The following is a 121,512-nucleotide window of genomic DNA, read 5'->3' as shown; positions in this document are numbered from 1 at the left end:
TCTCAGAAACCAACACACACAACGATTGCCAAGTCCTTGGTCTGGGCCTGTAGCAGCGATGGAATAAATTAAATTAAAGGAGATTGCCTATCTTCTAGAACTGGAAGACACCTTCAAAGGTCATAAAGTCCAGTCCCCTGCCTTCACAGTAGGACCAAGTACCATCCATGACAAATTTTTGTCCCAAATCCCTAAATGGCCTCTGCAAGGACTGAACTCACAACCCCAGGTTTACCAGGCCAATGCTCTAACTACTGAGAATAAACAGCTGATTCAAGCCAAATCTCTCATCATTTCCTATAATTGGAAGGACCTCAGTCCCTGGGCTCCAATGCTGCGTTCATCTGCAGATTTGACACTTTAATCAAGGTCTGATCAAAGACCTGACCTGGATGGGCTGCTACATTCAACACCCTAAGAGCATCAAAAGATGAGTATCAGGCATGTCAGCCCACTTCAGCATTTTTATTAGCCTCATGTAGCAGGAGACCTTAATTCAGCCATGCTTTTTAAGCACACGACCACTTACTGCATTTAAGTATCAGAGGGGTAGCCGTGTTAGTCTGAATCTGCAAAAGCGACGAGTCCTGTGGCACCTTATAGACTAACTGAAGTGTAGGATCATAAGCTTTCGTGGGCAAAGACTCACTTCGTCAGATGCATGTAGTGGAAAACTACATGCATCTGACGAAGTGGGTCTTTGCCCACGAAAGCTTATGCTCCTACACTTCAGTTAGTCTATAAGGTGCCACAGGACTCCTCGTCGCTTTTGCATTTAAGTAGAATCCAAGATCCACCTCAAAGCCCAATACCCAGGCCCTGTCTCCTTTGTAACTCTGTAAGATCTACTCAAACCCCAATACCCTGTCCCTGTCTCCTTTGTAACTCTGTACCCCTTGCTCCATTCATTTGCAGAAGTGGGTCGTGTCCACGAAAGTTCATGATACCGGCTTCATTTTTCATTAGCTGCAGGAACATTCGTTGTTTTTTAAGTTTTTACAGTTACAGACTAACACGGCTCCCCCTCTGACACTTTACAAGAGCTTGCTCATGATGCAGACAATATTTGGAAAGATCATTAAGTGGTCCATCAAGACCCTCAGCAATTTTCAAGTGCTCCGTGAAAAAAAAAGTCAGATACAAAAACAATCAAAGTGCCTCCCGTTATTTCATTTACTTCCCATCACTTATAATATAGAAGGAGGATGAAGAAAACAGAATGAAAAGTGGGAGAGGCAGGAAGAGTGAATGTTCTTTTTCTTGGCTGCGTCCCCTTCACAACCCCCAAAATGAAGCTGAACTCCGGGCCCCACTAACTCTAAATCTGCCACTGAGAATTGGACACTTACAGCCCACTCCATTAGCCTCATTAAGCATGGACACTTTAATTGACAGGTTTTTTCCCCTCCCTCTCTCCCTGCTTTTTCTGCTTTTTATATGAACTTCTGTGCCTCTTGCTCCATATTTGTCACCTGCCCCAAAAAAGCCCATGATGCTTTCTTCATGATACTGTCTGTATATTTTTGGTTAGTCTCTAACAGCAGGTCTTGTGACACGCTAATGCAAATCGAGACGGGTGCTCCAGTCGATGGCAGTTGTCCTGCTTCCATGAGGAGTAAGGGAAGTTGAAGGAAGAGTTTTCTCCTTTCAACTTCCTGCAGTGTGGACAGCGCCAAAAGCCGCGTTAAGGTATTTCGACTTCAGCTACGCAATTAACACAGCTGAAGTTGCGTAGCTTAATTCGACCATGTCCTATAGTGTAGACGTGCTCTAAAGTGCTACAGGACCATCGTTTTTTACATTTCTAAAATAAGATCAGTTTTAGAGGAACTTTGCACTGAGCTTTTAGTGTTGGAACTAGCTTTGCGTGTTCTGTAATTTTAAATTTGCTATTTACTTTGCTCTTCCTGTTCTCACTTGCAACCACTTCAATCCTATTGGGTGTGCTTAATAAAATCACTCTTACTTAGATCAGGGCCAGTGTCAATAATTGTTACCTGGAGGAGCAATCAGTGTGTAACCCTCCTTTCGTTGTTAAAGGGGGCTTGCCTGAATGGTTCATGTGGGGTTCTGATCCCAGTTGGGGGGTGGGTTTCCCAGGTGCTGGGACTGAAACTGTCTCCTGAGACCTGAATGGATTCAGTGCCTATATTTCCCTTGGTGTGTCTGGGGCATGGGGAGGTGAGCTCAGCTCGGTGCCTTGGCTGGGGGAGACCAGGGAGCTGGCCCTGCAGGACCAGGTGGTGAGGAGCCCCAAGAGCAAAGAGCTGAGTGTCAGTGGCTTTGTTCGCACCCTGGGATTCACCCCAAGGGGTCTTCTGTGACTGCACCCGTCACATGATTGAAAGGATTGTGACTTTCACTTCTGTCTATGGAGATTTACGATGGTTAAAAGAACAATCTTCTCTCCAGCTCTTATCTGCTGTGTGAAGGGGCTGGGCTGTGACCTTTAAACTGCAAAGTTGTACAACTGAGCATAGCGGCTATAAAATCCCCCTTCAGCTTGAAGTAGTGGACAGAACCAGCTGAAGCACTTCCCCTGCTCCTTCTGCTGAAACGTCCCGGGGAAACTCAGAGATCAGGACCTCAAGCCAGGCACAGAGACCCTGAGTCATTTCTGCAAGGAGGAGGGGGAAGCCGTGTGTGTGGTTTGCTGGAGACCCCCGAGCACAGATCCCACCCGGTGCTGCTCCTGGACAAGGCTGCCCAGACACACAAGGTAGGACTCACTCTGGATGTGGGTTAATTCCAACCTTCCCTGTTCACACTCAGCCTCTCCATGCCCCGGAATCTCCCCATTTCACAGATTCTCTCCCCTGCTCCCTGGCTCCAAACAAATCTCTGCCTTGCAGGCGCCTTCCTCTGGGCAGGTGCAGGGAGCCCTGGTTCTGCTGCTGCCCGGCTGGCCATCCCCACACTGCTCACTAGGCAGAGCCGGGCTCTCCAGCGCTCCAGGAGGCATGTTCCTCGCACCCGGCACTGAAGGACACCGTGTCCCTGCTGCTGACCTGCCAGGATTGGAGGGAACAAGCTGCTCCCAGCGCACCCCTGGGAGGCCAGGCACTGCCAGCAGGGGGCTCTGTAACCATGAGTAAAGCAGCCCCCACTCTGTTCTGTGGGACACACAGGGGCACGGGACAGAGACCAGGCTTGGCCTTGATGCTTCAGCCCAGGCTTGGCCCCCTGACCAGGCTGGTAGCTGCAGCCCAGCAAACCCAGGGACCTGGGGCACCGGTGGGGAGCTGCAGATGCTGCGTCTGCCTAGGGTGGGCCCCTGAGAGCTGCCCCCTGCCTGTGTCCCCACCCCTTGGACTCTCTGCCTACAGCACCAGCTTCCAGCCTGGCCTGGGGGCCACACAGCCACAGCCAGGCCATGCTCAAAGCTGCATGGGCAGGGGGGGAGCTGCTGTCAAAGTCTAGTCCCTAGTGGGCAGATTCCTACAGCCCTTCCCCTGGGAACCTCCTGCCCCTCAGCGCCTGGAGGCCAGGGAGTGAATTGGCCATGGAGACTCAATTCCCCTTTCATCTCTCCAGGCCAGAGCTGAAAAATATGAACAGGAGTTTTGAGGGGAATGTTTTGGGGCCTTGGGAGAACTGGAGGGATTCGAACTCCAGCCCCATCAGGGTCAGCGACTCACTGGCCAGAGCTGGAGAACTGAGTCACTCGGTGCAGTGTCACCATGTGATGTTTTCTCTCTCCAGGTGTGAAAAGGGGACGTTGCAGCCGCCGGAGGAGATTTCTCCTGAACTGGGTTTGAGACGGTGACTTTGCCAGGAAACTGTTGCTCCCATGGAGACTCCGAGAGAGGTCAAAGGTACTGAGAAGGGATCTAGGAGGGGAAACCGGGAGGAGCCTCTGAGGCTGTGGGAGGGGGAAAGGACAGATCGGTTGAATGAAAGATGGAAAGGGGACAAACAGAGCAGGTGTAACGAGGCACAGGTGTGCGAACGCCTCCTGTTAATTCACGACTCACTGAAGGTCACAACGCTCGGGCCCAAATCTAGCAGAATGGCCTAATGTTTGGTCTCTTCTAACCTGGGAAGTGAGTGGGGCCAGAGAAACAGGGGTGCTCCTCTTGCTGGATCTCAGGACTCCCCCAGCCTGGGCCAAGGTCTGCACGGGGCTCACGGCCACGGACTGGGGAAGTCTCGGTCCCTTGTAGCTCTTGGCCCACCAGGGTGAATCTGGCTCATTGAGCTGACTGTCTCCCAGCTCCAGTCTCCACACTGTACAAGGACTGTATTCCCAGGCGTGTCGGTCTGTGGAGGCCGAGAGCCCCACTGTGCCCATTGTGGAAACACTGTGTACAATTGTGAGCCTTAACCCAGCAAATCTTACCATCCCATTAACGTCAAAGGTACCGAAGTGTGTAAAGTTGCATTCACGCTAAATGCGGGATTTGGGTCTAGGACGGGATGGGCAATAATTATTGATCTTGGGCCACTCCAAGATTCTGGTCAGTGGCCAATGGCCAATGGCCACAGGTTTCTATGGAGTTTTCTAAGGGGTTTGGTGCCTGGGAAGCCAGGTGGGTGCAGAAGGGAGTTTGGGATGGAGGACTGGGGTGCAGGAGAAGGTGCGAGTTCTGAAAGGGAGTTTGGGTGAAGGAGGAGGCTGAGATCTGGGGCAGGAGATTGGAGTGCAGGGTCCTGGAGGGGCTATGGGTGCAGAAGAGGATTCTGGCCTGGGGGAAGAGTGCAGGAGGAGGTACAGGATATTGGAGGGAGTTGTGACTTGGAGAGGAAGGGTGCAGAGGGTTTGTGTGGTGACCTGGGGCAAGAGGGGATTGAAATCTAGGGCAGTCTTTTGGAGGAGGTGATCCCAGAGGCAGGCTCTGACTGGGAGATGCTTAACTAGGCAGCTCTCAGCCAGCAGACTCATGGGGCCCCAAAGCAGGCTCCCTGCAGGTCGCAGCCCCAGACTTCTCAAAACTGTTGGCTGCTCCCTTCGGCTATGTTTACACTGGTGGGTTCTTGTGCAAGAACTCTTGCGCAGGAACACGTCCACACATCCACACGTCCGCACGTGCTTTTGTGCAAGAGCATGCATGGCAGTGTGGACGCTCTCCTGTGCACGAACGCTCTGATGGCCATTTTAGCCATAGGGCTTTCTTGGGCAAGAAACCCTTGTTGCTGTCCACACTGCCCTCTTGCGTAAGAGCTCTTGCACAAGAGAGCTTACACCTGTCAGAAAAGAGTGTAGCTCTTGCGCAAGAAGCCCTCTCTTCCCACGCCGTACTGTAAATCTTTTTGCTCAAGAGCGGGAGGGCAGCATGGACGCTCTGCGGGTTCTTGCGCAATAACCCGCCTGTGTAAACATAGCCTTCATGTGGCTCTTCTCTGAATGCTGGGGGAGGGAGAAGCTCTGTGCACTGCCCCCACCATCAGCCCAATTCCTCAGCTCCCATTGGTCAGTTGTTTCCAGTGAGTCTTTGTGCCTCTCTGCCTGATTTTTTGTCAAAACTCAAGCCAGGCTAGGTCAGATCAGAGTTATAAATCTGAAAGCAGAAAACCTCCTCTCTTCTCCTTTGCCCCTCCAGACACTCTGCGCTGTGCACTGGAGACACAGAGAAGAAAATCCCTAAGCGCATACACACCAGGTGAGTTTGCAGGTGGAGAGTGTTTTTGAACGATGACAGATTTCTCAGGAAACATCTTTATGAGTTTCTAGCTCAAGTGAAAATCAATTTGACTCTGACCAGTTTGCATGCCCATCTAAAAGTGAAATCATTAAATACTGAGAAGATCCCATGTGAAGTCAAACAAATGACTCTGACACCAAGCTGGGTGCTGAGTTCATGCCCACGCTGCTAAACAGAAACCTCTCCCTCAGCAGCACCCAAAACCCCTAACTCTGACCCTGAGGTTTTGATAGACAGTCACAAGCCTTTTAAGGAAGAATGAGTCAAGAGCTCTCTGCCCTCTGGGCTGACTCCCCCTCTCCTTTACCCTGACACAGGGGTCTCCCCCATCCTCATAATCCAACATCCCGCCTTTGCTTTGGACAGGCTGGGCTCTCCCATTGGAGTGGCTCACTGCTTCTGGATTAGGGGGGACACGCTCTCTCTCTGAGGTTGCCTCCCTCTTTCAGGGCTGGGAATGGGCTGCCCCACCTAATCCTGCCCCTTCCTCTCTGCCCCTTGGCCTGGCACTGGAGGATGTTCATTGCCAGCAGCGAGATACAGCCAGGAAACTTTCAATGAGGGGGGAGCAGAAGAGGCAGTGTAACAGGGTGGCACTCACCACTCATGAGCGCCTCAGTCTGGCCAAGTGAGTGTGCCTGCACTGCCACTTTAAAAAGCCTTTTCAGCTACTCAGCCAAAGTCACACTGTGTGAATCACACCCTGCCGGGGTACACACCTAACAGGGGCCCGTGGCAGAGCCCTCTGTTAGGGTGTGTCTAGACTACATGCCTCTGTCGATGGAGGCATGTAGATTAGACATATAGGCAAAGGCAAATGAAGCCACGATTTAAATGATCGCGGCTTCATTTAAATTTACATGGCTGCCGCGCTGAGCAGACAGCTGATCAGTTGTTTGTCGGCTCAGCGCGCTAGTCTGGACGTTCCCCTGCCGACATCAAAGCCCTTTGTCGGCAGCCCCATTATTCCCCGTGGAATGAGGTTTACTGGGGCTGCCGACAAAGGGCTTTGATGTCAGCAGGGGAACGTCCAGACTAGCGCGCAAGCCGACAAACAGCTGATCAGCTGTTTGTCTGCTCAGCGCGGCAGCCATGTAAATTTAAATGAAGGCGCAATCATTTAAATCGTGGCTTCATTTGCCTTTGCCAAAACAACAAATCTACATGGCTCCGTCGACGGAGCCATGTAGTTTAGACGTACCCTTAGTGTCCCTCTTCTCTCTCACTTCGTTCACCTCCCCTCCCCAGATAGAGAGTGGGGCCTCTAGGGCTTCCCCTCCTGGGCTCAGTGTCCTCTCCCTTCCCTCAGGGCTCTGTCGCAGCTCATCCTGGTCTCTAGTCAGCTCTGAGAGCTCTCCATGGTGCTGCTCCCTTAGCCAGTCACCCGGCCTTCCCAGGCTTAGGGCTCCAAAGGCACTGATCGGTCTCTGGTCCTGGAGCTTCTTCTTAAAGGCCTTCCTGGCCCCTGATTGGCTGGTTTCTCTGCAGCCAGGCTAGCCCCCTTGGAGGTATTCTCTATTGGCTACATCCACACTGGCATGATCTTGCGCAAAAACTCTTCCAGAAGAGAGTGTTTACACGGGTATGTGCTTTTGGGAAAAAGATTTGCTTTTGTGCAAGGCCATTCATGCCAGTGTAGACACTCTCTTGCACAAGAACGCTCTGATGGCCATTTTAACCATAGGGCTTTCTTGCGCAAGAAATTCCTGTTGCTTGTCTACACTGGCCTCTTGCGCAAGAAGAGTTGTGCAAGAGGGCTCATTCCTGAGCAGTTCTTGCGCAAGAAGCCCTGATTTTATACAGTAGAACGTCAGTTTACTTGTGCAAGAACACATGGCCAGCGTAGACAGTCAGCACGTTTTTGTGCAAGAGCAGCTGCTTTGGCACAAGATCGCGCCAGTGTAGACACAGTCTATGGCCCTTGTCTAGACTCACAGCCTGGTCCACCCTGTCTCAATCAGGTACCAATTTAAATCCCTGAGGGAAACTCCCTATCCACTAAGGCTATGTCTACACTGGCACGATCTTGCACCAGAAATATGCAAATGAGGCTAAGTGTAGAATATCGCCGAGCCTCATTTGCATATCTAATGAGCCACCATTTTTGTGGAAGAGGCTCTTGTGCTAGAAGGAGCATCTACACAGCCCCTTCTTGTGCAAGAAAAACCCTCTTGCACAATGCCGTTATTCCTGAAAATAATCGGCATAACAGCATTGTGCAAGAGGGTTTTTCTTGCACAAGAAGGGGCTGTGTAGATGCTCCTTCTAGCACAAGAGCCTCTTCCGCAAAAATGGTGGCTCATTAGATATGCAAATGAGCCGTGGCAATATTCCACTCTTAACCTCATTTGTATATTTCTGGAGCAAGAGCGCGTCAGTGTAGACATAGCATAAAACTTTTCTGACTGTGTCTCTGCTGCTGGGATGGAGCAGCCACAACAGGAGGAGCTGGGAGCTGAATGTCATGCAGGGAAATAAGAAACCAGTGAAGCGGGTCCCATTGCCCAGGCTGAGGCGCTGCAGTGACAGCTCGGCTCAGTCTCAGGGCCCAGGGCAGAGGCAGCTCCCTGGGGCCCAGGCCTGTCCCAGCCACAACAGGGCTGCTGGGGAGGGTGAGAAATGGCCCCAGCCGCCCCCAGGGCTGAGCTCTGCCCCTCACACCCTGATTCTCTCTCCCCAGTGACTGTGACTCTGGATCCAGACACGGCTCATCCCGACCTCGTCCTGTCTGGGGATCGGAAACGTGTGAGATGGGCAGACACACGGCAGCCACTGCCCGACAACCCGGAGAGATTTGACACTCAGGCCTGTGTGCTGGGCAGTGAGAGATTCACCTCGGGGAGACATTGCTGGGAGGTGGAGGTGGGGGATGGGCCATTTTGGGCTGTGGGGGTGGCCAGAAAGTCTATAAATAGGGAGGACAGGAACATCCATAACTTTCATGAGAGGATCTGGGCTGTGGAGCGGTGGGGGGATCAGTTCTGGGCTCTCACTGACCCTATGACCCCCCTGCCCCTGAGCCAGGTCCCCAGCAGGATCTGGGTTTGTCTGGACTGTGACCGGGGGCAGGTGGCATTTATCGATGCTGCCAATGAGGCCACGATCTTCACTTTCCCGGCAGGCTCTGTCTCTGCGCAGATCATCCGACCCTGGTTCCGGGTGGGGCTGGGATCACAGCTCAGCCTCTGTCCCTGAGACAGGGGTGGGGGACAGGGAATATCCCACTGTGGGCCTTGGAATCAGATTCTGTAGCCTCACACAAATAAGACTTTATGAGCTCCTCCTGTGGACTGTCTGTCACGTCATCTCTGTGACCCTGCAGGTTGCTGCCGGTCTCAGCTCTAGGCAGCCTCTGGCCTGTCCAGCCCCACAGAGCACTGAGTGTATTATTCTGGAATGAGAAGCCTGTCATTTTGAAACAATTTCTAAACAATGGGCTTGCTGCGTGGACGATCGCCTCGTTATTTCAAAATAAAGAGAATTGTTTCAAAATAACGATGTCGTGTAGACTTACTCACCGTGATCCTGGGCTCAGGACTGGCCCAAGGAGAAAAAATAACAGGAAGAGACTGGGTTACCTGGAGTGGGGTGGAGGGTGGGTTAGGGTTGTTATTTTCACTTCTCATCTGAACTGGGTTGTGCCCACGAGAGCTCATAATACCCCATCTTACATATTTGTGTTAGTGTCTAAGGTGCTGCAAGCCCACTTAATTATTTTCACTTCTGTCTATGGCAGTGTTTCTCCAACTGTGGGTCGCGACTCCTAGAGGGGTCGTGAGCAACTTAGAGGGGAGTCGCAGCTGGATTCGTTTTTTCACTTGCAACCCCTTTCCCCCGGGCCACGAAGAGCGGCGGGGCGATGGAAGGCAGTCACTGGCAAGCTGCAAAGCGTGGCCAGGCCACAGGACTCCAGTAGCACGGCTCAGGTGCAGGAGGAGGCAAGGTGGCGGGAGAGTGAGGCCGGCACAGGAGCGGACGTGTAAGGGGACATCCAGGGCATGGATGCTGGGCAACTGAACACGTCCCCAACTGGGAGAGAGAGCAGGATCCCTCAGGCAGTGGGATGGGGGATTGGATCGGGGATGCCCAGGGGTAAATAAGGGCACGTGGGGGTCAGAGAAGGAGGCAGAGGAGAGGAGAAAGAGAGAAAGACCAAAGGGACAAGGAGCGGAAAAGAGGCACAGAGGAGGAGGAGACGGGGGGAAGAAGCCTGTGGGGGAGGGGAAGGGTGTTGAGGACCACAAACACCTTGAAGGAACCCCAATAGGGCAAGGAGTCTGGTGAGAAGAGGGGAGGAAGCGACCCAGAGCAGTCGGGGGGGTGTCACACAAATTCATTTAGGACTCAGCTGAGCGGTCAGGAAGAACCTGGGGGCTGGGTAACTGGGGCTGCATGGCTGAGGCCAAGCAAGGACTTGCTGGCTCCTAGGTGGAGCAGCAGGGTAGACACTGTCCCTCCGGGATGCCCAGCTGGGCCGTCCACACAAGAGCCAAACAAGGGTTCGGCCTCAGGGTGCGTCTGCTCAGCAGCGATATTTTGAAATAACAAAGAGCGTGTCCACACTGCACGCCTTGATTTCTGCATAAGGTTGAGCTGCAGGATTTCTTAGTCCAACAACTCTCATTTCACATGGAGTGAGGGAAGCCAAAGGAAACTTCTTCCTTCTGCTTTGTCCAATAGCGCTCTCCTGACTTAATGTAAACAATGGGTACTTCAGGAAGTTGAATTCAACTTCATCCCTACAGCATAGGGCCTTAAAGGACACAGGTATCTGACAGACAAAGTCTGGGCTTGAACCAGAAACCTTCAGACTTTCAGTGTAAGAATCACCTCACTCCGCAACTTTAAAAGCTGTTTCCTTAGCTCTGAGGCTGCCACTTCTCTCCCAGGGAACTTTTCTCCTCAGCAGCACACAAGAGAGAACCTGTTGCCAGTGGCCCTGCAGGGCAAGATGAGCTTTGCCTGCCCCCCTCAGCCTGACTCGCTACCTGGCCCCATTCCTACCCCCCTTCCCCTGCTGACCCAGGGGCCGAAAGGGGCTGCAGCTGCTGCTGACAGGGAAGAAGCTGGGAGGCAAGATGCTGACAGCGAGAGATTCCAGCTGCCTCTTTGCCCTGGGTCTCAGTGCGCCATGCCGGCCGCCAGCCACCTTGACCAAACCTCAAACCCGCTGGACTAGCCAGCCCACATCACAGTGAGTCGCTAGTGGCCCTGTCAGAGAAGAGCCCTCGGCAGCTGGAGAGACATCCCTGAAGCTGCCTGAAGTACCTTTCTGAAAGGGCCATCTGTGGGCTATGGTCTCATAGGCTGGCTAGCTCAGTTGATTAGGGTGGGGTGCTACTAATGCTAAGGTCATGGGTTCAAGCCCTATGCTGGCCACAGGATCGTTTGGATGGGTAACCACCCCTCCTTTAGCTTCCTACAGGGAATCAGGAACAGACAAAAGGCAGTGAGCTGGTAGGAGGGGGCTCCAGCCTGCACAGACCCAGTGGCTAAAAGGGCCTTGGCCTGGCCTGCTTTCCCCAAGAGCAGGGAAAACTCTTCTCTTCCCTCCATTGTCCTCAGTGGTGTGACCTGATGTGGGGAAGCAGAGATTCCCCACTGGCCAGGGCAGAGCCTCCCTCTGACACAGTCATGGAGCCTTCTCCCCCTGGGCCTGCCTCCCCCTTCACTCAGCTCTCACTGCTCGGTGCTGCCAGGGAGGGGCCTCACTGCGAGAGCCGCCTGGGCAGGTTCCTGCCACAGAGACAGGTCCCAGAGCAGGACGGATGCTCAGACCGACACTGAGTGTTGCTCAGCGCTGGGGTGAAGCAGCTGCAGGGATGTTGTGGGCTCTGAAAAAAGGTAGGTGGAGCAGGAGAGCTGCTCAGAGGTGGGGGCATTAGCTTTAGTAGTAGAGCATTTGCTTAACATGCAGGAGGCAGTGGGATTGATGTCACATTCTCCAGTGGTGGGGTTGTCTCCTTTGCTCTTTCCACAGGCATGGAGCCAACCAGGGACCCAAATGGCCCATGGCCCTCCCTCTTCCTCCTTGGTCTCCTATAGAGCCAAAGCTGCTGGGGCTGGTGGAGGCAAGAGCACGAGAGATGAGTTGCAAGTGGGTTAGTGCTCCCTTTGCACGCAAGAGGTAGCAGGATTTTCTCCCAGCTGCTCTCTAGTGCTGCAGGGCCGGTCCCTTTCTTGCTGCCCCAACTCTTATTCTCACAATGCACTTCGTGCAGGGGCCATTGATCTTTGTGCTAAGACATGTGGCTGGGAGCCAGGATTCAGGACCCTTCCACAAATATACAAACCCCCCACCCCGACCCTCTGTTCCACTCATACTGTCTGGCTGCCTCCAGCATGGGCTGAGCTCAGGGGCTGGGTGGGTGACCTGCCCTGCAGCTGTGATGGCATCAGGCACCTAATCACAAGTCTGATCAGACTGGAAACCAAGCTCCAGTGGTCCTCAGACACCCAGCACAGGAGTAAAACTGTCCTTGGTGAACCTCAGGGCAAGAAAGCCAAAACCCCTGCAGCACAAGGAGCTCACAGCAGCAAGTCCAGGGCCAGTATATCCCACTGAGATTTGGACTCAGATTGCAGGATTCAGAGTCCTGCATGCTGCCTCTTGCACCATGGGACCAACATACAGGGCTGCTGGTGGGGACCTGGGACACTCAGGTCTCAGACTGGCCTCTGCTCTCCTGGCTTCCCACCAACAGCTTCATCTCTCAGGACTCTCTGGCTACGTCTACACGGCACATTTATTTTGGAATAAGCTGGTCTTGAATAGTGATTCCAAAATAGCTTATTTCGAACTAGCGCGTCTACACTGCAGGGAAACCTCAGAATAGTCCGAGTCAGGCTCCCATAATGTAGATGAGCTACCTCGATTTAGAGCCCCAGGAGGAATAACTTAGAATGGGCCTAGGGAGGGGCCATTTTGAAATAGCAGAAGTGGAGCATCTACAGACACCTTATTTTGAAATAGCTCACTTGGAACAGGCATTATTCTTCGTAGAATGAGGTTTACAGAAGTTGGAATAAGCCGTCTGTTATTTCAGAATTATTTCACATTAATGGAATTGCTGCGTAAACTTTTGTAAACATGCATCTGATGAAGTGGGTCTTTGCCCACGAAAGCTTATGCTCCTACACTTCAGTTAGTCTATAAGGTACCACAGGACTCCTCGCTGCTTTTGCAGATTCAGACTAACACAGCTACCTCTCTGAAACTTTTGTATTGTTATTGTAAACAGCCATTATTCCAAAGTAACTTTTCTGTGTAGACATAACCTCTGTCCTGCCCCAGCTCTGCTGCTTTCAGGACAAACTCCTTGTTAGGGTCCATCCCACCTGAGATGTGTGTTACACAAAAGTCTCTTGTTCCGTGCCCAGCTCCCAACATGGGTTGCAGGCACATATTTTGCACATGGGTATAGCTTGGTGGAAGACTGTTTGATTGCAGATCAAGTGGTCCTCAGTCCAAGTGCCCCCTTGAGAAATCTCCCTTTAATAAAAACATTTACCGCTCCAGTTCTATTGCATCCTGGATTTCTGTTATATGTGGACTCTTTAAATGAATACAAACCATTAACATTTTCTGGCACCAATACACATAAACCGGGCAAACCCGTCCCTCAGCTGGAACCAGCTCAAATCCGTTGTGTTTCTGGTTTGGGTTTCCATCCATTCAACATGGGTGTGATCTGAATGCCCATTGGCAGGTCCTTGGTCTCCATGGGCTGTGCTGTGCAGAAGAACAAGAACCACACCCAGCTGGGGAGGAAGGGCTGCGGTCAACCTTCTGGAGTTCAATTTAGCAAGTCCAACTAAGACCAGAGAGCACCTGATTAATGGCCAGAGGTCAATAGGCTTTCCCTACACAGGTTCAAATCGTGCTCACAGCGAGGCCTGTGTTTTGGCCACACCTCTAACCAAAGCAACAAACTACCCAACCCGAGACACTCTCCCCACACTCCCCATCCCCTTTCAATTCCCTTCTGCTCTTTTCAGTGGCTACGTCCAGTCTGAAGTGGATGCTCTTTCTACGAGGCAGAAGGGACGTGTCCAACGTACAGGTTTTTCCAAAATTTGGTGCCATGTAGCAGCAGGTGGCAGGAGCCAAAGCGGCTGGACAGCCTGTTCCATCCCAGCGCGCCACCCTCCCAGCCTGCTGCTGCTCCAGGAGGGGGTGTCAAGCCATGTGCATTGGGGCATTGTGATGTCACGTGTGATACCAACACACAAAGTCCTGCCCACCCCAGGAGCTACTGGCAGATGGGCACAGACCCTCTGTCCTCACCTCTACAACCAGCTGTTTCAAAGAGGGTGAGTCTGGGCAGGAGATGATTCTAGGATTATTTTCCTGCCCCTTGTGGGCAGAGACACCTGGACCAAGCAGCAGCCCCAAAAGGCCCCTCCATAGCTCAGCTTATAGAGCAGAGAACTGGAGCAGCTGCCCCCTAACTGGCTGGTTTCACTCCACCTCTAAGGAGAGATCTTTTCCCCTCCCCTGGCTGAGGCACAGCAGAGCAGACAAGGCCCTTCTAGGGGGAGCAGACAGGTTCTCCACAGAGAGTCCAACTGACAGTTCAGCCACAGGGACAAAGATTTCTGCCTAAGCTGGGAAGCGAACCAAAAACCTTTAAATCTTCAGTTTAACACTCTCCTCACCAAGCTAATTCAGCAGCTGCCAGGGAAACTTTTCTCGGCAGCAGCACACAAGAGAGCAGCTGTTGCCAGTGGCCCTGTAGGGCAAGATGAGCTTGACCAAGCCTCAAACCAGCTGGACTAGCCAGCCCACATCACAGTGAGTCACTAGTGGCCCCAGCAGAGAAGAGCCATTGGCAGCGGCAGAGACGTCCCTGAAGCTGCCTGTGGTGTCTTTTCTAAAGAGGCACGTGTGGGCCTGCTGGCTCAGGTGTTTAGTGTTTGATGCTACTAAAACCTAGGTTGTGGGTTCAAGCCCCATGCTGGCCACAGGGGTGTCTGGTTCGGTGACTTGCCTTTGTGTAGCTGCCTGCTATGGACATGGAAGGAGAAACAAGCCCTGAGAGGTGAAACAGCAGGAGGGAAGCAAGGAGCAGTGTGAGCTGTCAGCCCCTCTTCCTCTTCCTGTAGGGCTGCCCATGCAGGAGAGAGGAGGGGCAGTTTGAGTCACCCAGCTCTGCCCCTTCTGAAAATGGCAAGTGTTGTCTTAGCAGTGAGGGAGTGGTGGGAAAGGGGCCCTGAGTTAACCTCTTGGGTCACAGCTGCTGTAACATGTGACAATGAGGTGAGAAAAATGACTAGGCAGTGTCTATGTGAAACATCAGGCTGGTTTCCCTGCGTGGGAATCAAACCAAGACCAGACCAGCAAAAGTTTTGTATCCTAGTCACTAGACCACCAGAGACACAGGACACATGCTTCTTTGCTCACCTGCACTAGCCTTGTGCAGGATGGGGGGGGGTCCATTCTCCCTTGCCCAGAGGGGTCAAGAACAGCCAAACAGAACATCAAAGCAGCCAGACTGGGCCATGCCAGTTGCCCAACTAGCCCAGGATCCTGTCTCATGACAGCAGACAATTTCATTGTCCCGAGGGAATCCTCAGGACAGACAGTTATTAAGTGATCCCTCCCGTCACCCATTCCCAGCTCCTGGAATACACTAACTAGAGACACCTTCCCTGTCCATCCTGGTTAAATGCCATTCATTGTGGCCCCCGGGGCTTCCAAAGTTGAGTAGCTCTGATTTAAGGGTTCTTATTAATGTCAAGAACCTCAAGCAATGTACAGCCAGAGTGTGATGGAACTGGAAAGGAAAATATTCCCACTAAAAGGACTTTTTCCAAGGGGGCACTTGGAGTTGAACCAAGGACCACTTGATCTGCAGTCAAACACTCTACCACTGAGCTACAGCCCCATGAAAATTGACATCTGCAGCCAATGCTGGAGACTGGGTAGGGAACAAGAGGCTTTTGTGTAACACACATCCCAGGTGCCACCCTTGGGCTTGGTCTCCACACTGAGCAGGCGGGTGGCAGGGGTCTGATGCTGTCACAGCTGCAAGGCAAGTCACCCACCTGGCCCCTGAGTTCCATGTGGGCAGCAGCCAGACAGTGTGAGTGGAACAGAGGGTCGTGGGGGGCGGGGATTTGTATATTTTAGGAAGGGTCCTGAGTCCTGCTCCCAGCCACGCGCCTTGGCAGAAACACCAACGGCCCCTGCACAAAGTGCATTGTGGGAATAAGAGTTGGGGCGGCAGGAAAGGGGCCAGCCCCTCAGCACCAGCGAGTAGGTGGGAGAAGATGGGAGTGAATCCTGCTACCTCTCATGCGCAAAGGCAGCACTTTTCCAATGCAGCTAATTCTGCCCCATCTGCAACCTGCCTCCAGTGCTCCTGCCACTGTCTGGCCCAGGAGGGCTGGTGTCCAGCAGCTCTCTGCCCCAGCGTGGCTGGCTTTTGGGGACAGCAAGTAGGAAGTGGGGGCCAGGGCGGGGGGGGAGGGAGAGGGCTACTGGAGCCACTTAGCCCCCTGGCTGGATCTGCTGGTAAAAAGAAAAATTGGAAATTTCTCCCCTCATTAGAGAACATGAGCATCGATCCCGCTACATCTGACATGCGAAGCAAGTGCTCTACCACTTGAGGTAACTACCCTACCGCACTAACGAGAGGCCTTCTTGGAAGCTCTTCCCTTCTCCACAGAGAAGTCGGCCTTCTAGGTCAGTTAGTCGCGGGAAAGGAGATGGCTCCAAAAAGGCCTCAAAGGCAACTCTCAAGGAGACTCCCTGCAGCAAAGCCATGGGGGGGCTCTGAGATGGCCCCTGCCCTGCAGCCTGTCCCACCTGGCCATTGTCATGGACTCTCTGTGAGGTCATCGCCTCCCAACCTCCTTTAGCCAATAAGCTGAGGGGCTGCAAAAGGCCCTTGTGATGTCACTGCCACACCCACCCCTGCCCTCCAGGGCTAATGTCCTGCCCCAGGCAGCCCCTTTGCATGGCTGAGCTGCTCCCAGGGGTGAAAGTGACACATTTCTTACAGGGTCTGTTTTATTGGGTACCACCACTTGGATGGGCAGAGGCTCAAGGCAGGATGTTGGGGGAGGGATTGTGATAGGACAGTACCTGTAAGAAATTAAAATGTGGAGTGTGGGTGATTCAGGGCAGGGATTTGGGGAGAGTATGAGAGTGGGGGGGGGGGGGCTCAGGGCAGGGGTGAGGATGTAGGAGGATGGAGAAGTCAGGGCACAGGATTCGGGATGGGGGAAGTCTTGGGGCTGGGACTGTGTGTGTGTGTGTGTGTGTGGAGGGGATCCCTCTGCTTTGGGCACTCTGATGCCCTTTAACACACAAGGGCTACATCTACACTGGCATGATTTTCCGGAAACGCTTTTAATGGAAAAGTTTTCCGTTAAAAGCATTTTCGGAAAAGTGCGTCTAGATTGGCACGGACGCTTTTCCGCAAAAAGTGCTTTTGCGGAAAAGCATCCGTGCCAATCTAGATGCGCTTTTCCACAAAAAAGCCCCGATCGCCATTTTCGCAATTGGGGCTTTTTTGAGGAAAACAAATCTCTGCTGTCTACATTGGCCCGTTTGCGCAAAAGATTTTCGGAAAAAGACTTTTGCCCGAATGGGAGCAGCATAGTATTTCCGCAAAAGCACTGACAATCTTACATGAGATCATCAGTGCTTTACCGGAAATTTAAGCGGCTGGCAAGTTTTTCCGCAAAAGCAGATGATTTTGCGGAAAAACTTGCCAGTCTAGACACAGCCAAGGGCTTTCTCTGCAGCGCATTTGGTGCCATGAGAACAAGGCTTGTAAAGAGGGTTGACTTTCCTCCCTTGCTGCTGCACTAAAGAAATCCTGAAACCAGTCCCTTTGCCTGTCACAGGAGAGATGGCCCTGTGATGGAGAACAGTGCACCATGTAGCCTGGCTAGTTCAGTCGGTAGAGCATGAGACTTTTAATCTCAGCGTCATGGGTTTAAGCCCCATGCTGGACCATGCCCTTTGTTAACTCACAATCCAAAAGCCTTTCAGCTTTCACCATGGTTTTAGAAAGAAAAAGTCTAGTCATGGAGTTCAGCCAGGGGCAGCCTGTGGCTATAGGCTGACATCATGGGGTGCCTGATGATGATGTCACCTCATTGATGGCTGTGTGTGTTGGGGGGGGAGAAGGGGGTGCTGATACTGCATTTCGCCTGGGACACCAGCTGCTGCAGCCCACCTCGGGCTGCTCCTTGGTCCAGCTTTAGTAGAACCAGAGAGAGACCCAACTGCAATTTCCATCTTCTGAGGAGAAGGAAAGAGGATTTTCTTCTCCTCAGTTCTAGCCACATCAGCCCAGGGAGGAGAAAAAATAACCCTCCGCCCACTGATTGTCCCCTGTCAGCTTCTGTAACTTCACCTCCTGCCACAGCAGCTCCAGCTTTGAGCTACAAATCTCAAGGGGCTGGTGAGGAAATGAGGAGCTGGCAGCTCGGGTTAGTCGCTTCCATGAGAACAAGAGGTGGAGTGTTCACAAGGTGCATTCCCCGCCCCTGCAGAGCAGGGTGTTAGATAGAGATGGGAACAGAACAGTCAGCCAAGCTCTATCACTAGAGAGTGTTTCTGTGGTGTAGTGGTTATTACATTTGCCTAACACCCAAAAGGTCCCTGGTTCAAAGCCAGACAGAAACACAAGAGCTATGTCTCTCATTGCTGTTCCCAGGTAAGTACAGCTGCTACAGACCAGCCTCTTTCTGGGATGACCTCAAATCCCATATGACAGAGGGGAGTGACATGAACTGAGAATGCCCCTTGGTGCCAGCCTGGGGAAATGAGATGAATCAGGCCAGGCAGCTGCTTGGCCTTGCCTGCCCTGGGAAGCTGGTGCATTGGGCTGTTTCTGCCTGCTGCCTCCCTTGTGTGACTTGCCCAGTGCACCCAGGCCAAATGTTGGAAAAGCCCCAGAAATTGGGTTTCAAAATTTGTGTATCTTTTCCAGAAGAGCAGTGCAGTGTAGACACAGCCTGAGTGTTGCTCAGCACTAGTAGGAGACAGGGAGGGACAAAATGGTCTAACGGCACCTGCAGCCTTTCAGAACCACCCCCAGCCCCTACCCCAAGGACCAGCCCTTCCCTCCACCCTCACTGGGGTCTGCCGGGCAGGGCCAGACGGAGGCATGGGCGAGCCGGGCAGCTGCGGAGAGCTTCAACCAATGGGGGCGCCTGATGGCAGATGTAAGGGGCGTGTGGCATCCCTTACAGCTGCCATCAGGTGTCGTGTGCCCGGCTCCCACAGCCCCAGCCTGCTCACATCCCTGCGGCATGGGCCAGCAAAGCCCTCCTCCCATGACCGCGGCTCCCCACAGGGGCCGGCCCTGCTGCTGGGAACTGTCTGCACTCACGCCCACCCCAGTGTCAGCCTAAGGATTGCCTGTTCTGTAAAAGGTGCCCTGAAAAAGAGAAAGCAGCTAAAGTGACTCTAGTAGGACTTGAACCCACAGCCTTTGAATGTCTAGCAGGGCTCTCATTAACCATAACAGCTTAGAAGTCCAACATGCTTTCCATTGCACCACAGAGCCTGACAGATTGGGGGGGGGGTGGTTGATATCTTCACTCTCTGCTTTGCAGCCTGGCAATTGCTGGGGGGAAAGAAAGGGGAGGAAGGTCTGTCTCTTTTGGGAGAGCAGGTAGGAAGAGAGAGGGGCCACTGAGCCCCCGCCATGGAAAATAACTTCTTTCCAACACTCCTCCCAAATCAGCCTTTTCCTGAACCAGCAGTTCTATGGGTGGCCAGGAGAGAGAAGGGGCTCTCTCCTGTGAGCTGTGACCCACCCCCCCAGGAGAGACTCACACAGAGGTCTTGGGATCACAAGCTCCCTGTCACTCCCATCATGCAACAGGCGCAGGTCCGGCCTGTTCTGTAAAAGCCACGCTGGAAATCAGAGAGCAACTAAAGTGACTCTGGGGGGATTTTAACCCACAACCTTTAAATGACTGGCCTGGCTCACACTGAGCACTACAGCTTAAAAGTCCAACACGCTTTCTATTGCTTCACAAAGCCCTCCAACTCATCACAACACCACCCTTCCTTTATCGCCTCTGTTTGCTTTCCAACAGGGCAATTCCTGGGGTAGAAGAAAGGGAAAGGCTGAGCCAGAAGAACACATGCTGCCCCTCCCACACTCAGATCCCCCCATACCCAGCCCCCTGCCATGGCTTAAACCTGGATCCAGAGAGAAAAGCCAATGCAAACAGCCCCATGGCAGTGTGGGAGTCAGCACGTTGGTGGGTGGGGCAGGGAGCTGGGGGCAGAGCTGGGCTCTATCTCACTACGGTTGCATCCCATAGCTCAGAATAAGTGATGCAATTGTGTAGCTTATTTTGAGTCAATTTTGAAATAGCTTATTTTGTAATTTGGCGCTGGCTACACAGCACTTAGTTCCAAATAATTCACTGTTCTGAAATGTCCCTCACTCCTCGCGCCATGAGGTTTGCAGGGACGTTGGAATAGTGAACCTGTTATGGTTTGAAACAAGGGGCTTGCTCTTAAGATGCGTCTGTGTGATACGAGCACCACGGCCTAAACCTCCAAGCTAGCCGGCCCATGGGTGTCAGTTCCACAACTGGCCCTTTCAGAAAGGAGCCTCGGGCAGCTGCCAGGATGTTGTGGGCTCTGGAACAAGGTGGGTGAGGCAGATGCACTTCTTGCAGGCAGGGGAATTAGCTCAAGTGGTAGAGCGCTTTCTTAGCATGCAAGAGGCAGTGAGGTCGATGGCTACAGCACAGTTCTTAGCCCTTAATTTCCATGGTGGGGGCTCAGTGGCCCCCTCCTTCTTCTTATCTGCTCTTCCAAATTAGACAGACCTGGCTCCCCTTTCTTTTCCCCTGCAATTGCCATGTTGCAAAGCACAGAGTGGAGATAACAAGCATTGCAGTCTGTCAGGCTCTGTGGTGCAATGGAAAGCACGTTGGACTTCTACGCTACTGTGGCTAATATGAGCCCAGTTAGATATTCAAAGCCTGTGGGTTCAAGTCCCACCAGAGTCACTTTAGCTGCTTTCTCATTTCCAGGGCGCAGCTTTTACAGAACAGGCAATCCTTAGGGTGAAACTGGGGTGGGCTTGAGTCCAGACAGTTCCCAGAAGCAGGGCCGGCCCATGTGGGGCCACGTGGTCGTGGGAGGAGGGCATTGCTGGCCCGCACTGTGCTTTTCTGGAAAAACTTGCTGGCTGTCTACACTGGCCACTTGAATTTCCGCAAAAGCACTGACTTCCTACTTTAAGAAATCAGTGCTTTTTGCAGAAATACTATGCTACTCCCGTTCGGGCAAAAGTCTCTTTTGCGCAAAGCTTTTGCGCAAAAGGGCCAGTGTAGACAGCTAAGATTTGTTTTGCGCAAAAAAGCCCCGATCGCGAAAATGGTGATTGGGGCTTTTTTGTGCAAAAGTGCGTCTAGCTTGGCCATGAACGCTTTTCCGCAAAAAGTGCATTTATGGAAAATCGTCTGTGCCAATCTAGATGCGCTTTTCCGAAAATGCTTTTAACGGAAAACTTTTCCGTTAAAAGCATTTTTGGAAAATCATGCCAGTCTAGACGTAGCCCATGGGACCATCACACTGCCACATGTTTGGGTATCTCAGATGGTAGCTGATACTCTGCTCTCCTGGCTATTTCCATTCAGTGGCTTCACCTCTCCAGACCCTGCCCCATCTGTATGTGGTCTCAAGGGAGCTCTCTGGCTCCCTCTCCGGCAGAGGACAGAGAAACTTTGCCATGTGTTACACACGTTGGCATCATACAGACCGCGGCTCTGGGTCCCCCTGCCCTGAGCTCCATGGGACAAGGAGAAGCTCCAGGAGATGGTTCCCCTGGGATCGCGTCTCACATGGATCCAAAGGCTGTGAGCTCCCAGACCCACCCTACAGATGGGAATGCCGGTTCCTAGAAGCTCCCACCTAGAAACCCTTGAGTGAGGGTTCACAAAGAAGCTGGGGGGAGAGGAGTCACAGAGGCATTTGGGTGGGTGAGTGCAGCTTCTCAGCTGCTGAGCTAAGTTCAAGAGCAGCAAAGGGAGAGGAGGGGAAGTGGCTACCAGACACTCAGCATGGCCCCAGGAGCTGAACCAAGATCTGCCCTTGTGTTTCTTGCCAGGGTTGCTTCTCCGCTGTTTAGCTAAGATCAAGCACTGCCTGCCTCTCAGAGAGGAATGAAGGCTGTGAGAGGCAGCAGTACCCACTTGTTTTTTCAGGGTTAAAGTAGAAGATCTGCGATGCTACATCCCTACATTGCATTGGCTGGGAATTGAACCCAGGTCAACTGTTTAGAAGGCAGCTATGCTCACCACTATACCACCAATGCCTGTGCTGAGCACACTTGTGAAAATTAGTGAGGGAAGTCCACATCTGCCATGACGTGCACTTGAGGGTTTGGGGTAAAGCATAACTTCTTGTCCGATTCACTAAAATCAGGGGGGGTGATGTGGGGGTAGAAACAGCTCTGTAGCTCTCTGTGGCATGAGGGATTGGGTGGCAGAGGAGTCCCAGAGGTTTCTGAGTGGGTGAGCATAGTTTCTCGGCTCTTGGGCTAAGTTCAAGAGCAGCAAAGGGCGAGGCAGGGAAGTGGCTGCCGGACACTCTGCATGCATACTGTGAGGAACTGGACCTAGTCCTGGGGGTTGGGGAGCCCCTGTCTACAGGGACAGTTGTGGAGTCTGGGATGGAGACACCTGGGCAGCAGCGGCCGCAGCTTCAGGACGACAAACCTGCTGACCAGCAGTTCCAGGATAAGGAGAAGGAGGATTCCTGGAACGTTGTGACCCTCACCCTAGAACCGGTCCCCCAGATACAGGAGGCCTCCCAAATGTCTTCAGGCACCGGGGAGGGAACATCAGGTGAGTGCTGTGAGGTTGCAACACACATGGGGCAGGCGGGAGCACAGGGGATGATGCGCTATCGTGACGCGTCATGCTGATCATAGGTTGAGGGACACCGCAGATGTATGACCCCATAGAGGGCCGTCCTCCCCCCACCATGTGTGCAAGGCACCACCTGCTCCTGCAGAAAGTCCTGCCTGCAGCCAATTTCCTAACACTGGATGTAAGCACATAAGTGCAATGGGGGTATAGCTTGGTGGTAAAGTGTTTAATTGCAGGTCAAGTGCTCCCTGGAAGGTTGATCAATTTCAATGAAAGCTTTGCATCTCTGGTTGTGTCGCATTCTGGATTTCTATTGTGCTAGGATTCCTAAAATTACTACAATTCCTGTGTTAATGCAGGGAAGCCAGGCAAACCCTTCACAACTGAAACAAGTTCAAACCTGCTGTGTCTGGTTTCTATTGCTCAACACAGGTGTGATCTGAATGCCCATTGACAGGTCTTTGGTCTCCATGGGCTGTTCTGTGCAGAAGAACAAGAACCGCGCTCAGCAGGGGAGGAATGGCCACAATCAATCTTCTGAAGTTTGATTTAGCAAGTCCAAATAAGACTCACTAAATCAAATTCAGAGTGTACCCCACCAGCTTCCAGTACTTCTGCTCTTTGCTCCCTTTGGGTTCCTGAAGTAGGGACATAGCCAGGCTCAACTGACGGAGGCCAACTCTCGCTACGTAGGGTATGTTTACACTTGCACCCTCTTTCCAAAAAGGGATGCAAATGTAAAGAGTGGAAACTGTAAATGAAGCCACCAGGGACACAGACAATTGGCCTGCAAAAAAATGAAACAGCTGAGCACTTTGCAGAGAACAGGCCATCGCCCTGCTGGGAGAGGCTCCATCATGCGTAGATTTTGCGCAGGGCCAGACTGCTGGGAGCAGGCTCTGGTCATGGACTTTCCTCTCCTCTCTTGTTACCTCCTGCACCTGGGGCTGAAAGAGACATGGGCTGCAGGCTGGTCCTGCCCAGCTGCCTTCCCCAATAGGAGCAGAAAATGCTTATCGGACGGCTCACACATTGTCCCCAATGCACTCGCCTAAGGGCCTGAATTCTTGCTGCCCTTGGGTGAACCGAAATGCCCCTTCTGAAGGGTGGGCTCCACAGCTCACACCCCTCCTGTAACACAAAGCTTGCAAATGGGGTTGATTTTCCTCCATTGCCCCTTGCTGCTGCGCTAAAAGAAATCCTGAAACCAGCCCCATCTCCTGTCACTGGAGAGATGGCCCTTGGATATGTGCTGGGATATGAGAAAGCATCCGAGAGATGCTCCTTGCAGCCCTGAAAAAGGGGGCTCTGGGTGGAAGGAAACCAAGTAAAGCAGGTCCCAGTGGGCATGAACTGGGGCACCAGTTTGGCCCAGTTGAGTGAGGGGAGGTTGGTGTCAAGGGCAGCGCTCAGGACTCAGAACCCTGGAATCTGAGGCCCCATTCCCGCCTCCCTTTCCGGGCTGACCCAGTGGCCGAAAGGGGCTGCAGCTGCTGCTGGCAGGGAAGAAGCTGGGAGGCAAGGTGCTGGCAGCAAGAGATTCCGGCTTCTCTTTGTCCTGGGTCTGCCGGCCGCCAGCCACCTTGGCCAACCCTCAAACCAGCTGGACTAGCCAGCCCACGTCATAGCGAGTCGCTAGTGGCCCTGTCAGAGAAGAGCCATTGGCAGCTGCAGAGACGTCCCTGCAGCTGCGTGAGGCGCCTTCCTTGAAAGGGCCACTGGTGAGCTGCACTTTTGTTGTTCGGCTAGCTCAGTTGGTTAGAGTGTGGTGCTAATAACGCCAAGGTCATGGGTTCAAGCCCCATGCTGGCCACAGGGGTGTTTGGGTTGGTCACTTCCCTTCCTTTAGCTGCCTGCTATGGACAGGGAAGCAGAAACAAGCAAAAGGCTGAGAGCTTTGCAGGAAGCAGGGCAGAGATCTGGTAGGGGGAGGCTCCAGCCTGTACAGCTCCAGTGGCTAAAAGGGCCTGGGCCTGGCTTCCTGTCCCGGAAAGCAAGGGACCTGATGCCCAAATTCCTGCTGCTGCAGTGGCTACCTCAAGGCACCAGCTGGGGGGCAGGCTCTGGAGCCCAAGCCACATGGGGAGACTCAATATGACTGGGAGGCCTGGAGCGTGTGAGCCCTGCACAGAGGCTGCTGCTGGGGGCCTGCTTCAGTGGCCCAGCAGCTCATGTTCCTCTGAACCTGCTTCTTGCTGCTGAGGCCCCTGACATGAGGCAGTGGGACCATCAGAGGAAGGTGCCAGCCTTAGCCCTTCCTCCCAGCCCCCTCCCGCTCCCAGGGTCTTTCCCCAGCCCCTCCCCAGTTCTACATTCCCCACATAAACACCAGAGAGTTTGTTCTTTCAACAGGGAAAAGTCCTGATTGTGTTACCAGCAAGGGGAGGGGGAGGGGGAGAGGGAAGGGGATGTGTTGGGGTATGTTGAGGTTGGGAGGTAGGCACAGAGGGCAAAAAATGAGGAGTAATATTAGTTAGTTGAAACCAAGGGGCTGGGTTTGAACTACTGCAGAAGAAAGGACTCTGCCCCTGGAGCTGCCCTGTCCTCTCCAGAGCCCTTAGGCTGGCACTGGGGAGGCCTGAATCCAGGCAGTGCCCAGCCAAGGGGGAGGGGTTAGGGTTAGCCCCATTGTAGGTCTCAGCTGTTGTAACATGTGGCAAGAAGATTGACTAGGGACATGTTTTGGGAAAGTTGCAGCTGGTTTCCCTGACTGGGAATTGAACCCAGGCCACAGCAGTGAGAGTGCTGGATCCTAACCACTAGACCATCAGGGACACATAAAACAAGTCTCTTTGCTCACCTACACTAGCCTTTCACAGGCCATTTTCTGTCCACTTCAGGATGGGGGGGGGGGGGGGTGTCCAGTCTCTCTTGCCCAGAGGGGACAAGAACAGAAACCAAACAGAACATCAAAGCAGCCAGACTGGGCCATGTCAGTTGTCCAACTAGCCCAGGATCCTTTCTCACAACAGCAGCCAATTTCATTGTCCGGAGGGAATCCTCAGGACAGACAGTTATTAAGTGATCCCTCCATTCCCAGCTTCAGGTATACATCAGCTAGGGACACCTGCCCTGTCCATTCTGGTTAAATGCCATTGATTGACCTTTCCTGCATTCAATTATCCAGTTCTTTTTTGGACCTTCTTGTAGATTTCACCTTCGCAACATCCTCTGGCAAGGAGTTCCACTGGGTGCAAAAATGCTTCCTCTTTAACTTGGTTACTTACCAGTTTCATTCTGTCACCCTGGTTCTTAAGTAGGTGAAAAAATAATTTATTTGCTTTTGGCACCCCTGTCATCATCACATAAACCCCTGTCCCGTTGCCCCTTGCTTGTCCCTTTTCCAAGCTGAGAAGAAGAAGTTCCATGAGCTCCTGGGAGCTGCTTTCCAAAGAAGAGGCATTTCCAGCAGAGAAGATGGTCAAGCCCAATCCACCTACACAAAGCCCCAGGAAATACCAATGGAGATTGGGAAAGCTCCCTCTCCGGCAGCGCTACGGACTGAAAACAAGGGAGACGTGAGGTGAGAGGAAGGGGAACAAGTCACCTCTTCTAAAAGGAGACATGGTGGGAAACTGCCGGTTCCGGTGCAAGCCAAGCTCCAAGGGCTGGTTCCTGCCCTGGTGGCTCCTTGCAGGGCCTGGCTTGACACACACCAAGAAGTGCCGTGTGTGGCCAGGGGAGAGGGTGGGGAGAACGGAAGGTGTTGGAGCAAGCTGGGACTGCTGGGTCTTGGGGGATCTAGGCATCAGGGGGGAACCTTACCTGGTTTTGTGTCCCCTTGCAGCAAAGGCCACAGATGTCCCAGAGGTTGGAGGTGCTGCCATTGACCTTGCCCAATGTGGTTGCAATGCCCTGGTCCCTGCCAAGGCACCACTGAGGAGCCTCAACCCCAGCGGCGCCTCCTCCCATCTCAGCCTAACCTGCCTAGGTCTATGTCTACTCTCGCAGCTTTTTGCGTGAGTAATATGCAAATGAGGCTAAGCATGGAATATCGCTGAGCATCATTTACATACCTAATGAGCCACCATTTGTTTCAGAAGAGGCTTTTGTGCCAGAAGGAGCATCTACACGGCCCCTTCTGGCACAAGAAAAACCCTCTTGTGCAATGCCGTTCTTCCTGAAAGGTAATCGATGTAACGGCATTGCACAAAAGCGTTTTTCTTGCGCAAGAAGGGGCAGCGTAGACAGCTCCTTCTTGTGCAAGAGCCTCTTCTGCAATTTCTGCTGAGATGTGTTTTAGTAGTTAAATTCTTGGATTGCCCTTGCTCATTAAAACTGCTGTCATATGGTTAGAAATGGGGAAAATATTGAATTTTATTAACATCAGCAGAACTGATTTACATAGGGCCTATGTGTTGTGTAGTCTTGCCTTAATCTTTGTATTCATGCCCATCAGTGTGAAAGAAGATATTTGCATATATATTTGCATATACAGACAACTGTGGATAATTCCCTGCAATATTATCACTCTCCTATAACTTTGTATTAACATCTCCTTTCAGATATATCTCTAAGGCTATGTCTACACTCGCGGCTTCTTGCGCAAGAACATCTTGCGCAAGGGTTCTTGTGGAACAACTCATGCGCAAGAAAACGTCCACACTTCCACATGCACGCTGTGCTTTTGTGCAAGAGCTCTCATGGCAGTGTGGACGCTCTCTTGTGCAAGACAGGGGTGAGGATGTGGAAGGTAGAGAAGTCTGGGCACAGGATTCGGGATGGGGGGAGTCTTGGGGCTGGGACTGTGTTTGTGTGTTGAGGGGATCCCTCTGCTCTGGGCTCCCCGATGCCCTTTAACACACAAGGGCTTTTTCTGCAGCGCACTTGGTGCCGTGAGAACAAAGCTTGGAGAGGGAGTTGATTTTCCTCCATCGCCCCTTGCTGCTGTGCTAAAAGAAATCCTGAAACAGGCCTCTTTACCTGTCACTGGAGAGATGGCCCTGTGATGGGGGTATACTGCAACATGGAACCTGGCTAGCTCAGTTGGGAGAACATAAGACTTTTTATCTTAAGGTCATGGGTTCAAGCCCCATGCTAGGTGATGCCCTTCTTTAACTCACATTCTAAGTCTACAAGCAATTCACTTTCAGCTTTCACCAGGGTTCTAGAAAGAAAATGTCTAGCCCTGGGATCCAGCTTTAGTAGAACCAGAGAGAGAGGAACAAGCTGCATTTTCTATCTTCTGAGGAGAAGGGAAGAGGATTTTCTTCTCTTCAGTTCTCGCCACATCAGCTCAGGGAGGAGAAAAAATAACCCTCCACCCGCTGATTGTCCCCCGTCAGCTTCTGTAGCTTCACCTCCTTCCACAGCAGCTCCAGCTTTGAGCTACAAATCTCTGTGTGTAGCCATATGGAATACTGAGTTTTCAGGCTGGCCTCTGCACTTCTGGCTTCCCTCCTTCTGGCTTCGACTACACGGCACATTTATTTTGGAATAAGCTGGTCTTGAATAGTTATTACAAAATATTTTATTTCAAACTAGCACGTCTACACTGCAGGGAAACCTCAGAATAGTCCGAGGCAGGCTCCCCAGTGTAGACGAGCTACCTCGATTTAGAGCCCCAGGAAGAATAACTTAGAATGGCCCCGGGGAGGGGATAGTTCAAACTAGCAGCAGTGGCGCAGCTACACAGGCCTTTTTTTAAAATAGCTAATTGGAACAGGCATTATTCTTTGTAGAATGAGGTTTGCAGAAGTCGAAATAAGCCATCTGTTACTTCAGAATTATTTCAAAATAACGGAATTGCTGTGTAGACTCTTGCAGTGTTATTGTGGAATAACGGCCATTGTTCCAAAAGAACTTTTGTGTGTAGAGAACCTGCGCAGCCCAAGAAATGTGATTGGCAGCTTGTACCCACAATCTTTCTCTCAATTGCAGTGGAGAGCTCCGAAGACATGGACCCAAGGCAACCACCTTGATTGCCTTCTGCTAAGGCCAGGCGGAAAACAATCACTCCTTTGAGCTGGAGTTGAACCAGCAACCTAAGGATCACTTGCCAAGCACACACTACAGTCCTCTGCTCTGCCAGCTGAGCTATCGAAGGGAGCCTGACTAAGGGTGGCTAGTCCAGGTAGTCCCTTCTATAAGTCTCGGGGCACGTGCTCCCCCAAGTATATGGCATTGCTGATGAGGGGCAGAAGCGCACAGGTGCTGTCACAGGTGTTGTACCAATAAAAGCAAGCAGGATCTTATGAGGGGGATAAGGCAAAAAGCCACATTTATTGTAAAGATAATAATAAAGAATAAAGAAAAGATAGAAGCAAACAACGTTGTTTAACTACTTATTCCTATCACTACTTAACCCTTATAAATATATATATATATATAAACATTGATTCAATCATTCATCCAGGTTCTGTGTAGTTGTTATAGTTACCAGCCTGGAAGTTGCTTGTGACAGAATACTGGCCAGGTATTCTGTACACAAGTGAGGGTAGTGGGGAGCGAAGTCCTGATTAGATGCGCATCTGAAGCTCCTGGTGGGCTGGCAGCAGAACCTTGGACTCTGACTCCATAGTCTTTTAGTCCAGTTCTTATAGGAATTTCTTCCTATGCCAGTCTATGGGAATTGCTGCATCACGTTCAGGGTGGCTGTCAGGTGCTCATCAGTGATCTCATAGGGTGGGCCTCCAGTACTTTGTTTTCTCCACTTGACACCTTTTGGTTGCCCTGGCACCTGACGCCTTCTTCAGCCCTTTGTTGCTGCATTCTCAGGCTGGCACCTCTCAAAACCATTCATTCATCGTCCAAGCACTCTCTCTCTCTTACATACATTCCCTAATTAATGTTTCCCATACAGTATTTTGTATAATAAAAACTTTACATATACAAGAGTTGTAGTTACAAAAAGTCACAGGTTTCTGGGTGGCATTTCTTAAAACATTCTCTGAGTGCTGAGTTAGTTACTGTTATAGTTACAATGTTTCACTTTGCGATTAGGGTTAATTGCTTCACAATGCTTTGAAGAGAATGGGCGTCAATTGTGTAACAATAAGTTTGAGTGTGCCCTGGGACACAGAGAGAAGAGCTGTTTCTGGCTACATGGTATTATATTTTTAACAGTTTTAAGTTACATGACCTAATATTACATTCCTAACAAATTATATTCTAGAGGGGCAATAATTATAAATCTAAACATTTAACAATTTTAACAAATAATAATAATAATAATAAATCTAAACACTTTAAGTTGTGGGGAACAAATTATGGGGAGTCACTTCCACTTGGGGGAATCATTTTTAATACATTTATATGTTATCCCGACACAGGTACTTCACATGCAGATGGACCCCTTGAGTGAAACCTGAGCTAGATCCATCCATGTCACAGCAAAAGGAAGAAAGTTGGGTTCTTCTCATGTGTCTTCTTTGTTCCAGAGTCTCTAGGGCTGCGGTCGGGGCATGTCCACAAAAAAAAAAAAACCACTTGAATGAACCTCGGTCTACAAACACACAGAAACACCCCTGAGGGTTTCCTTGCCTCTACTTAAATGTTGACAAAAAATTTGTTGCTAACTCCTTGGCCAACTCTGATTGCTGTGGGGTTAAGAAATCTTCTCTTGTTAATTCTGTGCCCTCAGGAAGGGAGGAAATTGAAGAAGGCCAGGCCCCCTCCTTGGGGCTCTAACCCAAACCCTAGGACCAAGGGATTTATAAGCCAGCTGATTAATGTTTGTTGTACTTTTCCCTCCCCACATCTGGGCCAAACCGCAAAGGCCATTCTACAGCCCCAGCGGCTGGGGGAGATGAGCATGTTAGAGCCTCTGCCGACTGAGCTGTAGCTTTCTGTGCCTAGGGAGCCAGACACCCCCAGGATTGGAGGGAAATGGGGATTGGCTGCACTTTGGCAGTCAAAGATGTTGTCTGGGACCATGGAATAGAACAGTTTCACCAGACTCCCTGAGGAGGGCACCATGGCTCAGTTGGCTTAAAGCACCTGTCTAGTAAACAGGAGATCCTGGGTTCAACTCCCAGTGGTCCCTTTTGACACCCTTTAATCACATTTTCCTATGTGTTTCTGGGACACAGAAGCGGCCTTCCCTGGCCACCCATGGAACTGCTGGTTCAGAAAAAGGCTGATTGGAGAGGAGTTTTAGAAAGAAGGAAACCACAAGTGAGAAGCACCTGCTGCCCACAGACCCTCACTCTCCATGGCTGCAGGAGCTGCAGAGGTTGCACCCTCAAGCTCTCTAGGTGCTGACCCCCCTCAGGGAATCACAAGGGCATGTGGTGCTGGCTCTCCTGTCCCAGCAATTGCAGTCAGAGCCCTGCCTTGTCAGTGCCAGTCACAACAGTCTCTGCACCCACTCCAGGCTTGTGGTTTCCTTCTTCCCAATGTTCCTCCCCAATCAGCCTTTTCCTGAACCAGCAGCTCCATGGGTGGCCAGGGAAGGCCTCTTCTGTGTCCCAGGAGGACCTAGGAAAATGTGAGCTGTCACCTGGGATACATTCCTGGCTTTAGGCAACGTGTCCTGTCTAGGGCTTCATCAGCCTGGGAGCAAAGGGCAGGCAGCATCCCCCATGATGCAGAGGGGCAGGTCCACATCTCCGGCCCTGAGGGTGCAGCCAGGGGAGAAGTGTTGGGGAGCATCTATGCTGGCATCATGCGCCTTCTCCAAGAACAGACCCACAACCTGAAAGGGAGAGAAAGTGACCTGGGATGACTAGTGTAGCTGAGCCAACACTGCAGGTTTGTGTCTGTCAAGTGGCTAGGATTGAGCACTTCCACTGCTGCGGCCGGGGTTGGGCTCCCAGTCAGGGGAAATAGCCTCCTCTATATTCATGAATTCTGCCAAGTCTTTGCTCTTTCAGCATGGGAAGGGAGGGGCTGGGGTGCCAGAGGCAGGCTCTGGCTGGGAGACTCACCTGGCTGAGCCCTGGCCAACACCCCAGCACATTTCCCAGGTAGCTCCTTTCCTGCACAGGCTGCAGATGTCAGGTGCCTGGGGAAATAAGAGCCTGAGTGGAGGAGGGGGGAGGGCTTCATGCAGGCAGCTGCCATTGGCATTGGAAACAGTCCAGAAAAGCACGACAAAAATTATGAAAGTTTGAATCAGCTGCCATAGTTAGTATAAACAATTAGTAACACACATACTAAATGAAAGCGAATATGCTACAAGAAGTCACAGCTGGAGAGATCTCATCCACTCCATGTGCAGCCACAAATGTGATGTTAGAAATTATTTTAAAAGGCCTTGACAAGAAGACAGTGACTATCATATTACATCTCTATAAATCCACGTGGTGCCCACAACTTGAGCACTGACTGGAAATGTGGTTGCCTTATCCCCTGCCCCCCCAAAAATATACCTTGGCATTGGAAACTTCAGAAAAGCACAAGAAAAATGCTGAAAGGTTTGGATCAGCTGCCACATGAGGAGAGACTGGGACTTTTCACCTTAGAAAAGTGGAGACAAGGGGAGATAAGATAGAGGTCTATACATCATGGCTGTTGTTGAGACTGTAAATAAGGAAAGGTATTTTTCTTGTTCCCATAATAGAAGAACTAAGGGTGTGCCATGATATTAGCAGGTTGAAAACAAACAAAAGGAAGAATTTCTTCACACAAGTGCAGTCAACCTGTGGAACTCCTTGCCAGCGGATGTTGTGAAGACCAGGACTATAAGGGCATGTCTATACTTGGAAACTATTTTGAAATTGCTTAAAAATCAACTGAATAACTTACAGTCTAAGAAAACAGAAATAGTGTGTCCTTCGTATGGGGAAGCCTCAGAATTAGTCCTAGGCAGGCTCTGTTACTGTTCCTTTCTGGGGGCATGGAATTAAAAACAGAGTTGCAAGGCTGGGAGCAGCTGAAGCCAAGAGCTCTGTTCTCCTGTGTCAACAACCTCTGAGGTGTCATGAAATCCCCTTTCTAGTTTCTATCCCTGAAATATGATCATCTTTATGATGTAATTCCTGCCTCTTGGTTCAGCTTTGAACTCTGACTGCAGATGTTTGCTTACCAGAGATGGAGAGATGCCAAAACAGACTATGCCATATTGGCAAAGGTTTCTGCCAAAGCCCGGGATTGAACCAGGGACCTTTAGATCTTCAGTCTAATGCTCTCCCAACTGAGCTACTTTGGCAACTGCCTCAAAGAAACTGAGCAAATATCCAAAATAGCAGCAAAAGTTGAGGAACAAAAGAAAAAAACAGCTGGGTCACCTCATTTCCCCCCCCCCTGAAATTTCTTCATGCCTACTCCGGGGGGCATCCCCCGCCCCAGTTTGGGAACCCAGGCCTTGCAGTGAACGCTGGGGGAGCTGGGATTCCACCCCAGAGGATGGGATAAGTGAAAATTCCCACTGCACATATTATGGCTTCATCAGAGTGAATGCTGGGTGGCTAGGGTCCTGTTGCACATCTTCCCCACCCCGTCAGCAGCCGCAGCCCCTTTCAGCCACTGGGTCAGCCCAGGAAAAGAAGTGGGAAATGGGACAAAGTAGCTTGTCTCTGTTCATGAGCTTCTCCAATGGCTGAAGGCAAGAGGAGAAAATGGGCAACAAAGACCCTCCACTGAACTGGAAACACAGCATTCACTGGAAGGGGCCAGAGCAGCAGGGAGTAGAAACCATTACTCCAGGGGAGGTTTGAACACACAACCTCAGCACTTCTCCCACAAGTACTGCCTTATAAGTACTGTGCCCAGGCCTTTTGCCCCACTGAAGCAGCTACTATAGCTGTAGGAGCTTTGCACTTGCAGGATCTCTGGGTGCTGACCCCCCACCCACAGGAGGGAATCACAAGGGCATGTGGTGCTGGCTTTTCTGTCCCAGCAATTGCAGCAAGAGCCCTGCCTTGCCAGTACCAGTCACAGTAGCCTCTGTACCCGCTCCAGGCTTGTGGTTTCCTTCTTCCCAATGTTCCTCCCCAATCAGCTTTTTCCTGAACCAGCAGTTCCATGGGTGGCCAGGGGAGGACTCCTCTGTGTCCCAGGAAGACATAAGAAAATGTGAGCAAAGGCTACACCAAGGTACCACTGGGAGTTGAACCAAAGAACTCCTGTTTACTAGACAAACACTTGACTCCCATGCTAGACAATGTCCTCCCGTTAGTTACATGGCATTCAGTCTTAGCTTTCTCCAGCTCTCAGGTAGGAAAAGTCTCTGATTTCTCTAGTAGGAGGGAGGACACTAACTGACATCTCCAGCCTCATAGGAGAACAAAAGCAAATTTCCCCCAACAAAGAAAGGGGAGGGAAAAAAAATACTTCAGTATCTGATTAGTCCCCTTCAGCACTCTGTAGCTTCCTGTCCTTCAGCATCAGCTCTGTGATGGGACAATAAGAGCATGTCTACACTGGAGTGTTATTTGGAAATAAAGTGCCTGTCTACACAGCAAGCTGCTATTTCAAATTAAGTACAAATTGGCAGACTTCCTACTCTGACTCCAGTAACCCCCATTTCATGAAGAGTAGGGAAAGGTCTCTTCCTGCCAAAAGCCAAGTTAAGCTACTTCAAATACACAACTTCAGCTACTTATTTGTGTATCTCAGTTTGACTTTTGCCCTGAAGTGTAAACATGCCCTAAATGAGCTACTAGTTAAGAAGCTGGCAAAGGATCCCTTCCCATGGTATTATAGTGCCAGGGAAGGGTACACACCTGGGCAGAAAGCAAAGCAGCTGGGCTGAGAGAGAGAGACAGGAGTGGGCCTGAGGGAGCAGAGAAGGAATTGAATGGAGAAAAAGGGGGGCTCTTTCCACCTGGGTTTGACACAGACCATTTGCATGGCAGACAAATGGGATAACACCACAGAGCAGAAACAACAGGACAGAGGAAATTTTTAAATGAAAGCTTCAAACCCCCACTTGCAGGAACCGTTTACATCCATCGACATTTACAAAATGCTTCCCCACAAACATCTCTCCAGCTTGTGTGTCTCTGGGAAAGATTTCTGCCAAGTCTGGTCCCAGCCCAGTGGTCAGAGCTCCCTGAGAAACAGGACACCCTCACTCCCAGCCCTGTCCCCGCCCAGGTGAGGAAGGGGAAATTAGCCACTGGCTGCTGTCCCCTGGGTCAACAGACAAGTGGGTTGATTGTTCTCAGGGACACCACAGCAATATCCCTGCTTCCCCCTCGGAGGGGGTTTCCTCAGGGTCAGAACAAGCCATTCCAGTGCCCTGGGCAGACAGCTTAATTGCACCCTAGGTTGGGGAAGGGCGCATGCATGGCCCAGCCCCCGCCTGGAACGTGGGAGAAGGCGCAGCGAGCTGGCAGCAAGGCACATGCCTCCTGCTGCCTGGCCACTGCCACTGGTGCTCAGCCTGGTGCCGCCGGGAGCAGGCCGAGCAGGGTCCCGCAGCCGCGGGTGGAAGGGTGCTTCTGGCCAGCGCTGCAGGGGTTAACGCGGCCCCTGCCTTGGGTGGTCACTGCAGGGTGGCTGGTGGGAGCTGCTGCAGCTTGTGATACAGACACGTGGTGCCTGATGGCAGTTATCAGCTGTAAGGGGCACACAGCACCCCTTATATCAGGCGCCCCGGGCAGCTGCCCGGCTAGCCCATGCCTTAATGCAGCCCTGGGTTTCCTGCATAGAACGACCGAAGCCCCACAGATCAGGAGAGGGGTTCCCAGCTGGGGATCTCCGGCAGCAGCCATGGGGTGGTAGGAGCCAGTTACTGCAGGACAAAGGACACCAGGGCTATGTCTACATTTGTGGATTCTTAGCAAGTACAGCCGTTCTTGGCAAGAATCCATAGAGCGCCCACACTGCCCGCCAGCTCTTGCTCAAGGAAATTTACAGTATGGCGTGGTAAGAGAGGGCTTCTTGCGCAAGAGCTACGCTCTTTTTTAACAGGTGTAAGCCCTCTTGCGCAGGAGCTCTTACGCAAGAGGGCAGTGTGGATGCTCGGCAGGGATTTCTTCCGGAAGAAAGCCCTATGGCTAAAATGGCCATCAAAGCTTTCTTGCGCAAGAGAGCGCCTACACTGCCATGGGCGCTCTTGCACAAAAGCACAGAGCACACAGGGCAGTGTGGACATTTTCTTGCGCAAGAAGGCATGAGTGTAGACATAGCTCACGAGTGGGACAAACTAACCGTCTGCTTTATTGGCAAAGGAGAAACAAAGACAAACCCCACCCCGCTCTGCCTGGCACTTTGCACCCCCAGCCAGGGCCAGATTAAGGCATGGGTGCCAACCTATGGAAGCACCTGATTGAAGTGGTAAGGGACGCCACATCAGGTGCCCCCATAGATTGCCACCATGGGGCGGAAGCGTGCATGTAGCACGCGCCCGCTGCCCAGGGTGCAAGAATGGCTCGGGCCGGCCCTGCCCCCAGCCCAACTCTTCCAAGCACCCCTAGAGAGCAGCACTCACACATGGGGGGCTGGAAAGTGGAGAGACTACCAATCAAAAGGAATCACTCTGGGTAGGTCTGCACTGAGATAGCAGCCCGGTGGCCAGGCTGTAGCTGGTCCAGCTCAGCTGTACCTGGCCTGGAGGGCTTTGGTTGGGAGAATAGAAACCTGCAGACAGGGGCATCTCCAGAGGGCAGGTGGGGGATGTCACAATGTCAGGGCAAGTGTCATGCCCCCCCATCTTCATTTGCTCCAGCCCCACTGCTGAGAGATACTGACCATTGTCATTGCTTAAACTGCACACAGAAGTTGTGGCAAAGGCTAGCATATGGTTAAAATACAATGAACATTCTGGTAAATTATCAGAGGGGTGGCCATGTTAGTCTGAATCTGCAAAAGCGGCGACGAGTCCTGTGGCACCTTATAGACTAACTGAAGTGCATCTGACCAAGCGGGTCTTTGCCCACGAAAGCATATGCTCCAACACTTCAGTTAGCCTATAAGGTGCCACAGGACTCCTCGCCGCTTTTATTCTGGTAAGTTCTCATTTGTGTTGTGCTGTCTGCACATCTAACTCACCAGAGATCAAAGTGCATGACCTGAAGGCCTTCACAGAGAGAGAAAACCCACAACACAGGGTAGGTTATTCAACACGTTCACATTTATAAGAGTGAAACATAAGGAAATCTTTTAAGCCTCAGAATCTAGGAAATAAATAAACTTACTCCTTTTCTTCTGCAGTGGCTAAACCTGCTTTATTTCTTGCCTCGTTACATGTCTGTATTATAGAACTTTTTAACTATGTCATTGTACTAAAACAAAAACACAAGTTCACCTAAACAAATGATCTGGAGTGGTCCAGAAAAGCCCAGCAGGAACTATACCCAGAGACGGAACCAGGGCTCTGAGATGGGACCAATCACGCTCTGCCAGGAGGTTCATTGGGATTTCCCTGTCCACACCAGGTCTTTCTCCTGCAGCCCTCAGACGCCGGACTTAGGACCAAAGAAACCACACTGGGATTCCTGAGTATGGGGAGCCCAGGCCACTGGTCAGTGACCCTTGGGGTGCATCTACACAGCAGCCTTATTTCGGAATTACAGTGCATGTCTACACAGCAAGCCGTTATTTGGAAATAACATCCACCTGGAGGACTTGATATTTTGGCTGGGCTGCATCTGAAGGAAGGAGCCAAAGACCCCAGGGTCGGGGAGAGCCCTGGTTTGGAGGGGCAGCTGGAAAAGAGGTTTTAGGGGGAGTTTGTAAAAGTTTGTACTGAAGTTTCAGTGGAGCATTAACAAAGCATTTTTTGTTACCTTTGAGTTTATAATCTGCTTTGCTCTGCCTGTTCCCACTTATCACCACTTAAATCCTACAGCTTGTACTTGATAAAACCACTTTTACTTACTATCAAGCCTAGTGTAAACAATTACTACCTATGGGAGCAATGGGTGTGCACTTTCCCCTTTCATTGCTAAATGGGGCTTGCCCCATTCTTTGGGGTTTGATCCCATTTGGGGAGCCCGATCCCAGGAAGCTGGGCCCTAAACTGCTCTCTCCTCAGACCTGAAGAGGTTCAGCATCAGTACCGCTGCTCAGAGACGGGGGTGGGGGCAGGCATCTCAGCTCAGGGCCTTGGCCAAGGAGCTGCCCCAGCAGGACCGGGTGGTGAGAAGCCCCAGAGAGCAGAAAGGTGATTGGTAGTGGCCAGATCAGTAACCCAGGAGGCCCTCCCCAAGGGGGTCTTCTGGGACCACAGCCACCTAGCCAAGCAACTTAAAGGGAACTCAGGGTATACGTTTCTCTCCTCTGTGGGTCCTCCAAAGGCTAAGAAGATTTGAGCTCTGACTGAAGCTTTTCCCAGTCAGAATAACTGAATGGTTTTCTCCCCTCTGTGGACTGTCTAATCTTTAACAAAGTCTGACCTGTGTTTGAAGCCTTTTCTGCAATCAGAGCTTTTATAAGGCGACTCTCGTGTATGTATTCTGATGGGTAGTAACGCAGGAGCACTGACTGAAGCTTTTCCCGCAGTCAGAGCAATTGAAAAGTTTCTTTTCTGTGTGGGTTCTCTTATGGTATAAAAGGCTTGAGCTGTGACTGAAGCTTTTCCCGCAGTCAGAGCAACTGTAAGGTTTCTCTCCTGTGTGGATCCTGCTATGGATAACAAGGTCTGAGTTTCTTTTGAAGCTTTTCCCGCAGTCAGAGCAATCGAAAGGTCTCTCTCCTGTGTGGGTCCTCCTATGGGCAACAAGGCTTGAGCTACTACTGAAGTTTTTCCCGCAGTCAGAGCAAGTGAAGGGTTTCTCTCCTGTGTGGGTAATCCTATGTCTAACAAGGTGTGAGCTTCTACTGAAGCTTTTCCCACACTCAGAGCAGCTGAAGGGTTTCTCTCCTGTGTGGGTAATCCTATGTCTAACAAGGTCTGAGCTGAAACTGAAGCTTTGTCCACAGTCAGAGCAATTGAAAGGTTTCTCTCCTGTGTGGCTCTTCCTATGGGCAACAAGGTTTGACTTCTGACTGAAGCTTTTCCCGCAGTCAGAGCAATTGAAAGGTTTCTCTCCTGTGTGGATCCTCCAATGGGTAATAAGTTCTCCATTACTACTAAAGCTTTTCCCACAGTCAGAGCAGTAGAAGGGTTTTTCCCCTGTGTGGGTCCTCCTATGTCTAACAAGGTGTGAAATCTGACTGAAACTTTTCTCGCAGTCAGAGCAATTGAAAGGTTTCTCCCCTGTGTGGCTCCTCCTATGGGCAACAAGGCTTGAGCTACTACTGAAGTTTTTCCCGCAGTCAGAGCAAGTGAAGGGTTTCTCTCCTGTGTGGCTCTTCCTATGGGCAACAAGGTTTGACTTCCGACTGAAGTTTTTCCCGCAGTCAGAGCAATTGAAAGGCTTCTCTCCTGTGTGAGCCATCCTATGGATAACCAAGTGTGAGTTTGTACTGAAGTTTTTCCCACAGTCAGAGCAGTTATGGGGTGTGTCTCTTGTATGTATTTTCTGATGGTTTGTAAAGTGTGAGTGCTCACTGAAGCTTTTCCCAGAGTCAGAGCACTTGAAGGGCTTCTCTCCCGTATGGACCCTTTGATGTTCAGGAAGAGTTTCACAGTCACTACACGTGCAGGGTGACTGTTGATGGGGGATTTCCTGTTGGACGGTTTCTGTGTTTCTTTTCTCCCCTGTGCTCCTGGAGTTACCCTGTCCCTCTCCTAGATGGTTTCCCTGCTGCTTTTCTGGGCTATGCTGACTCTCACAGCTCTCTCCTTGCTCACGTATCTGGAAAACATATCCTTCAGATCGTCTCAATAATAGTCCACATGGAGACACTTGCTCCAGTCCTTCCTGCTGAAGACTCTTTTCATGGTTCTCAGTCAGTGTCCCGTCACCTGTTGGAATAGAGGAATGATCCACACAGGAGTTATTCTCCACGATGAACTGCAAGGAAACTCTAAAAGAGGAATAGAAAAGGGGACACACGCTCAAATAATGGTCAAATTATCATGAGCTGAGTTCGTTGTCCTCCTTCACAACCCTTCCACAGAGAAGAGAACCCAGCCTTTCCTCGCCCACCACACTCTTACTGGAGTTGAAGACAAGCTGAACAGTCAGTCAGACTTCATGAAAACACACAAGTTACATCTGCTATAAGGAGACAGAAATTGGTTTGAGTCAGTTTATCTGATTGCTCACCTGTCTGGGTGTTGCTGATGATCTCCCCTTCCTCACAGCTCGGAGGATCTGGGACCCGCAGCTCCTCCTCTTGCTCCACCCAGGAGATCACATCAGTTTCGGAGACTGGAAATGCTGTTTGAAGAGCAAAAAGCCAAGTGCTGATCTTGTTCATTAAGGTCTTTGCCATTCCTGCTTTCAGAGCCAGGATCCGACTCACCGACCCAGAGAGGCTCTGTTCCCCACCTTGCAGAGACTGGGCTCTGGCTGGTACAAGATCCCAGGACACACTCACCTGCAGTAAAGATGCATTACTCCCCCACCTTGGGAATGGCCCAGCTCATTCCCCAGGGCAGCTAAGCTCTCTGCTGCACTCTCTAGGGTACAACTCAGCCCCCCTCACAGCCCGGTCCATCCGCCCGGAAACCCACAGCTTTTGTGCAAAAGCATCAGTGCCAACCTAGTCGCGGTTTGGCGCAAGAAAGCTCCGGTGGCCATTTTTGCCATCGGGGCTTTTTTGCGCAAAACAGTTTTTAATCTATCTACACTGGCCCTCTTGCGCAAAAGCATTTGTGCAAGAGGGCTTTTTCCCGAGCGGGAGCGTCAGTGTATTTGTGCAAGAACGCTGACAATCATACATTAGATTGTCAGTGTTTTTGTGCAAATTCAAGGAGCCAGTGTAGATAGGTGGCAAGTTTTTGCGCAAAAGCGGCCACTTTTGTACAAAATCTTGCCAGTCTAGACACAGCCAGAGAGTCTAAGGGACTTGATCAAGGTCACACAGGAAGACTGTGACGGGCAGAGAACTGATCACAGGTCTCCTGAGCATGAAGCCAGATATTCACACAGGAAGAAAAAGTCCCTACCCAAAGATATTTCACTCTAAAAACACAACACAGATGATGTGATTTATCTCCACTGCACACAGAGGCAAGAGAGCCCCAGAGAGAATGAAGCTGAACTTTTGAAAGGAGGCCCAGCCTGTGCCTGAAATGCAAGAGGAGCTCTGCTCACCTATCTCTACTACAGAGCTACCGTGGACAAAATACTCACAGAATGTGAACTGCCTCATCCACCCTCCCCTCAGCCCCAGCATCCAGCCCCTCTCACTGGCAAGAACAGCATGTCACAGAGATTAGCTACAGGCAGAAAGGACTTTGGGAACTGCACCCACCTTCCAGTGGCTCGGCCCACTGCCACCAGGGGAACCTGCAGGCACTAAGATCAGCCAGACCCTGATCCAGAGCCAGACCTCTAGTACCTGCTGTTCCTGCCTGAGCCCTTCTTCTCACACCTCCAGTCAAGGCATAAGATGGGCAACATAGGGGGGGAAGCGCAGTGAGACCTTAGCTGTGGGAAGAGCAGCTCCACTGTTAAGTCCCTCAACCTGCTTTCTCTGGGAGGGGCCACGGAGGGGACAGTCTTTCACAGAATAGCCAGGATTATTGGGGCAGATACTCATGACATTGAGGGCAAAGACAATGAATGATCCTGATCCAAACCCAACCCAGCTGCTCCAGAGCCCACCCAGCTTCTGTTACCCAAGGGGACAAAAATCCTTACTCAGCCAATTCACAGCCTCATAATTCTCTTGCATCACATCCCTGTAGAGGGCTCTCTGGCCCGAGTCCAGCAAAGCCCATTCCTCCTCAGAGAAATACACAGCCACCTCTTCAAAGCTCACCGGCTCCGCCACGACCATTTCCTGTCCCTGGCTCTGAAGGCTGGGAACTGAGCTAGAGACAGACATGGGTGTTCTGCAGCCTGGCAGGGGGAGAAGGTGAATTAGAGACATTTTAGAAGGGGCTTTAATCCTTTCCACACCCTCATTCTCCCCAAACTCTGTCCCTAGTGACGTGACAAGTGTTAGATTCTGCCACTGTGGACAAAAGCTTTAGTCTAGATATTCTATGAACAGCGTACGGGAGTTAGATCCCAAATCCATATTAATTTCTCTCCGTACCTGGCTTGAGTTACAAGATTACTGTGTCTCCAACAATGGGATTTAGTTCTCAGCACCCAGTGTTTCTGATAAGCCACATATTCACCTGCCTGAACATGGACATAAGTTAAATGCCGGCTGTTGTATTTAAAACCCTTAGTATTCATTCACAGATTTGCAGCACAAACTTTGCTCTCATCTCACAGAGACGTTATAAACCCTTTCCACAACAGAGAATCAGTGAAGTTAAGCATCTGAATGGTGGTGTTATTATTAAATACGTGTGCTTATTATTAAACACTTGTGCTGAGTGTTAGCAGGATGAGATCTTAAGATTCACGGGAGCAGAAGATATCCTCAGTCATGCAGTCTGACCCCCTCAGTGGCACAAGCCATTACACTTAGTCCGGTTACCCAGGCACAAAGCTGTTTCCCCACAGTGTATTTTCTAGGAAGTCCCCCAGTGATTTGAAGACATCAAGAGATGGGAGAATCCACCTGTTCTTTGTTCATTTGTTTCAGCAGCTAATCCGCTTCCCTATCAAACATTTGTGCCTCTTCTCTAGTCTGAAACAGTCTGGCTTCAGCTTTCAATTATTGGCTCTCACTGAGCCGTATCCATTCGAAGAGGTGGGCCAAATTTTCATGGCGGGGGGGGGGGGGGAGTGGGGCAAATAGAAAGTGGGGCAAAGGGGAGTGGCTGAGAGCTGCACTTCTCCATGACATAAATGCAGGAAATGGAGGATCCGGGACGGGCATTGGGAGGAGGAAGATGCTTGGGGTAACGGTTTGGGATGCAGGACAGATAGAGGGGTCTAGGAGGGAGTTTGGGCGAAGGAGCCTTTCAACCTATTTATTGTTTGAAACCAACCCCATATTGAAACTGACTGAGCAGTGAAATCTGAGCCTGAAGGTGCTGTCCGTTTTGTGCTTTAACTTCACCCCTTTAGCATCACAAACCTATAGACCAGTGTTTCTCCAAATGTCCACAGGTCCCCATGCAGCACCCTGGGGCTCCTCAGTGATCACTGGGTGATTTAGGGCTCTGTGCACCATGGTCGCTGGGTTTGGTTAGTAACTTCAATGACAATCCCATGAAGATGTTTTCACAGGAATTCTCACATGACTTAAAGAATTTCCAACAGCAAACTCACCTTGTCTGAAAGCTCCCAGGGATTTTCCTCTTGCTCTCACCAGTGCAGAGGGCAGAGTGTCTGGTGGGGGAAGGGATAAGAGAGGTGAGATTCCAGGCTCTCCTATTTATAATAATGTCCCCATGCTGAACTCTGCGTTTCAATTCTATTAGCAACCAGACAAATTCACACTCAGGTATTTAGTATGAAAGAGTCTGAAACTTTCATTTCCTCTCTCACTCGGGCACCTCCCAGCAATGGAGCCAATATCCCTGCAGCCTCACACCTGTCCCAGGAGAGACAAGCAGTAAATGAGATTTAGTCTTCCCACCTCACCCCCTCCCACTTGTTTTCTCATTCACTTACTGCCTCTTATCATAACCTGAAGCTGTGGTGTTGGAACACGTTGCTATCACAATAACATTAGCCATTTTGATCTCTGAATGGGAGGTGTCACGTTACTGGATGTGATGTAGTGGGGGCCCAGCTGCTGGCTCTGGGGTAACCCCCACTGGCTGCCGGGGGTACCACGACCCAGCAAAACAGGATGAGTCACTATGCAAACCAGTGGCCAGACACCCCCCATGGAGAGGAACAAAGGAAGGTGGAATGCTGCCCTGGCTGGGGGGCAGGGCTGGAAGAGGGTTAGTTAGTCGCTGGCTGTCTGGGAGCATGGAGGAGACAGGCTAGGGAAAGGGGCTGGAGTTTAGGGGCCCAGTCTCCCCCATCTCAAGGGGGCCTGAGGCATCCTAGCCCAGCTCTGTGACCAAATTACATCTGTGCTGTGCTGTATCCTGGAGAGGCAATAAACTTCCTCTATTCCACCGGCTGGTGCAGTCTGTTCATGCCATTTCGGGGTGCAGGAGACGGGGGACCCCCAACGCGCCGTCACACTGGTGTCAGAAGTGGGATGCACTGCACCCCGTGGATGGAGCTTCCAGCGGCGAGCGACAAGGCGCTGTAGAAGCAAGAGCCCTGGAGCCAGGCATGCTGGAGACAGAGCGAAGCGGTTCCTGGGAATCGTGGGGCGCTGCAGCACTAGACTGGTGAGTCTGCACCGAGGGGACCCGCGGGCAGATGGCCTACGCCCGACTCTTGAAGGCAGAGCTGGTGGAGCTGTGCAGAGAGAGGGGCTTGCCTGCGCAGAAAGCAACCAAGGCCCAGCTGATTGCCCAGCTGGAAGATAATGACCAGCCACAGGGCCAGGATCTTGTCCCCAGGGGAAGCAGCCAGACCCCCCCTGAGAGTGTGTCAGGCTCAGAGAGGGGGAGGAGCGCTGGAACCCAACGGAGAGATGAGACAGCATCTCCCGGGAGGCCTGCAAGTCATAGCCCATCTAGGACAGGGGCCAGCCCAGCGGAGCTACGGCGGCTGGAGATCCAGCTGCGGATCAAGGAATTGGAAGTAGAGGACCGAGAGAGGGACCGCCAGGACCGAGAGAGGCAGTGGCAGCATGAGCTGGCCATGGCAGAGCGGAGAACTGGCGGGGCACCGGCTGCGCCAAGTGCGGATGGGCCCCAGGGTCCCAGGACTGCCAGACGCTTGGAGAGGCTCGTGGTGGCCCAATTGAAGGACGTGGGCGACATAGACGGGTTCCTCAGCTCCTTTGAGAGGGCCTGTGGACTGCAACGGGTTCCCCCAGCTGACTGGCTGCAGGAGCTCATCCCCGCACTGAACCAAGAGGCGGCCGGAGTTCTCAGTCAGCTGGAGGACCTACAGCCAGGGGATTACAGCCGAGTCAAGGAGGCCCTGCTGCACAAGTTCGGGCTGACCCTCGAGATGTACAGGAAGAAGTTCCGTGGGGTACAGAAAGGGCCACGGGAGACCTATGTGGATCTGGCCTCCCGCCTGTCGCAATACGGCCGCAAGCGGGTGTCTGGAGTCGGAGCCCAGACCGCAGAGGAGCTGCTCAAGCTGGTCCTGATGGAGCAGTTCTATGAAGCGTGCCCACCCAAACTGAGGCTGTGGCTCAAGGACCGGAGACCAGAGAACCCCCAGGAGGCCGGGAGGCTGACGGACGAGTTCACGGAGAGCCGGTCCGGGTGTGAACGGGAGTCCCGGACAGAAAGGGAATCGTGCAGAGACCGGATCTCGGCTGAGCGACGGAGGGAGTCAACTACGGGGCGAGACCAAGGAACAGGTCGTCTGCGCCCCAGAGAACCAGCCAGGGCCTGGACAGAGACAGCCCAAAGCCTAACTTGCCATCGCTGTGGGCAAAAAGGCCACAAGAGGGCTCAGTGCACCAGGTCCCAGGACTGGGGACTTTCCAGGGTTAACTGGCTGGGGCGGGAGGAAGGGCAGGCTGCCCCAGAGGCAGGGGCTGGCAGGCAAACCTCAGCTCAGAGAGAGGGGAAGGATGCTCAGTGCACCTCCCCTGGGAGGTCTGATTCTCAGGAGGCGGATTTCTCTGTGTACCGGGTGGGGGCAGGACGGCCCCTGCGGAGCGAGTGCCTCATACCCCTGGAGGTGGATGGTAGGAAGGTGACGGGCTTCTGGGACATGGGGGCGGAGGTGACTCTGGCCCGATCCGACATAGTGGCCCCGGAGCGGATACTACCCCACGCGCAGCTGACCCTGAAGGGCATAGATGGGTCCCCGTTTAAGGTGCCTGTAGCCCGGGTGCATCTGAAATGGGGGGCGAAGGAAGGCCTCAAGGAAGTGGGGGTACACCCGCACTTGCCCACCGAGGTGCTGATGGGGAATGACCTAGAGGAGTGGCCCCATGAATCCCAGCGGGCTCTAGTCACTACCCGGAGCCAGAGCCAGCGGGGGGCTGACAACGTGAGTCCAGGGAAGGACTCCTGGCAGCGTCCTCAGGGTCCCATCCCAGTGGACACGGGGTCCAGCCAGGCTGGGACTCCGGACCTAGGCAAAGGTGGGGAACAGGTCCCGATCCCTACCTCAGCGGCTGAATTCCAGGCTGAGGTGCAGGCAGACCCCTCCTTGCAGAGGCTGAGGGACCAGGCTGGCCTCCGTGCAGCTCAGTCCTGGGGGAGAGGTGGCCAGGAGAGATTCCTGCAGGAGCGTGGACTCCTGTTCCGTGAATGGCTTCACCCCAGGAAGGTGAGGGCATGGAGGGTCCAGCGGCAGCTGGTCGTCCCCCGAAAGTATCGCCTCAAGCTGCTGTATTTGCCCCTCGATGTCCCCGTTGGGGGCCACCGGGGGATCCGTAGCACCCGGCTGAGGCTGCTCCAGCACTTCTATTGGCCGGGAATCTTTACAGCCGTGCAGCGGTACTGCCGGTCCTGTGACTCCTGCCAGAGGGGCGGGAAGGCCCAAGACAGTAGGAAAGCGGCTTGGGGCTCTCTACCCCAGATAAAGGACCCTCTGGGCTTGCTGAGAGAGTTATGGGAAGGGAAGACCTCCCTGGATGGAGCATCGGGGGTGGAAGCTGCCCTGGCTGTCCAGAGAAGGCTCACTGGGCTCATGGCCCCGGCCCGAGAGACCCTGGCCAGAGATCAAGGCGCGCGGAAGGGTGGGTGTGACCCCCGAGGACAGGCCTGTGCCAGTCGCCCTGGAGCGGGGCGACGAGTGGACAGAGGGAAGCCAGCTCATGTGGGGCCTCGCCACGGCCGGCCCGAGTCAAGGGGAGCACCCATGTCCCCAGGGCGGGTTCCCACGCAGAGGACCCGAACTTCCCTAGGTCACGAGCGGAGTGACCCTGCTCAATTCGCTCTCGGAGGGGGGAGAACTGTGACGTAGTGGGGGCCCAGCTGCTGGCTCTGGGGTAACCCCCACTGGCTGCCGGGGGTACCACGACCCAGCAAAACAGGATGAGTCACTATGCAAACCAGTGGCCAGACACCCCCCATGGAGAGGAACAAAGGAAGGTGGAATGCTGCCCTGGCTGGGGGGCAGGGCTGGAAGAGGGTTAGTTAGTCGCTGGCTGTCTGGGAGCATGGAGGAGACAGGCTAGGGAAAGGGGCTGGAGTTTAGGGGCCCAGTCTCCCCCATCTCAAGGGGGCCTGAGGCATCCTAGCCCAGCTCTGTGACCAGATTACATCTGTGCTGTGCTGTATCCTGGAGAGGCAATAAACTTCCTCTATTCCACCGGCTGGTACAGTCTGTTCATGCCATTTCGGGGTGCAGGAGACGGGGGACCCCCAACGCACCGTCACACTGGATTTTGAGGGGAGCAGCCAGATCATTGCTGCACCCATGGCGAAATGTTGGCACCAGAGGTGGCACAAAGGGGGGCCATGTGAGGTGTCAAATAGAAGCCTACTTCTGATTTCACATATGCTATTCATGTGATTGTATAATGTTGGTATGTGAAGTTATAAGCATGTACTTTGTGTGGATACCAAATGTTTCTCTATATGTGGCTGAACTATGGGCAAAGCTAACAAGCAAAGCTCTGGAACAATAGCCCTCTATAGGCCAAGGACACACCTCAAGAGTGATGACTCATATCTAGGGGCTACCAGCAGGGAACACAGGGATAGGCCATGGGCCAGGTGACCTGCTGTAGCCAAGAAGAGACCAGGAAGGAGGGATAAATAGGCCATGTGGCTGACTCCATCTTGGTACTGAGCTCAGCACTTCATCCTAGAGGCAGCAGTGCAGGGACTGAAGGGCCGGAAAGAACTGTGGACCCATCCTGACCCTAGGATGCGCAACAAGGACTTAAGCCAGCAGCTGTAACATCTCTGTTAGAGCCTGCATCGAGAACCGGGAGATTCGATGTACGTAATGTACTATCCTTTAACAACCTTACTCTCATGCTTTTCTTTATTGTAGTAATAAACCTTTAGATGTTAAATAGTGATAGAAATGTAGCCATGTTAGTCTGTTGTAGCTGAGACAAAATACAGGACTATGTAGCACTTTAAAGACTAACAAGATGGTTTATTAGATGATGAACTTTGCTTTAGATGTTAGACGCTAAAGGATTGGCTCAGCGTGATTTCTGGGTAAGATCCAGAGGGTAAGATGACCAGGGATCTGTGGCTGGTTTCTTGGAACCGGACAGAACTTGTTCGGGATAGGTGGGAAGGGGTGTTAAGACCACCCACCTGTGAATGAGGCCTGGGGCCATCTGGGGAATGGATATTGCTGTGGTGCCGGAGGGGTTTTGCTCGTGAGGCTTCAGGCAGGAAGCTGAAGCGCTCTGTGGGACTGGTTTGTGGCGTGTTTGGAGAGGTCACCCGTCTGGGGACTGTAAGGAGCCCCGAAGTTGAGCAATTCGCCCTGACAGACGCCCTAAGCTGTGCCTAGACAAAGCCCAGTCCGTCACAGGAGGTTCAAAGTTTGCAAACCCCTGGCTCTCTCTGCAAGCAGTTGGGTCTGTTCGCTCAGTGTCTCTAAGGAGAGCAGACTGATGTGGCCATCATTCTCCAGATTCAAGTCACAGATATTTGAACTGCTTTCCCCTCATCCATCCCTTCCAGGTACCTTTGAACTCCCTCAGAGTCTCCGATAGAGCAATCGTTTTCTGGGAGAAACCTCTGACTTGTTCTTCTAGTTCAGGGGAAATCTCTTCCGGCAGCTGGAATTGCCCCATCACACACCTGGACAGAAACAATTCAATGTGATTGTATGTCGTTTACTGCTGATAAGTTCTGGCTAGTAAGTCTCAGCTCTAACAGACCTGGTGTTAGAATTCCTCCAATTCTCCCAGCATGAGAGCGGGGGCAACGCATCCCATGGCCATGCAACCTTCCCCTCAAAGATCCCATTTCTGTTCTTCACTTCTGGCCTGGGGAGACTGGCTGGGGGAGTAAAGGGGAATAGAGTCTCCATGGCCAACTCACTCCTTGGCCTGCAGATGCTGAGGGACAGGAGGTTCCCATGTGAAGGGCTGAAGGAATCTGTCCACTAGGGATTAGACTGAGACACCAGCTCCCCTCAACCCAGCTCCTTCCACACAGGTCTCCAAACAGCCCTCGAGTGGGACAGACTCTTGATCCCTGCTGTCCTGGGCTGAATATGCTCAGTGCCCAGCAGTGACAGGCCCATGTTCCACCCCACAGTCCTGTGGCAACCAATCCCCAAGGAAGTGACAGCTCTAAGAAACACTTGGTCAGACTGTGCCCTGAATGGGGAATTCCAGAGACTAAAGTGCGAGGATGAGACCCTCCGAATTAAATGCATCAGAGATATTTATGTGTAACATCTGGCTGTAGAGCTCTGGGGAGATGTGGTGCTAACATCTGCTCCAAGCCTTTTCCCTGCTCTGTGCAGTGTGAAGGGAGTGAGAGCCACGTACCTACTCAGGGTTCTTCTGATGTCCTAGGAAAAAAAAAAGACACAGAAAAGAATCTCAGCCCCACTGGACACACACAAGGGACCTCTGAGAAGGGATTTTGCAAACCTGGGAAGAGAGGCCCTGCTTTGGCCCCAGGAACATGGATCCCCTGAGTGAATGGGGCTTTGCCATCTCTAATAGATCTGTGCCTGTAACTCTACAAAGCACAAGAGTCATTCACATGGCAGCAATGCACAAAGTGTTACACTGAGATCTGACAACTGGGACCGAGCACGTGTGATTCAGGAGCCTCCTTTCACTGTGTGAGGAGCTGGGATGTTTGTCCCTCGGTCTCACCTGCAGGAATTCACTCACTGGCTTCTGACATGTCCCCTCCAGCTCCCCGATCCTCTCGCTGATACGGGAAATCTGCACGGAGAGGTTCCTGACAGTGTCAATCTGGAACCTCCCAATCTCCTCATCTAATTGCTCCAGCTGGGCTAGGAGTCGCTGCTTTTGTTCCTCCAGAAACTGCAGCAGCTGCTGAAACTCAGCTACAATCATTTGCCTCTTGGCTTGGGTGCATTTCTGTGTGAAATCAGGGAAAGGGCTGGTCAGGGGCATGGATGGAGCTCATGGCCCTTTCACAGGGAGCTGAGCACGCAATAGGGAGAATTTCTTGGAAAACCCTAAAATTTGCAACATTTGACTCTTTGTGATTACTAGGCAGATATGTCTCTTCTAGCATCTCCTGTGCCCCGTGTCCCTCTGAAAGGGATGTTCCCATGTCTGTCATGGGCAGCATCTTTTGTTATTCATGGGCTCTGGGAATTCATATCCAGAGCACCAGGGGGCAGGACTCAGCACCAGCCTGACAGAGATACCCAGGAAGGAAAAAGAAGCAAACATGTTAATACACCAAGTGAGCAGACAGTCCTTCAGGGGCACATTCAGCTCACCTGGGGAAGATGTCTGGGAAAGCCACAAAGGATGGACATTAACTCATGCACGGACATGGATGCTCAAGGCCTTTTTACATATGGATCTCACCCAGCAATTCATGATCCAGGAGAAACACAAACAAGCCCAACCTCAACAAGGCCACACAGGAGTCTGCCTCCGAACTCAGCCCTTCCACTGCCAGTCCCTGCTGGTCCATAGCCACAGGCACCTACCAGAAACTCCTGGCTTTTCCATTCTGCTGCTGTTTTCCTTCTCAGCAGCTTTTCTCTCTCCTCCCTCAGAGTCTTCAAATGAGTCTCCAATTTTTCCTGAAGAAACAGAAATAAGCACGAGGGCAAACCACATTAGATGTTGGGAGCCTATTTGTCTGCCTTTAAGAGAGTCCCAGTTTTGTGGAACTCTGCCCCTGTCCAGCAGGGACTCAGCCCTGGACATGGCTTTGTCCATAGAATAATACACAGGAGGAGATTGCGGATGCAGCAGGACACCTACGAGCATGGGGGACAGATCGGTGGTGGCACCTTCATAAAGAATGATGCAGGTGGTTAATAATACTAATCACGTAACCGATTACAATTTTATCAGTGACAGTATTTTTTAACCTGCTGACAGGCAGGGTTGGCAGCGGAAATGGGCTCTCCTGGGGCCAGGGATCTCTTGCGAGGTCTGCCACGGTGGCCACAAGAACTGCTGGCCAATGGGAACGCCCAGCAGCTGCAGACTGACGTTAGCTGCCAGAGGCAAGTGGGAACTTCTGGGGCAGTGGGGAGTTTAACCGGTAATTGGCACCGATAAACATTAGCTCATCAGTTAACCAGTTTGAACTCTTGCTACAATCCAGTTGAATCCCAGTTCTGCCTGGCATAGACCTGTGCTTCCTGAAACCCTGCTATGGGTGGAGTGAAGGTGCTCGGGGCCCCACACAGCATCCAGCCCAGCAACCTCATCTAGTGCCAGCTGCTGCATCAGAGTTTAACCCCTCACAGAGCAGCCCTGAAGTTCAGCATTCCAGTGGGAAACCTCTTCTCCCTGCCAAGCCTAGGGCTTTATCAAGGCATCTTTCTCTCCTAACAGCCACACTTCATTGCTGTTCAGTGATGCTGAGGGACAGGGAGCAGTGTAGTCTAACAATTGGACTAGGGTTCAGGACCGAACTCTATCCCTGATGTGTTTGGCGACTATGAGCAACTTGCTGCCCCACCTTCCCTTCCCACAGTTTGTCTAACTGGACTGCGATCTGCTCAGAGCAGGGACTTTCCCATGCTGGGTATTGTGCGGGGCCCAGATGTCATTGCGGATCTATAAGGCAAATGACAGATTATTATTCCTGCTCATCCAATCAGTAACAGCTTGTAACCTCCTCTTCTCCAGTCCTAAGGCAGCTCACTGACAGAGTGACCTGTAGCTCCTGCAATCTAAACCTCTCTGATTATTAACACCTTCCCTAGTGCAAACACCCTTCCTGCCACCAGTGAGGGCTGGGTTTCAGGATTTAGAGCCTCAGAGAAACATTTCCCACATCAGGTATCTGTAAAGACTTGACATAAGTTTCCACAAAGCCAGAACATTTACTTTTTACAGCATCTCTTGGATCATGAAGGCTTTACAGAAGTGGTCACCAACCAGCCACCAATCAGCTGCCCCCTCTCCCTGCTGCTGCATATCTCCTGCCCTTTGCCTTGGAGCTGTTTCCTTCTCCCACCCTGCATTCTATCTCCACAGAGGGAGTCTGTAGGCTGCTTTTGAGAGTGGTGCAGGGGTGAGCCTTCCTTAGCCCCACTGCACCACCAAAGAGGAGCCACCTGTGGTAAGCAGTGTGCAGCTGGAGCCTGTATCCTGAATCCCTGTTGTAGTCATGTACCTCTCCTTCACCCCAAGCCCCTTCTCTAACCCTGAGCCCCCTGAACTCAAACTCCCTTACAGAGCCTGAACCCTCTCCTGCACCCCAACCCTCTTCCCCTGCCTGATGAAAGGGAGATAAGATGAGGGAGGGAGAAGGGATGCAGTGAGCAGAGGCGGGGCCTCGGAAAAGGGTCACAAAGGAGGTGGGGCAAGGGCATTTGGGTTTGAGGTAGATCCTGGATTGCACTTAAATTCAAAAAGTGATACTTTAAAAGGCTGGAGACCACTGCTTCACACTGGTTGGTTCACATCTGTGGCTGGTAACAGTCAGTGAAGTTAGCCTGTAATTAAAATGCAATGTTATTTCCCATCACTCTGGACAGCCACTCTGTACCTTGTACTCCTGGGCAGCTTCCTGTAAGGGCACCACCATGTGAGCCTGGGATCTGTCACACACCACACAGATGGGAGTTTGATCCGCTTCACAGAACAGCTTCAGAGCCTCCTGGTGCTCCCCGCACACTCTGCCCCATGTTGCTCTCTGTGCTGCCTGGAAACTCAGCGGCTTGGCTAGTTCCACCACGTTTGCCAGCTGCCGGTTGGGCCGGAGGGGTCCCTGCTGCTCAGTGTCTCTGCCCTGAGGGCTGAGGGGGGCCTGGCAGGAATTGTGCCCACACTGCAGAGTGACAGGGGCTGTGAAATCCTCCAGACAGACGGGACGCGGCGCTTCCTCCCGGACACTTTCCACGGGGCTCTCTGCAGCCATGGCTGCCGCTGGGCTGGGGGACCGGGGCCGTGTCACTGTCCTGCGCTCAGCAGTGGGGGGGCAGGTCCGGGGGTGGGTGCGAGAGGTACCAGCACTGAGGACCAAAAAAAAAAAAAAAAAAGATCAAAATTAAAAACCGAAAAAGCCCAAAAGCTTCGCTCCCCCCTGCAAGGTCTCCAATGGGCCCCTCCCGCTAACTGCCCCGGCCAGAACCGCCCCCCCATCGCTGTGCCCCTCAGGCCAGCCCCCCTGTGTTCAAATCCCCCCCCCGCACACTCTGCAGCCCCCTCACAGCCCCGCTGTGCGCCCGGCACCACCCAGCTCCCCCCCCCAGGCCAGCGCGAGCATCAGGAAGCGCCAACAGCCCGACCGGGGGGGGGGGGGCGACCGCAGCGGCGGGGGGGCCATTGCTCAGCCGGACCCGGACCCGCCCCCAGCGGGCGCGCCCCGATACCCAGCGCCGGACCCACCCGCAGCGCAGGACGGCGGGTCCCAGCCCCTCCCGCTATAGCGGCTCCTCCCCGCAGCGAGTAACGGCCCCAACGGCCCCTCACAACGGCTCCCGGCTCAGGGAGCGCGGCGCATGCGCAGTAACCGCGGCGCAGTCTGGTCCCTTTCCCTGCCCGCGCGCGGAGCGATGGGCGGGACCCGCCGAAAACCCGACCGCGGCGGAGTAGAACGGGGCGGCCCGTCAGACCGCGCATGCGCAGCAGCTCCGTGACTCCGACCACACTCCAGCGCCAGGGCTCAGCTCAGACCGGGCGCTGCTTGGCCCCGCCCCCCCGGCCTGAGGCTACTTCCGCTTCTCGGAGCCCGGGCCGGCTCGCAGGTGGGCGGGGCTTTCGCAGCGCGTGGAGCGACCCGGGGGATTCCCTCCCTGCCGGGCTGGGAGCGGGGGTGTCCCGAGGTGGGCGGGGCCGGCGCGCGCTGCTGGGGTTGCAGGTTCGCTCTGGGCCCACGTGGCTGCGGGGCTCCCCTGAGCCCGTCTCTGCCGCGCGCTGCGAGTGTCGCGAGGGGGCCGCGCTCCACGTGGACTCGGGTCTGGTGGGGGCTGGGGCGGCTGCTGGAGGATCGATGCCGCAGCCCCGCACTTTCGAAATTCCCCGGCGCCGGCCAGTGCGGGCCACGTGGGGCCGAGGGTGCGCATGCGCGTGACGCCACGGTCGGGACTTTAAAAGCCCGCGGCCCAGCGTTGCACGTGGCCTCGGCCGGGCCGCCCTGCGCACTGGAAGGCAGGAGGTGGATGGCAGAGGCTTGTGCTGAGGGGAGGGGAGGGGGGAGGGTGATGCTGGGAGAGGAGAGGGGAAGGGCATTGGGGGAGGTGCTGGAAGGAGGGTGGACGTGAGGAAGGTGGGGATGGAGCAAGGCACGTGTGAGGGCTCAGGGCATGAGGGGAGGGGGGCAGAGGGTGGTGAGGGGCGGGCATCGGGGAAAAGAGGGCAAAGGGGGCAGGGGCAGTGAGGGAAGGGGGAGGCACCAGGAGGGTGCAGGGCTAAGGGAAGGTGCAGGTGCCAGGGGATTCTGGGGTGACACAGAAGGGCGGACACCTGCAGGGGAGGGACCAGCACCAGGAGGAGAGAGGCAGGGCAGGTTTGTAGAGGGAGGTGTTAGGAGAGGGGATGAGGAGGGGGTAGCTCACATGATCAGTGTGGGGCTACTGGAAGAGTGGGCACGGGGGGACACACCCCTTTTTTTCTTCTGTTTTTTCTTCAAACGGGGCAGGGGAGCCATGATATTGTGCTGCCCTGGGCCCTGCAAAACTCTCATCCGTTCCTGGTGGTTAAAGCAGCTTCCCCAGTGGGGATGAGACATGAGTCAGAGAGTGGCCCTGGCAAGGGGCCTTTTTATTTGCTTCAACATTTATTGTAATCATATATGCAACTCAGAGGGGCAGAGCAGGCTAAAAAGGGCTGCAGAGCCCCCCCCCTGCACTTTGCCCTGCCCACTCTAGATGTATGTTTGTTCTCTCTGTATTTTAAAGGTGTTTAAAATGTAAAAAGAATGCTATAGACAGGACAGAGTCTCATAACTTTTCTCTTGTCTTATTCCCGGGACTCACAGAATTGCTCTCCCGTCTCTGCAACCCATTTTCATTGTTTTCCTCTGTGCAAATGTAATGCCTTGTACTGAACTACTCTGTGCAATGCAACTCAAAGTCCTGCTACTTTGAAACAAATGTAAGTAAAAATCAAAGCTGCTGTTAGCTCCAGGTCCTCAATTATTTCACCAAGACATTTCTGAATGGTGCACTGAAGTCCATCTACCAGTGGCCTCAAGAGGGCATCTTGTTCCTTTGCAGTTTTGAAACCATCAAGTATAATTTAAACTTAAAAAACAACAAATGGTCTGGTAGCACTTGATAGACAACAAAATATATGGATGGTATCATGAGTTTTTGTGGGCACAGCCCACTACTTCAGATGACCAGAGTTTTGAGTTTAGGCTGTACAGGTGTATTTATTTTGGCCCTCTTGTTATTGTTAATCTATAAAGTACTACCAGACTGTTAGTCTGTACAGGATAAACTAAAAAAAAAATCTCTGCTACCCCCTGAAGCTGGTATAAGTACACAGCTGCACTCCATTCCATTAGTGTACTTATCTGTGCTTGGATAATATTTAGTGCTTTCACCAATGGGCCCATAACCATGGCATATGCTACCTATAAAACCAGCTCTGCTAGATTCAGCCTTTTGACCAGCCAATACGTAATGTTAATAAAAATACAGAATGATCAGTGGGTTTTTTTTTAACAAAAAGAAAAGCATAAAGCAAAGAACTGCTTCTTGCATACTAATTTGGAGTCCTGAGAACACATTTCTCATGGAACTTTCTTGTTCATTCCGAATGCACCGAATTCTCTCCGCAGCCATGAACACAGAGTTCCATCCTTTCTGGCATGGCCGAATGAACTGTGGCTTGCATTCTGCTTCCACCATTTTTGCTCCAATTGCTGAGTGTTCAATTTTAATTTATAGTGCTTAGCATCTGGCAAAAGTGGGCCTGGCCATCTTTTTTTAGGGGTCATTTGATTCTTCTTGTACCACATCTATAAATGAAACTAGATTCTGCAAGTGGCAGGCTCAATGTTGGTGTTTTGGTACAATTTATTCACGGTTGTTATCGCTGTCAGGGACATCTTCAGTTTTCTGAAATTCAGCTTATCAATATGAAACCCTGTTGTTGAAAACACAGTTGAAAGACACCTCCCCCCCCCCAAAAAAAAACCCCAAGCCACATTAATATGTCCCCCAATTGATATACCATGCTGGGAACAATACATTGAGGGGATCCTGGGAGAAGCTGTGACTCCACCCCCGAACCAGACATCCTCTGGTCCATCCCCCCTGCACTCCAGGCCCCCCATCCAGCCCCCAGCTGCTCTCCACACCTGAGGACTCCCCTGCCCTTGGCCCCATGACTGCACCATGCCAAGCAGCAGGGCTGGCAGTGGGGCAGCCATTCCAGCCAGGCACTGGAGGAACTGGGTGCGAGGGAGGGCAGAAGGGAAGGGGCTTGGATTAAATTTAGGGAGCCTGGTCAGTGGCCAACCCTGTTCACTGTGCTGCCCAGGAGTGGTTCTTGCCCTGCCCTGGCCCAGCTGTTTCCCTCCCTCCCCCCAGTTGCTCCAATGTTAAGAGCCGGACATGCCGACTCAGGGACTTTCCCTATGAGCTGCACAGGGGCTGGTAGGGAGCCTGTGGAGCCGCAAACTGGGTGTTTGACAGCCTGGGCCAGTGGCACTGCCTGGCATCTCCAGGAGCCTGTTGGGCCAGGGGCTTCCAGTCCCAAACTGGACACCTGTCTCCCTCAACCCTCCCTCTCTCGCCCTGCCCCCATCCCCTCACAGCTCCCCTCTCCCACCCCTCATAACTTCTGCTCCTCAGCTAGGGAGAGCCACTATGCAGGCACAAGTGCTGGGGTCCAGCCATCTGATCTGGGTGTAACTCGGTGTGTGCATTGCTGCCATGCGAGTGACTGTTGTGCTTTGCAGAGTAACAGGCACAGAGCTATTAGAGATGGCAAAGCCCCATTAGGTCACGGAATCTATGGCCCTGGGGCCAGGTCAGGGCGTCTCTTCTCCATATTTGCAAAATGCCTTCCCTGTGTGTGTCCAGTGCAGCTGAGATTCTTGTCTGTCTCTTTTCTCTGGGACGTAAGAAACACCTTGAGCAGGTAGGTGGCTCGCACTCCTGTCACACTGCACAGCGCAGGGAAAGAGCTTGGAGCTGATGTTGGCACCACATCTCCCTAGGGCCCTACAGCCAGATGTTGGATAGAAATGTCTCTGACTCACTTAATTCTGAGGGTCTCACCCTTGCACAGCAGACTCTGGAATTCCCCATTCAGGGGCACAGTCTGACTTCAGATATTTCCTAGAGCTGTCACCTCCCTGGGGACTGTCTGCCTCAGGACTGTGGGGCTGGAATATGGGTCTGTCACTGCTGGACACTGGGCACATTTAGACCAGGGCAGCAGGGACCCAGAGTCTGTCCTACCTGAGGGCTGTTTGGAGACCTGTGTGGAAAGAGAAGGGGTGGGAGGAGTTGGTGTCTCAGTCTGGTTCCTAGTGGGCAGATTCCTTCAGCCCTTCACGTAGGAACATCCTGTCCTTCATCACCTGGAGGCCAAAGAGTAAATTGGCCATTGAGGCTCAATTCCACTTTTGTCCCCAGCTGGTCTCTCCGGGCCAGAGGTGAAGAACAGCAGTGGGACCTTTCAGGGGAAGGTTGCACAGCCATGGGCTGTGTTGCCCCTGCTGTCAGGCTGGGAGAATTCAAGTAATTCTAACTCCAGGCCTGTTAGAGCTGACACTCACTAGCCAAATCTTATCATCTTTAAATGAAATAGAATCACATTGAATTGTTTCTGTCCAGGTGTGAGACGGGGCAGTTCCAGCTGCCAGAAGAAATTTCCCCTGAACTGGAAGAACAAGTCAGTGCTTTCTCCCAGAAAACGTATGCGCTGTCGGAGACTCTGAGGGAATTCAAAGGTACCAAGAAGGGATGGAGTAGGGGAAAGTTGTTTAACTATTAGAAACTATTGAATCTGGCCTCTGAAGCCAACCATCCCTGCCTCAGTTCCCACATGGAGAATGACGGCCCCATCATGCTGCTCTCCTTAGAGGCACTGAGCAAACAGATCCAACTGCTTGCAAATAGAGCCAGGGGTTTGCAAACTCTGAGCCTCCCGTTGGTGTCAAGGGATCCAAATAGGTAAAGTTAATGTCATGGCAACGTCTTTCCCCAGCGCAGCTCTAGGTTATGACAAGAGGTGGTAAGTGACTGAGAGAAACCAGGTGGGAGGGAATGAGGAGGGAAAAGTAAATCTCTCTTTCAGTTTGTGTCTCCTTGGGCGGGGATGAGGCTGCAGAGATGTTGGCTCCATTGCTGGGAGGTGCCCAAGCGAGAGAGGACATGGAAAGTTTCAGACCTTTTCATACTAAACATTTGAGTGTGTCTCTGTCTGGTCTCTGATACAATTGAAACGCAGAGTTCAGAATGGGGACATTATAATAAACAGGAGAGCCTGAAATCTCACCTCTCTTATCCCTTCCCCCACCAGACACTCTGCCCTCTGCACTGGAGAGAGCAAGAGGAAAATCCCTGGGAGCTTTCAGACAAGGTGAGTTTGTTGGTGAAAATTCTTTAAATGATGAGAAAATTCCTGTGAAAACTTCTTCATGGGATTGTCATTGAAGTTACCAACTAAACCCAGTGACCACGGTGCACACAGCCCTAAATCACCCAGTGATCAGTGAGGAGCCCCAGGGGCACTGCATGGGGACCTGCAGTCACTTTGAGAAACACTGATCTACAAGGTGTGATGCTAAAGGGGTGAAGTTAAAGCACACAACGGACGGCACCTTCAGGCTCAGATTTCACTGCTCAGTCAGTTTCAATATGGGGTTGGTTTCAAACAATAAATAGGCTGAGAGCTGACTGGCTTCCACGGTATCAGTTTGTTCATGGCGTGAAACTTCTGGATACGCAAGGGCTCTTCGGTCTAGTGCAGGCCTGGGCAAAATGCAGCCTATCTAGCTCGCCAGGCCATCGGATGCGGCCCACTGATGCTTAGCGAGCTATGGGCTAGTTCCATGCTTGCCACTTCCCACCTGCAAGCCACTCAAAGCGAAGGTGAGCCCAGAGGTGAAGAGGGAAGGCTACAGGCACTGCTTCCACCCCCAGGACAATCTCATTGGCTGGTTTCTGGCCAGAAAGGAAGCACTGTGCCCCCTCTGCTCCGGCTCATAGTTATTCACACACCCACATGGCTCCGTAGCCGGTGTGAGGGTTGAGCAGGCTCCCTGCCTGCCTCAGAGAGGTGCTTGGCTGCTGGTCGGGAGTCACTCAGGTAAGTCTCCTGGCCAAAGCCTGCCTCTGGCACCCCAACCTCTCCCTTCCCCATCTAGTTCTCTGCCCCCCCACTCCTGCCTCCCACTCCACATACCCAAACTCTTTGTTCTTTTCCTGCATCCAAGTAACCCTCATCCCCTTATTTGTCCACTTAGCTGCTTCTCTAAATTAACTTTATTTTAAATATCTCATGACTAGTTGGCTAATCCAGTGCCCCAGATCACACCTGCCTCCTTCACTGAAACTCCTTCCCAGAACCCTCTTTCACTCCTGCATCCCAACCCCTTACCCAAAGCTCCCTTCTTCTCCCAATGTCCATCCCATACGCTGTATTTCCAACTTAATGTCTTGGAAGAGTGCAGCTCTCAACCACTTTCCAAAATCTTGGATCTCTCGCCCCCTCCCCAAACAAAATGAATTTCCCACCCCTGGTCTAGTGGATACAGTTCAGTGAGAGTCAATAACTGAAAGCTGCAGTCAGAGAATTTCAGGCTAGAGAAGAGGCACAAATATTTGATGGGTAAGAGGATTAGCTGCTGAAACTAATGAGCAAAGAACTGATGGATTCTCCATCTCTTGATGTCTTCATATCAACACTGGGCGACTTTCTACAAAATAGGCTGTGGGGAAACAGAGCTTTGTGCATTGGTAGCTGGGCTAGGTGTAATGGCTTGTGCCGCAGAGTGGACAGACTGCATGGCTAAGGATATCTTCTGATGCCATGAATTTTAAGGTCTTATCCTGTAAACATTCAGCACACATGTTTAATAATATGTATGTGAATACTCATATTAACTTCACTTCATCTCTGTTGTGGAGTTTATAAAGTCTGTGTCAGATGAGAGAACCAAAGTTTGGGCTGCAAATCAATGTAGGAAGATGAAGGATTATAAATACAGCAGCCCAAATTAAATTAAATCTATGTCCATGTCCAGGCAGATGAATATGTGGCTTGTTTAGCAGAAACACTGGGTGCTGAGAACTGAATCCCATTGTTGCAGGCAAAGTAATGTAACTCAAGCCAGGTATTGAGAGAAATAAATACGGCTTTTGGATCTAACTTGTGTGTGGTGTTTATGGAATATCTAGACTCAGCGTAGAGTCCAGCATGTTTTCCACCAGGGACAGAGTCTGGGCAGAATTGGGTGTGAAAAGGATTAAAACCCTTTTTGAAATGTCTTCAATTCCCCTTCTCCTGCTGACAGGCTGCAGAACACCCATGTCTGACTCCAGCTCAGCCCCTGGCCTGCAGAGCCAGGGAGAGGAAATGGCCGTGGTGGAGCCAGTGAGCTTCGAGGAGGTGGCTGTGTATTTCTCTGAGGAGGAATGGGCTCTGTTGGACCCAGGCCAGAGAGCCCTCTACAGGGATGTGATGCAGGAGAATTACGAGGCTGTGAGCTGGCTGGGTGAGGATTCCTGTCCCCTTGTGTAACAAAAGGTGGGTGGGATCTGGAGCAGCTGGGTTGGGTTTGGTTCAGGGTCCTTTATTGCCCAAACCCCCAATATCAGCAGTATGTGCCCCAGTAATCCTAGCTCCTGCGTGAGAGATGACTCGGTGACATAATAGTGGTGCTGCTCTTTCCACAGCCAAGGTCTCATTGTGGTTCCACCCATCTTGCCCATGCTGTGCCTTGGCCGGAGGTGTCAGTGGAAGGGCCCAGGCAGGTATCAGAGTTGTGGGGCTGGGTACAGCTGCTCTTAGCATCTGCAGGGTCCCCTTGTGCTATTGTGCTGAGCCCCTGGAAGGAAGGCACCAACTCAGAGTCCTTCCCTGCCTCTGGTAGATTCTGTGTAAGCCAGAGGGCCACCAAATGGCAGGCTCGACTGGCTGCAAGAGGAGGGCTGCTGCTGCTGGCAGAGTCGAACCAAGGCTGCAGAAGGGGAGCTGAGCTGCAGGAGCATCTACAAGCAGCAGAGAAGCAGCCCAACCTGTCTCCACCTTGGCTGGCCACAGGAACAGGCCGGCACTGTCCTGGCTGTCTGCAGGACTGACCGCTGTTGTGGGCAGCTGACAGGGCCCACCATGGCACAGTCAGTCAGGATCAGGAGTGTGGACCATAGGCAGGGCTTGAAGTGGCCAGCCAAGGATTCATTTTCCTGATCAGACAATTCCCCTGCCTCCTTCTGGCTCAGGTAGAGCATCTGAGCCCAAGAGCAGGGCAATTACATCCCCCAGCCAAGAGCTTTGTGGGCAGAGCCCACAGGGCTGTAGAGCTCTGCTGGGTCCTTTCCCTCCCAGACCTAGAGACCTGACATGTGGCAGCTCAAATATGAATCCTGGCTAGGGGTGTCTGTCAGTCCTGAAAGTCCTAGAGCTCTCCCCTTATGAGCAGTGTGTTCCTGTCCTGCCCCAGTATGGAACAGGCCCTAAAGGAGACTGAGTTGTATCCTGTAAGAGTGCAGCAGAGCGCTCAGTTCCCCATGGGAGTCAGCTGGGCTATTCCCAACATGGTAGTTGTACAGGGGGAGTATGGAATTAGTGTATCCTGGGGTCTTGTACCAGCCAGAGACCAGTCTCTGGAAGGTGGGGAAGGAGCCTGTCTGGGTAGGAGACTCATATCCTGGCTTTGGAAGCAGGAATGGCACAGACCTTAATGAACAAGATCAGCACTTGGTTAATTGCTCCCCGAATAGGATTTCCTATTTCCAAAGCTCATGTGCTCTCCTGGGTGGAGCGAGGGGAAGAGCTGCAGATCCCAGATCTCCAAGGCTGTGAGGAAGGGGAGATCATCAGTGACACCCACACAGGTGAGAAATCAGCTAAAGTGACTCAAACCAGTGTCTGTGTTCTCATAGCAGATGTTGGTTGTGTGTTTTCATGAAGTCTGACTGGCCCTTCAGCCTGTCTTCAACTCCAGTCTGAGTGTGCTGGGTGGGGAAAGAGTAATGGGCGTGCAGGGTGAACTCAGCTCATGATTATTGTATCTTTCCAGCCATTCTTTGGGTTTGTCCTGCATTTTCTATTCACCATTCAGAATTTTTATTTCAGCTCAGCACAGGGAATGACTCCCATGTGGTTTCTCTCTCTATGCCAGCAGGTGATGGGATGCTGAATGAGAACAGTGAGAGGAGTCTTCAGGAGGAAGGACCTGAGCGAATGGCTCCATATGGGGTGTTAGTGGAAAGATCTGAAGGGCATGTTTCTCAGAGTCCTGAGCAAGGAGAGACTCGTGAGAGTCAGTGTAGTCTACAAAGGCAGCAGGGAAACCATCCAGAAGCAGGACAGGATAAATTCAGTCAGAGGAGCAGAAGGTTGAAAACAAACAAAGAAACTGTTCAAAAGAAAATCCCCCATCAACATTCAACTTGTGCTTGGAGTGACTGTGTAACTCCTATTAAACATGAAAGAGCCCAAACAGGAGAGAAACCCTTCAGCTGCTCTGACTGCGGGAAAAGCTTCAGTTGGCGGTCATTCCTTGTTATCCATAGGAGAGTTCACACGGGAGAGAAACCCTTCAGCTGCTCTGACTGTGGGAAAAGCTTCAATCAGAGGTCACACCTTGTTATCCATAGGAGAGCCCACACAGGAGAGAAACCTTTCAGCTGCTCTGACTGTGGGAAAAGTTTCAGTCAGACGTCACACCTTGTTATCCATAGGAGAGCCCACACCGGGGAGAAACCTTTCAGCTGCTCTGACTGTGGGAAAAGCTTCAGTCGGAGGTCACGCCTTGTTATCCATAGGAGAGCTCACACAGGGGAGAAACCTTTCAGCTGCTCTGACTGTGGGAAAAGCTTCAGTCAGAGGTCACATCTTGTTATCCATAGGAGAGCCCACACAGGGGAGAAACCCTTCAGCTGCTCTGACTGTGGGAAAAGATTTAGTCGGAGGTCATGCCTTGTTATCCATAGGAGAGTTCACACAGGAGAGAAACCCTTCAGCTACTCTGATTGTGGGAAAGGCTTCCGTCAGACCTCAACCCTTGTAAGACATAGGAAAACCCATGCGGAAGAAGCTATTCACCTGCTTTCACTGTAGGAAATGTTGCAGTCAGAGGTCACACCTTGTTATCCATGAGAACTCTCACAGGAGAGAAATCCTTTAACTGCTTTGACTTTGGCATATGCTATAGCGAGAGTTCAAGGCTTGTTGCATATAGTTGATCCCACCCAGGTGAGAAACCCTATAGTGGGGGTGAGCAAAATTTTCTGTTAGTAGAATCCAGCCTTCCTAAGACTTTGATCCTGTCCACAAGGCAGTGCCAGGCCCCACCTCAAAATGAGCATGTGCTGAGGGTGAAGGAGCTTAGCCCCATCCCCTCTTTGTGCTTTGTAGCCACTAGAGAGGAGGCAGTGCTAGGCTGAGTCTTTGCCACACAACCTGAGCCCGGCACCAGAGGCACTGCTGCCACTGCACTGCTGGCCTCCAGGACCACATGGCCATGTCAGGGGTGCCTCTGGGGCTATTCCTGAGCTGCATGGCTGCAGTAGCAACACCTCCAGCCCTGGACTGAATTGGTGCAGTAGCGGTGTGTCTGGGGCTGGTCCTAGTCTGTGTGGCTGCTGCTGCAGCAGTAGAGCCTCCCTCTGGGGTGACCAAGACAGTGTGACTGGAGATGTTGCTGCAAGAAGGCCCAAAGTCAGGTAATATTTGCTGTCCTTCCCAGACACTCCCTCCCAATCACCTCAATTCCCTTCCCCCCAGCAGCCAGCACCCCCAGCTTGCACTGACACCCTCCTTTTTTCTTGCACCCTCTCTCCTGGCCACACATTGCATCTTCCCCCTGGCCAGACACCTGCCTGCTTCCCAGATCCTTTCTCAAGACCCCAACCCTTTCTTGAGTCCCCTGTCATGTTATTGGATTTTAAGGTGATCATACAGATAACTGCTGTGATCATGGGGAACTGTTTGCCCCAAATTTGGTACAAAGTGGGCCGTGTGAGGTGTCAAACAAAAGCTGATATTGTGCTGATTCTGTGTATGGTATTAGTGTACTTGTTTGGAGTTTGCATGGGGAGTTATGAGTATGGGCTCTGCTGATGCTGTGTATGGACTGCCTGTAATGAGGACAGAATGTCCTATGAGTGACTATGCTAGTCAGTATAGCTCCAAGGACAGTAGTTCTCAAGGTGGCCAATACACACCTGAAGAATGCATGTGGAAAGCTGCAAAGCAGCCAGAGCACAATGGCTGCTGGCATATGAAACAGGTCACTTGACCATGTAACTAGCTCTAGCTTGGGAGACACCAGAAATGAATATCAAATGCCATGAGGGGGGCTCCATCTTGTCTTCAGTCTTGCTACTTAACCCAGATGCAGCCTTGCTAAGGACAGAGACACGGGAAGAATTGCTGACCCATCCTGACATACGATGTACCCCAAAGACTTATGCTAGTAGTTCGTAACATCTCCACTAAGATACTGCATCAAGAACTTGCTGATTGCTGTATATAATGTATTCTCCTTAACAGCCTTACTCTCAACCTTTTCTTTCTTATATTAATAAACATTTAGATTTTAAAGGATTGGTCCATTGTGATCTGGTGGGTAAGATCTAAAGTATAAATTGACCAGGAATTCATGGCTGGTTCTTTGGAACCGGATGCATCTGTTCTGGGTTGGAGAGATTGGGCTGTATAACCCCTCACCTGTGTGTAAGCCCAGGGCTGATTGTGGCATAGAAAGAGCTGGGGTATCTGAGGGGTTTTGCTCATGAGGCTTCCTGCAGGCTGGATTGGCAGCTGAAGTGCTCAGTGTGACTGGTTTGTGGCCTATTTTGGAAAGGTCTCCAGTCAAGGGCTATCAGCAGTCCTGGTTTTGAGCAATTTGCCTTGAGTGGATTCCCTCAGCAGTGTTCAGGCCCGGCCCGGCCAATCACAGCCCTGCTCTCTCCAAACCTTCTGTAGATTACTGTTGCTAATGGAAACGCACCGTTAATTACATAATTAGTCAAGCCATTTTGCTAGGGTTGCATCTGGGCAGTTGCATTTGAATTATTAAAGAGATTAAACCTTTTAAATTTCTCATGTTAGTTGATCAAACTTTATTTTAAATTAAGTAAAATATTTATGTCCAATACATACTGTGGAGGTAGGCCTCACTAGCCTGGCCAAAGACTGAACTGTACGCAGTGTATCCTGCGCAGAAGGGAGCTTCCTAAGCAAGTTGAGCAAGAAACCACAATGCTGTTAAACAAACAAACAAAAAAATCGCACTGCTTGCTGTTTATCGGGTCAAGCAGATGTTACCATCTAAGAGTAAAGTGCCTTACTTCCTCTTTTCTCTGTAAATTTCCACTCTGACTTTGTAAGAAGGTATAAATATCTCAGATGTTTGAGTGTGAGGAGAGGCTTGTATCAGTAAGGGGTAACTCCCTGCCATCTGCAACACCACCGCCCCCAGCTGGGATATTAAAATGGTTTTGTCTGACTTGAACCCTAAACCTAGGGTGTGTTTATTCCATGACAATTCTGATGCCGTGACTCAGATCCACACATCCTGCTTTTCGCTCTGGAAAAACCATGGGCCACTCCCTACCTAACTCCAGGCACCACAAACAAGGTGAGGAGCCTTTTAAATCCCTACTTTGAGAATCAGTAGAGGGCTTCCAGTTGGCTTCAGGTGCTTGGTGGAATTGCTGGATCCGAACCTTTAAACTCAGGTCAGTTCAAAACCAGTGTGCCTGCTTAAAAAAAACACCACAGTTCTGTCAGGAGTTTGGAAATAAGAACATTCTGGAGGGAGAGTCTGGTATATAAGTCCGGTTGTTAAATCATGCGTTTGTTGAGTGTGTGAATGTATCTGACTGAATGCATGATTCCTGAGAAATGAGCATTGAGTCTTGTCACCTCCCTAGGATAGACTCCTGGGGCATCCGTCAGCCACCCTGGCTGCCCGCTGCAAAGGAGCAACCAGCTCTAGCAGTTAAAGTCTCAGATGGTATGAGGTCTCAGTGGTGACTAACCCCATTTACCCCTCCCTGTCTCTAGCTACATCCTGTTACTGGGGGGTCAGGATCACCTCGGAGACAGAGATCGCAGGATGATGCCTGGACAGTGCAGACTTCCCCACTAGTGTACCTGTGTTTCCCTGTGTAGATGAGGGAATAGGTACTGGACAGTCAAAGGAGATTCCCATTCCCCCGACTCCAGCATACTATATGTATGTGCATTGCTCTCCTAAAACTTGCAAGTTTCTGGATCAGTGGGATGTGTACACATAAAATGATTAGTCTAGACAGTTTCTGGTGAAAGGTACTTTTAACACAGGTAAAATAGTGCACTTGAAGGGTGCCTTGGAATCCAGAGGATCTAAGATACCCCAGGTTCAATGGGATGCCTTTTTCAATTGGTATGAGGTGGTGTCTAAAAGGAAAACTGAATTTCAAATTAGGAGTCTAAAAGACTTGCAAAAAACCAAAAAACAAAAATAAAAAAAAATCTTAAATTACATTTAAAACAAATCAAGAAAAATGGGCTGTTCCTTGAAATCCGATCTGCAGTGGTATAAGAAAACGTCCAAGTGCTTAAATAAATCCCGGGTAAGGAGTCTAAAGGACTCCCCCAAAAAATTAAAAAGTCAATTGAAATCTTTTAAAACAATCAAATTTAAGCATTTGGCTACAGACACTTTGTTAAATCTACTAAAAAATAGAGATAAGAAATTCTATTAACCCTTAACTGGTTAACTGCATAACAGAATGGAATGTATACATTGTAAATGTATTGTAAAAGCTGCACCCTTAAAGGTTAAATTTGCTCTGTAAGAAAACAAATCATACACTTTTGGCTTGCTTTCAGATCCAAGGTTGTATGAATAACAAACTGCCTGTTTAGTTCAGAAGAATGTGGGGCCCGCTGTCCCCCATAAGTAAGCTTGTAACATTGCATATGATTCTTTTCCAGAAAAAAAAAATTTGATTGCTGGAATAGTAACTAGCAAACGCCTTGTTTTAAAAAAGTTTCTAGCAGTAAATTCTCTCATCACAATAATTTGAAGCTTCACATGTTAAGAACCCTAATCAGCAGTACAAGAGGGAAACTAAAACATGCCACCTTTAACTTAATAATTGAACAATAAAGTAATCCACTCAAACCCTCTAAAACTGGTGTGCAAAACAGAAGCATACCATTGAGTATCAGCAGGCTAATCAAAATTAGCAAAGACCTCTGTAAAGTATTCTAAAATATAATGTGCCACCCTCGTGGGGGTACAAATATTTTCTTTGTCTTTCAAAACGTCAAAAAGCACTGGTACCAGGTTAAAAAAAAAAGCAACAACCATGGTTCTCTGTCATGACAATGTTTTTGTGGTGGTTTGTGTTTTAATATGTTTTGCAAATGTGCACAGAATATTGTTTTTAAATAAAAAATATTTTAAGTAAAGCAAAAGTGTAACTTTAAACAAAACAAAATTAATAATTGGGCCCAATCAAAATTTAGTAAAAAATAATACTGTAAAAATTGTTTAAGCTAAAAGAATGTTAACAATGTCTCCACTGCTCTTAGAAGTGTTTTTCTTCCACTATTTGATCTGAGGAAGTGGGTCTGGCCCACGAAAGCTCATCATCTAATAAACCATCTTGTTAGTCTTTAAAGTGCTACATTGTCCTGCATTTTGCTTCCACTGCTCTTGCTACTCTTACGGAGCTGAAGGAAAAAAGCAAAATTTGCACTGTGAAAAGGAGGCTTGAAAGTGGGGTAGCAATCCCCTTCCACTGGGTTTGCTTTGCTTAAATTGCCATACTAAAGAAATATTTATATTTTGCAACTTGCACACTAATTATAAAAGTGGTTTAGCCAGAGATGACAAAGAATCTGTAAGTAACACAACACGGGCAAGTGAGAAACTAGTAACCCCACCATTGCAATAATGGCCACTTTCCTGATATTCGTTGGTGCCGGACACCTTAAAAGGCCTCAAAAAAGTCATTAGATTAAATGATCTTTTGCTCGCCTTTCCTAACCTTAAAGCTTGTAGATAAGATTCCCTTGTTCTCTTGACTGCACTAACTTGCACTTATATTTTAGTTAAAGGACTGTCTGCCAATATGTATACTTACTCCCGATATGCCTTTGGCATTGTCCATAATTGTAGACAGTTGTGAAAGCAATGTGGCTTCCTTACCTTTGCTGGTTTCCCCATTTACAATAGCTGTTATGTAAATGTACTTTGTGTTTTCCTTTACCCTCCTCCTTGTCTATTGTCAAGTACACTTGGCCCCTTCTGATGAAGTTACCTATAAAAATGCCTTTGCTGATCAATCATCAAAGAATGCGTCCCTTTCTGGCCCTCAAGCTCCTAAACATGTTCTTGTCTGCCCTTCTGTAGCCCAGCCTGTGTAGGCGTCCCTCACAGAACTGACTGGGCTACAAGGTAAGGCATCTGAGACTGAAAAAGCAGACTGGCTGTGGCGGGGCTTCTTGTTGCACCCCGACTCGCTCCGGCCGCCTGGTTGTGTCTCAAGCGGTCCTGCTCTACCTTGCTCGTGTGCCCCACTCGGTGGCCCACATGAGCAAAGGGAGGATGACTGCAGCAGTGAAACAGGATTGGTTCGCCCCGCATTTTCCTGCTGTGGCGGCACAGTACTGCAGTACTTGCTCTATCTGTTTAGCTCATAACATTGGACAAAGGCTAAAAACTCAAATTGCAACACCCCCCCGCCCCCCCCCCCCCCACTGTGGGGGACCCTTTGTGAATTTACAAATGCCTAAATCTTGTGGATATAAGTACATTCTTGTAATCATTAATATGTTTTCGGGATGGGTAGAATCTTATCCTTATAAACATGCTGATGCTACTATGGTTGCCAAGAAACTCCTCAGAGAATTAATCCCTCGGTTCGGAGTGTCTCTTTCTTTAGACAGTAACTGGGGAACTCATTTCACAGGACAAATAGTTCAAAAGGTATGTGCTGCTCTAGGAATCCAACAGCACTGACACTGTGCGTAACATCCACAGTCCAGTGGAGCGGTAGAAAGAAAAACTCTGCCCTAAAGACCAAATTAGCTAAAATCTGTGAGGACTCTGACCGTAATTGGCCAGATGCATTACCTTTGGCCTTAACGTATATTGGGGTATAGGGAATAGTAAACATGGGTTATCTCCCCACAAAATTTTAACCGGTAGACCTATGAGATTATTACACACCCTGCCTAGAGCACCGCATCAATTTGATCTACATATAATATGTTATGTTAAATTACTGTAAAGCCTTAATGAAATGTGTAGGGTCTATTCACACTCAGGCCAAGGAAGCCCTTCTTGAACCTGCATCGGAGCCATGTCATCCTTTAGAGCCTGAAGACTGGGTCTACATCAAGGCACACCAACGGAAAAATGCCCTCCAACCTCATTGGAAAGGGTCTTACCAAGTCCAACTCACACTGCTGTAAAATGTGAAGGACTCCAGAGCTGGTTACACGCATCGCACTGCAAAAAGGAACCTCCCCCAGCTGATCTACATCCGTTCTCAGCTACTGCACCTCCAATTGCAGCACAATCAGTTACACATTCTACAGAAACAGAGTCTCCACGATATAACTTAAGATCACGAAGGAAAGAGGATTTTATAATCCCCACGACTGAATTGTTTGGTACAAGATTTGTCGTTTTCATGATTTTGGGAGTTATAGGAGTTTGTTATTGGATATGTATATATACGTATATATATACTCCATGCGTAGGGCCAGGTAGGGAGGCAGAGTTTCAGAGTCTCAATGTGGGGATGAGACGATGGTGTAGGGAAGAGGGGTTTGGATTTACTAGGAACTGGGGACACTTTTGGGAGAGGAGGAGCCTATACAGGAAGGATGGGCTCCACCTAAACCAGGGTGGAACCAGACTTCTGGCACTAAACATTAAAAAGGCCGTAGAGCAGTTTTTAAAGAAAGAAATGAGGGAAAGCCGATTGGTGCGGAGATGCACATAAATCGGATGGAGACTTCTCTTAGAGGAGAATCCATTGATAGAGATTCTCTAAGCTGTAGTCAGAAAGAGAGGAGGGGAGAGGACAAACCATGGGCCAGAGTACACAAGCAACTGCATATAAAGGAATCCAATGCATCAGGGAAGGGCAGACAAATAAGTAGTGGCAAATTTTTAAAGTGCTTCTACACAAATGCTCAGTCTCCATGCTCTAAAGGATGACATGGCTGAGAGAGAGGGGAGGGAAGGAGGTGGCCAGAGCCTCCTCCCAGCAGGCTGGGTCTGTGGGAGCAGTGGTGAGGGGGCCTGGACCTGCTTTCCTGCCCCCTTCTCACACTGGTCTCAGAGCGTCAGCAGCCGCCCGCTATCTGGTGGGTGGGGCCTTCGCTCAGCGTTTGGCAGCCAGAGGGCTCTGCATCCATACGTAGGCCTGGCCTGCCCCCCTCTTGCCCTGCCTCGGTTGCTCTGTGGCTTCTGAGCCTTCCCTTGGAGCTGTCAGCACCAGCCCCCCCGTGCTCAAGGTGCCCAGAGGAGGAAAGGGGATCTGGGCTCCAGTCTGAGGCTCTTCCTGCCTCCTGCTTTCCCCTGGTTCCTGCCTGGCCCTGGGCCTCTTTCCTGCCAGCCCCACGGGGGCCAGGGGAAAAGCAGGGGGGTGGGTACCAGGGCCACATTTGTGGGCATCTGGTGGCACCAAAAGAAACGCTCCCTGTCGGCCTGGCTGGAACATGGCGCCACATGAGCAATTTGTTGGCACCAACGTGCTCCCCTGGCCAGTCTGAGCGGGGAGCCAGGGACGGTCCCTGCAAACCTGGGGCCATTGGCCAAGGCTGCTGCTCTTGTGTCTGTGCTGGGACCCCCTGGGCCTCAGGAGCGCTAGAGATGTGGGGCAGCTCTGTCCTCCCAGCCTGGGGCTGCCTGTCTGGGCGACGCCCTCACACACGCTGGCCCCTCCCCTCCTGGGACAGGGCTCCTGCCGTTCCTTGGCTACTCAGCCTGGGAGTTGGGCTTATCCCAAGCACAGGCCAAGCAGCAGGAGCTTAGCTGGGCATTAAGGGAAGCTGCAATAAGAGTGTAGCTGCCTGGCTTTGAACCAGAGGCCTTCTGCATATTAACTAAACACGATAATCACTACCCCACAGAAACATGCTTAAACCACTTTTTTTCTGTACATAAACTTGGACAATAATTCTGTTACTAATTCTTTGGCCAAGGCCTGGGGGCAGAGGCAGAGCAAGAGTAAGGAACAAGACACGCCCCCCCCCCCACACGATACTTCACTAGACCTTTGCTCCCAACACAGGGTGGGGGGGGAGGCTGTGCGCCTGGGGAGGGGTGACCCACATCATATCCCCAGCATTTCTGCCCTTAATAGATGGACCTTTGGGGGCAGGCTCAGACGCTCCATCCTCTCACTCAACTCCTATCACACACTGGAGCAGGGCAGCCCCCAGGGGTAGGGCTGAGCCATGGGGTGCTGGGCAAGGGGCAGAGGCTGCAGGAGCTGAGAGTTTGCCTGAGAGCTCAGGGACCCATAATGAGGCACCATGTCCCTTATCTCTCTTGGAAGGCGCAGAAAGGGATTGACTGGGGACAGGGAGAGTGGCTCAGGGGTTGTGCAGCTTGTTGCCCTGGTTAGGGGTGTGGCCAAAACACAGGCCTCGCTGTGAGCAGGATTTGAACCTGCGCAGGGAAACCCTATTGGATTTCTAGTCCAACGCCTTAACCACTCGGCCATCACAGCCACAAGCGCCCTGGGGCCATGGAAACTGGTAAATAATCCCAGTGCCCAGGCCTGACTTCACCTGCCTCTCAGAATTGACACAGCAAACCTGGCTCCCAGAGCACAAGGGGGCTAATTTTACAGCACGTCTGGGCCCTGGGTGTTTCTCTGCCTCCTGCTTTCCCCTGGATCTAGCCTGGCTCTGGGTGTCTTTCCTGTCAACCCCACGGGGGCCAGGGGAAAAGCAGGGGGGCGGGTGCAACAGCCACATTCATGGGCATCAGGTGGCACCACAAGAAACGCTCCCTGTCGGCCTGGCTGGAACATGGCGCCACTTGAGCATGTTGTTAGCACCAACGTGCCCCCCTGGCCAGTCTGAGCGGGGAGCCAGGGACGGTCCCTGCAAACCTGGGGCCATTGGCCAAGGCTGCTGCTCTTGTGTCTGTGCTGGGACCCCCCTGGGCCTCAGGAGCGCTAGAGATGTGGGGCAGCTCTGTCCTCCCAGCCTGGGGCTGCCTGTCTGGGTGACGCCCTCACACACGCTGGCCCCTCCTTCCCCTCCTGGGACAGGGCTCCTGCTGTTCCTTGGCCAGTCAGCCTGGCCTGATGCGCATTCCCTTGAGCACCACGGGGGCAAGAGGCAGAGCCTGGCACCTGCTGGGACCAAACAAGAGGGCATCAGGGGCAGCAGCAAGAAACATGAAACCTCAGCATCCTGCAAGTCCAGGGTCCCAGCACATCCCAGCCACCCACTGAGCAGCAGACACCCAGCGTGAGGTAAGAAACGGTCTCATGAACCTAAGGGGAAGGAAAACAAAGCAGTGGAAGTGGAAGGGTTCTGCAGCCAAACAGTGGCAGGTCCCAATGAGATTTGAGCTCAGCTTGCAGGACTCCCCAGGCCTAAGGGCTGTTCCTTACACCATGGGACCTGCACCAACCACCACTCCCTCAGCTGGAGCACCAGCTCATGCCCACTGGGACCAGCTTTGCTTGTTTTCTTTCCACCCAGAGCCCCCTTCTTCTCCTGGGCTGCAAGGAGCATCCCTGGGATGCCCTGAGAGACAGTCACAGGACTCTGCCTCCCCACAGCCAGCCCCACCCCACAGGATTTGGCAGAACAAGGGGCAGGATTCTCCTCAACCCCTGAATCCCAGAGCTTCTGGTCTGCCTCCCTCAGCTTGGCTTCCATTCCTGCCTTGCTTCCTCCTTGGGCCAGCAGGAAGAGCTGACCCCATACCTAGCCTCCCAGGCACAGGTTGGGCAGCAGGAGCTGCGCTTTCCTGGTCACCAAGGGGAGCTGCAATGAAAGCAGACACTCTGTTTCCACCTGGCTGTGACCCAAGGACCTGTTGCATGTTAGGCAAACATCTTACCCACTACACCACAGAAAGCCACGAAAGTGCTTAAACTTGGCTAACTATTCTGTTACTAACTCTTTTTCCAGCACCATGATGGGGAGGGGAAAACACCTTTTCATGGAAAATTGCTGTGAGCTCTGAGTCTGGCAATTAATCCGTATAATTAGTATAAACAATTAGTAACACACATACTAAATGGAAACAAATCTGCCTACAACAAGTCACAGCTGGAGAGATCTCTGAAAACATCCACTCCATGTAGAGCCACAAATGGGATGTTAGAAATTATTTTTAAAGGCCTTGACAATAAGACAGTGACTATCATATTACATCTCTGTAAATCCATGCTGTGCCCACAACTTGAGCACTGACTTGAAATGTGGTTGCCTTACCCCCTCCCCTTCCCCCACCAAAAAACCCATACCTTGGCATTGGAAACTTCAGACAAGCACAACAAAAATGATGAAAGGTTTGGATCAGTTGCCACATGAAGAGAGATTGGGACTTTTCATCTTAGAAAGATGAAGACAGAGTGGAAATAAAATAGAGGTCTATAAATCATGGCTGTTTTGAGACTGTAAATAAGCAAAGGTATTTTTCTTGTTCCCATAATAGAAGAACTAAGGATGCGCCATGATATTAGCAGGTTGAAAACAAACAAAAGGAAGTATTTCTTCACACAACGCACAGTCAACCTGTGGAACTCCTTGCCAGAGGATGTTGTGAAGACCAGGACTATAAGGGCATGTGTATGCTTGGAAACTATTTTGAAATTGCTTAAATCAACATAATAACTTCCAGTCTAAGAAAATAGAAATAGTGTGTCCTCAGTATGGGGAAGCCTCAGATTTAGTCTGAGGCAGGCTCTGTTAATGTTCATTTCTGGGGGCATGGAATTAAAAACAGAGACGCAAGGCTGGGAGCAGCTGAAGCCAAGAGCCTTGTTCTACTGTGTCAACAATCTCTGAGGTGACATGAAATCCCCTCTCCCACTTCTAACCCTGAAATATCATCAACTTTATTATGTCGTTCCCGGCCTCTTGATACAGCCTTTGAACTCTGACTGCAAATACTGGCCTGCCAGAGATGGAGAGATGCCAAAACAGACTAAGCCGCATTGACTAAGGCTTCTGCCAAAGCCCAGGATTGAACTAGGGACCTTTAGATCTTCAGTCTAACGCTCTCCTAACTGAGCTACTTTGGCAACTGCCGCAAGCTTTCTGAGGCCCATGTTTCTCCCAGGCATATTTTTCTCTCAGCAGAATACAAGAGAGATGCTGCTGCCAGTGGCCCTGCAAGGCAAGATGAGCTTTGCCTGCCCCCCTCAGCCTGACTTACACTTGGCCCCATTCCTGCCTCTCTTCCCGGGGTGTCCCAGTGGCTGAAAGGGACTGTGGCTGCCAATGCAGGGAAGAAGATGGGCGGGGGGTCATGTTCCCTCTGAGATTTTCCACCCATGGGAGGAGTGAGTTTCATAATGTGCGCCACTAGTGAGGTCGTTTGGGCTTGTACGGATGTGGGCTACTGTGGTACCCGCCAGTTACTCACAAACAGCTTAGCTAAATATAGCTTGATAATTTTATAGAAGAAAAATACTGAAACAAGGGATGTCATTCCCGGCCTCTTGGTACAGCCTTCGAACTCTGACTGCAGGGCTAGGTCTACACTAGCGGGTTCTTGCGCAAGAAATCTTAAAACCGGCCCCTTCTCCTGTCACTGGAAAGATGGAAATGGGGCCGTTCCTTGTGGGAAAGAAGTGGGTGTGTCAGGAGGGGGATTTGAGCTTAAACCTCCCCACAGACCAGAACCCCCCACTGGAGGCAAGAAAAAGGGGCATGAAAAGACTTGGTGTAGCCAGTCTGGGTAGCTCAGTTAACAAAACAACATAAGGCTCTTAATCTCAGGGTCATGGGCTCAAGCCCCATCTGGGTGATGCCCTTCTTTAACTCACATTCTCAGTCTGCAAGCAATTCACTCTCAGCTTTCACCAGGCTTTTAGAAAGAAAAAGTCTAGTCCTGAGGTCCAGCTTTAGTAGAACCCGAGAGAGAACAAACTGCAATTTCCATCTTCTGAGGAGAAGGGAAGAGGATTTTCTTCTCCTCAGTTCTAGCCACATCAGCCCAGCGAGGGGAAAAAATAACCCTCTGCCAGCTGATTGTCCCCTGTCAGCTTCTGTAGCTTCACCTCCTGCCACAGCAGCTCCAGCTTTGAGCTACAAATCTCAAGGGGCTGGTGAGGAAATGAGGAGCTGGCAGCTCGGGTTAGTGGCTTCCCTGAGAACAAGAGGTGGAGTGTTCGCAAGGTGCAGTCCCCTTTTAGAAAGAGCTAGGAACAGAACAGTCATCCCAGTTCCACCAGCAGCAAAGTGTGTTTTTGTGGTGTAGTGATTAGCATGTTTGCATAACACACAAACGGTCCCTGGTTCAAAAACACAACGTCTTCTCTTATTGCTAGTGCCCAGGTAAGTGCAACTGCTGCTGACCAGCCTATGCCTGGGATGAGCCCACCTCACACATGACAGAGAAAGGTGATGTTAGCTGATAATGCCCCTTGGTGCCAGCCTAGGAAGGGGAGATGAATCAGGCCAGGCAGCTGCTGGAGGCTTGTGGTTTGGCCTCCCCTGACCTGGGAGGCTGGTGCATTGGGCCGGCTCTGCCTGCTGCCTCCCTTGTGTGACTTGCCCAGTGTAACAGGCCAAATGTTGGAAAAGCCTCTTCCAAAACAAGCAGCAGAAAAAGTTGCACAAATTGAGTTTTGAAATGTGCGTAGGTTTTCCAGAAGAGCAGTGCAGTGTAGACACAGCCTGAGTGTTGCTCAGCACTAGTAGAGACAGGGAGGGACAAAATGGTCTAACGGCACCTGCAGCCTTTCAGAACAACCCCCAAACCCAACCCCAAGAACCAGCCCTTCACTCCGCCCTCACTGGGGTCTGCTGGGAACTGTCACCACAGAGAGTGCTGAATTTGAGATCTCCACTCTCTAGAGCAGGGGCTGGACTTGATGGCCTTCGGAGGTCTCTTCCAGCTCTATGGTTCTATGACTCTCTGCTTTGCAGCATGGCAATTGCTGGGGGCAAAGAAAGGGGAGCCAGGTCTGTCTCTTTTGAGAGAGCAGGTAGGAAGAGGGAGGGGGCCACTGAGCCCCGACAATGAAAATAAGGGATGAGAACTGAGCTGCAGTTGGAGAACATGGGCATTGAGTGCTCACTTCACATGTGAGAGGCAGTGGGATCGATGCCCACATTCTCCAGTGGTAAAGATTTGCTCTTTCTTTTCCACAGACAGAACCAGCCAGGGGCTGTTTCCAAGGGCTCCTTCTCTTCCCATAAGGCAATGGGCTGGTTTCTGCAGTGCAGGGGGTGTCACATTTGCCTCACAGGGAGCAGTTCCCTAGCTAAAAGTCAGGCAGGCAAAGTCCAGCCTGTAACACCCAGCGGAGGGGATTCACCTTCCTGGGGAGGGTGGGAACAGACTAGCACTTGGGAGCTTGGCTGCCAGCTGCTTAGCACATCTGGATACAGAAGAATCCCAAGACTTGGTTCTGCCAGGCTCCAGTTTCCCCTCTTCTGTTTCTTTTCAGCTCCCTGCAAACTGCCTCCCAGCTGTGGGTGAGGCTGAGTGTGTGTGAAACCAGCCACGCTTTGGATGATTTTGTTAATTGTTTAAAAAGCCTCAGGAACCTCTTCTGCCTGGGGAGGTGTCTGTAATAGACGCCTAGTGTGACATTACCCTGGGGTTTTACCCCTTTAACCTCACCCAGAGAGTCCCGACAAGTCCACTCCTGTGTCAAGTGTTCACATGTCTCATATCTGAGGAAACTCCTCCTCCCTTTTTCCTGCCAGTCCTTCCCGAGCAAGCTCTACCCTTCTGTGCCAAAATTCCAATAAAGTGTATTATCCCACCACGTCCCTGTGATACCAACTTCCTGCTTATTACCCATAGTCCTGTGTGTCTGTACCAGCATCTAAGACACAGATTAGATTTTGCTTCCCAGTGGTCCCTTGTCCCTCCTTTATCTCTGCGGTTACAGCCCCTGCTCTCTGGCCCATCTCCCAGGTGTCCATGTTGTTCACTTACCTGTGGGCTTTGGGCACCTGCCCCCATCAAACCTAGTTTAAAGCCTCCTCACTAGGTGAGCCAGTCTGCACCCAAATACTCTTCCCTTCCTCAACAAGTGAACCCCGTCCCTGCTGAGCAGCCCTTCCTGCAACAGCATCCCATGGGCAAGGAAGCCAAAGCCCCCTGCCCATGGAGCTGTAGCTTTCTGTGCCCAGGGAGCCAGACACCGCTTGGGCTCGATGGCTGTGGGGAATGGGGAACGGCTGCACTTTGGGAGTCAAAAGTGTTGTGTGGAAACATAAAGAGTCATTTTAAAAAGCCTTTGGAGGAGGGCACTTTGGCTCAGTTGGCTAAAGCACCTTCCTCATAAATGAAAGATCCTGGGTTCAAGTCCCTGTGTTGCCTTTCTAGGACACAGAAGAGGCCTCCCCTGGCCATCCATAGAATTGCTGGTTCAGGAAAAAGCTGAGTGGGGAGGGTGTTGGGAAGAAGGAAATCACAAGCCTGGAGCAGGTGCAGAGGCTGCTGTGACTGGCAAGGCAGGGCTGTGACTGCACTTACTGAGACAGGAAAGCCAGCCCCACACATCCTTGTGATTTCCTCAGGAGCTCAGAGCCTGAGGGTGAAACCTCTGCAGCCATGGAGAGTCAGGGTCTGTGGGCATCAGGAGCTTCTCACCTCTTCTGGTTTCTTTCTTCTCCACTCAGCCTTTTTCCTGAACCAGCAGTTCCATGGGTGGCCAGGGGAGGCCTCTTCTGCGTCCCAGAAGGGCATAAGTAAATGTGAGCAAAGGCTGAACCCAGGTGCTGTTGTTTATTTGGTAAGTGCTTTAGCCAGCTAAGCCACGGTGCCCTACTCAGACCCACCTCTAAACTGTTCTACTCTATGGTCCCAGACAACACCATTGTCTCGCAAATTTTGGCCATTCCCCATTTCCCTCCTGCCTTCCCACCCTGGCTGTGTCTGGCTCCCTGGGCACAGAAGGCTACAGCTCAGTGGGCAGAGGCTCTAACATGCACCTCTCCGTCAGCCGCTGGGACTCTAGAGTCGCCTTTGAGGTTTTGCAGGGTTGGGGGAGGGTGAAATGCAACAAACTTTGATTCTCTGGCTTGTAAACCCCTTGGTCTCAGGGTCTAGGTTGGAGTTCCCAGGTGGGGGCCCGGCCTCCTTCAGTTTGGTCCCTTCCCGAGGGCACAAAATAGACAACAGAGAATTCCTTTGCCCCGCAGCAATCTCTGTTGGCCAAAGGGTTAGCAACCGAATATTTGCTCAAGCGTAAGTGCAGTAGCAGAAAACTTTTGTATGTGTGTTTCTGAGGTGTAGTGGTTATCACATTTGCCTAACATGCAAAAGGTCCCTGGTTCAAAGCCAGGCAGAACCACAGGGTCTTCTCTTATTGCGGTTCCTCTGGGTGCCCACAAGGCAGTTCCAGGGCAGAACTTTTGTGTTTGTGGATATAACCTGCGCAGCCCAAGAAATGTGATTGGCAGCTCCTCCCCACAATCTTTTTGTCAATTGCAGCGGAGGGCTCTGAAGACATGGACCCAAGGCAACCACCTTGGTTACCTTCTGCTAAGGCCAGGCCGGAGGGAAAACAATCACTCCTTCGAGCCGGAGTTGAACCAGCGACCTAAGGATCACTTGTCAAACACACACTACAGTCCTCCGCTCTGCCAGCTGAGCTATCGAAGGGAGCCTGGTTGATGCTGGCTTGTCTAGGTTGTCATTTCTACAAGTCTCGGGGCACGTGCTCCCCCAAGTAGGTGGCATTGCTGATGAGGGGCAGAGAAGCACAGGGGCTGTCACAGGTACTTCACATGCAGACGGACCCCTTGAGTGAAACCTGAGCTAGATCCATCCATGTCACAGCAAAAGGAAGAAAGTTGGGTTCTTCTCATGTGTCTTCTTTGTTCCAGAGTCTCTAGGGCTGCGGTCAGGGCAGGTCCACAAAAAAACAAACCACTTCTCACGTGTCTCCTCACGTGTCTTCAGCAGGGGAGGCGGGAGCAGAAAGTGGGAAGGGTGGGCAGGGGAAGGGTGTGTGTGCGGTGGTGGTGGGGGAGGCACAGAGGGGAAATACAGAAGGCCCTTGTGGGGGCACCTAGGGGAGAGTCTCACAGGTGTCCTTGTCTGGAACTCTCCCTCAGGGCCTCTCAGATGCACAAGCCCCCGGAAGGGCCTGCTGGATGGCAGCCGTGTGCTGCTGCTGAAGGGCCTTTTGCGGAAAAGGGATGCAGATTAGACACAGCGCAATTGCAAATGAAGTGGGGATTTAAATCTCCCCCGCTTCATTTGCATGAACATGGCTGATGCTTTTTTCTGGCTCGGGGCTTTGCCGGCAAAAAGCGCCAGTCTAGACGGGATCTTTTGGAAAATAAAGCCTTTTCTGAAAGATCCCTTATTCCTAGCAATGTGGCCCCTTGAGCAGCCTCTGATATTCCCTGTGTGAGCCCCAGAACCAGCCCTGAGTGAGTGGGGCAGAGAGAGCAGCTCACACATGCCAAGGGGCTGGCCAGGGGCAGGACATGAGCCTGCCAGGCAGCAGTGACATCACAAGGGCCTTGTGTAGCACCTCAGCTCATTGGCGGGGAGGCAGTGACCTCACAGAGGGACCATGACAACTGCCAGGTGGGACAGGCTGCAGGGCTGGGGCATCTCAGAGACCCCCTGGCCTGGCTGCCTGGAATCTCCTTTGTGAGGTTTCCCCCTGAGGGCAGCATTTGGGAGTGTCTCTGTGGAGATTTCCCCTGGCTGTAGTGGGAGGGGGGTGGGGCAGGCAGGGCTGCCACTAAACCTCTGGGAGAGGCAAGAGAGAAGGCTACTAACACCCGATGAGGATGGGATTTGAACCCATGCGTGCAGAGCACAATGGATTAGCAGTGCATCACCTTAACCACTCGGCCACCTCATCTGAGCTGCTGGGGCTTGTTTCAAATCACCTGAAGTCAGCACTTCAGGGAACCTTTCTGCCACTTGCTGACTGGCCAAGGACACCCAGGGTGGGAAGGTTTTGGCTTTTCACAATGTTCCCTGGGCTGTTGTACAAAGCTCAGTGCTGGTAACAAACCCAAACACCCCTTGGTTACATCTACCCTACAAAATTCTTGCTCAAGAACTGATTTGTGCAAAATGTCTTGCCCAACAGTGCGTCCACACTGCCATGTGCTGTTGCACAAGAGAAGTGCTTTTCTGCAAGAGCACCCATGGAAGTGTGGACGCTCTCCTGCGCAGGAAAGCTCTGAAGGGCATTTTAGATACATGGCTTTCTTGAGCAAGAAACCCCTGTTGCCCATCCACACTGACTCCTTGAGAACGAGTTCTTGCGCAAGAGGGCTTATTCCCTGTCCTGCTCTGGGACGTGTCTCTGTGGCAGGAACCTGCCCAGGCGGCTCTCGCAGTGAGGCCCCTCCCTGGCAGCACCGAGCAGTGAGAGCTGAGTGAAGGGGGAGGCAGGACCAGGGGGAGAAGGCTCCATGACTGTGTCAGAGGGAGGCTCTGCCCTGGCCAGTGGGGAATCGTTGCCTCTCCGAGGGGCCCAGGCCTGGTGGGTCATTTCCCCAGGTTACTGAGTGGGGGCTGGAGCCAGTTCTGGGTTGTCTCCTTCAACAACCGAACTGAACCAATGGATCTTGTGCTGACCTGACACTGCGCTGGGCTAGTGCTGTGTGTGCCACAGAGCTTCCTGCAGGGCTGCCCACATGGGAGAGGGGAGGGGCAATTTGAGTCACCAGCTCTGTCCCTTCTGAAGGGCTTGTGAAAGTGGCAGGTGCTGTCTTGCAGTGAGGGAGAGGTGGGAAAGGGGCCCTGAGTGAACCTCTTGGGTCACAGCTGCTGTAACAATGAGGTAAGATGAGTGAGTAGGCAGATGTAAAGTGAGGCTGGTTTCTCTGACTGGGAATTGAACCCAGGCCTCAGCAGTGAAAATGCTGAATCCTAACCACTAGACCATCAGGGACACATGACCAAGGCTCTTTCCTTACCTGCACTAGCCTTTCACAGGCCACTTTCTCTCCCCTTCAGGACACGGGTCCATTTTCCATTGTCCAGAGGGGACAAGAACAGAAACCAAACAGAACATCAGAACAGCCAGACGGGGCCATGCCAGTTGTCCAACTAGCCCAGGATCCTGTCTCACGACAGCAGCCAATTTCATTGTCCCCAGGGAATCCTCAGAACAGACAATTAAGTGATGCCTCCTGTCGCCCATTCCCAGCTTCTAGAATACACCAGCTAGGGACACCTGCCCTGTCCATCCTGGTTAAATGCCATTGATTGACCTTTCCTGCATTAAATTATCCAGTTCTGTTTTGGACCTTCTTGTGATTTCACTTTCTCAACATCCTCTGGCAAGGAGTTCCACTGGGTGCAAAAATGCTCCCTTTTGATTCACTTTTAATTTGGTTACTTACCAGTTTCATTCTGTCACCCAGGATCTTGAGTAGGAGAATAAAAATTCTTATTTGCTTTCTGCACCCCTGTCATCATTACATAAAACTCTGTCCCATCGCACCTTAGTCGTCCCTTTCCCAAACTGAGAAGAAGAAGTTCCATGAACTCCTGGGAGCTGCTGTTCCAAAGAAGAGGCATTTCCCATGGAAAGATGGCCAAGCCCAATCCCCTACACAGAGCCCCAGAAAATACCAATGGACACTGGGCACTTGTAAAGCTCCCTCTCGGGTAGCGCTACGGAATGGATCCGGCTGGCCATCGGGCTGACTAACGCCGTCAACAGACGAGTCCCAGGGAGACTTCTCAGCCCAAGTGCAGAGACTGTGGAGTCTCCCACTCCCAGCCCAGTGGCAGAGGGGCAGCGCCCTGAGGAGGCAGGTCCAGAGGCAGCGGAGACCTTTGAAGGGAACGGAGACGTAAGGTCAGAAGGAAGGAGAACAAGTCACCTCTTCCCAGGTGAGATGTAGTGGGAAACTACCAGATCCGGTGCAAGCCGAGCTCCAAGGGCTGGTTCCTCCTTGCAGGTGCTGGATTGAGAAACACCAAGGAGTGCTGTGCATGTGAATGTCCAGAAGGAACATGGATGAAGGAGCAAGAACATGGGAGGGTGTCAAAGCAAGCCCCGGGAGGGGGGGGGGGGGGGGGAGCAGGGCAGGGGCTGGGTGGAAAGAAAGGTCTCATGTGACCTTACCTGGGGCCAGGCAGCTAAACAGGAGGGAACCCAGCAGCCAGGGTCAGGGGGGACAGAGGCACTTACTTGTGCCGGGTGAATCCTCTGCTCTGGTGGGAGCAGCAGCAGGGTAGGTGGGTGCCTGGGGCAGGGGCTCCCCATTCCCCCTGGGACAGAGGCCCCTGTAGAAGTCCTGTGGGGAGGGGGTGGGGCAGGCTGTGCTGGAAGAGGCTGGGGGTGGGCGACTGAGTGGGGTGGGGATTGAAGAACAGGACCCAGAGGCCTGATGCTGAAGCTCACCCTCAGATCAGACCTTGACTGATCAGACTAAAGTGCCTCAAAGGAGCTACAGCCCCACAGCCCGGCCTAGGGATGGCTCAGCCAGTGGGTTAGAAGCACCGGGACACAGAGAGACTCAGGAGCTGCTCAGAGACAAGCACTGGCGAGAAACAGAACAATTCCCAGAGCAGACGATTGGTTGTGGCTCGTTTGCTGGGACTGAAGGAGAACAAGAAAGTCCTGAGTCTCCTCCCTGTGACTGGCCCCTGCTCAGCCAATCAGAACTGGAACTAGAACTGGAAGACTGTGTCCACACTGGCGTGTTATTGTGCAAGAAGGGCCACCCTGCCCACTCGCTCTTGTGCAAGAAGTTTTACTGTAAAAGTGTGGTAAGAGAGGGCTTCTTGTGCAAGAGCTACTCTCTTTTCTAACAGGTGTAAGTCCTCTTGCACAAGAGCTCTTGCACAAGAGGGCAGTGTGGACACGGGACAGGTGTTTCTTGCGCAAGAAAGCCCAATGGCTAAAATGGCCATCAGAGCTTTCTTGCATAAGAGAGTGTCCACACTGCCATGGATGCTCTTGAGCAAAAGCACATCTCACACATGGCAGGGGGGATGTGTTCTTGCGCAACATGCTGTCACTGCCAAAGGGACTTTCAGAGATGAAGTCTAGTTCCCTGCCTCACAGCAGAACAAAGCACCATCCAGATGGATGTCTGTCCAAAACAGGAAGCTACCAGGAGTGGGGTTTGAACCCACACAGACAAACATCTATTGGATCTTAAGTCCAATGCCTTAACCACTCGGCCATCCTGGTGATGGAGAAAGGAAAGACGTGCAAGTTCTCTCCCCAAATACCCCAGGGGCTCACTCTCAGAGTATCTTCCCGTCCCATCTCTGTGCCAGGGCTTCCCACCGAAAGGGTGAACGAGCCATCCCCTCCCCCACAGTGAGGAGGGAAGCAGGGAAAAGGGAAACTAAACAAGACAAAACCCAACGTCCCCAGGGATTCCGAGGGACAAAGGCCTGGTGGGGAAAATACCCCCCCACACACCTTCACCTAGGCTATGTCTACACTCCCAGCTTCTTGCACAAGAAATATGCAAATGAGGCTAAGCGTGGAATATCATGGAGCCTCATCTGCATACCTAATAAGCTGCCATTTTTGCAGAAGACGCTCTTGCGCCAGAAGGAGCTGTCTACACTGCCCCTTCTTGTGCAAGAAAAACCCTCTTGTGCAATGCCGCTATTCCTGAAAATTATCGTCGTAGAGGAATAAGAGATCCTCCGGAATAGGGCTTTATTCCAGAGGATCGGGCCAGTCTAGATGCTTTTTTCCGGCTTTTCCCCTAGCCGGAAAAAAAGCGGTGGACAAGTTTATTTAAATCCCGTGGGGGATATTTAAATCCCCCGCGGATTTCCCTATTCCCACTTTCAAAATTAGCATGCCCCTTCCGAAGAAGGGGCCAGTGTAGACGTAGCCCCTAGTGTTTTCCCTGCCTTGCATTTGGCCACCCCCCATGGATCAGGCCAGTGATTGCTAACCTTTTTTTAATACCATGGACAGCCAAACCCATTCACAAACTTTTGCCAGACTGGTAACATATTTACATATCTGCATATACATTATGCAAATAACAAATATGCAAATATGGAAATAAACCATTACCAATCCCTAACAGATCAGTGTTTGCAGTTATCTACACTTAAAAATTCACAGAAGAAATTCCCCTCAGGCTCCGGGGGAGGGGGAGGGGGGGGAAGAGGCGGGCCTGCTTTCCCACTGAGGCCCCAGGGCAGGGCGCGGGAATGCCTCCTGCAACTGAATCAGTGGGAACGTGCCCTCTCCCCCTGCCACCGCCAAAATAAGTAAGTAAAGAGCCCACGCAAGCCAGCCCAGAGCCCCCACCAGGACGCTGTCAGAAGGGGGATTTTAAAGATCACTGTTGCACCCATGGGGTGGGGGCGGTGTTTGCCCTGAAAGTCTGTACAAAGGGGGTCATGTGAGATGTTTAAAAGGAGAAGCCAGATCACTGCTACACCCATGGGAGGGCGGGGTTGTCCCAAAAGTTGGTTCAAAGGGTCCATGTGAGGTGTCACATGAAAGCTAGTGTTCTACTCATTCTGTAGATGCTATTCATGTGCTTGTACAATATCTGTATGTGGAGTTATAAATATGGATTCTGGGTTGATGCTGGAAAATTCTCTGTCTGCAGCAGAACAATGGGCCAGGAATGTTCGTTCAGTGTCTACGCTAATTAGCGAGGCTCCAGGGACAATAGATCTTTAGGTGCCAAAGACATCCCTGGGGAATGAATCTGGAGGCCTGCAGAGCAGCCAGAACAATGATTGCTGGCTTGGGTCACAGGAATAGGCCACTGACTATGTGACCTGATGCAGCTTGGAAGATGCCAGGAGAGGTATAGAAGTGCCATGTGGCATCCTCCGTCTTGTCTTGAGTTCAGCTCCTGATCCCAGATGCAGCCTTGCAGGGAACAATGAGCCAGAAAGAACTTTGGACCCAGCTTAATATAAGATGTGCACCAGAGACTTTTAAGATAGCAGTTTATAGCATTTCTGCTAAGAGCCTGTATCGAGAACGGTGTGATTCGATGTATTATCCTTTAACAACCTTACCCTCATGCTTTTTCTTTCTTTTAGTAATAAACCTTTAGGTTATGTCTACACTGCAGGCTTTTTGAGCAAGAACGGCCATTCTTGCTCAAAAACTTGCCAGCTGTCTACACTGCACGTGTGTTCTTGTGGAAGTAAATTTACAGTACAGCATCGGAAAACAGGGCTTCTTCCGGAAGAGTTATTCCTCTCCCCATGAGGAATAAGCCCTCTTGTGCAAGTGCTCTTCCACAAGAGGGCAGTGTAGACAGGGGACATGAATTTCTTGTGAAAGAAGCCCCTATGGTTAAAATGGCCATCAGAGCTTTTTTGTGCAAGATAGCGTCCACACTGCCATGGATGCTCTTACGCGAAAGCACATGGCAGTGTGAACGTGCTCTTGTGGAAGACCTTTTGCACAAGAACTCTTCTGCAAAACAGTTCTTGCACAAAAAGCCTGCAGTGTGGACCTAGCCTTGGAGTTTAGATTCTAAAGGATTGGTTCAGCGTGATCTTGTGGGTAAGATCCAGAATGTAGATTGATTGGGACCTGTGCCTGGTTTCTTGGGACTGGAAGAACCCGTTTGGGGAGGGTGAGATCGGGTTCTATAACCCCTCACCTGTATGCAGGCCCGGGGCTGATTGTGGCACAGGGAGAGCTGGGGTGTCAGAGCGGTTTTGTTCATGAGGCTTCTTGCAGGCCAGACTGGCAGCTGAAGCGCTCAGTGTGACTGGTTTGTGGACTGTTTGGGAAGGGTCTTTAGTCAGAGGCCGTAAGGAGCCCTGAGTTCGAGCAATTTGCCCTGAGCGGATGCCCTCAGCTGTGCCCAGACCCGGTCTGGTCTGTCACAGGGTGGCTGGGCTGGGACTTGTGCAACAGGGAGACCATTCTGCCTGCCCTCACAGCCCTACTCTGCCCACTTGCAAGAGCTGCAGGGCTTGCCAGCTGGCCTCGTGGCGCAAAGGCAGCGCGTCTGACTCCAGATCAGAAGGTTGTGTGTTCAAATCACATCGGGGTCAAGTAAGCAAGAAGTTTTTTATGGCAGGTGAGGAGGCCTGGTTATGGGAAGGGAGGTGCACAAAACCACAACTTGGTAGGAGGTCAAATAGGAAGGGGCCACTGGAGGTGCTTGGGCCACTGGCCTGCTGTTTCTGTGGAAAGGGGGAAGAGGACACACACTTGTTACTGGGGAACAGGGCGCATGGATCCCACTCGTTCCTGCAGAAAATGAAACAGGCTGAGCATTTTGCAGAGAACAGGCCAGAATCCTGCTGGGAGAGGCTCCATCATGCACAGACTCTGCGCAGGGCCAGACTGCTGGGAGGAGGCTCTGGCCATGGACTTTCCTCCCCTCTCTGTTACCGCCTGCACCTGGGGCTGAAAGGGACGTGGGCTGCAGGCTGGTCCTGCCCAGCTGCCTTGCCCAGTGGGAGGAGAAAATGCTCATGGAAGGGCTCACACATTGTCCCCAATGCACTCACCTGAGGGACTGAATTCTTGCTGCCCCTGGGTGCACCCAAATGCCCCTTCTGGGGGGAAGGTGCCCCACTTCACACCCCTCCTATCACACTTGGTGCCATGAGAACAAAGCTTGTAAAGGGGTTTGAATTCCCTCCATCTCCCCTTGCTTCTGCACTAAAAGAAATCCTGAAACAGGCCCCTTCTCCTGTCCCTGGAGAGATGGAAATGGGGCCGTTCCTTGTGGGGACAGAAGTGGGTGTGTCAGGAGGGGGATTTGACCTCAACCCTCCCCACAGACAAGAATCCCCCCATTAGGGGCAAGGAAACACCTTGTGTCAGGCACTTGAGAACACTTGGCTTATTCAATGCTGTGATGGGGTATAAAAAGACCTGTTGCATACAGCCTGGTTAGCTCAGTTGGTAGAATATGACTCATGGTTGTGGATTCAAGCTCCATGCTGGGTGATGCCCTTCTTTAACTCACATTCTCAGTCTATAAGGGTATGTCTAGACTACAGAGTTTTGTCGACAAAATTGGACTTTTGTCGACAAAACTATACCTGCGTCTACACTACCACTGAGTTCTGTCGACATAACATCGACAGAACTCAGCAGTTTTGTCGATGCTGATAAACCTCATTTTACGAGGCATAACGCCTTCTATCGACAGAGTTTCTGTCGACAGAAGGTGTTACTGCATGTAAACTGTCCTTTGCGTCTACACTACCATGTCGACAAAGCAGCTTGCTTTGTCGATAGAACTGAATGTAGTGTAGACGCTCTTTGTCGACAGAAGTTTTGTATGTGTCGACAAAACTTCTGTCGACAAAAGCCTGTAGTCTAGACGTACCCTAAGCAATTCACTCTCAGTTTTCACCAGGGTTTTAGAAAGAAACAGTCTAGTTCTGGGGTCCAGCTTTAGTAGAAGCAGAGAGAGAACCAACTGCAATTTCCATCTTCTGAGGAGAAGGGAAGAGGATTTTCTTCTCCTCAGTTCTCGCCACATCAGCCCAGGAAGGAGAAAAAATAACCCTCCGCCCGCTGATTGTCCCCCGTCAGCTTCTGTAGCTTCACCTCCTTCCACAGCAGCTCCAGCTTTGAGCTACAAATCTCAAGGGGCTGGTGAGGAAATGAGGAGCTGGCAGCTCGGGTTAGTGGCTTCCCTGAGAACAAGAGGTGGAGTGTTCACAAGGTGCATTCCCCTCCCCCACAGAGCAGGGTGTTGGAAAGAGCCAGGAACAGAACAGTCAGACAAGTTCCACCAGCAAGTTTCACGTTTCCTGTGTGTTTCTGTGGTGCAGTGGTTATCACATTTGCACAACATGCAAAAGGTCCCTTGTTCAAAGCCAGGTAAAAACACAGAGTGTTCTCTTATTGCCACTCCCCTTGGTGCCTGAGTAAGTGCAGCTCCTTCGACTCAGACTGTGCCAAGGATAAGTCCAACTACCATGTGATGGGGGGTGGGGAGGGTGACATGAACTGAGAATGCCCCTTGGTGCCAGCCTGGGGAAGCCAGATGGGTCAGGCCAGGCACCTGATGGACACTTGTCTGTCAGCCTCCCCTGCTCTCGGAAGCTGGCGTATGGGGCCGGCTACTCCTGCTGCTTCCCTTGTGTGACTTGCCCAAGGAGGAAGTGAGGCAGGAATGGGGCAGAGGAGGGAGGCCAAGCTGAGGGGGGCAGGACAAAAGCTCAACATCTCAGTGGGGCTCAGTGGGGTGAGCAGAGACCCCCCCTTGTTCTGCCAAAGCCTGTGGGGTGGGGCTGGCTGTGGGGAGGCAGAGTCCTCAAAATCCACCTTCTTTGGCTCCCTTTCCTGCGGGCTCCCTAGAGATGGATTTGTGCCCCCTGCTGCGAGTCTGAAAACACCTGCCCCCTGGCAGCTCTGTCTCTTGTCTGGGAGGGGCTGGGGCTCTGGAGATGCAGGGGCAGGACAGCACTATGTGTGGCTGCAGACAGCAACAGAGAGTCAAGCGAGCAGAAGACCAAATATCGCTGGGTCTGCAGCCAGTGTTGGGAACTGGGCAGGGAACAGGAGGCTTTTGTGTCACACACGTCTCAGGTAGGACAGACCCTCACTGAGCCCAGACTGTGACTGGTCCTAGCCAGGAATGTGTCCTGGGCTGGTTTGTGACACTCTCAGGCCGTGTCTACACTGGGCGTAAGAGCGACGCTGCCGCGGTCGATGTTCCGGGCTCTAGGGAAGACCGGCTGATTGGAACTGAGCTGTGCAGAGTCTTGTAAAGGGAACCGCAACTTCTCTGGATATTTGCCGAGTTTTATAAGAGGGTTTATCAGAAGGGATGTTGTGGGCTCTGGAACAAGGTGGGTGGGACAGGGAACTTGGTCAGAGGCAGGGGAATTAGCTCAAGTGGTAGAGCGCTTGCTTTGCACGCAAGAGGTAGTGGGACTGATACCCATGTTCTCCAAGATCAGAGATTTGGTTTTTCCTTGTTTTACAGGCAGAGACAACAAGGGGGCTAAGTGCTTCTAGGGGCCTCTTTGCAAAAGGCAGTGGACTGGTTTCTGCAGTGCACTGGGTGTCACGTTTGCTGGGCATAGAAAAGTTCCCTGGCTAAAAGCCAGACAGGAAAAGTCCGGCCTGTAACACCCAGAGGAGGGGATTCACTTGCCTGGGGAGGGCAGGAACAGACCAGCATTTGGCTGCCAGCTGTTTGCACATCTGGACAGAGAAGCATCCTGAGTCTTGGTTTTACCAGCCAGTTTCTTTTCAGCTCACTGCAAACTGCCTCCCAGCTGTGGGTGAGGCTGAGTGTGTGTGAAACCAGCTGCGCTTTGGATGATTTTGTAAATCGTTTAAAAAGCCTCAGGCACCTCTTCTGCCTGGGGAGGTGTCTGTAATAGATGCCTAGTGTGACATCACCCTGGGGTTTTACCCCTTTAACCTCACCCAGGGATTGATGACCAGTCTGTCTCCTGTGTCCATCTCTGCCTCAGGCCAAGTGTTCGCATGTTTCATATCTAAGGAAACTCCTGCTCCCTTTTTCCTTGCCTACCTTTCCTGAGCAAGCTCTACCCTTCTGTGCTAATATACCAATAAAGTGTATTATCCCACCAAGTCTCTGTGATACCAACCTCTTCCTGTTTATTACCCATAGTCCTGTGTGTCTGTACCAGCATCTAAGACACAGATTAGATTTTGCTTCCCAGTGGTCCCTTGTCCCTCCTTTATCTCTGCGGTTACAGCCCCTGCTCTCTCCCATTTCTGGCCCATCCCCCAGGTGTCCATGTTGTTCACTTACCTGTGGGCTTTGGGCACCTGCCCCCATCAAACCTAGTTTAAAGCCTCCTCACTAGGTTAGCCAGTCTGCACCCAAATACTCTTCCCTTCCTCCACAGGTGAACCCCGTCCCTGCTGAGCAGCCCTTCCTGCAACAGCGTCCCATGGGCAAGGAAGCCAAAGCCCCCTGCCCACGGAGCTGTAGCTTTCTGGGCCCAGGGGGCACGACACCGCCTGGGCTCGATGGCTGTGGGGAATGGGGAACGGCTGCACTTTGGGAGTCAAAAGTGTTGCCTGGAAACATAAGGAGCCATTTTAAAAAGTTTTTTGGAGGCAGGTACCATAGCTTAGTTGGCTAAAGCACCTGCCTCATAAACAGGAAATTCTGGGTTCAAGTCCCAGTGGTGCCTTGCTGTAACCTTGCTCACATTTACTTATGCCCTTCTGGGACACAGAAGAGGCCTCCCCTGGCCACCCATGGAGCTGCTGGTTCAGGAAAAGGCAGATTGGGGAGGAGCCTTGGGAAGAAGGAAATCACAAGCCTGGAGCAGGTACAGAGGCTGCTGTGACTGGCACTGGCAAGGCAGGGCTCTTGCTGCAATTGCTGGGACAGGAGAGCAAACACCACACACCGTCATGCTGGGACTGTGGAGTTGCCTTTGAGGTTCTGCAGGGTTGTGGGAGGGAGAAATGGAGCAAACTTTGATTATCTGGCTTGTAAAACCCTTGGTCTCAGGGTTTAGGCTGGAGTCTCCCGCTCCCAGGAAGTGGCTGGCACTTTGCTTTGTCTTTGCCTGTGGGCTTGTCTGTCTGCAGCCTGGAAACCTCCTGGCTCCTCAGACCACTGGTCTGGATGGAGCGTTACAGACGTGGGAATAATGGAATTGCTGTGTAGACGCTCCCATTGTTATTGCAGTGTAATGGCCGTTATGCCCAAGTAACACTGCTGTGTAGATGCAGCCTAAGAGAAATGCTGAGGAAGGGCTCCTACAACATCAGGGGAGATGGGGAAATGAGGTCACTTCTCTAAATATAAAACAGAGAATGTGCCAGGAGTAGGATTGTAACCCACAGCTCCATTTGGAGACCAGAACACCCAACTGAGGGAAAGACAGGTCCTTGAGTCTGGCACCTTAGACCACTCGGCCATCCTGACACCCATACAATACCTCAAATGCAGTTTTCTTACATGTGTGAGTTGCTCGGGGAGGCGGCAGGAGCACCTCTCTTTCCCCACCTAACAGCCGCTCTACAGCACAGCTGGGTTTATCCACAGTCGCCCTTGTGGGGTGTTTTGCAGGAAGCTGACAAGAAGCGGAAGAGGGGAAACCGCCGGCCGGCAGAACTGAGTCTTGGGATTCTCCTGTGCCAGGGAGTCTGTGTCAGTGCCCTTAGGGATCCTGAGCTGGGCGGCTCCTAGGCTTGTTGGCTCCATACCAGGGGTGTCTCTTCTGCAGGGCGATGCTTGTTCCCGGGCTAACGCTTATCCCTGGGACACACTTTGTGCAAGGACCATTGGTCTTTGTGCCACAGTACGTGTCTGGGACGTGGGAGTGAGGAACCTGCCTCAAATAGACACGAATCCGCCCCCGCTCCCCCCCGCAGTGCTCTGCTTGAGACTCCGGAGCCCTGGCTTTGACTGGTGCCTGGCACGTGGGGAATTAGATCTAGGGGGAGATTTCTGGAGTCCCTCAATAGCTGCTGCTCACATGCAGATGTGCACATCTGTCTGGGATTACTGGGCACCCGGCCTGCTTCCTGTCCCTGCCAACCTGGGCAAAGTGGCATCACTGGCTCAGGGGTTCCTCTCCTCAGTGCACTGCAGAGAAAGCCCTTGTGTGTTAAAGGGCCTCAGGGAGCCCGGAGCAGAGGGAGCTGGGAATCTAGTCCCATTGATCCCCTCAACACACACACACAGACCCAGCACCAAGCACCCCCACATCCCTAATCCTGTGCCCTGACTTCTCTACCCTTCCACATCCTCACCCCTGCCCTGAGCCCCACACCCAACACACAATCCCCAGATCCCTGCCTTGAGCCTCCCACACTCCACTCCACACTGTAATTTTTTACAGGTACTGTCCTATCACAACCCCTCCCCCAACTTCCTGCCTTGAGCTTCCCTGTGCCCAAGGGGTGGTGCCCAATAGAACAGTCCCTGTAAGAAATGTGTCACTTTCACCCCTGGGAGCAGCTCAGCCAGGCAAAGGGGCTGCCTGGGGCAGGACATTAGCCCTGGAGGGCAGGGGTGGGTGTGGCAGTGACATCACAAGGGCCTTTTGCAGCCCCTCAGCTTATTGGCTAAAGCAGGTTGGGAGGTGATGACCTCACAGAGAGTCCATGACAATGGCCAGGTGGGACAGGCTGCAGGGCAGAGGAAACCTCAGAGACTTTGCTGCAGGGAGTCTCAGAGCCCCCCATGACTTTGCTGCAGGGAGTCTCCTTCTGGAGATTTGCCCTTGAGGCCAGAGAGAGAATGAGGGTCACAAGCACGAGTGTGAGGAGGAGCTTCCTTGGAGCCTTTTCCTTTCCCTTGACTAGCTGAACTAGAAGGCAGACGTCCCTGTGGAGAAGGGAAGAGCCTCCAAGAGGAGCTTTGTTTCTAAGGCAGGGGAATTAGCACAAGTGGTAGAGTGCTTGTTTAGCATGTGAGAGGCAGTGGGATTGATACCCACATTCTCCCCTGATGGGAAAAATTCCCCTTTCAAGGAACTTTTGCAGCACCTCAGCTCATTGTGGGTGGGCAGGGAGCTGGGGGCAGAGCTGGGTTCTGACTCACTAGGGTGCGTCCCATAGCTCAGAATAAGTGATGCAATTGGGTAGCTTATTTCAAGTCAATTTTGAAATAGCTTATTTTGTATTTTGGCGCTGGCTACACAGCACTTGTTTCCAAATAAATCACAATTCCAATCCCTCACTCCTCACTCCTCGCGCCATGAGGTTTGCAGGGACGTCGGAACAGTGAGCCCGTTATGGTTTGAAATAAGGGGCTTGCTCTTAAGATGCGTCTGTGTGATATGAGCATCACGTCCTAAACCTCCGACCTTGCCGGCCCACGGGTATCAGTCTCACAAGTGGCCCTTTCAGAAAGAAGCCTTAGGCAGCCGCAGGGACGTTATAGCGGCGAGGAGTCCTGTGGCACCTTATAGACTAACTGAAGTGTAGGAGCATAAGCTTTCGTGGGCAAAGACCCACTTCGTCAGATGCATATAGTGGAAATATCCAGAGGCAGGTATAAATATGCAGGCCAGGATCAGGCTGGAGATGACGAGGTGGATTCAATCAAGGAGGATGAGGCCCACTTCTAGTAGCTGATCTGGAGGTGTGAATTCCAAGAGAGGAGAAGCTGCTTTTCTAGTTAGCGAGCCATTCACAGTCTTTGTTAAATCCAGAGTTGATTGTGTCAAACTTGAAGATGACGTGTAGCTCAGCAGTTTCTCTCTCAAGTCTGGTCCTGAATTTTTTTTTGCTGCAGGGACGTTACGGGCTCTGGAACAAGGTAGGTGAGGTAGCAGAGTCTTTCATGGGCAGGGGAATTAGCTCAAGTGGTAGAGCGCTTGCTTAGCATGCGAGAGGCAGTGGGATCGATGCCCACATTCTCCAACTGTAGCTTTGTTCTCATCTCTTATTTTCACTGTCAGGGGCTCAGTGGCCCCCTTCCTCTTCCTACCTGCTCTCCCAAAAGAGACAGACCTGGCTCCCGTTTCTTTGCCACCCGCAATTGCCATGCTGCAAAGCAGAGTGGGGTGATACCAGGCTCTGTGGTGCACTGGAAAGCATGTTGGACGTTTAAACTGCAGCAATTTGTGTGAGCCCAGCTAATCATTCAAATGTTGTGGGTTCAAGTCCCACGAGTGTCACTTTAGCTGCTTTCTCATTTCCAGGATGCAGCTTTTACAGACCAGAGAATCCTTAGGGTGAAACCGGGGTAGGTTTGAGTCCAGACAGTTCCCAGCAGACCCCAGTGAGGGTGGAGGGAAGGGCTGGTTCTTGGGGTTGGAGCTGGGAGTTGTTCTGAACGGCTGCAGGTGCTGTTAGATCGTTTTGTCCCTCCCTGTCTCCTACTAGTGCTGAGCAACACTCAGGCTGTGTCTACACTGCACTGTTCTTCTGCAAAAAGCTACGCAAATTTCAAAACTTTCTAGCACCCTGCTCTGCACCTTATGAACACTCCACCTTTTGTTCTCATGGAAGCGACTCACCCGAGCTGCCAGCTCCTCATTTCCTCACCAGCCCCTTGAGATTTGGAGCTCAAAGCTGGAGCTGCTGTGGAAGGAGGTGAAGCTACAGAAGCTGACAGGGGACAATCAGCAGGCGCAGGGTTATTTTTTCTTCTCCCTGGGCTGATGTGGCTAGAACTGAGGAGAAGAAAATCCTCTTCCCATCTCCTCAGAAGATGGAAATTGCAGTTGGTTCTCTCTCTGGTTCTACTAAAGCTGGACCCCAGGACTAGACTTTTTCTTTCTAAAACCCTGGTGAAAGCTGAAGGTGAATTGTTTGCAAACTGAGAATGTGAGTTAAAGAAGGGCTTCACCCAGCAAGGGGCTTGAACCCTTCCCACAGACACAGCAGGCCAGTGGGTTGTGCACCTGCAGTGGCTCCTTCCTACTTTGCTTCCCACAAAGCTGGGGTGAAAAATTGCTAGATCCCAGCCCTCCCAGGCTAAGCCATGGCAGAGGTAGCAGGATTCACTCCCATCTTCTCCTGCCTGCGCCCTGGTACTGAGGGGCCGGCCCCTTTTCTGATGTCCCAACTCTTATTCCCACAATGCACTTTGTGCAGGGGCCGTTGGTCTTTGTGCCAAGGTGCGTGGCTGGGAGCCAGGACTCAGGACCCTTCCCCCAATCTGACCCGCTCACACTGTCTGGCTGCCTCCAGCACAGGCTGAGCTCAGGGGCCAGGTGGGTGACCTGTCCTGCAGCTGTGATGGCATCAGGCCCTTCCCGCCTGCCTGCTCAGTCTGGAGATGGAGCTCCAGTGGCCTCTGACACCCAGCGAGAGGAACAAAACTCTCTTGGTTGAACCTCAGTGCATGGAAGCTGAAGCACCTGAACCTTGTAACAACCAGCTGAGCCCCAGCAGGCCCCACTGAGATTTGAACTCAGATTGCAGGATTCAGAGTCCTGAGTGCTGCCCCTTACACCATGGGACCTGTGGTGTGAAAGTGCAGTGGGCACCTCTGACTCTCAGCTCTCAGGCTGGCCTCTGCTCTCCTGGCTCCCTCCAGCTGCTTCATCTCCCAGGACTTTCTGACCTGCCCCAGCTCTGCTGCTTTCAGGGCAAATCCCTTGTTAGGACCAGTCACACTCTGGGGTCAGTGAGGGTCCCTCCCACCTGAGATGTGAGTCACACAAAAGCCTCATTTCCTGCTCCGTTCCCAACGCTGGATGCAAACACATGGTTGCTATGGGGGTGTAACAAGTGCCCCCTTAAAAAGCTCATCAATTGAAATGAAACTTTTACATCTCCAGATGTGTCACACTTTGGGTTTCTATTGACCAGGGATTCTTCAAATGACCACAAACCCCTCACGTGCTCTAGTGCCAATGCACATAAACCAGACAAACCCGTCCCTCAGCTGGAACCAATTCAAACCGGCTCTGTGTGTGTGTCTGGTTTCTGTTTCCATCCATTCGACAAGGGTGTGATCTGATCTGGATGCCCATTGGCTCGTCCTTACTCTCCTTTGGCCGTGTCCTGCAGAAGAACAAGGACCACGTCCAGCTGGGGATGAATGGCCACAATCGATCTTACAGCGTTTAATTTAGCAAGTCCAACTAAGACTCACTAAATCAAACCCAGAGGCCACCCCCACCAGCTTCCAGCACTTCTGCTCTTTGCCCCCTTCGGCTTCCTGCTGTGGGGACATGGCCAACTCCAGCTACATAGGGAGGGATGGCAGGGAGAGCAGACACATTGGACAGGCACCACTGGGGGCTGCCTCCCTCACCTCCCCCATACCCAGCAGCTGCTTGGCCAGCTTAGCCATGGGGCTGCTCTCTGGGACTTCTCTCCCAGCTCCTCCACCTGTTGCCATTGCCCATCCCAAGGGAGGGGGGACGAGAGTCACTCTCCACGGTTGCAGGAGCTGCAGAGGTTGCACTTGCAGGGTCTCTGGGCACCGACACCCCCAGGGAATCACAAGGGCACTTGGCGCTGGCTCTTCTGTCCCAGCAATTGCAGTCAGAGCCCTGCCTTGCCAGTGCCAGGCACAGCAGCCTCTCAGGGTTTAGGTTGGAGTCCCCAGGTGGGGGCCTGGCCTCCTTCCGTTTGGTCCCTTCCCGAGGCCACAAAACTGACAACAGAGAATTCCTTTGCCCTGCAGCAATCGCTGGTGGCCAAAGGGTTAGCAACCGAATATTTGCCCAAGTTTAAGTGGAGCAGCAGAAACCGTTGTGAAGTGTGTTTCTGTGGTGTAGTGGTTATCATATTTGCCTAACAAGAAAAGGTCCCTGGTTCAAAGCCAGGCAAAAACAGAAGGTCTTTTCTTATTGAGGTTCCTCTGGGTGCCCACAAGGCAGTTCCAGGGCTTGCCCCCCGGTGCAGGGCTGGGTGGCCTGTGTGCTGGCTTTCAGGAGCATGTGGGAGAGCTAAACAGGTTAGGTTGAGATGGGAGGAGGAAGGGTTGGGGCTGAGACTTCTCAGCGGTGCCTTGCCTGGGACCAGCTATTGCAGTCAGAGCCCTGCCTTGCCAGTGCCAGTCACAGCAGCCTCTGCACCAGCTCCAGGCTTGTGGTTTCCTTATTCCCAACACTCCTCCCCAGTCAGCCTTTTCCTGAACCAGCAGTTCCATGGGTGGCCAGGGGAGGCCTCTTCTGGGTCCCAGGAGGACCTAGGAAAATGTGAGCTGCCACCGCACATGAAGCCCTCACTGCTGCCGGAGCCACTCCCTGTGCTCAGCGGCCGGCTGCTAGCATGTGCAGGCTGGGATACTGTGTGAAGCCAGCCTGCACGTGCAGGATATGATGTAGTGCGTTGTGAGCAGAATGGCATGGCCCCATTCCCGCCTCCCTTCCCGGGCTGACCCAGTGGCCGAAAGGGGCTGCGGCTGCTGCTGACAGGGAAGAAGCTGGGAGGCAAGGTGCTGGCAGCAAGCGATTCCGGCTGCCTCTTTGCCCTGGGTCTCAGTGCACCATGTCGACTGCCAGCCACCTTGACCAAACCTCAGACCAGCTGGACTAGCCAGCCCACATCACAGTGAGTCACTAGTGGCCCCATCAGAGAAGAGCCATTGGCAGCTGCAGAGAGTCTCTGCAGCTGGCTGAGGTACCTTTCTTGAAAGGACCACTGGTGACCTGTATTTTCATAGGGCTGGCTAGCTCAGTTGGTTAGAGCGTGGTGCTAATAACGCCAAGGTCATGGGTTCAAGCCCTATGCTCGTCACAGGGCTGTTTGGTTTGTTGACCTACGCTGATTTTGCCTCCTGCTATGGACAGGGAAGACCAAGGAAATGGGGGTTCAGGGCCTGTGAGCTCCCCCCCTTGAGGAATAAGGCAGTCTGCTCTTAGGATCCATGTTAGCACAGGCCATGCCATGCTGTATCTCTGAGAAGCAATAAACCTTTCTACTCTACTGGCTGGCTGTGTGTAACATTTGGCTGTGGATGGGGGTGCAGGGTTGGGGGCTCCCTGACATGCCATCTGGAACTTTCTGATCCAAAACATTTGTGATCTGGCAGGACCAAGGATCTTCCAGGAGGAGAGTGTCTTGGTGCTATGCCAGGGGAAGGGGGTGTGCACAGCTGGGCTGCACGGTGCAGGGGAAAAGCTGGGAAGCTTAGCACAGGGTGCTTGGGAGCTGGTGCATGGCTCAGCTGGGCTGCGGGGGGAAGCAGCTCCAGAGCTGGCACATGGTCAGCTGGACGGCTGGAGGTGGGAGCCCAGGGGGCGGAGGGAGGAGCTGGCAGCAGAAGGGCTGGAAATTACCTCCCCTGGGCCAGAAAAATCCCTCAGCTGGAACTAGACAGGTCCCGAGGGTGCCAGAGCAAGGAGGCCCAACCTGTTCCTAGGTGTCCTGTGCTACTGGTGGTGCATGGCCACACGGGGGTCGGTGCACACTGCATCATTCTGCACGTGGACAAACAATGAGGGACCACTGGTCCTGGGGCTGCTTCAACATCTTCACTAATGAGCTGGGATGGGGATGGGTTTGCAGCTGACACTGAGCTGGGAGGGTAGATATGCTGGGGGGCAGGGATTGGGCCCAGAGTGACCTGGAGAGATTAGAGGATTGGTTCACAAGAAATCTGCTGATGTTCAACAAGGACAAGTGCAGAGTCCTGCCCTTGGGACGGAAGAATCCCAAGCATTGTTACAGGCAGGGGAGCGACTGGCTAAGTAGCAGTTCTGTAGAGAAGGCCCTGGGGATTCCAGTGGATGAGAAGCTGGAGCTGAGTCAACAGGGCGCCCTTGTCGCCAAGAGGACTAACGGCATATTAAGGTACAATAGGCGGAGCATTGTCAGGCGATACAGAGAAGTGATTATTCCCCTTTAGTCAGCTCTGGTGAGGCCTCTCTTCCAGCTCTGTGAGGCTATGATTCTAGGAGGACAGGACAGGGGAACAGGACGCCAGTGGGGCAGGGGGCAAAAAACATCATTTTGTGGACAAAAGAAATGAAGCCGGGGTGGGGAGCACACACTGGTTTTTGAAGAGCATCTTGGCAGCCCCGGTCCTGAGAAAGACGTTCTAATGGAGCAGGTTAGACTGACATTTAATTTGAATGTGGCTCATGTGTAAAAGCCCTTGCAAAATACAAAATACTGCTGTGTTTTGGCTGTGCAACATTTACAAGCCAACACACAGCTAAACATCAACAACCAAGGGTGTGTCTACACTGCAATGCTATTTTGAAATGACTAGCGCAATTCCAAAATCACTTCAGCTGCGTCTACGCAGCAGGCCATTATTTCAAAATAGTGTTGAATTCCTGTCTAGCTGGAGGATTTCTTACCCCGACTCCTGTAACCCTCATTGTACGCGGAGGAAGGGAAATCAGAGGAAGAGGGCTCTATATCGAAGTAAGTGCAGTGTAGACACTCCCTATTTTTATACAAGCTATTTCGAAAGAGGATATGCAATTGATGTAGCTCAAATTGCATCGTGATTTTGAGTTCAGCCCTGGAGTGTAGATGCACCCTTTGGATAAATTGGCTACCATCCATTCAATAGGTTATAAGGAAATAAATCGGTCTATCTCAACTATGGGAAAGGAGAAACTTACTAGGGGTTGACAACCAGCATGAAGGGCAACCTATCGTATGGCTGGAGGGTCGATTCACAACATGAAATTATATGGAAAGGCCTCGTTTGTGGTGTCACTTCTCCAAGTTTCTGTTTTACTTCTGTGCATAGCACTGCGGGACCCTCTGTACTAATACTTGCCCCGGTCTTTCAGAACACTCTGTCTACGATGAATGAGGTGACAGATCGTAACGGCGATGGCCCGAACAGTAGCCTGCTGCTCTCCACAACACCCCAGTAAAAAGACCAGACTTCAACACCACAGTGGGAAAGGATTGTTCTATAGCTGGGTTTAAGGCGGTGTCCTATGTACGGTTCCCTGTAAGCCCATTCTCTGCCCGCCAGAACACCTACTATAGGCTCCAGGGAGGCGGGGACCATGTGCCCTCCTGCCTCCCCATGGCACAGCCCCACCTCCCCGTGGTGATGGGTGGGGGCTTGGCTCCCATGGGGGTGGGGCTGGGCCTGGGCAGCAAGGGGCGGGGTTAGGGCTTTTCCCCAGCCCTACTTTCACCCACGGTGCCTGCTACTGGGGAAGGCAGCTGGCCAGCCCCCACTGAAGAAAGTAGCTGAGAGAGAGAGGAAAGGAGGAGGCAGGAGCCCTCTCCCAGCAGGCTGGCCCTGCACATCCTAGGCCCCAGTCTCACCCTACTGCTCCCTACAAACCACTTAACCTGTCTCTGTTTGGGGTCGACTGGCCATGGCAGTCAGCTAAATGAAGACAGGCTGGGTTGCTGAGAGCATCCAGTGACCAGCAGTCAAACACAGCACCCTGGTATGATGATCACCACGCTCAAGTTCGCCATCCCACAGCAAACAACCCCACCTGTAGCCTTCTCAGAAAGGAGCCTGGGGCAGCTGCAGGGACGTTGTGGGCTCTGGAACAAGGTGAGTGGAGCAGGAGCACTGCTCACAGGTAGAGGAATTAGCTCAAATGGTGGAGGGCTTGCTTAGCATGCAGAAGGCAGGGTAATTGATACCCATGTTCTCCAGTGATGGAGATTCCCCATTTCTCTTTCCCCATAGGGTTAAGGGCTTCCAATAGCCCCTCCCACTTCCTACCTGCTCTCCCCAAAAGCCAGCCATGCTGGGGCAGAAAACTACAGGGCCCCAACCCCACTCTCCCTTCAAGATTTGTGTTTAAAAAACAAAGGTGAATCTGGGTAACTTTCTCCTCGATTTAGACCAAAATTCATGCAAGTGGTTTGTTTTTTGTAGCTCTGCACCTCCTGCACCCCTAGGCTGTGTCTACACTGGGCCACTTATTCCGGAAAATCAGCTGCTTTTCTGGAATAAGCTGCAAGCTGTCTACACTGGCCCTTGAATTTCCGGAAAAGCAACGACGCTCTACTGTACAAAATCAGCCACTATTCCGGAAAAGCTACACTGCTCCCGCTCGGGCATAAGTCCTTATTCCGGAACACTGTTCCGGAAAAGGGCCAGTGTAGACAGCCCAGTAGTCTTTTCCGGAAAAAAGCCCCGATCACGAAAATGACGATCGGGGCTCTTTTCCGGAAAAGCGCGTCTACATTGGCCACAGAAGCTTTTCCGGAAAAAGGGCTTTTCCAGAAAAGCAGCCTGCCAATGTAGACGCTCCTTTTCCGGAAAAACTGAAAACGGAATAGTATTCCGTTTTAAGCAGTTCCGGAAATTCATGCCAATGTAGACACAGACCTAGAGACTCTGGGACAAAAAAGCACACGGGAAGAACCCAATTCTTCCTTTCTTTCTTTGAACATTTTATGGTTTTTTCACCTATGAATGTTCAAAGGTGCAGCACAGTATGGGGTGTATGTGCCCTGCTTTCTAGAGAGAGCTGGTCAAGGCAGGAGAACAAGGGAGCAGCTGCATACCTGTGTGGCTGCGCTGGTTATGACACAGGGACATTGTTACTGAACAGTCTGACAATGCCATAACAAATTGGGTTCTGAGAAAGGTTTTGGATTGCTTGAAGTGCCGCAGCTGAACTACACACAATGCTCTGTAAACAAGTCAAACATCGATATAGATGTAAGGGAAGAAAAAGATAAAAAATTCCATTTCTAAAAATAGATTTTTAATACAAAGCTGTTGAACTGTGAAGGAAAATGTTCTTGTGCAGACACCTTGTTACAATGACAGGTTTCTAAATTAGTTGTTTTTTCTTTCATATTTGACACTGAGATTTCACAGCAGTAGAAAATTCTGACAGGAGTGAAAGTCCCCTCCCTCCTCATCTCGGGCAGGGGATGGGGCAAGGTGAGAGCAGCAAACCCCACCCGCTGTCTGGCCGCGCTTCGTACCAATTTCAGCCAGTGCTTGGGTGCAGCAGACCTGGGGCAGGGGGAAAGGCAGCCTGGGTTCTTTCCAGCCAGGGGGTCCCATTCACCACACTGGGCTGGGCTCCCAGGTGTCTGGTTTTCCACTGGAGGCTCCAGTTGCAAAGGGAAAGGGGCAGCGACTGGTTGGCACAAAACATCCAGGTACCTGCAGTAACTGGCTCCCATCAATAGGGGGAGATAACAGCAGCGCTGGGAGGGGCCAGTCGGTGTTGTGGGTCACTGTCAGGGGCAGGGATTCCCTCCGGCCTGGGCCGGCACCGGGCAGATGGTCAGGGGAGTCACGTTGGTGCCCCCAGCGTTGAGACCAGGACAGAAGAAAGGGCGGAGCGTCCCGGAGAAGGTGCCGGTGAAGGTGAAGAGACGGGACCTGTCAGTCACATTGTAAAACGAGACCTCGCCCGCCTCGTAGTCCAGGAAAATCCCCACTCGGCTGGGCTTGGCGGTCACGGGGAGGGGGGTGGAGGGGGAGGTGCCGGCTTCGTATCCCCCGTCCCTCAGCCACACGGCCCAGTATCCGTTCTTAGGTGATGCTGTGACCTTCCCCTTCCTGCTCACAGATTCCCTGCAGACCCCCAAAGCCCACTCAGTCTTGTCCCCCACCCCCACCTCCCAGTAACGTCTCCTGCCCGCGAACCCCTCGACAGCCAGCACATTGATACAATAATCAAATCTCTCCGGGTTGTTGGGCAGATCCTGGCGCGTGTCTCCGTATCTCACACGTTTCCGATCCTCAGACAGGACAAGGTCGGGATGAGCCGTGTCTGGATCCAGCATCACGTCCACTGGGGAGAGAGTCACAAAGTCAGGGCAGGGGGCAGGGGCGGGTCCCTGGGGTCAGCGGGAAATTAACCTGCCCCCCCATTAATCACTGTGGGTATGTCTACACTACCCTCCTAATTCGAACTAGGAGGGTAATGTAGGCATACCACACTTGCAAATGAAGCCCGGGATTTGAATTTCCCGGGCTTCATTTGCATGAAGCCGGCCGGTGCTATTTTTAAATGCTGGCAGTTCGAACCCTGTGCCGCGCGGCTACATGCGGCACGGAGTAGCTAGTTCGGATTAGGCTTCCTAATCCGAACTAGCTGTACTCCTCGTGGAATGAGGAGCAAGGCCAGTTACCTGCAAATCTTCGGGCTCGCCTGAGTCCTGGAACAAGCAGAGAAAGAGAAGTGAGAATTCCCACTGCAGGGCCCCTCCCCCCCCCCCCCGGGAGGGGAGCAGGGACGTCTCGGCCCCTCCCGCCACACCCAGCTCTGCCCCGGCTCCCCACAGAGCAGGGTCCCACCGCCTCTGACTCCCCTTGGCTGCTATGTTCCACGCTCCCCAGCTGGGCTCCCCCCTGCGCTGATCCCCTCGTGCCCACCCAGCCCAGGGGCTGCTCCAGGTGGGGGAACAGGCTCCCAGCAGCTGCCGTGCCCGGTCCTAGGGCAGTGCCCCGGGATCCTCACCTCTCTCCGCAGCCAGCGCCCCTGGAAGGGAAGAGAAAAACCCGTCACTGGGGGCTCACGGCCCAGCTCTGCCCCGCGCTGCCAGAGGGTCCCTGGGGAGCAAGGCCCCGGAACCAGTTTCTCTCAGGTGTTTCCATCCCCAGCCACGCAGCCCCTGGGATTTCACATGCACCAGAACAGGGGAGGTGCCCAACTCCTATGGGCACCAGTGGGAGTTAGGGGCCCAGCTTCTCTGGGGCTTCTGCAACTCCCGCCAGGCACCAGTGTGACTCACTGGGCACCTGCCTAGCTCTGAGCATCTGGCCCAAGGGGTTCAGACACCGGGCCCAGGCGCGCGGCTGGTGTCAGCCAGGGAGGCTCCACGAATGTCCAGAGAGCTGGGACTCGGGCCCTGAGTCTGTGACAACGTCTCCCACGGCAACCAGCTCCCAGCATCCCCAGAAACCTCCCCCTGCCCCTCGGCCCACGCAGGCTGGGCTGGGGGACTCTCTGCTTGGCAGCAAGAGGGGGCGGCCGCAGGGACAGCAGGGAAGGCACCTGCACTCCCTGGGCCTGTTCTCTGCCATTCGCATCCTGCTGGGATCCTGCCGTTCTGCTCAGAGTAGCTCCCTGCCCCTCTAGGGCTCAGGAACCCACCAGGCCCCCAGGAGCAGACCCTGGGGTCTCAGCTGGGCCTTTCCACCCCCCTCTCCACACCCCCAGACAGTGAGAGAGGAGCCCCCAGCGCCGCCCCGTACCCAGGAATCCCGTCACGGCCCCCTGGAGACTGTTCTCTCTTGGGAAGTCCCGGATTCTCCACTCCAGCTCCCGGCACTTGGGCACTGGATGTGGCAACATCGCTGCCTCGCCTCTGCAGAGACACGAGAGTGTTATTGGTCTCCCTCTTCGCCCTCCCCCCCGCAAGCCAGACAGGGGAGCGGGTGGGAGCTGGGCCACAGGCAGAGTTCACAGGGCCCGGACTGCTGCTGCCCAAGGGAGTTTTTCCTGCCAGCACAGCCTGGGGGCCTCTCTCCAGCCAGAGGGAAAACAGCCCAGGCAGCACCAGGCCCAGCCCATGTGCCCCCTAGAACCTGGCTGGGCGGCTCCCAGGGCTGAGAGAGGGGCCCGTTCTCCAGGCCCAGCCGCTCCTCAGGTTCTCTGCTCAGCCCCCAGGGGCCGGGTCACTCGCCATGGGGTGAGGGCTGTGGGATGGGGACATTCCCCCCAAGGCCTGGCCTGGGACACTCGGCTCTTTCCCAGAGACCCCCTCAAGGGCCAGGTTCCCCATCCCAGAGCTGTGGGGCAGTCCCCTCCCAGGGTGCCTCACACCCCCACAGCGGCAGTGGCCCCAGGACGGTGGGTACGGAGGAGGCAGGGTTCAGAGGGTGAGGCAGTCCCATGGTCAGGGGCTGGGGATGGAGTCACAGCCCGGACGTACCTGCTCACGGCGCTTCTCACACCCTAGAGGGGAAGGAGACAGAGCAGAGAGTCACTGCCCATGGCCCAGCCCGGCCCCCTGCCCTAGAGGGGTCACGCTGCTCCCCTGCCCCACTGGTCGCTCCCCCAGGTGGGAGACCCACTGAGGGGCTGTGCTAGGGGGAGCCAAGCCCCTTTTACATCAGCTGCTTTGCAGGAGGCCAGGCCCACTTTTTCACCAGCCTTCCCAATGGGCCAAACTCCTGCCTCTCTGCAGCCCTGGGACCCTGACCCTGAAGCCACACCGGGCCTTGCTCCCTGCGCTGAGTTACCCTGCGAGCCCCCAGTGACTCAGGGGGTCCCCTCCACACTGGGCTCCGGGTGCATCTGACCCCATCTCACCTGCAGCAATTCCAGCGCCGGCTGCCGACACGTCTCCTCCAGCTCAGAGATCAGGGCGCTGAGCCGGGAAATCTCCTCGCCCAGGCGGGCGGCGTGTTCCTCCCTCCTCCTCCCAATCTCCTCGTCCAGCTCCCCCAGACGGGTCAGCAGGAGGCGCTCTCGCTCCACCAGGAACTTCCGCAGCCGCTCGCACTCCCAGCCCACCAGCTGCCGCTCCACATCCGTCTGCCTCTGGGGGCGCAGAGCGGGCAGGGCCGGGACGCAGGTGAGCGGGGCCGTAGGAAGGGGCAGGGCCTTGTCCGGGCTGCGCAGAGCGTTTCACTCCCTGTCTTTGCCAGGCTGGATGGGTCTGGCCCAGGGCTCGTCCCAGGGCAAAAGTGTCACCGAAAATCACCCCAACCCCAATCACTGCACCAACAGACTGAGGTGCAGCCCAGGCCATGGGAAATGGGACCCAAACCAGCCGCTGGCATCCCTGGGGTGTCTGACACTCACACCTGGGGGTCAGCACAGATCTCCCCTTAGCCTGAACCTGCCACAGCTGGGCACATGCAGCAGTTTGACAGGCCTCACCCCTGCCCCCCCCATTGGGAGAGAGGCAGAGCCAGAGGCTGCTCCCAGCAACCCTGGGGTGAACCCACCGACCCCAGTGGGAACTAACACCAGCGTCCCCCAGGAGCCTGACATCCCCTCCCCCCGTGCAAAGCGGCTGGGCAGGGCCAGGCACCTACCAGGAGCCTCTCGCTCTCCTTGGCCCAGTCGGATTCCAGGCCCCGGAGCGCGTCTCTTTCCTTCCGCAGATGCTGCAGGCGGCTCAGGATTTGCTCCTGCAAACACAGACAGCGGCGCTGGGGGCTGCTTGGGGTCATTGGCTCGTGCCCAGTGAGAACAGCACCACGGAGCAGTGAGACTGGGGGAGCAGGTCCCCCCCTCCAGCCCACGGTAACTCCCCAGCAGTGCTGCTGTGCCTGGCCCAGCTTCATGTGGCTGGGTCGTGTTCCCAGGCAGGCCCCTGGCTCTACCCAGGGCAGAGCAGACACACGCAGGGGGCTCTGTCACTGCAGAGAAACTGCCCCTGTAACTCCCTGCCCTGCAGAGCCTGGTCCCTACCTTGTACTCCTGGGCAGCCTCCTCGATGGGCACTGCCTTGTGTGCGCGGTGCTCCCGGGACTCTCTGCAGATCACGCAGATGGGGGCTTGATCCTCCTGGCAGAAGAGCTTCAGGGTCTCCTGGTGCCTCTCGCACCCTGGCTGCCCCTTGGGCGCTGGCCTCACCAGGAGCCGCAGGCGTTTCACCAGATCCACCAGGTTGCCCAGCTGGTAGTTGGGGTGCAGGTGTCTCTGCAGGATGGTCTCTCTGCACTGGGGGCAGGAGAAGTTGGGGTCTGACTCTCCCCAGTACTGGCTGAGGCAGGCCCGGCAGAAGTTGTGCCCACACTTGATAGACACCGGGTCTGTGAAATACTCCAGGCAGATGGGACAGGTTACCTCATCCTGGAAACTCCCGGCCAGGTCCCCAGCAGCCATGGCCCCTCCGCAACCCTGCCCTGCAGGTTAGTTTCGCTTTCTGAGGGTAAGGAAGCAGTGTAGCCTGTTCAAGCTTTTTTTTTTTTTTTTTAAAGCAGGTTGTACAACTGAGAGCCAATCACACTCGCTGGACTGAAAAGAAAAAAACCCGCCAGAGAAGTCAGAGAAGTCAGAATCTTGCCTGTTTAAAAGGCTCAGGGGGAGCCGTATTAGTCTGTAACTAAAAGAAACTTAAAAAACGAGTTTTCATGGGGACCGCCCACTGCTCTGTGTTTGTTGTCTGAGGCAGTGGGTTGTGCCATGGAAGCTCATGATACTCTCCAGATTTTTTGCTAGTCTCTCAGATGCTACAGGGCCAGGTGTTTCTTAAGGCACCCAGAAACTGGTGCAGCTCTTGTTTATAGGCGTAGGCAGGAACTGAACGACTGTGTTCCTTACAGAAAGCTGGGACTGGGGAGGGACTCTGTGGTGTCTATGCAAATCGCTTGCTCCTGCTATGCTTAGGTGTGTTAAATCTCCACCGGATGCAGTGGGGTTTTGCTCAGTGTCATCAAGGGGCCCTGTGGCCATTGTCAGTTACTGAGAGAAAATCCTCTCAGGTTTGGGGGTTTTCCTCACAGGTTTAATTGCAGCATCGTCCCCTTTCAGGAGAGAAGCTATTGCCCTGAGTCATGCTCCTCATTAGGGGGGCTAAAGGGTGGAAGGATTAACCCTCCCATTTATCCCTCATGTTTTACAATCAAACTCTGTTCCCCTTTGCACCCAATAAAAGTAACATGCTGCTGAGGCATGTGACTCACCCCGTCATTAATAATTGTCAGAGCCTGGACTCATTTGGGGACCAGTGTCCCCAGCTACTAAGTCAGGGCTGGCCACCCCCAACAGGCTGTTTTACTGTCCCAGATGAGGTGGAGAATGGCAGTGATAAGGGCCACCACCACCCCAGGAGGCTGGTTTCTGTTTCATTGCCCCATTTCCCAGGGCAGGACCCAGAGTGCTTGCCCCAATCCCTCACGTTGCCCTCCCCTCAAGCCCCACAAGCTTAGGACCAATGATCCCAAGAGGGTGGGTGGCTGCCCCAGGGGAACTGTATCTGTGCCAGTGACAGGACACAACTGGGTCACTGGGGTCCAGGGCAGAGCCACCCCCCCACGGAGACTCAGCCCCACTCTGCCCCTCCCAGCTGCTGTTCCCCCAACTGCCCTGGAGTCTTCTGGCTCCATCCCCCACCCTGCCCCTGTGACTGTCCCCCCAGGGCGCCCTCCTGGGTCAGAGGCTGGGCCAGGCATGGGGGGGGGGGGAATTTGGCTTCCCAGGGATTCACTCCGTTTTGATCCGACTCCCCCCCCCCGTTCGCCCTTTTCTGTCCGCCCCCCCCCGCCTTGCCCGTCCTCAGAGTCGCTCTGTCCCCCCCCCCTTCTGACACGGGCTGTGACCCGCTTTGGGGGCCCCCACGTCAGACCAAGGGCAGCTGCTGCCTGGCCCCAGAGCCCGCACGCCCCCCCCCCCCCATTACTAAGGGCAGAAACCCCCCGGGGGCGGCAGCAGGAGAGGGGGGCGGGGCGGACACAAACCCCCCCCGCTCCGCTCTCCCGCCCCGGGCTCAGCGCAGGGAAAGGCCCTGTCGGGCCGAACGCGCAGCAGCACGAGCCCCGCCCCCGACAGCCCCTCTAGCCCCGCCTCCTCCCCGGCACGTGGGGACCCGCCCCCGTGTTGTGACACGCGGTGCCCGGCCCCGCCCCCAGCAGCTGCTGCAGCTGCCCGGCTTGGGGCGTCCAACCCCGCGGGGCGGGGGCGCGGCCAGGCAGCTCCCGGTCTGAGCTAAGCCCCGGCGCTGATCCGGGAGCGGAGTCACTGATGCGCTGCGCACGCGCGGTCTGACCCCGCCCACCCCCTTCCTCAGTGCCCCGGCCGGGTTTTCAACGCGTCTTCCCCCGCCCGTCGCTCCCAGCCCCTGCCCAGGCCCCGCTGCGATTGGCCCCTGGGCGGAGCCCGCAGCAGCGTCTGACTCCGCCCGCGGGTAGAGAGGCGGCCGCCACTGCGCATGCGCCGCGCACTGCCCGGGGCGAGTTCTGGGGGAGCCGTTGGGGCCGTTACTCGCCGCGCTGCTGCGGGCGGTGCCGGGACGAGCGCGGGGCGGGGACTTGGCCCCAAATCTCTGGTGGGGGCGGCGGCTCCTTGTCACACGGGGGGGCTGCGCGGCTCGGCCCGTGCTGGTGCGTTGGGGACAAGGGCTCCACCTTCCGCGGGGACAATGGCCGGGGCCGGAGCCCCTCGTGTAGCGATGTGAAGGGGCGGGGGCCCGCACGGGGAGCAAATGCTGATGGGGTGTCAATAGACGAGTCAGTGACCCCCCCCCTTCTGTCAGGCGAGGCAGGGCTCACAGCGAGGGGGTGGTTTGGTGAGGGGGGGAGGGGCAATAACTGCAGCATCCCTGTACCTGCCATGGGGTGGGTTGGTGAGAGGGGGAGGGGCAATAACTGCAGCATCCCTGTACCTGCCAGGGGGTGGGTTGGTGAGAGGGGGAGGGGCAATAACTGCAGCATCCCTGTACCTGCAAGGGGGTGGGTTGGTGAGAGGGGGAGGGGCAATAACTGCAGCATCCCTGTACCTGCAAGGGGGTGGGTTGGTGAGGGGGAGGGGCAATAACTGCAGCATCCCTGTACCTGCCAGGGGGTGGGTTGGTGAGAGGGGGAGGGGCAATAACTGCAGCATCCCTGTACCTGCAAGGGGGTGGGTTGGTGAGGGGGGGAGGGGCAATAACTGCAGCATCCCTGTACCTGCCAGGGGGTGGGTTGGTGAGAGGGGGAGGGGCAATAACTGCAGCATCCCTGTACCTGCAAGGGGGTGGTTTGGTGGGGGGCAGGGAGTTGGGGGGGCAGGGGAGAGGTTTAAGGCCAGAGACTTTGCATCTTTTGAGAGGTGCTGCTGCCAATCAGGCGACAAAGCCTTAACGTCTGGAGTCCCAGCGCCTGCTGCCAGGCATTGTGGTCTCACTCGCTAGTGACCTGTTCCCCCCTCGCTCCCTGCACCTGTGAAGACTCAGATTGGTAGCAAGGGCTCAGAAATGCTCATTTTCATGCCATTGTGAAAAGTTAACTCGAGTTACTGAAAACAATGTTTCAATTCAGCAGCGCTGCTACCCACACTTACATACATCAGTGAATTTTGCCTGGCCTTGCATGGCCACAGATAATGCCCCGAGGGTTCCTCCTGACCTGGGTGGAGTGAGGAGGGAAGGACACACCAGCAAAGGTGTCCCACAGGTACATGGGCCCAACCTCCTACAGGCTGGAATGTTCCCAGGGGTTGCTCCCAGGCCAGGCCTGGGAGGCGTATCTGCTGCTGCTGCAACCCAGAGCTGGCAGCCTGACCCCACTGCTTCATGCAGCTGCTCTTTGGCCATGGCTGGGGCTGTGCTTGGGCTGCCCAGAATGGGGTTTCTGCTTTACCCTTCACTTAGTTGGGGGATGGGTTTGTTTGTTTTCTTTCCGCAGTGCGTGATTGGTTCCCAGGTGGGCCTGCTGCTCCAAACAGCTGGGACAGCCCCATGCTGCACCTGTGCTGATTTGACTTTTGGGCCTTATGGTTACTGCAGGCCTCATTCTCTCTCCTGCTCCACCCCCACATAGCTGTGGGACCAGGCTCAGTACTGGGGCAACCTTGTTGTGACATGGCAGCTGTTGGGTGTGTGACTGTGCCTGGCTCCCAGCAGCGGGGCAGGACAGTGGCCGGGGGCGGGGATGGGTTTTGAGGAGGGATGGTAGCACCACCCATCTGGCACTTGTAGGTATCAGTGTGTCTGTCTGAAGGACACACAGGCTGTGGGGGGAGGGGACAGACTGTGGCAAGGCTGCGGGGGTTGCAGTTCAGCTTGTGGAAATTGGGAAGATTGGCACAGCTGGGCTGGGAGAGGAGGAGTGGTTGTGACCCACCATCCTGTGCTGCTTGTGGGTCAGGTTTTGGGTATCTGGAAGCAGGGTCTGCGGGCTCTGCTCCAACTGTGCAATGGCCTTGCCTCAGGCTGGCTCAGTGCTGCCTTTTTCCTCTATTGTTGCTCATGGCGAGAAACTGCTGGATCCCTAAGGGCTGTTAAGTCTAGTGCTGGCCTGGGCAAAACACAGCTCATGAGCCGAATTAAACCCACCAAGCCATCAGATCTGGTTCACGGATACTGGGGGTGCCATGGGCTGGTTCAGTACCTGATATGCCCCAACTGCAAGCCATTCAGAAAGCCCGGAGGGGAGGAGAGGGAGGTGTCAGGTGCTGCTTTCACCCCCAGGACAATCTTATTGCCTGACTTCTGGCCAAAAAGGAAGCACTGTGCCCTATCCCCTTCGGCTCTTAATTATTCACACACACACACACAGGCTATGTCTACACTGGCACCCTTTTCCGGAAATGCTTATAATGGAAAACTTTTCCGTTATAAGCATTTTCGGAAAAAGCGCGTCTACATTGGCAGGATGCTTTTCCGGAAAAGCACTTTTTGCGGAAAAGCGTCTGTGGCCAATCTAGACGCGCTTTTCCGCAAAAAAGCCCTGATCGTCATTTTCGCAATCAGGGCTTTTTTGCGGAAAAGAAATCTCTCCTGTCTACACTGGCCCTTTTCTGGAACAGTTTTCTGGAAAAGGACTTTTGCCCAAACGGGAGCAGCAAAGTTTTTCTGGAAAAACACTGACGATTTTACATTAGGTCGTCAGTGCTTTTCTGGAAATTCAAGGGGCCAGTGTAGACAGCTAGCAAGTTATTCCAGAAAAGCGGCTGATTTTCCGGAATAAGTGGCCAGTGTAGACACAGCCACATGGTCCTGCAGCCTGTGTGAGGGTCGGGCACGCTCCCTGCCTGTCTGAGAAAGATCCTTGGCTGCTGGCCAGGAGTCACTCACGTAAGTTTCCTGGCAAGAGCTTGCCTCTGGCACCCCAACCTCTCCCCCTCAATCTCTGACCCTGCCCCCATATTCAAACTCTCTGTCCTCCTACATCTATATATGCAAGAGTTTTCAGTGGTCAGACACTCACAGCCCCTTATTAGTTCACTAGGATACTTGTTTAAATTAAAGTTACTTTAAGTTTCCAAGGAGGAGTTGGCTAATCCAGTGCTCCAGGTCACACCTGCCTCCTTCACCAAAACTCCCACCCAGACCACTCTCACCCTCCTGCATTGCAATCCCTTACCCAGCCATCCTTCTGCTCCCAATATCCATCCCAGAACCTGCATTTCCTCTAGATAATGACATGAAAGAGTGCAACTCCAGTGCTTCCCAGAATCTTAGAGTGCTTCCCCCCACCCCCGCACATCAAAATATATTGCTCGCCTCTGGTCTAATGGATACGGCTCAGGGAGAACCAATAACTGAAAGCTGAAGCTAGACAATTTCAGACTAGAAAGGAGGCACAAATGTTTGCTAGGGAAGAGGGATTAGCTGCTGAAACCAGTGAGTGAAGAACTGGTGGATTCTCTACCTCTTGATGTCTTCAGATCAACACCGGGCAATTTTCTAGAAAACACACTATAGGGGAAACAGAGCTTTGTGCCTGGGTAATTGGGCTAAGTGTAATGGCTTGTTCCACAGAGGGGGTCAGACTGCATGACTAAGGATATCTTCTGACCCCATAAATCTATGTATTTTAAGATCTCATCCTGCAAGCACTCAGTACATGTGTTTAATAAGCACCTGAATACTTGTATTAACTTGACTTACTCTCTCTTGTGGAAAAAATTTATAAATTTATAAAGTCTGTCAGATGAGAGAACCATGGTTTGTTGCAAATCAATGAATGAAGACTAAGTGTTTTAAATATAGCACCCTAATTTTAATGGGTCTCCATGTTCAGGCAGGTGAACGTTTGGCTTATCGGAAACACTGGGTGCTGAGAACTGAATCCCCATTGTTGCAGGCGTAGTAATGTTGTAACTCAAGCTAGGTACGGAGAGAAAAGTATATGGATTAGGGATCTAACTGGTGTGCGCGGTTTAAGAAATAGATAGACTTAAACTTTTGCCCACAATTGCTGAGTCTAGTATGTCTGTCACCAGGGACAGAGTCTGGGCAGAGTGGGGGTATAGAATGGAATAAAGTCCTTTATGAAATGTCTCCAATTGCTCTTGTCCCCCTGCCATGCTGTAGAACACCCATGTCTGTCTCCAGCTCAGCCCCCGGCCTGCAGAGCCTGGAACAGGAAATGACCGTGGTGGATCCGGTGAGCTTCCAGGAGGTGGCTGTGTATTTCTCTGAGGAGGAATGGGCCCTGCTGGACCCAGGCCAGAGAGCTCTCTACTGGGATGTGATGCAGGAGAATTATGAGGCCGTGAGCTGTTTGGGTAAGGATTCCTGTCTCCTCGGGTATGAGAAGCTGGGTGGGCTTTAGAGCAGCTGGGTTGGGTTTGGTTCAGGGTCTCTCATTGCCCCCACCACTATTGTCAGGAGTATCTCCCCCATAGTCCTGGCACCTGTGTGAGAGACTGTCCCCTCCACAGCCCCTCCCAGGGGAAGCAGGATCAAGGACATAACAATGGTGCTGCTCTTCTCACAGCCAAGGTCTCCATGTGCTTCTCCACCATCTTGCCTATATAGTACCTTGGCTGGAGGAGTCAGTGGAAGGGCCCAGGCAGGAACAGCACGTACCAGAGTTGTAGGGCTGGGTTCAGCTGTTATTAGTGCCTGCAGGATCCCCTTGTGCTGTTGTGCTGGGTCTCTGGAAGGAAGGTGCACACTGCCCTGGCTGGCCTTGGAAGTTGAAGCTGTTGTGGGCAGCTGGCAGGGCTCCACCAGGCACAGGCAGTTGGGATCAGAAGTATGGAGCCATAGGCAGACATAAGCAACCAGCCAAGGGTTCATTTTGCTATTCACATCACTTCCTCTGCTTCCTTCCGGACCAAGTAGAACATCTGAGCCAAAGAGCAGGGCAAGCACAGCCCCGGCCAGGAGCTTTGTGGACAGAGCCCTGGGGGAGCTAGAACTCTGCTGGGTCCTTTCTCTCCAAGTCTTAGTGACCTGCCATGTGGCAGCTGCAGTCTGAGTCCTGCCTAGGGGCCTCAGTGTCAGATGTGCCAACCTTCCCTAGAGCTCTTGGGTACATATACACTTGCTTCCTCCTTTGAGGGAGGAATGCAAATGTAATCAGACAAAATTGCAAATGAAGCAGGGATTTAAATATCCCACACTTCATCTGCATAATCGCAGACTGCCCGTCCCCGGGCAGGACAGGCCCTGAGGGAGTTGTACCCTAGAGTGTGCAACTGAGTGCTCAGCTCACCTGGGGTATCAGCTAGGCAATTCCGAGGCAGGGGTAAGCACTTTTCCTGCAAGTAAGTGTGTGCTGGGATCTTGTACCAGCCAGATCCCAGTCCCTGCAAGGTGGGGAAGGATTGTCTCATGATAAGTGACTGCGATCATGGCTCTGGAATCAGTAATGGCACAGACCTTAATGAACAAGATCAACTCTTGTTTAATTGCATCCTGAGCAGGGTTTCCAGTCTTCAAACCTCATGTGATCTCCTGGGTGGACCAAAGGGGAAAACTGTGGATCCCTGCTCTCCAGGGCAGTGAGGAAGGGGACAACAGCAGTGACACCCATCCAGGTGAATGATCAGCTAAACTGACTCAAATTAATTTGTGTGTCCTCCTAGCAGGTGTCACTTGTGCATTTTAGTCAGTTTTCCCTGATCCTTCAGTCTGTCTTGAACTCCAGTGTGAGGGTTCTGGGTGGAGGGAAGAATTATGGGAAGAAGGGTGAATTCTGCTCATGGTGGTTCAATCTATCCAGCTATTATTTGGGAATGTTCCCAATTTCCTGTTTCTGTTTTAGAATTTCCTTTCAGCTCAGCACAGGGAATGACTCCTGTCTGGATTCTCTCTTTGTCCTAGTAGGTGATGGGATGCTGAGTGAGAACCAGGAGAAGAATCTTCAGCAGGAAGGACTTGAGCGAATGGCTGCTTGTGGAATGTTATTGGGTAGATCTGAAGGGCATGATTCTCATAGTCTTGAGCAAGCAGAGACCTGTCAGAGTCAGTGCAGCCCTCACAGGTTGCAGGGAAACCATCCAGGAGTGGGACAGGGTAAATCCAATAACAGAAGCAGAGGTTTAAAAACAAACACAAAAACTGTTCAACAGAAAATCCCTCATCAACAGTTACCCTGTGCTAGCAGTGACACTGCATCTCTTACTACACTTGAAAGAGCCCACACAAGGGAGAAACTCTTCAGCTGCTCTGACTGTGGGAAATGCTTCAGTCGGCATTCAAATCTTGTTAGACATGAGAAAATCCACACAGGGGAGAAACCCTTCTACTGCTCTGACTGTGGGATATGCTTCAGTCAAAGCTCACTTCTTCTTCTCCATAAAAGAGTCCATGCTGGAGAGAGACCTTTCATCTGCTCTGGTTGTGGGAAATGCTTCAGTTGGAGGTCACACCTTGTTATCCATAAGAGAACTCACACAGGAGAGAAACCCTTCAGCTGCTCTGATTGTGGGAAAAGCTTCAGTCAGAGTTCACTTCTTTGTATCCATAGGAGAACCCACACAGGGGAGAAACCCTTTATCTGCTCTGACTGTGGGAAAAGCTTTAGTTGCAGCTCACACCTTAATAGACATTCTAGAAGCCATACGGGGGAGAAGCCCTTCACCTGCTCTGACTGTGGGAAAAGTTTCAGTCGGAGTTCAAATCTTCTTACCCATAGGAGAACCCATACAGGGGAGAAACCCTTTATCTGCTCTGACTGTGGGAAAAGCTTCACTTGCAGGTCACATTTTAATAGACATTCGAGAAGCCACAAAGGGGAGAAATCCTTCAGCTGCTCTGACTGGGAAAAGCTTCAGTCGATGCTCACTTCTTATCCATAGAAGGACCTGCACAAGGGAGAAACCCTTCAGTTGCTCTGAGTGTCGGAAGTGTTTCAGTTGGAGGAACATTTTTTTAGACATAGAAGAACCCACATGGAGGGAAACCCAAAATCAGAGGGTTTTTTTTTCCTGCGGGTCAGTGGTCCCCAACCAAAAAACGATTCTCTGCTGCTGCCTTAAATAAAGCAAACGTTTACATCTTTTGTGTTGGACATAATGTTTACTTTATTTAAAATGAAGTTTGACAAAGTAACACAAACAAGTCAAAATGCTTAATCTGTTTTATAATGTAAACTAAACTGCATTATAAACTAAACTCCCCAGCTGCAGCACTAGCAAAAAGGCTCAGCTGTAATTATATAAAAGAGAACTAGATACATTCATGGAAGTTAAGTCCATTCATGTCTATTAGCCAGGATGGGTAAGGAATGGTGTCCCTAGCCAGTCTGTCAGAGGGTGGAGATGGATGGCAGGAGAGAGATCGCTTGATCATTACCTGTTCGGTTCACTTCCTCTAGGAAATCTGGCATTGGACCCTGTCAGCAGACAGGGTACTGGGCTGGATGGACCTTTGGTCTGACCTAGTATGGCCATTCTTATGTTGTAATTAATGGTAAGTGTCCATTAGCAACAGGTGATCCATAGGGTGTGCCGTGGAGAGCCGCTCCCCCTCTCCCAGGAGAGTGGCACGGCCCATGGCAGGAGGGTTAAATCTTTGCACACCCCTGTTCTAGTTTTTCTAAACAACTGTCTCAGCAATCCCTAAGCAGGGCTGTGGTCCATAGCTCAGTGGAGGTCACTTTATTCTGATCAGTCAGGGTGTGAAACTCCAGACTGAGAGTGAGTTTCAGAATCAGGGCTGCTGTGTGACTAGACGAAGCCCTTTGCCTTTCTCAGCCTTTGTTCTTCCCTCTGTCAGTTTGGTGTAACAATTTCCTGCCTGCACCAAGGCGGGGGCAGCTGGGGTGCTGTGCAGAGCCATGTGAGGATGATATTAGCAGCAGGTGTCTTTTCACCTGGAGTCAGTACAGATGCTGTTGTGTGTGTGTGTGTGTGTGTGTAGTAGAGCCCTGTTCTGCCCCCTCTTCCATTGTGCTGCTTCAGGCAGCAGCAGGAGCTCTGGGTGCAGCGGCTGCACCAGCAGCTGCTCCAGGACTAGGCATAAGTTTATCTGCTCTGACTGTGGGAAAAGGGAATTGGATTACAATTAAGGGGAGATGCCTGGCTCTGGAGAAGGGGAAAGTAAGGGAATTGGGTGGGAGGTGCATATTGTGTCCCAGATGCACGTGGCAATAGTAGCAGCAGCAGCAATGGCGGCATGGCTCTGGTCTGGGACCGGAGCATAAGGTTGAGGGGGGAGGGTGTGCACAATGTGCTGGCTGCTCAGAGCACACGCCTCATCTGGAGGGAGATACGTGTCTGTAGCTGTGGCTCCAGGATCTGAGAATTAGGTTAGGGCGGGGTGGGAGTGTGTGTGCCTGGCTCTAGTCTGGGGGAAGGGAGGAGGATTGTGTTGGGGGGCATTCTAGGCAGCATGTCTCAAGGCCGGCGACTCAGCGCACATGTTCCAATAGCTGGAGGGAGACACATGGCTGTAGTGGCAGCTCTGTGACCCAAGAATTAGATTGGGGAGGGGGATTGGGTTGAGGAGTGTGTGCCTAGCTTTGAGGTAGGGGGATTGTGTGTGGGGGGGGGCTGTGCCTGACTCTGGGGAAGGGGAGGGGGCTTGGGTTAGAGCAGGGGAGATGCCTGGGGAAGGGAGGGGAAGAGCAGCCAGCGTGCTTCCTGAGGCCCGGGATCCCCAGGTACTGGCCCCAGCTGTCTCTGTCCCCTCCCCCTCACATGAGTACCCTGCCCCCACCCGCACAGTTGAGGCTACATTAGTGAGGATTGGGGTTTTTTGGAGGGGTTGTTCTTTGGCATCTCAGTTGTGTGGCCCTGACCGACTCTTCTGTGGGTCAGTGACTCCTGACTCAAAAGAGGTTTCCCACCCCTCAAATAAAGACAATGTTGAAAGGTTTTGTGTTTGGCATAATATTTGATTTAAAAATGAAGCCTGGTCACCAAGCCCCCATCTAGCCACAGCATCATAACATTCCAGCAACCTCCCTCCACCCCAAACCTGAGCCCTTCATACACTGGACCCTCCTGTCATGAGCATCTCACATCCCCAGTGTTCTGCCACAACACTCCTGCATCATCCACTCACTGCAAATCTGTGTCCTGAGCCCCTCATGCACCCCAGCCCAAACTCCTGCACCCTCATAGACACAGCCCTAACCCTCCACCTGACCCCCACACTCTCCAGCCTGGAGGCCCTCCCTGAGCCAGTATCCTCTTCTCTGCTTCCTCCTGCATCCAAATTCCCTCTCAGAGCTTGCACCCCTCACACCTTCCCAGGGCTTTTTTTGTTATGGTATAGCCCAGGATGGTGTACCAGCACCTATTTCAACAACTCCTCCCAGCTACATGGTTCTTCACGCTCTATCCACTGCTGTTTTGGCTCTTCATCTCTAACAGGTTGGCCACCCTGCTATAGGCCTTCCAATAGGACTATAGTAAAACCATATTGTTACAGACTTTTCCAGGCCAAAGACAGCAGGACCACCAAGCAAGAGAAAGCACAGTAAATGCAACTGTGAAGTGACTCACACCCTCAATCTTCTGATCCAAATTCAGACACCTTATCCTTTAGGCCATGCAGTCTTGCCTTGCTTGCCAATGGACTACTTCCTGGCTACGTCTACACTGGCATGATTTTCCGAAAATGCTTTTAACAGAAAACTTTTCCATTAAAAGCATTTTCAGAAAAGCACGTCTAGATTGGCAGGATGCTTTTCCGCAAAAGCACTTTTTGTGGAAAATTGTCTGTGGCCGATCTAGACGCGCTTTTCCGCAAAAAAGCCCCAATTGCCATTTTCACAATCGGGGCTTTTTTTGCGGAAAACACTACTGTGCTGTCTACACTGGCCCTTTTGCGCAAAAGTCTTTCGGAAAAAGACTTTTGCCCAAACAGGAGCAGCATAGAATTTCCAGAAAATCACTGATGATCTTACATGAGATCGTCAGTGCTTTTCTGGAAATTCAAGTGGCCAGTGTAGACAGCTGGCAAGTTTTTCCGCAAGACCAGGGGATTTTGCGGAAAAACTTGCCAGTCTAGACACAGCTGCTATGTGTAAGCAGGGAAAAGTCTAGCTAGTCCATCAAGTTTTATTATTTTCCTTGTATGGGGGGTTTAGAAATTGTGTCTGAGCTGGTGAATTATTATTTTTTGTAACTCAGGATTGCAGCCCAGGGATTTTTCTTCAGTCTATGTTACTTCACGGCTATCTACCACCTAGGCAATGTCTATACTTCACTTCTCTTCTGCAAAAGCTTATGGAAATGAAGTGCTGATTAGCATATTGCCGTACTTAATCTGCCTAATTAATTAGGGTCCATTTTTGTGCAAGAGGCTTTTGCGCAAAAAGGAGCTGTGTAAACTGGGGCTTTTTCTGCCTCCTGCTTCCCCTGACTCCAGCCTAGCCCTGGGCTACTTCCCTGTTAGCCCCATGGGACAAGGGGAAAAGCAGAGGGCCATTTAACAGTTTGGTTGGGGACAGCGACATGTGCATGCTATGATGTGGGAGGAAAGAGTGTCATATGGCTTTCTGCTAAAGCTGGTATTTAAAAAACAAAACAAAAAATAAACAAGCAGCTGGGATGGGGCAGCTGGAGGGAGCCAGGAGAGCAGAGGCAGCCTGAGAGCTGAGAGTCACAAGTGCTCACCACAGTGCCACCGGTAGGTCCCATGGCATAAGGAGCAGCACTCAGGTCTTTAAAGTCTGCAAGCTGAGTTTAAGTCTCAGGGGGACCTACCTGGGCTGGTTACTGCAAAACCCTCCTCCTTCATGTGCTTTGGATTCCTTGCCCTCAGGCTGCTGAAAAAATAACCTTGTACCTGCTGTGGGGTGTCTAATGCCCAGTGGTGTCTTGTCTGGCTGGCTCAGTGGAAGGCTGGGATGTGCTGTGGCCATGGAACCTGCCAGATGTGGAACCTGCTGAGGCTGTGTGTGTTGCTGCTCCCCCCTGATGTCACATCTGGTTCTAGCAGCTGCCAGGCTCTGCCTATTGCCCCCTTACACTAAAGGGAGGGAGTCTCGGGACCAGGCCTCAAAGAATGTGGGTTCCCTGATTCTGAGAAAGGTGAAGAAACCTGTTTTACCCCCTGCACTGGCTCTAGGCTGAGGTAAATCGACTCAACACACCTTGGTTGTGGAGCTATTGCCTTGGGCGTAGGAACTGTCTGGGAGAGCGAGCAGCACAAGTGAGAGGCTAGACCAAGGTTCACTCACTGTTTTTTGTGGACCTGCCCCTCCTGCACTGCTAGAGATTCTGGAAGAAAGAAGACACATGAGAAGAACCCAACTTTCTTCCTTTTGCTGTGACATGGGTGGATCTCGCTCAGGTTTGACTCAGGTCCTTCTGCATGTGAAGCACCTGTGACAACCCCTGTGCTGCTGGGTGCTTCAGCCCCCCACCTGGGATGCCACCCACTTCAGGGAGCACATGTCCTGACACTTGTAGAAGGGCCAACCTGGACAAACCAGACTTTATTGTGCACCTTTTGCTAGCACAGTGGGCAGCGTGGTAGACTGTCGTGTGTGCTTAGCAAGTGATCCTTAGGTTGCTGGTTCAATTCTGGCTCAAAGGGGAGATTTTATTTCACTCATGCCTTAGCACAAGGTGAGCAAGGTAGTTGCCTTGGATTCATATCTTCAGCGCTCTGCACTGCAATTGAGAAAAAGATTGGCAGCTAGTTCCCACAATCACATTTCTTGGGCTGCACAGGCCTTGAGACCCCGCCAGGGCTAGAAGGGAATGGGGAATGGCTGCACTTTGGAATTCAAAGGTGTTGTCTGGGACCCTACAGTAGAACAGTTTCAGAGACACTCTTCCTTTTTTGGAAAAGGCTTTGTCAACATTTGGCCCATCTACATGGGCCCAAATGTGGGAAAAGCCTTCTCTTTTGGATGGGATAGCTCAGTGGTTTGAGCATTGACCTGTTAAACCCAGGGTTGTGAGGAGGCCATTTAGGGATCTGGGGCAAATCTTTCAGGGATGGTACTTGGTCCTGCTGTGAAGGCAGGGGACGGGACTTGATGACCTTTCAAGGTCCCTTCCAGTTCTAGGAGATAGGTATGAGGACTACAGGGCTTCCAAAAGAACACACCGACTTTTTTGGAAACTGATACAAAAAAGTGGACCTGTTCCCTGGATGCAGCAGAGTTTTTCAGGAACACAAGAGGTATCCCAGAAAAAGTCTGTATTGTAGACCTAGCCAAAAAGGGCATCATGGCTTAGCTGGCCAAAGCACTTGCCTTGTAAGCAGGAGATCCTGGATTCAACTCCCAATGGTGCCTTGTTGCAGCCTTTGCTCACATTTTCCTATGTCCTTCTGGGACACAGAAGAGGCCTCCCTTGGCCACTCATGGAACTGCTGGTTCAGGAAAAGGCTGATTGGGGAGGAACATTGGGAAGAAGGAAACCACAAGCCTGGAGCGGGTGCAGAGGCTGCTGTGACTGGCACTGGCAAGGCAGGGCTCCCACTGCAGTTGCTGGGACAGGAGAACCAGTGCCATACACCCTTTTGATTCCCTGGGGTGCAACCTCTTCAGCTCCTGCAGCCATGGAGTGTGACTCTCCTTCCCCCCCCCCCCACTCCGCCCTTGGGATGGGCAATGGCAACATGTGGAGAAGCTGGGAGAAAAGTCCCAGAGAGCAGCCCCATTGCTAAGCTGGCCAAGGCACCTGCCAAGTATGGGGAAGATGAGGGAGGCAGCCCCCAGTGATGCCTGGACAATATATCTGCTCGTCCCACTATCCCTCAGTACATAGCTGGAGTTGGCTTCTTTCAGTCGAGCTTGGCGGTCTCCCTACAGCGGGAAGCCAAAGGGAGAAAAGAGCAGAAGTGCTGGAAGCTGGTGGGGGAGCCTTTTGAGTTTGATTTCGCGAGTTTGATTTCGTTGGGTTTGCTAAATCAAACTCCGTAAGTTCGATTATGCCCATTCCTTCCCAGCTGGACGTGGGTTTTGTTCTTCTGCACAGCCCAGCCCATGGAGAGCAAGGACCTGCCAATGGGCATTCAGATTTCACCCTTGTTGAATTGTCAGAAATAGAAACCAGACACACAGTGGGTCTGAGCTGGTTCCAGCTGAGGTCCGGGTTTGCCTGGTTTATGTGCATTGGCCCAGGAAGGCATTAAGGCAGGGCTACTCAACACATGGCCTGTGGGCCACATGCAGCCTGCGGCCCGGTTTTATGCATCCCGCCATGCCTTGAGCTGCTTCCTGGGCTGCCTGCCTGCCTCATTACTGTGGGCTCTAGCAGTAGCACCTCCCCAAGCTACTGGCCGGCAGGCAGAAGGGCAGCAAGAGGTGGCAGCAGAGCATGCCTGCTACATCAGCCACAGCAAGAGCACCTCTCCATGAGCTGCACGGTGCTGCACTGAGCCAGACCGCAATGGCACGTGCACAGGTGTTGCTGGGGGTGGCAAGAGGCAGCAGGGGAACCGGGCAGTGTGGCCAGGGGGAGGAAGGTCTGGGTAGGGTTACTGTACATCCAGTTTTTCCTGCATGTTTTCAAAACGTCCTTCTTTTCACATGTTAAATCGCCATCTGGATAGATTTTTTAAAAGGCAAAACATATCTGGGATTTTTTGCCTTGCAAAGGGCATTGGGAAGGGGGCGATGGCAGGTGCCTTCAATGGAATGTTCAGAGCTGCAGGCGGGAACCATTCACAGCTGCCCTGCATATGGGCCCTAGCACCTGGAGGGAAAAGCACCTGGCTCCGGTGAGATCCAGGGTGTTACCCTCCGCCCTGCTAGATTTATGCCCCTGCCTCTGCTGGAGGGAAAGGGCATTGAGTTAGAGCAGGGTAACTGGGGGGGTGCCTGGCTCCAGGGGAGGGTTAGAGCCAGG

At 52.5% G+C, this 121,512-nt stretch overlaps 4 protein-coding genes, 1 long non-coding RNA gene and 15 other non-coding genes across 28 annotated transcripts; 6 read left to right on the top strand and 14 right to left on the bottom strand.

The window, feature by feature from the left end:
- Nucleotides 1-2,404: 2,404 nt before the first annotated feature.
- Nucleotides 2,405-9,095, top strand: LOC149522983 (uncharacterized). The gene is made up of 4 exons (XR_016347403.1): nucleotides 2,405-2,719; nucleotides 3,703-3,815; nucleotides 5,541-5,600; nucleotides 8,323-9,095. It is a non-coding gene; the product is annotated as an uncharacterized LOC149522983 (long non-coding RNA).
- Nucleotides 9,096-15,457: 6,362 nt separating this feature from the next.
- Nucleotides 15,458-15,529, bottom strand: TRNAC-GCA (transfer RNA cysteine (anticodon GCA)). Its single transcript has one exon. It is a non-coding gene; the product is annotated as a tRNA-Cys (tRNA).
- Nucleotides 15,530-19,066: 3,537 nt separating this feature from the next.
- Nucleotides 19,067-19,171, bottom strand: TRNAR-UCU (transfer RNA arginine (anticodon UCU)). The gene is made up of 2 exons: nucleotides 19,135-19,171; nucleotides 19,067-19,102 (listed from the first exon to the last, which is right to left on the bottom strand). It is a non-coding gene; the product is annotated as a tRNA-Arg (tRNA).
- Nucleotides 19,172-20,534: 1,363 nt separating this feature from the next.
- Nucleotides 20,535-20,639, top strand: TRNAR-UCU (transfer RNA arginine (anticodon UCU)). The gene is made up of 2 exons: nucleotides 20,535-20,571; nucleotides 20,604-20,639. It is a non-coding gene; the product is annotated as a tRNA-Arg (tRNA).
- Nucleotides 20,640-21,877: 1,238 nt separating this feature from the next.
- TRNAR-UCU (transfer RNA arginine (anticodon UCU)) lies at nucleotides 21,878-21,949 on the bottom strand. Its single transcript has one exon. It is a non-coding gene; the product is annotated as a tRNA-Arg (tRNA).
- Nucleotides 21,950-25,207: 3,258 nt separating this feature from the next.
- TRNAE-CUC (transfer RNA glutamic acid (anticodon CUC)) lies at nucleotides 25,208-25,279 on the bottom strand. The gene has a single exon. It is a non-coding gene; the product is annotated as a tRNA-Glu (tRNA).
- Nucleotides 25,280-28,720: 3,441 nt separating this feature from the next.
- LOC149522980 (zinc finger protein RFP-like) lies at nucleotides 28,721-52,999 on the bottom strand. Of its 5 annotated transcripts, XM_089771227.1 has the most exons (12): nucleotides 52,770-52,979; nucleotides 51,928-52,393; nucleotides 49,904-49,999; nucleotides 49,086-49,316; nucleotides 48,750-48,772; nucleotides 48,132-48,239; nucleotides 47,936-48,051; nucleotides 42,563-42,622; nucleotides 41,030-41,230; nucleotides 39,488-39,601; nucleotides 31,817-39,183; nucleotides 28,721-31,449 (listed from the first exon to the last, which is right to left on the bottom strand). In XM_089771227.1, the coding sequence occupies exons 2-11, from the start codon at nucleotides 52,297-52,299 to the stop codon at nucleotides 37,763-37,765; spliced, it is 2,742 nt and encodes a 913-aa protein (XP_089627353.1). In that variant the 5' UTR covers nucleotides 52,300-52,393; nucleotides 52,770-52,979; the 3' UTR covers nucleotides 28,721-31,449; nucleotides 31,817-37,762. The 5 variants fall into 5 exon arrangements, with proteins under 5 accessions (XP_089627353.1, XP_089627354.1, XP_089627355.1 ...); XM_089771228.1 differs by lacking the exon at nucleotides 48,132-48,239 and having other exon boundaries at nucleotides 52,770-52,977; XM_089771229.1 differs by lacking the exon at nucleotides 49,086-49,316 and having other exon boundaries at nucleotides 52,770-52,977.
- On the top strand, nucleotides 30,415-30,489 carry TRNAT-AGU (transfer RNA threonine (anticodon AGU)). The gene has a single exon. It is a non-coding gene; the product is annotated as a tRNA-Thr (tRNA).
- Nucleotides 32,523-32,595, bottom strand: TRNAF-GAA (transfer RNA phenylalanine (anticodon GAA)). Its single transcript has one exon. It is a non-coding gene; the product is annotated as a tRNA-Phe (tRNA).
- A 63-nt stretch (nucleotides 53,000-53,062) lies between the features above and the next one.
- LOC142821628 (zinc finger protein 584-like) lies at nucleotides 53,063-64,048 on the top strand. Of its 5 annotated transcripts, none has more exons than XM_089771366.1 (6): nucleotides 53,063-53,128; nucleotides 57,176-57,291; nucleotides 57,864-57,923; nucleotides 59,860-60,060; nucleotides 61,289-61,402; nucleotides 61,690-64,047. In XM_089771366.1, the coding sequence occupies exons 4-6, from the start codon at nucleotides 59,874-59,876 to the stop codon at nucleotides 62,628-62,630; spliced, it is 1,242 nt and encodes a 413-aa protein (XP_089627492.1). In that variant the 5' UTR covers nucleotides 53,063-53,128; nucleotides 57,176-57,291; nucleotides 57,864-57,923; nucleotides 59,860-59,873; the 3' UTR covers nucleotides 62,631-64,047. The 5 variants fall into 5 exon arrangements, with proteins under 5 accessions (XP_089627492.1, XP_089627489.1, XP_089627490.1 ...); XM_089771363.1 differs by lacking the exon at nucleotides 53,063-53,128 and adding an exon at nucleotides 53,779-54,476 and having other exon boundaries at nucleotides 61,693-64,048; XM_089771364.1 differs by lacking the exon at nucleotides 53,063-53,128 and adding an exon at nucleotides 53,779-54,476 and having other exon boundaries at nucleotides 61,307-61,402.
- Nucleotides 64,049-71,178: 7,130 nt separating this feature from the next.
- TRNAS-AGA (transfer RNA serine (anticodon AGA)) lies at nucleotides 71,179-71,260 on the bottom strand. The gene has a single exon. It is a non-coding gene; the product is annotated as a tRNA-Ser (tRNA).
- A 2,468-nt stretch (nucleotides 71,261-73,728) lies between these two features.
- TRNAF-GAA (transfer RNA phenylalanine (anticodon GAA)) lies at nucleotides 73,729-73,801 on the bottom strand. The gene has a single exon. It is a non-coding gene; the product is annotated as a tRNA-Phe (tRNA).
- A 4,457-nt stretch (nucleotides 73,802-78,258) lies between these two features.
- TRNAY-GUA (transfer RNA tyrosine (anticodon GUA)) lies at nucleotides 78,259-78,348 on the bottom strand. Its single transcript is given in 2 exon segments — nucleotides 78,259-78,294; nucleotides 78,312-78,348. It is a non-coding gene; the product is annotated as a tRNA-Tyr (tRNA).
- A 1,137-nt stretch (nucleotides 78,349-79,485) lies between these two features.
- Nucleotides 79,486-79,567, bottom strand: TRNAS-GCU (transfer RNA serine (anticodon GCU)). The gene has a single exon. It is a non-coding gene; the product is annotated as a tRNA-Ser (tRNA).
- A 972-nt stretch (nucleotides 79,568-80,539) lies between these two features.
- On the bottom strand, nucleotides 80,540-80,611 carry TRNAE-UUC (transfer RNA glutamic acid (anticodon UUC)). The gene has a single exon. It is a non-coding gene; the product is annotated as a tRNA-Glu (tRNA).
- A 2,176-nt stretch (nucleotides 80,612-82,787) lies between these two features.
- TRNAL-UAA (transfer RNA leucine (anticodon UAA)) lies at nucleotides 82,788-82,870 on the bottom strand. Its single transcript has one exon. It is a non-coding gene; the product is annotated as a tRNA-Leu (tRNA).
- Nucleotides 82,871-85,614: 2,744 nt separating this feature from the next.
- On the top strand, nucleotides 85,615-85,686 carry TRNAW-CCA (transfer RNA tryptophan (anticodon CCA)). The gene has a single exon. It is a non-coding gene; the product is annotated as a tRNA-Trp (tRNA).
- An 8,762-nt stretch (nucleotides 85,687-94,448) lies between these two features.
- On the bottom strand, nucleotides 94,449-94,520 carry TRNAQ-CUG (transfer RNA glutamine (anticodon CUG)). Its single transcript has one exon. It is a non-coding gene; the product is annotated as a tRNA-Gln (tRNA).
- A 6,177-nt stretch (nucleotides 94,521-100,697) lies between these two features.
- Nucleotides 100,698-105,832, bottom strand: LOC149522976 (zinc finger protein RFP-like). The gene is made up of 8 exons (XM_089771436.1): nucleotides 105,289-105,832; nucleotides 104,910-105,005; nucleotides 104,179-104,409; nucleotides 103,799-103,821; nucleotides 103,119-103,231; nucleotides 102,382-102,402; nucleotides 102,053-102,079; nucleotides 100,698-101,712 (listed from the first exon to the last, which is right to left on the bottom strand). Exons 1-8 carry the CDS (start codon nucleotides 105,703-105,705, stop codon nucleotides 101,153-101,155), a joined length of 1,488 nt encoding a protein of 495 aa, XP_089627562.1. The 5' UTR covers nucleotides 105,706-105,832; the 3' UTR covers nucleotides 100,698-101,152.
- A 1,598-nt stretch (nucleotides 105,833-107,430) lies between these two features.
- Nucleotides 107,431-114,650, top strand: LOC142820487 (uncharacterized). Its single transcript, XM_089771389.1, has 4 exons — nucleotides 107,431-107,866; nucleotides 111,836-112,029; nucleotides 113,176-113,289; nucleotides 113,576-114,650. Exons 2-4 carry the CDS (start codon nucleotides 111,843-111,845, stop codon nucleotides 114,550-114,552), a joined length of 1,278 nt encoding a protein of 425 aa, XP_089627515.1. The 5' UTR covers nucleotides 107,431-107,866; nucleotides 111,836-111,842; the 3' UTR covers nucleotides 114,553-114,650.
- Nucleotides 114,651-121,512: the final 6,862 nt, after the last annotated feature.

The sequence above is a fragment of the Pelodiscus sinensis genome, chromosome 19 (genome assembly GCF_052426305.1).
Source record: "Pelodiscus sinensis isolate ZL-2025 chromosome 19, ASM5242630v1, whole genome shotgun sequence".
Classification (NCBI taxonomy): Eukaryota; Metazoa; Chordata; order Testudines; family Trionychidae; genus Pelodiscus; species Pelodiscus sinensis.
The sequence above is the reverse complement of the archived record's forward strand: the minus strand, read 5'-3'. Positions and strand labels throughout refer to the sequence as shown.

Bases quoted from the DNA above. Each gene is read 5' to 3' on its own strand.
- LOC149522976 (XM_089771436.1), bottom strand. From the start codon at position 105,705: ATGGCTGCTGGGGACCTGGCCGGGAGTTTCCAGGATGAGGTAACCTGT. The intron at 103,232-103,798 runs GTACGTCCGGGC...GTGTCTCTGCAG, and splicing joins GTGAGAAGCGCCGTGAGCAG to AGGCGAGGCAGCGATGTTGC. The intron at 102,403-103,118 runs GTACGGGGCGGC...CTTCCCTTCCAG, and splicing joins GGCCGTGACGGGATTCCTGG to GGGCGCTGGCTGCGGAGAGA.
- LOC142820487 (XM_089771389.1), top strand. From the start codon at position 111,843: ATGTCTGTCTCCAGCTCAGCCCCCGGCCTGCAGAGCCTGGAACAGGAA. The intron at 112,030-113,175 runs GTAAGGATTCCT...CATCCTGAGCAG, and splicing joins TGAGGCCGTGAGCTGTTTGG to GGTTTCCAGTCTTCAAACCT. The intron at 113,290-113,575 runs GTGAATGATCAG...TCTTTGTCCTAG, and splicing joins CAGCAGTGACACCCATCCAG to TAGGTGATGGGATGCTGAGT.
- LOC149522980 (XM_089771227.1), bottom strand. From the start codon at position 52,299: ATGGCTGCAGAGAGCCCCGTGGAAAGTGTCCGGGAGGAAGCGCCGCGT. The intron at 50,000-51,927 runs GTACAGAGTGGC...CTGTTTCTTCAG, and splicing joins AAGCTGCCCAGGAGTACAAG to GAAAAATTGGAGACTCATTT. The intron at 39,602-41,029 runs GTAAGGATTTTT...CTCTTCAAACAG, and splicing joins TGAGGCTGTGAATTGGCTGA to CATTTCCAGTCTCCGAAACT.
- LOC142821628 (XM_089771362.1), top strand. The intron at 57,292-57,863 runs GTACCAAGAAGG...TTCCCCCACCAG, and splicing joins GACTCTGAGGGAATTCAAAG to ACACTCTGCCCTCTGCACTG. The intron at 60,061-61,288 runs GTGAGGATTCCT...CTCCCCGAATAG, and splicing joins CGAGGCTGTGAGCTGGCTGG to GATTTCCTATTTCCAAAGCT.